General features: G+C 36.0%; 3 protein-coding genes across 11 annotated transcripts; 1 reads left to right on the top strand and 2 right to left on the bottom strand.

Annotated features, from left to right (window-relative positions):
- The first annotated feature begins 6,256 nt into the window (after nucleotides 1–6,256).
- Nucleotides 6,257–10,208, top strand: LOC131440516 (ras-related C3 botulinum toxin substrate 1). Its single transcript, XM_058611863.1, has 4 exons — nucleotides 6,257–6,435; nucleotides 7,046–7,161; nucleotides 7,274–7,506; nucleotides 7,852–10,208. The coding sequence occupies exons 2-4, from the start codon at nucleotides 7,046–7,048 to the stop codon at nucleotides 8,088–8,090; spliced, it is 588 nt and encodes a 195-aa protein (XP_058467846.1). The 5' UTR covers nucleotides 6,257–6,435; the 3' UTR covers nucleotides 8,091–10,208.
- Nucleotides 10,209–32,361: 22,153 nt separating this feature from the next.
- On the bottom strand, nucleotides 32,362–93,524 carry LOC131440517 (microtubule-associated protein tau). 7 transcript variants are annotated; one of them, XR_009231399.1, is made up of 10 exons: nucleotides 92,899–93,524; nucleotides 52,681–54,166; nucleotides 52,422–52,465; nucleotides 48,199–48,364; nucleotides 47,920–48,125; nucleotides 47,334–47,519; nucleotides 44,673–44,711; nucleotides 34,652–34,807; nucleotides 34,205–34,293; nucleotides 32,362–33,177 (listed from the first exon to the last, which is right to left on the bottom strand). XR_009231399.1 is itself a non-coding variant. In XM_058611865.1 (10 exons), the coding sequence occupies exons 2-10, from the start codon at nucleotides 54,510–54,512 to the stop codon at nucleotides 33,897–33,899; spliced, it is 2,358 nt and encodes a 785-aa protein (XP_058467848.1). In that variant the 5' UTR covers nucleotides 54,513–54,690; nucleotides 78,387–78,422; the 3' UTR covers nucleotides 33,184–33,896. The 7 variants fall into 7 exon arrangements, 5 of the variants coding, with proteins under 5 accessions (XP_058467849.1, XP_058467848.1, XP_058467847.1 ...); XR_009231398.1 differs by having other exon boundaries at nucleotides 34,174–34,293; XM_058611865.1 differs by lacking the exons at nucleotides 32,362–33,177; nucleotides 34,205–34,293; nucleotides 92,899–93,524 and adding exons at nucleotides 33,184–33,968; nucleotides 54,510–54,690; nucleotides 78,387–78,422.
- A 19,649-nt stretch (nucleotides 93,525–113,173) lies between these two features.
- LOC131440519 (myosin light chain alkali) lies at nucleotides 113,174–115,484 on the bottom strand. Of its 3 annotated transcripts, none has more exons than XR_009231401.1 (6): nucleotides 115,333–115,484; nucleotides 115,185–115,215; nucleotides 114,581–114,889; nucleotides 114,424–114,510; nucleotides 114,085–114,182; nucleotides 113,174–113,494 (listed from the first exon to the last, which is right to left on the bottom strand). XR_009231401.1 is itself a non-coding variant. In XM_058611870.1 (5 exons), exons 1-5 carry the CDS (start codon nucleotides 115,333–115,335, stop codon nucleotides 113,451–113,453), a joined length of 474 nt encoding a protein of 157 aa, XP_058467853.1. In that variant the 5' UTR covers nucleotides 115,336–115,484; the 3' UTR covers nucleotides 113,174–113,450. The 3 variants fall into 3 exon arrangements, 1 of the variants encoding a protein (XP_058467853.1); XR_009231400.1 differs by having other exon boundaries at nucleotides 114,073–114,182; nucleotides 115,333–115,483; XM_058611870.1 differs by lacking the exon at nucleotides 114,085–114,182.
- Nucleotides 115,485–123,864: the final 8,380 nt, after the last annotated feature.

The raw sequence follows: 123,864 nt of genomic DNA on the forward strand, positions 1-123,864 counted from the left end.
TTTTCTTTAGGGACGATGCATTTCACGCAGCCCACCTGGGGTCGATTCCCAACCTCGCACATAGGTTCAGAAAACTATTCTGACCAGAAGAGGTGAAAGGTTAAAACCTCTATAATTAAAACAAAAAAAATCTTTGCTAAGACGGAAGTTAATTACGCCGGATACCCGCACTATTCAGGCTGAGTAGATTTAAATATGAGACCGAGTAATGTAATATCGTTGGTTTCTATGTGTGGTTGACTAAATTAAAGTGGGTGCGTTTCAACCGACAATTAGAATATTTGATTTTTTTAAGTGCATTTTGGTCGGTTCTTACTATAGATAGGTAATCCGTTCGCAAACGGTTCAAAAGATCCATTTATTTTCGAAAAATGAGTGAACTGGTACTCTTCATTGAAGAATTGATAGTTTTCAATGCAAATGGAAGAAATTACATACATTGGCGATCTTCAATAAATGTATACAAAAAAGAATGTTTATTAGTAGAAATACATACAAAAAGTAGAAATACATACAAAAAGTATTTGAAATTGAATACCTCAGCATTTCAAATGCAGTTTACTTCTTATGGGTACCCGGCCATTCTGGTATTACTGGAAATGAATGGGCTGATGAGTTGGCTAGAGCTGGTGCAACGAATGATTTCGTTGGTCCTGAACCAGCTTTACCACTTTCAACTAGTTGGATAAAGCACAAGATTCGTTCTTGGGCTGCATCCAAACATGCCAGCTACTGGCGCAGCTTGCAAACTTGCGCTCAGACAAAAGCATTTCTACCATATTTAAATCTGAAAATGTCAAAGTGTCTACTGCATTTCTCCAAGCATCATTGCAGTATTCTGGTCAGAGCTCTGACTGGACATTGCAAACTCAATTATCACATGGCTACTATTCAACGTGCTGAGTATTATTCGTGTGATTTGGGTGAATGCGATTATGGTACTTCATATCATCTGATATGTAACTGTCCCGCATTGACGCAGCTACGTATCCGGGTTTTTGGTTCTCCATACATGGTTGAGTCTGTGTATGCGGAGCTAAAATTGAAGGATATTCTCTCGTTTCTTACCCAATGTGGTAAGGAGCTATAGTCAGAAGGGTTCATCGTTCTTCCTGGAGTGAATGAATCCCTTCTGTATTCACCTTAAATTCTGGCCTATAAGTTCGCGTACAAGCCTTACATAACCGAGTGACCCGTTTTTTGTTAATGGATCTCGTTGTCACTCTATTTCTTGAGGGAGGGGAGCTTCCATTTCCATCTATCGAGAATTGAGGGGCACTTCGTTCGCGACTCGTTTCATTATCCATTGGTTTATCGTCGGTGCAGTTGTTGCCAAACGTTGTGGGTGGTTTATGTTTTATTTTCGTTTTCATTGTTGTTCGTCGTCTCGGGTTCATTGCTAGTTTCACAGTTTGTACATTGGTGTGCATTGATGGCACTTGCTAGTTGGTTCGATGATGAAATTATTTTTGAAACAGGAGTACTGGGCTCACTTGTTACGGGTTTCCTTTTCTTTGGTTGAAGTTGCCTTTTTCGCAGTTCCAGCGCAAGGTTTACAAAAGTGAACAGCTTGTTCACAAAACTGATTCTCGTAAGTTACACGTAAGATCGAATCGTCTAATGTAGTTGAATACGTAACAGTCGCACACCATTCAGAATACACCCAAACCTCCTTTTACGAACTTTATATATGTATGTATGTATGTTTACGCACTCACTCGTCTACATATATGTGTAAATATTTATACATATAAATGATCGCTTTTACTTTACCAATATTTATATGTATTAAGAAATACAAATATTTGCACACATGTATACGTATATTAATACATATATACATATAAAAGTTACGTAAATGGAGGTTTGGGTGTACCGGGAAATAAATCCGCCACACTTCTCTTTCGATGGAAAGAATTTTTCCGTACGGCGACATATTCTCTTGAACGTAATGTTCAGTGACTTTTGGGAGAGAGTCATGTACGCGCACTTTTATTACGCCGTCTACCACGTACACAGGGTTTTTGCTGTAACTTTGCAGCGCTTGAAATCAATACAAATTGAATTTATTCGCAAAGGTCAAATTTAAGGATTTTGCATATCGTTTTTGCTTATTTTTTAATTATCGCTACACTGTATTGTCTTTGTTTTTGTCGTCTCAACCATAAGCAGTCTTCGACTGTATCGGATGAAGTGTGAAAACGAACTGGCACTTAGAGCTTCGATAAGTCGGGTAATTTTGACGTTGATCTCTAGGTTCATAAGTCGTGTAATTTTGACCACAATCTCTAGGTTCAATTTAAATGTCAAAATTTTTTAAATTTATGTCATAACTTGTGAATAATTTTCCAAAAGAGCCTAAAAGTAAAATGTAAACAAATCGGATTAATGCATAATATCCACAGAGAAGCCTTAACTTATCATATAATATCATAATATTGAACAGAAACATTACTTATGCCGAAAAATTTAAATTTTTAAAAGGGCTTATATCATACTTGAGTCCAGAGATGGCATTTCACCAGAGTGATACACGCTAGAGTCAGATTTTTGCCACACCGAGGATGCAAAAAACGAAGCACCGCACAAAGAGGAAAGCGCACTTCTTCTCAGTGTCGAATAGACAGCATTTGAGTGTGTGCTTGTGGTTAAAGCAGCTGGCGCGAGTGAAACACATTCTCTTCGCATGAATCGCTCACACGCGGTCTCGTCTAAATACACCCAAGTGACCACTGGCGCGTGATGGTGAGCGAACACTTCTGTGAACTTCAATTAATAGAGAGTAGATCTGGCCTTGCTAAGAAAAATTTGCAAGGAAAACCGAAAATTTTACGATAAATTGTTTTATTTTGCTGATTTTGCGTGTCCACGCTTCATCTACGAAAACCATACAGCAGAGTGCTCACCGGCGTGTACACCTCTGTGAAAGTATCTGCATTCACCTCAGAGAAGGGTCAGAATATATTGCTGCTATATTTATTATTAAATTAATATTATTACAATAGGTAGTTGGTTGCTACAATTACACCATACACCTATACTACAACGATAATAACTATAGTGAATTCATGTCATCGATGAATCAAGAACATACAATTGGCACATTGTCGTAAAGCTGATTTACCGGTCAATGAAAAATGGAGAAAAAAAGAAAAGGAGGATTCTTTCGGAAATTTTCATATCGGCAGTAGTGATTTCCAACATGTTTATCGTTTATTCAATAGTACAAATAGATATCAGCAATAAAAGTACTCTCGGAGTAGAAGAAAATCGATTTCAAAGTGATTACTATTACTTTTTTCAGTGTAAACTACGATTAAACATGGATAATCTTCAGAAATGTGTGAAATTGGGTAAGGTTAGGTTTTTTCGGATCAACATTTTTTTAAACAGAAACCAGTGTAATGTTGATTTCTCGAGTACTAGAATGTATAGCGCTCGAGTACTATTTATTTTGGATACTTTATTTGTTATTTCCAGGCATTTGAAAAATGGTATCAAACCATGTTTAGTACTCTATTCTGAATAAACGGTAGATTTCGCACAATGAACTTAGATCAACATTATCACCTCAGAGTAAAAACTTTTTCTTCAACTTCTACTATGATTCAACTTCTACTATGCCCGTTTTCATAAGAAATCGTTTAAAAGGTGAAGTAATCTTAGACAAGACCTGACAACTGGCCCTGTGGGATAAATACCAACGCATCGGCTACAATGTAGCCATATCTACAGATTTTTAATAACTTTATACTAAGAAAAAAATATTTATTTAATTAAAATTTTTAGACTCGGATTTTGATTTGCATTAAACATGAAAAATGTTTTGGCGAATGTATTTTTTATTATATATTAACACTTAAAAACAAATAATTGGGCTTTGATGACAAAGCACGAGATATCTCATGTTGAACGCATAACCGAATCCATTGTTGACGTATTACCGGATCTTTTGGAAACCGGAAAAGTCAAGTTTGGATAGAAATGCTTAGTGCGACCACAGTGTGGAACACAACATTTCATTCTTCTCGTAAAACTAAAAACACTTTCGAGTTTATACTAATTTAACGAATCTTTTTTGGTTACACTTTAATTCACTAAAAAAACGGCTTGATGCTGATTTTAATTACACAGTTCTGCCATTATAAAAATTTATTACAAATGAGATTGAAAAAAGTGAGACACTCTCTGAAAATTTTCATTTTCATTGGTGAGCTGAAATTATACAATTTAATAAACTTGTTTTCTGTTTTTCTTTATATTTGGCATCATTGCTCACGTACCTTGCAAAAGTTTTTTCTTTTCACAATGTGCGGGTAGCAACATAAAAATAAGCCAATCAGAAACTGGTCCATTTTGGAACAAAAGCAAGTCTTATAGTATGTTCACATTAGCGCTGATATCAAGTGATATACGGATTTACTTGATATCCGATGATATCATGTGCGATATCACTTGATATCCCATACAATTTTATGTCAACGCGTATCACCATTTTGGCATGATATCCGGGATATCATGTACGATATCATGTCGAGTTGTCAAAAATCGCTACTAGCAACACGGATAATGGCATTGAACGTACTCATTTATAAACGTCACTTCGAGAGTGACAGTAAACAATCATTATAATTTTTAATTTTTCAACGAATACTGGGGTTCGGAAACCATTAATTGCAAGACTTCAATTATTGATTGAATTGTATGAGAGAAAAGCAATATTATTGATCTTATTCCTAATGGGAACATTCAATATGACAACTTGATTGTCAAACGATATCATTTCGATCATATGTGAACACTTCGACATGATATGCATATCATCTCGGTATATCAAGTGATATCAGCGCTAATGTGAACATGGTATTAGGGAGTAATTAGAAATTTTCCTACCGATTTGACAGCTCTTGCTGAAAGTATCATCTCTAAACAAGCAGCGCCTCTACATTTCAGTTTTGCGACAATATGCCAATAACAAACAAATTTTTTTTATATAATTCGACCTGTACTAGCTGCCACTTTAAATGTTGTTACGGGTAGATAAGTATATGGATTTAATATTAGGTTTTGTTGATTAAATATTACTTTTTGGCTTTGTGAAGTTGGGTATGTGGATATGAATCAGAAACGCTAATTGAATTTCTTTCTAAAACCACAAAATGAACGAATAAAATTCTCATTTGTGAATACAGATAAAAACGGACAATTAATTCAGGGTAATATAGATTTTCTATAAAAATGTCTGGCATCTCTGCATATGTCAAAAGGGAAAGTGAAATATATCGTTCTGTGTAGAGATGGTCAGGTGAGCATTTTTTTCAAACCCGAACCCGACCCGATAAACAAATAAAAATCTTTACCCGTACCCGTACTTGAAGAAAGGAACCATACCAAATTTTTTAACCCAAACTCGACCCGTTCCCGTTGAAAATGAAATCGGCACTCGCATCCATCCCGAAACCGCCAAACATATCTTTTTCTGTACCCAAACCCGAACAATGCCTGTCGGGTACAAATACCGATAAATCGGTATACCTGGCAACGTTGTTTGAGAAGCCGATTTTATTTTGACATTTCCGCAGTTCTCAACAAGGATGCCAGAATTTTTGTTTTGTCAACCAACCAACTATGAACCATTTATAGAATTTAGCTTAATTTTTATTACAATTTATTTTAGTAGAAAATAATTTTCGAAACGAAAATTCTTATCATTAGTTAAAATCGTACCAAAATGATTCGCGGTCTGAATGTTTGTGTATAAATTAATTTGTAAATTTTTCTTTCGTAGTAAACAGTAGCGAAACAACAATAATTTATGCAATACTACAAAAATGCATATTTTACATTGTTCGGTTAGAAGTGAATTCCAATCTTTGCTCAATATATTATAAAACAAAATTATTAATTTTTTTTATTACCACTTGCTTATCGAATTGTGTAAGAATCATAATATATTGTTTATAAACTTATGCAAGCGCAGAGACGAACAAACCTTCGGTTGAAAATTTTCTCTATAAAGAAAACTGAGCTAAACATATTTACAAATATCTATTTTTGTTCTGAAACCATATACAGCATTTAGACTGAACAATCTATTTCTATAGGTAATTTTTTTAATGGTCTTATGGTTTTCAATAAATATCTGTGTTAGTCATGAACAACACCGAACTGATAAAAATTTGCTCACGTGTATATTTGTCTAAAAATCTGGCACCTCTGGTCGATACTCTATATCCATCCCGCCGCCAACCCTGAAATCTCAAATACATACAGCTGCTATAGAACCTAATATTGGAGTGGTGGAGTGATCAACATTTTTGAATCTTCTGCCTTCAATTTACACAAATGACCTCAACTAATTGAACTGACAAGACTATTGTGTGTTTGTTTTAAGTGTTTAATTGTCCTTCTGTTTAAAAACACAATCTGGGCGACGTAAGTATGAATTAAGTATTTCATGTTTTAGCTGCAGCAAAACCAGGCGTTGTCGGTCAATTACCTTCTCTTTTCTCCATCGAACGAAGTGAAAAGAAAGTGAAAACCTCCAAATGAAAATACTTGTATGAGTCAAGCGGTGTTCGAACTTTGTTCTGAATGGGGTAAACATCATTCTCACTAATAAAAGATTTCGTAGTTTTATTTCCTTGTCATTATGTTTAACAAGTAATTAATTGACATATATTTATAACGTTAGTTCTACTTGAGATACCCGAAAGTACAATGCGTTTGCAAAGGACTAGTAACTAAACTTGCGAATATAAATAAATTGTATATTAGATTATTATTGTTTGGAGTCAAGTCCATGTGTTTCTTGCCTTCTACACTTCACGAGAAAAGTTGAAACTCGTCCCACTATCTAATCAAAGTGGTCTGACCAATGTCTGGTGAAAAGTGGATTGAATGAATGGAACAGACATGCATGATTACTACTTGTATTAATAGAATCGGATATTTTTGGAATCGATTTATTGTCGAATCGGTTAGAACATAAGTGGTGTGTCGTAATACGTGATTAACATATTTTTGGTGTTTTTTTTTCTTGCAGATGGCTTCAGGAAGACCTATTAAATGTGTGGTTGTTGGCGATGGAACTGTTGGAAAGACGTGTATGCTTATTTCGTATACTACGGACAGCTTTCCCGGTGAATACGTTCCCACGGTGTAAGTTTCAGATTTCCGTTCGATTGTGCTCACCAGGCATAGCAAAAATAGCGCGCCTCAATGGTTATTCTTGTTCAACTTTTGTATGTTCATTTTTTTTTTCAACCGACAGCTTCGACAACTATTCAGCTCCAATGGTAGTGGACGGAGTGCAAGTTTCACTCGGGTTATGGGACACTGCTGGACAGGAGGATTATGACCGGTTACGACCGCTCTCGTACCCACAAACCGATGTATTTCTCATATGTTTTAGCGTGGCAAGCCCTTCATCGTTCGAAAATGTTACCTCCAAATGGTACCCGGAGATCAAACATCACTGTCCGGATGCACCCATCATCCTTGTCGGTAAGTACTTTCGTCCAAATGTCCATAATTGTATTTTATTCTTCATGTATAGTTTACGGGTTTAGTAATGTAGATTGATAAAATCTAAGATGACGGGAAATACGCGATATATTTAAAGATTATAGTAAAACAAATTTTAATGAAAGATTCTATTTGTCATCAAACTTGGATATCAATCAGAAAATATTTTTTTTGTTTTACTTTTCATTTAGTAAAAAGAATATATTGATTTGTGAAAAAGTTTTTCATTTTGCATTTCCTGTTCTATTAAATGAGACGTAGACCCATTTTAGTTACGTGACGAATGCGAATATATGCATTTCTATTAAATGATTTGTCTTATAGGAACCAAAATTGATTTGCGAGAAGATCGCGAAACACTGAGCGCATTAGCGGAGCAAGGTTTGTCGGCGCTTAAACGTGAACAAGGACAAAAATTGGCCAACAAAGTTCGCGCGGTGAAGTATATGGAATGCTCTGCTTTAACACAACGTGGGTTAAAGCAGGTTTTCGATGAAGCCGTAAGAGCGGTACTGCGGCCGGAACCACTGAAACGACGTCAACGAAAATGTGTTGTGATGTAAGAATAGAAGTCTTCTGTGCATTTGATGCTCTACCCGAAATCTCTTGTACATAGGATTAAGTTGAAAGTACACAAAGCAAAAAATCTGAGCAAATACTCTATCCTCTGTTCGATGGAGGTTTCTAGGAGAAAAAACATACGATATGAAGTTGCGAACAGCGGATAGTTTTACTCTAAACAAAAAACTTCCCGTATAGTGTAACTGGCGAATTTTTACATTAACACTTTTTCGTGCCATCGCAAAAAAGCATCACAACGGTAACGTACGAAACAAAACGTACCCTGTTCATATAATGTTCGAATACCTCACACACAGCGGTAAAACCTGCATGCTTTTGGTTTGAAAGACTGCTTTGGAATTTTGTATAATGTTTACAAGCCCAATTAAATCAACTGATAATGCCGAGTTTTAACTAAAACAGAAAAAAATCTGTAAATGTGCTTATTTTTGCATCCATCTTTGAAGGCCTAAGTTTGAATTGTCAAAGAATATGAAGTTTATCTTATATTCTCATTTACCATTGCTAGGCGTAGTAACAATTTATAGCGTAATACAGTTGAAATGGTGTTGACAAGTTTACCAAGAAGATTTCAAAAGACATAGCTCGATCAAAACAATAATACAGTTCATACTCAAACGAAATGATTCCGTAATCTAATTGTTTTTGTTATGTAAATGATTTTTTTAACTTATTTGAGGAAAAAAAATTAAATCTAAATACACGTGTCTTGTCATTTAGTCGATGGTCCTCGTGCCAACCTGGTATGAAAATTTAGTAGGGAAAATCCGTACATTTGAATTTCTTGATATTTCTGTGAAACAATGTACAACAATAGGAAATTTTATAGTCCTCTTTCGTCAATAATAAGTAAAACTGTCTGAAATGTGTCCTTTGATCATTTCTTAACTATTATATTTAGAGTAGCAATACTATCAAAATGCACGTAGGCGATTGAGTCTGCAAAAAATTCTACCATCTCAGTACTAAGAAACGCTACAAGATGAAAAACTGAAAAAAGAAATTTTCACAACAGAAAATTTATTTGGTTAAGTGTGATTGCTTATATCACACAAAATAGCATAGCTTACGGTTCGTTTTAATGTGACTCCCACTTGGCATGCAATAGTGCAATTCATTCGGATTCGTCTATCCACGAGTATGACAGTAGACTTTTAGATTTTTTTTCAACTAAGTACGAGACTCGAGAGTCACAATACTAATCATATTTCCAGTCGGTATATTGATCAATGCCAATAACGAACGATGCAACGAGACTGAATGAAGCACAAGCAATTTTTTCCTCTATCCGTTTTTCTATACGATTTTAAGTTCACACAAGTTCTGCACATCAAAACCGACACTTGAAAACAAGCGAAAAAAACAGTTTTAGCTCTCGGTTTCAGTAAATAGAAATGGTAAATCTAGTCACTGGTGTACGATGAAAACTTTTGAAATCAAGCTTCGATGCACCGAAAACAGATAATAATTAAAACAGGCTACAACAAACGTCAATTTCCGGTAATTACGCGAACAAATGATGTAATCGAACAACAAGTAAATTTTGGAGTACCCTTGATGTATTAGTCTAATTATTTAAACATCGTAACATTTTTTGCTCTTGCAAAAAATTAAAACTGGGTTTTTCATATCATCATAGGTTATACAAATGTGTACGATAGTGTTACGTCTGGCAGAAATGCATTCTTAAGATAACATCAATCAACAATTATTTAAATGTAAATTAGTTTAGCCGGCAATTGACCCTAACTTACCTGTCTATTTGAAGGCTTTTTAAAGTAATCATATTTTATCTCGACACTCAAACTCTGAATGACTAAAGCCAAAGCCAAATCCTGCAGATCACGTTGCGGACAGTGAAAAGACGTGAGGGACATTAAAATGTTAATGATAGTCAGATTTCTTTTTTATTCCGCTAAATTGTGTATTATCTTTCTCCATCTTTTCTCCTACTTCGATTTACATGACATACGAAACGACGTACACAAAGCTATTGCTAGTTGAATTACATGATTTTTTTTCTCGTTTTTTATAAGCATTTAGTGGTTTTCTTATCTCTACACTTCTAATCACATTTTTTGAATGATTGTATCATATGACGAAATATATATTTTTGCTGAAACTAGTGCGATGATGTTGTTGTCATTTTTGATTTAATAACTATTACTCGTTGCAAATATCATCCAGTTATATTGATTCACTATCTAATCTGTAACTGATGAAAAAAAATTACAACGACAGATGAATTGAGTTTGTATCCGAAAATTCTCGTAGGGTAACGGTTCCAGTAGTCATCTCATATACGAAAACTATTAGTTACCACTCTATTCGATAAATTGGACTTGAAGGTAAGATGATTCGCTTTCCACGACTTTATCCATGAACCAATAATATCATTTAAATGAACCTAAGCTTGTTGAAATCGGTTCAAAGAAAATTGCAAATTCCACCATCTCCGAGACAGACAGAGGGCCCACATTGATTTAAGCTTTATTTTAGAATTTTTGACCACTGCTTCCAATCACCCTCATTCTTGTTTAAGGGCATGTGCGATACGTTCCAAAGTATGCCAAATTCGTATTACCGTTTACGTTCGAATCAATCACCGTTTCAAACATCGTACATGCATAAGAACATTACCAATCCAACATTAAATAATCAGTTCTGGTACAGACTTAAGTTGTAATGAAAAATATTAGATATTATTTGTTATTTGACTTGTTTTTTTGCTGATTTTGTATCATTATGCTTGTATCGACTATTCGACGAACACATACTTCCGAACGAATGCGAACAAGCCAACCCTGTTTTCACTCGAATGTGTACGAAAGCGTTCTCTGTGCAAAAGAAAGGTCGGCATCACCGGTATTTTTTTAGGAAGATTCCAAGTATCAAAGAGGTGACAAATGCTACGTAATAAATGAATGTCGTACTCAAGATCCATTCTATTCAAGTCAGTGAATAAAATTTTGAAATTGAACTTCGTGCAAAATAAAAAAGGATTAAAAAAAAAGCAGCCCGATCAGTAGTAAATGCGAAAAATATGTTGCATTTTTCTTGAAATTTTGTCATTTTTTCAATAGTCTACATATTTATTACATTGGTAAAATCATGCATTTAATATAAAATGAAGCATGGCGTATTTTCCATATATTACTATATTCGTAGGCTCACCAGAAAAAACAGCATTTAGCGGCCCTTACACGTGACAATATTATTGTCAATCCAAAGTATTGTCAATACCATCAATCCAATTGGCCTGATAACTTGAGTCCGAGTTTTTCGAAAAATTCAAGCGTTTGGCGCTTTAAATATTGAAAATGAATATTAAAATATTGAGAGAAGAGGTCATTGCACATATTTAACAGTTTCTCTCTTGAGAGAATGTATTGGCGGATTGATGAGCAGTTTTGATTTTTTGACAATATTTTCGTCAATCCAATGAAGTTTCCACTACACGATCAAAAGTATTGTCAATACTCCTTGTATTGACAATAATATTGTCTCGTGTAAGGGCAGTTGTTGATTCGCAACATCAAACTGACGAATCTAAACCACGGCATTTCGTCTATTCATCTGTAAACGAGAATAGGACTTCTCGTTCGTACGAATGATATACGAATACACGTACCGTTTGAAGCTAAACTGGCATACATTCTAGCGTTTCGCATATGGTTAATCACAAGAATTAGACTGATTTCATCAAGGCTTAGCAATTATTTAAAGAAGTTTACTGCTATTTGGAATTTTTTTTGGCAAACGAGTCGCGTTCGAATTCATTCGAGTGGAAACAAGAATGGCTTATTCGTATTCGTTCGAAAGTAACCGTTCGCCGTATGGTCGATACGGACGTAAACAACAATGAGGGTGAATATTTCCGGAATGAAGTCGTAGTCAGTTTCTATGGCCACCAAGTAACAACACCTAAACTGGACCAGTTTTAAAGATTCACAGGTTCGAAAACGTCGTATAATTTTAAAAGAAATTCTCATTCTCATTCTCATTCATCACTCTAAAAGTCAATTCCAAATAACTTTAACAATCATCTATGGAACAACGAGACTTTTTATTTAAGTCGGCTCAGTTATCTTTGATGGTTGGTAAACGACTGGACAATGCGTAACTCAGGCTCCAGTGTGGCTCTTAGCCTCTTGTCCAATAACTCCTATCCCTACCTCTTCGCGGTGCCCGCTGGGGTACGAGCAACCATAGGCTGGAAATGCTGCATCCCGTTCAGCTAAATCCAAGGTGACAACCCCACCAACGGGATCGTCCTAGTGCTAGTTGGGATGTTAAACAGAGCAAGCACGATGATCCTCCGGCGAGACAGAGAGTTGGCATAGGCCTAATAAGCCGCCCGTAAAACATCTATTACGAATAATACAGGAGAGAATACGACCCGGAACAATCGGCATAGACCCACGCGATGAAATAAGGACTACGATTGGATCGTCATCGGTGACATGAATGCCCAGGTAGGAAGGGAGGCAATGTACCGACCGGTAATCGGGCCGAACAGCCTACATGCCGCATCGAATAACAACGGCCAACGGTGTGTCAACTTTGCGACCTCCCGAGGAATGGTAGTCAGAAGCACCTTCTTTCCCCGCAAGGATATCCACAAAGCTACCTGGAGATCACCTGACCAACAGACCGAAAACCAAATCGTTTTGATCGACGGAAAATTTTTCTCGGGCATCAACAATGTTCGCACCTACCGCAGTGCGAATATAGATTCGGACCACTACTTGGTTGCTGTATGCATGCGCTCAAAACTTTCGACGGTGGCTACCCAACGTCGAAACCGAACGTCGCGGTTAAACATCGCGCGGCTCCGGGATGCTGGAGTAGCCCAAGATTACGCGCTGCAGTTGACAATGGCACTACCAACGGAAGAGCAGCTTGGTGCAGCTACTCTTGAAGATGGCTGGAGAGACATCCGTTCTGCCATAGGTAGCACCGCATCAGCAACGCTAGGTACGGCGGGTCCGAACGTAAGGAACGACTGGTTCGATGACGAATGTGAACAGTTAGTGGCCGAGAAGAATGCAGCTTGGGCGAGCAAACTGCAACACCGGACGAGAGCAAACGAGGAGCGATACAGACAGGCGCGGAACAGACTAAACAGGAAAACCGAGATCGCGAAGCGATGGAACAGCTGTTCCGTGCTAATGACAGAAGGAAGTTCTACGAGAAGGTGAACCGTTCGCGCAGAGGTCATGTGCCACAGGCCGATATGTGCAAGGACACCAACGGGGATCTTCTCACGAACGACTGTGGCGGCAGTATTTCGACGAGCACCTCAATGACGATGTGACGGAATACGAAAGTGGAGGCGCGGTAACGAACTTGGGAACGCGTGCGGAGGACGATAGACTGCCGGTCCCAGACCTCCAAGAAGTGGAGGAGGTGGTAAGCCGGTTGAAAAATAATAAGGCCGCTGGCGTTGACCAACTACCAAGCGAGCTACTAAAACACGGTGGTAATGCACTAGTAAAAGCACTGCACTGGGTCGTTACCAAGATCTGGGAGGACGAGCTTTTACCGGAGTAATGGATGGAAGGAATCGTGTGTCCCATCTACAAAAAGGGCGATAAGCTGGATTGCTGCAATTATCGCGCGATAACTCTGCTGAACGCCGCCTACAAGGTACTCTCCCAAATCCTATGCCGTCGACTTTTACCGATTGCAAACGAATTCGTGAGACAATATCAGGCAGAATTTATGGGCGAACGCGCTACCACGGACCAAGTGTTCGCCATCCGCCAGGTGTTGCAAAAGTGCCGCGAATACAATGTGCCCACACATCACTTATTCATCGATTTCAAATCAGCCTACGACACAATCGATCGAGAACAGCTATGGAAAATCATGCACGACTACGGATTCCCGGACAAACTGATACGATTGGTCAAGGCTACGATGGATCGAGTGATGTGCGTTGTTCGAGTATCGGGGATAAACTCGAGTCCCTTCGAAACTCGCAGAGGGCTACGGCAAGGTGATGGCTTTTCGTGTCTGATATTCAACATTGCTTTGGAGGGTGTGATAAGAAGAGCGAGGATAGACACGAGTGGCACGATTTTCAGAAAGTCCGTCCAGCTACTTGGTTTCGCTGATGATATTGATATTATAACACGCAACTTTGAGAAGATGGAAGATACGTACATCGGACTAAAAGCTGAGGCCAAGCGGATCGGACTAGACATCAATGTGTCAAAGAAAAAGTACATGAAAGGCAGGGGCTCGAGAGAAGATAACGTCAGTCACCCATTACGAGTTCTGATTGGTGGTGATGAAATCGAAATGGTCGATGAGTTCGTGTACTTGGTCTCACTGGTGACTGCCGATAATGACACCAGCAGAGAAATTCAGAGACGCATATTGTCAGGAAATCGTGCTTACTTTGGACTGCGCAGGACGCTTCGATCGAGCAAAATCCGCCGTCGTACGAAGTTAACTATCTACAAAACGCTGATCAAACCGGTTATCCTCTATGGGCACGAGTCCAGGACAATGCTTGCGGAGGATCAACGCGCACTAGGTGTTTTTGAACGTAAGGTGTTGCGAACCATCTTCGGCGGAGTGCGGATGGAAGACGGTACGTGGAGAAGGCGAATGAATCATGAACTGCACCAGTTGCTGGGAGGACCAACCCTCGTCCAAACGGCCAAGGTCGGGCGGTTACGGTGGGCCGGGCATGTTTTTAGAATGTCGGAGAACAACCCGGTTAAAATGATTCTCGATAATGATCCGACCGATATAAGAAGAAGAGGCGCGCAGCAGGCAAGATGGATCGATCAAATTGAGGACGACCTGCGGACCCTTCGTAGCTACCGAGGCTGGCTGCGAACAGCAATGAACCGAGTTGAATGGAGATGCCTCCTGTATACAGCAGGCATCTCCATTCAACTCGGTGGTCTACGACTGAAAGAGTAAGTAAGCAGTTATCTTTGAAACATCAAAAAGAATTCAAAGCCAAAACAGAAAAAAGTCGGCACCGGAGATCTACCCGCGCTAGGCCGACTCGACCGATCCGATACCGATTTTTTTTTCGACTCGGTTCAATGGTCTGTTTTAAAATCGGCAAACGAAAGTCCAAAATCGGCCTCCCGTTGGACGAGGTTTTGGACATTCATCGAACCAAAGGCTCAACGTATTGGACCAAAGGAGGACTTCCGTTGTTTTTTTTTTTCTTAGAGGGTTAAGATACAGCCAGGGATGACACTTTTACAGATATTCAGCAAATGTTGCATAATAGGGTAACGACTCCAGTAGTCATCTCAGCTCCAGTAGACGTCTCATATACGGAAACCAATAGTTAGAGTGAGAACTGCTGATTCGGTAGATTAACCTCAACGGTAAAATGAAAATAGATGCATTCGCTTCGACCTTTCGCGTCACTATAACAGCAGTATTGGACAATTTTCGATCTATTTTCTCTGCGGTATTGCTTCTTAGAACCAAAACAAACACAAATAGCTCACTCACACCAAGGGGTCTTACTTTTGACATATTTGATATATTAACAAAATTAAATGGTATGAACTCTGAACTACGGTATTTTAGTTGCGTTTTCCACTTACTTCTTTCAGTGCGTGTATCGCATTTACTTTAAATTAATCGTCATTTTTGGGAATTGGCTATAAATTAAATGCGCATTTTCAAAGTTATCTGCCACTTGAACACCGGAAATAGGACTTGAGAAAATACTCCAACATGGAACTCGCATTTGTTTCTCAAATTTCGAGTTTCCGGGTCCGGAAACTCCGGAGTTACAGAGGATTGATAATGGAAAATTTTAATTCTTCGTGCGCAAAACTGGGATTACACATTAGGTTCTCTTAGACCTAATACAGTTACATCGGTTACGAAAAATCCTTCGTTATTGGTTTTGAAAGCACAAGACACAGTGGTCAAAAACTCTGCAATAATTTAAAGAATTTATAAAATAAATATATAACCTAGATAAAAAATAACTATTTTATTTTTGGTTCAAATATTGATAATTTTGTTCTACTTGATTATTGGTTCTATTTTTTTCTTATGAAAAAAAAGTATATATTATTATATTCATACAATAAGTTTATTGTATTATCTGTGATATGTAAAAGTTCCATTTCAATATTTTTGTTAGTTAAAGAATGATATGGTGTTGTCGAAAAAATTACAGAAAATTTCATTTTACAACTTTCAAAAATTTGTTTTGAATGCTTATTTTAGCTAATCATTGCATTGATCAAACAGAAACGAATTATCAATATTTGATTAAAAATATCAATTTTATCGGGGTTATTTTATGAATTCTAGGATTCTACTGACACTAAAAATCCTTGCAGGTCAGGGCTCGAACATTTTACAATTGGTTTTGTTAGATCAGTGCCCTATGTAATGAACCGTCGACCCGGAACTAATGGAACCCGGAACATGGATGATTAAATAAGGTATAAATAAGGTATGAGGAAAGAATCATTATACAACTAGGCGAATTAAAACGAATTAATACTATTAAAATTTTATTTTATATTTGAAATTACTTCCTTTGATCTATGAATACAACTTTCAGGGACTCGAAAGTTGGTCAAGATATTATCTTCCTATACAAGCGTTAAGGCCTGTCTTCACTAAATTTTACGTTAGTGAGTGGTTTCTCTCGATTGTATTTCTATGGCCAAATGTTTTGTTCTGTTATCATAATGGTCATGAATCTCTATGAATTCAATTTAACAATTTTTAGCGCATTTTATTTTTCCTTTCGTTTATAATAGTGCAATCTCGAAAATCTTTATTGTAATTTATTTGCTTATAACTTCTAAGGAAAAACCATTTTTAATTAAATAAAAGTTACTATGATAGTAACTTTTAGAGGCGAAGCGACGATATGGTATCCCAGTGTAAAACAATTCGTTGATTGAAAGTCGAGTAATCCAAAAAGACTTGTTGAGAATCTACCACTGAAATGACTGCTAATACAACAACCGATCCTAAATTTTGAAGTCTATTCGAAGAAACAAAAGCAGAGGGATATTATTTGCATGTAACACTTTCCAACCAATTTTTATAAAAAAAGTTTAATCAGTCCTATTAGAACAATTGCACGATTGTCGTGATCGGTAATGTCTTGCACACAACCCTATGTTTTCGCCTTTCTTGTGTATGCAATCTCTGAAAATCGACTTCTCTACCAGTCTACTTAGTGTCGTATACCATTCGACTCAGTTTATCGAGAACACAAAATGTCTATGTGTATGTGCGAATTCTCAAAATTATGCGTTTTTCTATGCGAAAGTTTTCTTGTGCAAAAGTTATGCGATTTTTTTTCGATTTTTTTTAGTCTAATGTCTAATACATCGACAAGATTTGGTGTTATCTCGAAACAATTTTTTTTATTCAAAAAACTCGGCTATGGGACTCCGCTAAGGACGGCTGAATGTCTTGGCAATGCATAATACATCAAATTCTAGTATTATCACGAAATTTAAAAAAAAAGACCCTGGACAATTTGGGGATTTGGACAAATTTAATATTCCTAGAATCCCTGGGTCCCGGCTTTGGCGGTTCAATGCATAGGGCACTGGTCTTACAAACCAGTTGTCGTATGTTCTCGAGCCCCGACCTAGTGTCAGTAGAATCGGAGCACTAGCCATGAAATGGTTCTGTGCACTCTGAATCGGCTGCGAAGTCTGTTGAAACAGAAGGTCAAATTCCACTACAGGAATGAAATACCAAGGCTTTGCTAGAATCAATCTCTGGGTTTATATTTTTGAATTTTTTTTATCAAAATATTTCCATATGTCGACGATTTCTGCATTTTTAGATATCTAGAATAATTCTTTTTCGATTCCGGTTTTCTTTATTCGAATTTTTAAGCTTTATTTTTATACGAATTTCTGCAATTACGCGAGTTTTTTAAGCGGTACGTATTCCCCGTATAATATAAGGCATCATTGTGCATATGTCACAAAAATGTGCTCTACATTTTTTCGGAAAAGGTTAATTTTCTGAATCTTAAAATCAAAATAAAGGTCTTACAGTCCTGCTTACATAACTTTCTATCGAATTTAAAATCAATCTGTTTTGCGGTTCAGAAAAAATTAATAAATGTGCATTAAATTTTCTCAGAGTTAGGTGGACCGATGTTTGCAAATTTAGTTTCGAATGAAAAGTCTTACAGGCTCATAAGTCGTTATTATATTCCATTTGAATCCATCCTCCAGTTTCGGTGTTTCATAAATAAAAAAAAACGTAACTTCTAGAACCTGTGTTTATATGTGATTATTAAAAATTGAGAAAATTCTATTAATCCAATCAGCAAATTCTTCTAGAATACAAGTCTTTTTAGTTGATGGCTGAGCAAATTGACTCATGCTATACTGATCCGAAAATTCCGGTTCTGAAAGCACCGGAAACAGTGGTCGAAAGACACCGGAATAGAACATTTATCGATTTTCTGAAATAGTTCAACCTATTTACACGAAATCTCATACAAATAGAAGGTTTTATGATCCTATAAAATGCTGTTGAATTTCACCAGAATACGAAAGTACTGCAGAATATAGTACAGCAACAGGGATGTGAGCAAACCTGAAATAAAAATCTGGTTCGAAAAAGAAGAACTGATTCGAAATTCAGTTCAAAAACTAGTTGAAACAAACGGTTTGACAGTAGTTAGAGTGGTTTGTCATCAAGCGAAAGTGTCATAAATGCCGAGCTAAATCGAATGACTTCAAGCCAAGCATAACTCACACGAGTATTTCATAAGCAATGACACTGATCGACCTGTAACTTTAGGAGACTTCGACCTGTATAGAATTCTATAATTAATTTGATATTTAATTATGTTGAAATCATTTCCCGATTCAAACAAAGCAGAGGCCATATCGAAGAATTCTCGATAGTATTTCAAAGGCTTCCAGATCTATTTTGTATTGTCTATTACAATTAGTATAGCGCATAAAATTGGGCATGATATTATATCAAAACATGTGTAATGAATACACTGATGTGGTTTTCAAGATGAACTCCATTCATTGATTGTTTTCAAACGCTTGCAAGAAAACGGAATACTCTCCGAGCAAATATTGAGCCCTGACCGTTGTGAAGCAAGTGTACACCCAGAGAGTCTGTGACTGTTATCGACTACCAAATGCAAATATCCGCGAAGCAATTAAAATTGTTGAACTTCTTACCGTTGGCAATCAACGTACTCAACAAAAACGAATTGACTAAAGTGAGTTTAAAATATGTTTGTAGTAATTTGCATTTATGAAATTTTTTTTGTACCTTCTTTTTGACAATAATATAAACACAACTTTACAGTTTCCCTTGAAAAAGGCCATCAAAAACGGCCGAAACGTCGGGCAATTTAAGAATTAAATCGTTTGCCTAGTGATTTGGGACTGAGAAAGCCGTCAAAAATTATATAAATTGAGCACAAATTTATTAATTTTTTTAGCTGGGAAAACCCTGGAATCTGGTTTTACCGGGAAATACCCGGGATGTTTAATGCAAAACCTCGAAAAATATTACTAGCCCAAATATGAGTAACGACTATCAGCATCATGATTTTTTTTATTCAACAAGTGAAAAGTAGAAAAAAATATCTAATTTTGCGTTTTAAAGAAAAGTTCAGTAAAACTGTTGAAACAACTTGTTGTCGCATACAGGTTCTTTGTAGAACAATCCATTGTAAATTGAGCCACCAGTCAATCAGAAAGCTATACAGCTTTCTTTGTGGATATCAATAAAAGCACAATGAAAGCTCATATTGAAAAATTAGGATAATTTGGATTCGTCTTCCGAATTTTTATAAAATTTGAGAATAAATATACAAAACATGGGAAAATTTTTAATAAATTTAATTAACAGGAGTCTTCATATTTTTAAGTTTGCTAATGATTGCTCTGAATTGTAGACTTTAAACTTATCTACCGCTTACAGGGAGAACTTGATTTCCTTCTTTGCTTCCGGTATGAGATTTGTATCCTAGCCGATTAGTTCTAAGGTGGTAGAATATAGAAATAATTGAATGAATCATTGCTGTATTTGAAATCTTGAATGTTACTGTTAAATGATCTGAATCAAAATGTGTTCGAGTGATCAACTATTACAAATGTGACATTAATCTGTTAGAAGCAAATCAATTGTAGAAGGATTTCTCATAGAAGATAAGCTAGTTCGCTATTTGATCATGATGATGGTCCAGCCTCATACCCCTACAAAGGTGTGAGCTGAACGATTTATCTAAATGATAATAAATTTTGCATCACATATTTTAACCAGTTAAGTATAAAACGATTTGGTTAATCCAGCAGGTATAGATTTTCCTTCTAAAGTACAACTGAGAACAAAAAAACATTCAAATATTTCCGGTTTACTATCCAGGGTCATTCAAGAAAATTTCCTACCCGGGAAGATCCTTGAACAAATCAGGAATCGATCCCGATATCTTTGTCAGTATCAGACAGTAATTCACCTGACCCTTTCCGCCGGACCAGTTCATCGCTACAAACATCAGCTACGATGGAGTAACGAAACTGCGGATGAGCAGAGCCAAGCCCAATTCCATCAACAACTTCCTATCCCGATTACTTTCCGAAATATAATCAATAAATCATTAATTAAATCTTACAAAGTCAAGATTCGAACTCGACACGTAGAATGCCAAAGCTCTCAAAATATAAGAAAACATATCCAGTTCCAGTCATATTCATTTTCAAATTACCTTTACCTTTGTAGACAACTCATTCTTTTTTTTAACTCTGAAACAAACTATTAAAAATCCATCATCATAATAACAACCTAATACGTCTTACTTGAAAAAATAATAAATAAAAATAAATACAATCTTCATCATTTCAAACAATTTTCGTAAAAATCAAATTGCACTAATTCATTTAAGATCTAATTATAGAATAGATTTTACGTGTAGAATACACATTTTTTTAACTCCCTCAATGTTGCAGCCCGCTTGATTCGTCCTGGCATCGAATTAAAAAAAAAACTAATCCCTTTGTACAATAACGAGTTTTGCGATCTGACTGATAAAAAGCTTGGTGTTCTCGCATCAGACGCATTTCTAGTATTGTACTTATGCAAGTCACTTCCCCTTTCAATCCGATCACACAAATATCGAGGCAGCATTCCATTTAAGATTTTGAAAATGAACACCATTGTTAAATAATATAATATATTTCACTGAAAGCCATTGTAATGCATTCAATAGAATATAAGAGGAAGTATATCTATTACATTTCAAAATCAATCTCATTACCTTATTTTGCAATCGCTGTAGTCTCAATATTTGCGTGTTGTTAGCAAGGAACAGAATCGATGAGCAGAAGTCAATGTGAGGAGAGATTATTGATTTATACAGGAGAATTTTACTACTGGTCGTTAAATCATTTTTTAGGCGGCATAATACACCGTACTTTTTGGCAACCTTTTTGATGACGTTGTTAACGTGAGATTGGAATGTTAGCTTTTTATCAATTATAACTCCAAGATACTTCAACTCTCTAACACGATCAATAATCTCTCCATCAATTTCAATATTGGCCTCATGTCCAGTGCTTGAAGAAGAAATAACCATATATTTAGTTTTTGCGATATTCAGTTTTAACTGGTTGAAATTCAACCACTGAGCCAGAGAATGTAGGTCTTTTTCAAATGTGCCACTCCTTCGATACCAAAGCGTTGTAGTGCTTGTAACAGTACAGGTCTAGAAATTGTTTCGAAAGCACGTCTGAGATTCAATAACACTGCAAAAATAGTCTCTTTAATCTTGATTTTCTCCTTCCTTTTTACTAAAACCAGATTTAAAGAGTTTTCGCAAGAGTGACTTTTCCGATATCCCGATTGTTCCGGTATTAGAAAATTATTAGAGTTTAAATAGTTAATCAGCTGATTTTGAACAAGTTTCAAAATTTTTTCCAACATGTGCAACATGTTAATGGGACGGTACTGCTCGGCTCTATCCGTTCCAGTAACCTTGGGAATAGGAACCACCAGTGATTCTTTCCAAACTTTTGGTATGTGTCCCGTGTATAACGATTCATTAACCAAGTCCAGCAGATCGTGACCGATAACATGAAAGCAATCTTGTATCACTTTTGAGTTGACATTGTCGATACCAGCCGATTTTTCTAAATTTAAACAAATATCTTTCAATTGTTCAAAAGTGATTGGGTGATATTTAAGAAATCTACAATAATTACTAATTGGCTGTGTGATTTCAACAGGTTCACCAACCAAATAAATACTTTGATTGATCTGTTGTACACTACTTATGAAATAACTGTTTAATTTTTCTGGTATCACTTGCTCTGAGCACCCCGGTGGCACGATTGTCATCTGCATTCAATTGGCTTGAAGCCGAAAATTTTGATTCTTTGGTTCTAATTCGCTGTCAAATGCTGTGTTTAAGCAGTGTTCACACGTTCATATTTTTCTTCATGCGGTTGTACCAACATAAGGAAACGATTTCGATAGAATATAATCAAACTATGATAAACCACACTTTCTTTTTCTTATTCAAAAAGAGGTCAAATTACTCGTTTTATGGAGAATACTTGACTAGAGTTGTATTTATATTGGGTTTGAAGAAATTAACTTTTGGTTTGATTGTATGGTATGAACGTAGCTTAACATATTGTTGACAACAACGCCACCAAAACAAAATGCGTCGGTTTCAAGAACCAACTTCCATAGCAGGGGGTGGGTTTGAGTGCTCTTCTATACCATTAAATGTTAATGTTTTTGCTGAGCTATATGTAGGTTTTAGTAATTGTTTAAGAATTTTCCATAACTGCTTGCTGTTTTTCTGATTTCGATCGATCTTCCTCTGAACATATTCATATCTAGTCTTCTTCAGGGCCCGTGAATAAATGTTTCGTGCAGTGGTATAGGCACGCCAGTGACCTTCATTGTTAGTTCTACCTCTTGTACTGTTTATCCCTCTCTCGTTTTAATCGTAAGAGGTCCATTGAGTACCAGCTACTCGACCTGTTCAAACTAACGTACTTTTCAGTTACTAATTTATTAGTACACTTTTTTAATACGTCCGTAACAATAGATGCCCTGCGATCCAAATTTCCAGTCAACTGCGTACAATATAAGCTTCTTGACACAAGTCGAGACATGTCTTGCTTCAAATATTTTTTCCAACATTTCATTTTCACTGTGTTTTTCCCATCTCTAGGGGTACTCGTTACGGAAATTGCAATTGTCTCGTGATTTGAAATCTTGCAATCGGTCTCCACACACGAACAAATTCCGTCAAAATTGGAATATACGTGATCTATCAAAGTTTTTCTATGTCTCGAAATTCTAGTAAATTCATTCACAGTTTGTTTGAAACTGAAGAATTCTGCTAACTGTTTCAAGTGATTCGAACTGTGATTACTGAGCCAATCACCATTGAAATCTCCCGCAATAATATTAGGCTTACTAAAATCTACAAAATTTTCCCTCCAGTTTGAACTAGGGGAATGATATACAACTCCGTAATTTCCCATCTGCATGCCTCTCTCAACTGATATACCCAAGAACCAATTATTCCCAGCTAGTTCGTTTGATTGAATGCTGAATTTAATCGATTCTCTGGCGTAAATGACCACTCCACCCGTGTGTCTGGTATGTGACAAGCAAAAAGTAATAATGTAACCCGGAATACTGAACTGATCGAAAGCATTAGAATCAACTAAACTGGCTAGAAACCAACGGAGCAGGTATGACGTTATGAATAATTAGATTTATGGTTTCCATCACACTTAGAGCATGAAAATGTATATTGAACCCACGTGTTAGCAAGCGAATTACTACAATTTAAAGCGTATATTCATATGACAATTTATTGTACCATGGCCGAAGCCCTGGCAATGACAACATTGTGTTATGCGCGCAGTGCCATTTCCGCTTTCACCTCCGGAAGGAACCAAGAAAGCGAAGTACGAAATGCTTTAAAAATGCAGGCATAAATTGTTGTTGGTTTTCCAGGACGACAAGGGTCCATTTATAGTATTTTGGAAGAATATCACATATGCTGATATTCTACATTCTGTCAAATTCATCAAAATACAATAAGAAAGTCATTGAGTAATACTAATACTACTTAATACATCCCTTTGTTGAGCTTATTAATGAAAAAGTAGCTAAAGCTTATATCTTATTAATCATCATGATGAAAGTTTCAGATCTTTCAAAAAAATATTTGTTATGCGGTCAATAGTAAGATTTATTCAAACTGTTTAGACATGAATAAGTCTTACTACGGGGCGCCTTTTCAAAATTTACCCTCTGGGAGAATGATAACATTTTGATCGTAACCACAAATAATCTATAATCACACATAATTCAAAGTTTAAGTTTTCTTTAATGTATGGTGTCCACGAGTATCGAAAAGAAAAACTCGTGACGCCTGCTTGCTTTCTCGTACCCGCGACGACGCTTTCGAGGTATCATTTTCTTGCTTCTTCATTTATGAGTTCTGTGGTGATCTTTTTCGTTTTTTAACTATATCAAACTAAGTAGAGAATTTAAGAGGAGATAAAATATGAAAATTGAAGAGCCACACTGTAGAATATACAAAAGCTGAAATGTGATGTGAAAATAAAATGCGAAAAGGTGAGACTAGGGATGTCGGAAATTTCGAATTACTAGATTATTTAATAATCGAGTATAATTTTGAAACTAATTGATTATCTGGGTTATCAATCGATTACTCGATTATTCATTCGATTATCACTATGGGATTTTTTTGATTATTCGATTAGCTCAATAATCGAATATTAGTTTTAGGTTAATCGATTAAATATTACTCGATTATCTGGGTTATTAATCGATTACTCGATTAATCGATCGATGTTGCGACATCCCTAGGTGAGACGTGACAAGGGTCATTTAGGTCACACAGAAGTCGAACTTAGGCATGAGTAAAGATAAGTAAGTAAAGATAAAGGTCATTTACCATTTACTATCCGAAGCGGTAGTATAGTATATTGAAAAACGTGATTAATCCACCTAGCAGTGAGATGATACCTTTTTTTTTATCAATCCGCATGTGTTTTTTGCATGGATGTTCTTAGGTGTTTTAGTTCTCATGACATTATTTTAATTATCGTCATTTTAAACGGCAAATTGAGATTTTAATCACTCATTACTCTGTAATGCCGAAACTGCAAATCGTATCGAATTTCAATCTTAACGTGTGACAATCGATTGAACATTCCATGAGATGTCGAAGTAAGCTCCACTTTAGAGTTGTCATTATTTATGGTACTTCCAGAGCCGGTACTCAGGAACTAGCATAACCCAAAATTATTCGAATGACCATAAATTAATACGCCAAACAATTTACATCTTCTATATCGGTATGAATTTTGAAAACTCATCATCAGTAATTCCAGAATCGGATAAAATTCACCAATTCTGTATGGGACCTTAAGTCCTTTAACTTGAATTTTTGTTTTTGAAGCTCGATTTGACCTTTTTGAGAAAATGATTGAGCTTTAAGAAACGATTCGATACTGGAACCGGAGTTCTAAAATCGGTGTAGCCGAAATCAGTTACATTCACCTGAGGAGTGTGTAGACATTTTTGAGAAATAGTAGTGCGAATGTACCCCATTCGGAATCCAAAAACGAATACCGCTTAAACTGAAATAAATTTTTTTGGTGATCGACTATTCAAATCTGCAAACCCTATAAACCTGATTAATTTATGTGGAATGTACATTTTTATACTAATCACCCTGTATCTCCTAAACCAGAAGTCGGATCTGACTAAAAAGTAAGATGTTTTATAGGATTTTAAGACCTCTCATTTGAATCATAGATGGTTCTTAGATTTCATTTGAATCATAGATCGGTTCAGCCATCTACGAGAAAAATGAATTGCATTATTTTAATTTCGTTTCACATATCATCCTGTGGTTCCGCAATCAGAAGTCGGATCCAAACGTAATTCAGGAACCTTGTTTGGGAGTATACTACTTTTCATACGAATATGAGTTTGTAGAGTTTGTAGTTTAGTTTGTTATTTGTCACACACGCATTTGCTGATCTCAACGAACTGATTCGGAAGGTATATGAGTGTTATGTTTTCCAGCATTTATTGCTGTAATTAGTTTAAAACAATATAATTATGGAATTGTTTTCAACTTACATATTTTACATATTCGAACGATTATGTTGCCAAAAACGAACCATGCTAAAATCGGTCCGAGGCGAATTGTCACAAAAAAGGATGATGTACACAGTCTTTTTGGTACTTAGAAACAATTGTATGTAACAGTATAAAAAAAATCGTGTTACACGTTGCTCCCAAGCATTGCTTTGTCATACAGCGCCCAAAACTCCTGCTGCTGGAATAGGGAAAAAAGTCGCTTATACAAAAATGTCGATATTTTAATATTTTAACAAACTATTGCTTGTTGGATAGCTATTACCGTGTGGAATCAAAGTATAGAAACATATTCTGTATTCAAGGTCAAGTGTGACAGATACTGTCAAAAAACTAAAAATTTTGACATAAAACTTTGTATAACTCAAAAAGTAAACATCCGATCTCAAAACCATTCAATAGCGTTGTGGGTGACGGGGAGACTAGTTTGCGACTAGTTTGATCAAAATCGGTCCAGCCATCTCTGAGATCTCGACCTCTTAGTTGACAACACACATACAGACACACACACATACACACACACGGACATTTACTTAGTTCGTCGAGCTGAATCGATTGGGGCCTCAAAAAATTTTTCTGAAGTTTGAGCGAATATGTATATATATATATATATATATATATATATATATATATATATATATATATATATATATATATATATATATATATATATATATATATATATATATATATATATATATATATATATATATATATATATATATATATATATATATATATATATATATATATATATATATATATATATATAAAGGTAAAAACACCCTAACTAATTGTAACAAAGAAGAGAGACAGATATTTTTTAAATTTGGCGTGACGTACTTTGTGCATCACGTCTTATCAGTGAAAAATCTGTGCTTTGATTTAAGTGAAAGTGTCTCAAATAGAGATAACTTTACGTCTGCTTAGCGGTTTATGTTGAATTGAGTGGCGTGGCAGTTCGGCATGAACTGCTATGCACTGATAAGTTGAAGATGAAATGTAAATAATAAAAAAAACAGTCATATGCGCTCAGTACAAACCGATTTCTTGCAACCCAAAGTCCCAGATGACGGGAAAATGGTTTTTTTGCTTTTCTTATATGTACTTGTAACAATGAATATTTAGTATTTATATATCGAGATACCCGAGAAATACAACTCAACTCAACTAAACAGAGTCGATTAGGGTCTATAGAAAAATGTGGGCCTTTTCGTCTCGCAAACCAGAAAAACATGAAATTTATGTCGTTTTTATTTTTGAATTTCACTACACTGGTCGCGGTGTAGCGAAAGCTGCACTTAAACCGTTCGTTTTTACCAATTGCACTACCCCAGTGCTACACTTTTTCTGTACCGATACCACTAGTGTAGCACTCATCAAAAGTTCGGTGTAGCTTTGTGCAATGGAATCGTTCATTGTAGTCAAGAGTTACTGTATGTTTTCATCATTTTTGTTCATTTATTCATGCCATGGTGTAGCACAGCACCGGTGTAGTGCAGTTAAAAAACGGGTCAAAATTTTAAGTCGATCCGACCAGAAACAGCTGAGTTATCGAGGTTGGAGTAAAGTCGTTTTGTAGTTTGTTTAAAAAATGGAAAAAACCGAGTTTCGTATTTTGATACAACATTGTTTTTTAATGGGTAAAAACACCGTGCAATCGAAACAATGGATTGAAAAATGTTATCCGGACTCTTGTCCATCAAAAGCAACGTTTAGATGGACAAGAGTCCGGATAACATTTTTCAATCCATTGTTTCGATTGCACGGTGTTTTTACCCATTAAAAAACTTAATTTGTCGGTGGTTCGCCGAGTTTAAACGTGGTCGTACCGACACAAATGACGCTGAACCCTCGGGTAGACCTGTGGAAGCCGTTACACCGGAAAATGTGAGTGAAGTGACAAAAATTATAATGAAAGTGAAGCTCCGTGAGATTGCTGAGATGAGACAGATATCATATGGAAGTGTATTTACTATCCTTCATGAAAAATTGAGCATGGAAAAGGTTTTTTCCAAGTGGGTGCCGCGATTGCTTTCGATGGAACAAAATGCACCCTGCCACAAGTCTATGAAAACAATGGCGAAATTGAACGAATTGGGCTTTGATCTGCTTCCCCACCCCCCATACTCGCCAGGTTTAGCCCCCAGTGACTACTGGCTCTTTGCTGATCTTAAAAAAATGCTCAAGGGAAAAAGATTTGGCTCAAATGAGGAGGTCATCGCTGAAACTGAAGCTTATTTTGAAGCGAAAGATAATTTTTTTTTATAAACATGGTATTCAAAAATTGGAAAAACGTTGGAACCATTGTATCACCCTAAAAGGTGATTATGTTGATGAATAAAAAAAAATTTTGCAAAAAAAATGTTGTTTCCATTGTTAGTCTCGGGACTTATTGATCCATGCGTTAATGTTAATGTTATGTTTTAAGAGAACCTTTAACAATTGAACAGTCATATTGCCGCCACGTTCTAGCAAAGACAGACAAATATAATTTCATATTTCTACCTTGTTTCCCATACTTTACTGAGTATCTGAAGCACTATCTCTGGGATACCTGCCCATCTGTCTTCACGCCACAAGAGAAATAAATAACATCAAGCATTTTTCACCGAAATTTGCGCACCTCAAGCTGATTATCACTGCTGTGAAAATACGTACTAATTTATTCAAAAGACGAGTTTTCCGCACTCAATTTAAGGTTGAAACTTGTTAATCTAAATTTACCTTTACACGCTTCTGAACTCTCGTTGTTGAGGTAGTTCTTGATGCTTTGCTTTTTGATTGCTTTGATTTACAAATAGCGAATGAAAAATAGGATCTAGAAACACTTTAAATTAAATTAACTACTGCTGCGATCTCATTACTGTTTTCTAGGTTTCTTACAACATCAATAAATACCAATTCTAATGTGAGCGGTAGGAAATTCTGCAGTATTGTGTTGGTTTGATCCCTCCATCTCTACTGACCCTGCATTTATAAAATTCTATCTTGTTCGTACTGCATAAAAGATCGTTATTTCGACAAATTTTAGATTGAATAGTGTTCCATTTTCAGATTCAGATTAATTGTTTACACTTTTGATATGGATCATAAAACCAATATCTTTTGTTAGTGAGCTCATTATGTATAAGACCAACAACAAATAGGTCTTTGAAAAAAGTGCCGGTGGTAACGTGGTCCCTAATGTGAGAATATTTGGATAATTATCTTCAATTTCTTTTAAAACTTTTTTTGTGGGATTTATCAGGCAATTAAACATACAGCTTTTCTATTCAATTTTGTATGCGGTAATGTGGATCTGAGAGAATTATTGTTATCAAAATAGTAATAGTAGTCATACTACGAAATTTTCACCATTGAAATGCACAAAAATCTAAATAAAATAATTAAACGGTTTCTTTTGGCGACACAAATGTGAAAGAGTAAAAATTGTTTTTTATTTCGTTACGTCTTCGACTCATCACCAGGTCAAATTAAAGTGCTAATTTTAAATTAGCAGTACAACTGGAACCGCTAAGTAGACGAAGCGTAACAAAACAAATATAACTGGTTATATGCACAGACTGATTAATAATAACGAAACCTCTAAATGTCAACTAAACAATTCAATATGTTACGTTTATGAGACATCGATATACACTGCTACAAATGAGGTTTCATTTCCATTTTGATGCAATCTAGTAAATGCGGAAAGGTCTCGGATGAAAAGCTCGTCCATCCTTTTTCAAGAAACTCCGGGTAGATTCTACACGACGTAACTTTCGTTTCGGTGATGGTTCAACAGTAGGCCCTGGAGCAACGGATAAAACGATACATTCTGCCGGAAGTGATAGTGATGTTGTCAGGGATGGTGGATGACGCAACGTAGACAGTGAGTTCGGTCCAGGATCGTATTCTAGGTCACGTGTCAACTCTACACTGGACATGCTGGAGGCCATCTTTCGCGTACGACGCTTAACGAAAATAAACACAATAAACTGTAGATTGCTAGCCATCTGTTCATTCTTCGGAAATTTGAGTAAGTGCAAAATTTGGTTGAGTCTAGCTGACATAACTGATGGCCTAGATGGTGAAGATGAAATTAATACAAAAACTTACGTATTCGAACTTTCCAATTTGCGCCTACAGCGGTTAGTACAATAGCTACATGGACTTTTGTCATCAGAAGCCTTAGTTTGCTAAATTACTATCTAATAGATAAGCACATTCGACCGGAACTATAACGCGTACCTGGCAAGAAATTGGTAGCACAGTAAACAGCAACTAGTAATTTTCCGTAAAAATAGATGCGAAATCATTGAAAAATAATGCGAGGACCCATCTTGTTCGCTTTATTCTTTAAAGATATCTCATCGATCTTTATGGGAAATGTTAGTGGCTCTGTGGTAGTGGAAAAGCGAACAGATAACTCGTTTTTTATGTTTATAATTTCGGTAATCAGAGCAAATTTCTTTCGAATGAATGCTCTCAAAAATTTTCGATGGGCAAACCCGTTACACATTTCGTGATATGAACCATGTTGCCGGTTATCAGGTCTAGCAACACTTGAAGAAAGAAGATTTTGACATCTGAGATTGACAGTCCAAATTTGAAGATGTATTTGAATGCAAGTGTCCGAGCCCAATCTCTTTGTATGCGGATGGGTTTTTGTCATCGGCCTACAGAAAGATTATATTTTCAGTCAACGTAGAAAACATTCAACGAGTTTTCTCATTGTTTTGAGTTCAAATAATCTGCTAATATTCTTCCGGATTAGCTGAAAAAAATTTGGTTTATACCTTTCATACCTGTTCGTACTGTTGACAAATATTAGATTGTACTGTTGACAAATTTAGTGACACCACGAAAAAAATTTTTTTTGGTAAAAATATACTTTCTGGGACCAATCTACTTTCTGGGAAAATGCCATAAAGCAGATTCTTTAAAAAAAAAAATTTTCGGTTTGACACAAAATCTCGACGTTTCATGCAATTCTAAGACTATCGATATCAAAAATTTTATGTAAACACGTTTCCTTGACAAGGACGAAAATGTCAAAAACAAACGGGTTGATTACAACCTCCACTTCATTGGTTTAGTGATGCGTGAAAACATCCACTCCATGAAAAATGTTTCTGTTCATTTTATCGGACCAGACTTCTACATGAAACCAATTGATGGTGCCGCTTTAAAGGCGTATAGTCTAAGAGCAAATTTAGCAGCTATATGGAAGATCTATAAAAGAGCAGAAACGTATCCCCAGTAAGCGGTTCTAGTTTTGTTTATTCGACCAGTTCTTCTGTCAAATTCAAAACTGGTCTACGATGCCGTTCTATTTTTTCTATATTTAAAACACGAGTGAAACACAGCTGGGACTGCCAGATTTTCTTGTTATAAAATTCAGATTTAAATTTTGTAACTGACATAAATTATGCATCTAGACTAAATGTACTCCACTTTCATTAACTACCGGCGAAAGCTTCGTAATGTTGCTACACCTGTCGCACGAAAAACTTTTTTTCATTATTCTTGAGAAAAACTTGAAAAAAGTGACTGATCACTCGGCTACGTGACTAAAACAAGATTCAGAGTGGCGAAATGGTAGCGCGTATGCACGGAATACATAAGAACGCAGGTTCGAGTCCTGTCTCTGAGCGTATCTTTTTTCAATAAATCATTTTTTCTGTTAGTTTTTCATTCATTTGGCTTCTCCAACATATGTTTCCGCTCAGTCATTGCAAAACTGAATATAGTTATGGCGGCTTTACGTCAAACCAACTAAAAATTAATAAATCGTATGTAAAAATGGTTATATGACCTATGCACAAAAATAGGTTAACCCCTAAAATGAGTCAGTAACAGTTTTTCAATGAAGTATTGCGCCTGAACCCCGAACTTATCCAGTACGCATTATATTCTAGGTCGAATTATGTGCTTAAATGTTTTTTTTCTCAAACTAATAAAAGGTGCCGATTCAACTGTTTCCGCGCGTAGTACTTTGTGGACTAGTTGATAGTTATCATAAATAAGTTACCTAGGAAGCCAAAAAGCAGGTGAAAATATGGTTTATTGGTAAAATAATTGTATGAGTTTGTCATCCTGGTATGCATTTTATTTCTCATTCATTCTACCAAAATATTTAATAATTAATAGTACATTATAAATTATTTGGAACTATATCGTTACCAGTTTATCAAAGATGATTGATTCTTACGTTCTTTTTCATTTCGACCTCATCTTCAAGTGGTGGCGGTTACATAATCTTGTTATGAGTTGAATAAATATATATTTAACATATGGTTCCAATACAATGAGGCTTCAATAAACTGCACATATGTAACAGCTCTTCTAAAGTTATAACGACGATTTAATTTCTTTTAACTGAATCATATTTATGAAATATAATCAACAGAATGGAAGGAAACCGTCTCATCTTTCAACAACGCTCTTTAAGCGTTTGTTTTGAACTGAAAATTCGACTAGAAAACACTCTAAACAAAAATAATGTTCAACTTTAATGTTTCAATCAACACTGTCTTTGTAGGTTAATGATCATAATTAAAGAAAGTATTCACAACGTGAAAAGTATACCGCACTATGCTAACTTCCATGAAAGGTCTTTTAGTGTTAAGCCATTAGTTGCACTCATCTTCTACCAAAAAGAATAAACATAAATCCAATAAGGTGCGGAAAAAGGCTACCAGTGCAACACTATTTTGTGTGTAATTGATCAATGTTTTTAGAAAATACAAAACTTAGAACTAATCAACAGGACCAGGTTTGAATTACACTGTATATACTTGTTCGATATATTCTTTTATTCTTAGTGTTGGCATCATTTGTTTAATTCAAAAGAAAATTTGTCAACTAATAGTAGAAGTTTTTATCGTATTCCGGAGCCGATGACTAGAAACAAAGAAAATAAAACATAAATTCAAAATCACCAAATTTCAACCAAAATCAATCAACAACACAGGACAACAAACGCAGAATAAAACAAGAACATTTTCAATTAATTTGAACTAAAATATCGTATTGTACAGTATACTTTTAATAATGTGTCGCCTTATAAGTGAGATTAAAACAGTGCTGGTGTTTTTTTTCTGTGGTTAATATTATTTGCAAATTAAAATACAATTCAAAAATGTCACGCAATTTTTTTATGCTTTTATAATGAATATTGTGGTTAGTTGTTAATTCAATTTCAAAATGTACCTTTCATGAACAATCAACCAATGACAATTGGGGTAACAGAAAAATCTATGAAAATTTCAGCCTTAGTTTCTATTATATGAAACATAATCTTCTTAGTATCAAATTAATTATGCATAATAAACAATATGATTCTTCTATATGATAAGAACTTGCTTGGTGAGAAACTAGCTGAATTTGATTTGATTTTTTAATGGTATTCAAAACGTGTTGGGTGTGAGATCTGCGCGTATTACTTATGTGTAATGTGTTAGTATAAAATTTAATTAACTATTAAACGGCACGCGATAACTAAATTTAAGCTACTGCTAGCTAGCTATAATTGTACTATACATAAAATAAATATATTCAAAAAGAAAAGTTAACCGCTTGCTGTTATGATGTTTCTGTGAGAAAAAGCACTTAAATCAAATTTAGTTATTAGTATGCGGTGCAACTGCTGCTTCGTTGGCGTCGTAATTGCTGGCGCTGTCCGGAGTTGGACTCTGTGAATTGTTAAAAATAATAGTCAAAAAGTACATAGGCAGAAACACAACTTTGCGAAGCGCAAACTGATGTATGTTCAGGTTTTGAAGCGCTATTTATAACAATAAGTCAATGCATAATCAGTCAAAAATCAATCGAAAATTTTAATAACGGCACACACAAACTAGAGACGAACAAATCATGGTAACCACAAACAAGACTTACAATCGTGTAATCAAATAACCTTAAACCTTACTAGACATTGTTTGTCGAACTTTCGTCTTGCTTGTTGTACATGGATCGAGTTTGATTTAAATTATCCTAATAAAACTTGTACAAATATTCCTATAAAACAAAAACAGAAATAAGCACAAAAATTTCATCCGAACTGGGGAAGCCAATATAAAAGTTGGCGCAAAGCATACAGATAATGGGAGACCTGATAATTCTACTTAGAATAGTTACCAATTACCAAATATACCGATCGTTTTTCATCTAGTTAAAAATTTTTAGAAAATTTAGATAGGTATAAAATCTAGCATAGAATGTCACGATGCAACTATATATAGTAAACTCAATTTCGAAAATGGACACAGATCGCAAGTACATTGAACGATCAAGAAGCAATTGAAACATGGTAAATAAATTCAATTTGTGACTTGTTTTTTTAGTATAGAAGGAACTCTCTGGAGCTAGATTTTACCTGTGACGGTGGAGTGGGTGCAATAGGATGATCGATTTGCTTCAGATACTCTTTGTCGTCGAAAATCTTGATGTCGCCACCACCAGGCTTGTGTTTTACGTTTTCGAGTGATCCCACTTTGCTTTCTGCTTTTATATCCAACTTTTGATTTACAATCTGAAAGGGAACACAAAAAATACTGTATTGAAACAATCCAATACTGTAATCATGATAAAATTAGAGTTACTTGATTCTTCGAAAGAGTTAGCCTATTAGTGTTTTGAGAGGTTTTGAATTCCTGCAAATGTGTTGGTGAGTAATTACGGAAATAATATAAAAAGCCACAAGAAGTGATAAATATACATAAGGTAGCTCTGTTCATATTAATCTTAGCTGGTCGATCCACTTCCATCTATTAACGCTCCGGGTCGTGGCCGATCTGTCAACTTATTCAGTGCCAAATCGGTGCGTTATTATTCACTTATTATTCAACCCAGAACAACGCTAATATTTCGAAATTGTGCATGCAGACAAAGATGTCCATCTCCTCTGTGTGACGAAGAGCAAGCAAAATTTGTATAAAGTGTGCACGCATCATGAGCAGAGCTGCTAAATTGGAAAGTTTATGTCACTGGACTGCTGCCAACCAGGCTCTACCAATCATCATATATTGAGTGTCTGAGAGCCGATATGTCATAACTTAAACTCTCTTGATATTATACTCACCAGGACGCTCATTGATTGCCGATGCGATTGATATTATTTTCATTTCTCCAGTCACTGCTTGATTAGGATGTGACTTAATTAATCAAGCAGCATAAACATTGAATTAAATTCATGTACACCAATAAACTCCGAAATCCGATGACCGAACAATTAACTTTATCAATTTATGTTTATGTTAGTACTCTCATGGAATTTTTTTTACTTCAACAGGGAATAGGAGAATGAGAGAGAGAACAAAATGCGTCACCTGTCTTTGACTGAGTATACTTCTTCTTGGTCATTGAACTATCGAGTATCTCATTTGACAGACACTTTGACCGTACCGATTACAGTTGATTGATGATTTTAGTCAGTCTGTCAAGGTCATTTAACATGACTGACAATTTGCAGCTCTGATCATGAGTGCGTGTGTTTATTTCCTTTTACCTCCTCCACTGAATCGCACCAAAGTGCTAAAGCAGAGCTAATAAATTCTCTGAGGTGGATGCAGATACTTTCACATAGGTGTACACGCCGGTGAGCACTCTGGTGTATGGTTTGCGTATAAGTAGCGTGGGACACGCAAAATCAGCAAAATAAAAATTCCTTGCAAGTTTTTCATAGCAAGGACAGATCTACTCTCTATTAATTGAAGTTCACAGAAGTGTTCGCTTACCATCACACGCCAGTGCACAGTGGTCCGAAACGGGAAATTAGCGTGACAAAAATATTTTCACTATTAAATATTAGTTTTTTGTAGTTGGTGTCTTCACAAAAGTTGTTTGTAATCAAATTGCGCTCCTTTTGATGAAAAGTGTTACTAGGGTGATCCTCATTTAGATTGAAATCTGAAATCTAACTTTCTTAATTGAACTCAAAAATGATTTTGTTGTACAATAAAGTTGTAGAAAATTTTATTTTGAGCGTCTTTACTGAAAAAAGCACCTCTCTAGCTTTTCATTTGACCGACTTACATCAATTTTCCCGAATAAAAGTAGGGTGGCTCCTGAAAATTCACTTTTTTTGTTCTAACTTTTTTGTGAAACGTTCTACGGAAAATTTGGGTTCAGAAGAGTTGTTGTATTAATCATTGCGCATAATTTTGCTCAACTAAGCTTTTTCATATGAGCTACCAGTAAAAAGTTATGATTATTTTTTCATCAAAAACTAGTCAAGCTTCAAATATCAATATTTATTAGATGCCAAATCGATAAAAATGTATCCTATGCGGTTCCTGAAAGGTCATAATATAAGTAAAAATATAAGAGAAAATTGGAAAATTTTTTTTAACTTATTTAAATTAGTTTTAAAAATACCTTCAAAAAACTCAAAAACATTGCATAACTCTTAAACTCCTTAACGTATTAACATACTTCCTTCGGCAAAATGATAGTATCAAATTAGTTCTACAAGTGTTCCATACATTGTCCATTCGAGAAATGAGATACACAAAAACTACAGCCGAAAATATATTGCAGGAACAATTTTAATTATTTATTACAAAAAAAAAACAACTTCAATTGAGTTTGAGCAACTGAGGATTAGAGATACTGTGTAGTATGGTTATTTCAAACTAGTTGGCCATGATAAATCTATGAACAGAAATTTTCATGATATCGACAATCATTCCAACAAGTTGGTGCAAGTTAGTAAAATGCAAATATTTTTATCCACATCGTGCCGAGACGCCTATGATACTGGTCCTTCTTTTTCATTCACTTGTGTACCGAATAGCCTGTAAAAACTGGAAAACGTCGCACAATGAGTTTTGGTTCGAATAAATACATTCTACTCATTTTAAAAAACTAATGATTTTTTTGGGTTTCAGGAAGTGCTTTAAATTACAACAAATCTATTTTCGGCTGTAGTTTTTGTGTGTCTCGTTTCTCGAATGGACAATGTATGGAACACTTATAGAACTAATTTGATACTATCATTTTGTCGAAGGAAGTATGTTGATACGTTAAGGCGTTTAAGAGTTATGCAATGTTTTTGAGTTTTTTGAAGGTATTTTCAAAACTAATTTAAATAAGTTAGAAAAATAACACCCTTCCAATTTTCTCTCAAATTTTTACTTATATTATGACCTTTTAGGAATCGCATAGGATACATTTTTATCGATCTGGCATCTAATGAATATTGATATTTGAAGCTTGACTAGTTTTTGATGAAAAAATAATCATAACTTTTTACTGGTAGCTCATATGAAAAAGCTTAGTTGAGCAAAATTATGCGCAATGATTAGTACAACAACTCTTCTGAACCCAAATTTTCCGTAGAACGTTTCACGAAAAAAAGTGAATTTTCAGGAGCCATCCTACTTTTATTCGGGAAAATGGATGTAACTCGATCAAATGAAAAGCTAGAGAGGTACTTTTTTTCAGCAAAGTCGCTCAAAATAAAATTTTCTACAACTTTATTGTCGTGAATACGACTTACTTTACTATGGGGCGCCTTTTCAAAATTAGCCATATGGAAGAATGGGCAGAACTTAATCGTAAATATCTCGACTTGTATTAATGGTAGCAACATAATTCTTTCACCATTTCATCAAAAATATGATCTGGAATTCAGGATAATATTTTGAACAGTGTGCGATAACCACAAACAACTCAAAAATTAAGTTTTCTTAAAATTTGAAAACAACGCGGAAAACTCTTTACTTTCGCTTGGGTTTTTCGCGCAAGGACGACGATTTTGAGGTATTCAGGCACATATCTTCAACTGAATGCGTATAAAAGGGAAACCGTGGTCGAAAATCGATCATTTCTTTTCGTGCGTTCGATGGAAGCAGACGTCGTGGGAGTGGAATCATCAACCAGCAGCGACGGAGAATGCACCTTCTGCGTGGTTAAAACCTCAAATGCTCAGGTCGCATCTCTCATTCGCTTGCTGGCCATCGAGGCGAAAGGACCTTAACCAGCAGCAGCAGCGGGAGTTAACCAGAAACGACGGAGAATGCACCTTCTGCGTGGTTAAAACCTCAAACGCTCAGGTCGCATCTCTCATTCGCTTGCTGGCCATCAAGGCGAGAACCAGCAGCGACTGAAACTGGATTCTGAGTCTGTTATTGGATCTAAATTTAGGTCTTGAACTCAGGGTCCAGTTCTCTATTCCAGACTTCTATTCGGTTCTTCTTAAAACCATAATAATACTCCTAAAGAATTATGCGGAATTTACTTTACTGTACCTCTATACAACCCATTTTTGTCGTGAATACGACTTACTTTACTATGGGGTGCCTTTTCAAAATTTACCCTCTGAGAGAGTGATAAGTTTTTGATCGTGAATATCTATTGTTGTATCTAATGAATCAACATAATTCTTGCGACATGCCGACATGGAAATATGATCACAATTTTATGATAAAATTGTCAGTTTTGTGACATAGTCTCAAATAATTCAAAATTAAACTTTTCTGAAATGTTTGGTATAAACGAGTGTCAAAGAGGATAATTCATAAGGCGCGTTTGCCTTTCTCGTATTTTTAAAGCTCATAGCTCAGTGATCTGTGAAAGGATTTATATAATCTAACTACCAATAGAATCGAAATTTTTCAATTTAAACGTGTATAGCAAAAGCATTGAAGTATTTCAATAGTACACTATTGAAAAACCTGTCTCATTTGCTCCACGTCAACACCAGCCAATCAGAGCGCGTTCTAAGGAAGAGAACAAAATAACTGCTGCTGTACAACAAATCGTCCGGGAAAAATGTTCCGAAAAATGTTGAATATCGTAGTGAGTTCCTCAATTTGGTCCTTCTGAATGCTAGAAACGAATCCCTACAACATATTGATAGTTTCTTTCAATATATTATGCAAATCCGAAATGAAATAATCAACATTAAAATTCTGAATGCGGCTATTTTTATAGCCGTTAGGACCGCCCATTAGTGAAAAAGCTACAAACGAAATCACATAAAAGGAAATCTCTTAACAAAAATTCAATCAGTTTGGATTCTATCGCCACTGCGAGCAGATGTGTTTTGTGTCGTCTGCACAGCTAGTTTCGCTTTCGACAAGAGCGATTACGTCACAGCTGCCAGTCATTAGCATTGGGAAAAAACAACGGTGGAGAGCATTGCACAATATCAGCCGTTCTAATGGCTCTAAAAGTTTTCTAAAGAACTATTAGGATTTGTTGTTTGCAAATCGTAGGGAAATATCTTCAGTTTACTGCAAATCAAGATCAGTTTGCTTAGATTTGTGAACTTTTCGCTGTGTGAAATTCACAGTAATCGAGATCAAGTGAAGCTTTCTTTGTTTATGCGAAAAATGTGAAAAAGGGGAATGCGTGCATAATTCATACAATTGATATTCGGAAGTGTTAAGGAACATGTCAGTTGTTTTCGTATTCACGACATCCAGTTATGTCTCTGACATTACCCACCCGCCTTTTTTTTGGTAGAAAAACGTTTTTCCTTAAAAGTGCCCATCTTTCAATGTATGAACGGCTGGTAGGTCAAATAGAAAATGGCATGAATTAACTTTAATAGTTTGAAGCCGTTTTTTTCAGTGTAGAAATCGATCACACAATTGTATGTGTGGGGCTCGACTCTTACAACACTTTTTTGAAGACGTTCAGAGGTTTTGTACTTACGTAATTAATCTTTTAAGTAAGATTCGTCGAATACAGCCATTTGAAAAAAAGGTAAACACTTTGGTTTGTCGTTATGCTGAGTCGTTATAATCTTTGTCTCTATCGCAAATATTTGTTCGTTGCTTTTCTTATGAATTGACCAATTTTTTAGGTTGTTTTCTTGAAAGCCGTATGTAAATTTCAAAATTCCACGCACGAATTTCATCAAGTGTTTTTATCTCAGAATGCATTTTCTGAGGTTACTAAAAAGACATTTTATAAGTATCAGTTGGAGTTTAGAAAATTATTCTATTTATTTGACTAGTTTCTGATTCAAAACTTATCAGGATAATGTGATGTGTGTGCAATATCATACTATATCCAGGAGTCATAATTTGCAGGTATTAAAGCTAGATTATTGCGTTTGGATACGATTGGTAAGAAATAGGACCATAGAAACAAGCATAATTATCGGTTACAGAAAAAAATAACCTAAAATGCTTGAATCCATTTGATGCTAACATTGCATTGAGGAGGGGTTGGCCGACGTAACGACGACGTCGCAACACGATTTGCTCTGTTCACGTAATGGGTCATAGGAATTCGATTTATCTTACACCTACTTAAGTCGAGCATTAAAGTTTTTCGCATGTATAACCAAACCAAAACATACTTTTTTCTGTAAATATCATATACTAGCTGAATGACCCGGCGTTGCTCGGAAATGTTTCGGGAAGAAAAGGCCGAACAAAATTCCCGAAGTTGTCCTACTTAGTGTAATACTCTGAGCAGTTTTATGTTGCTATTCAATCAATTTTACCTTACACTTCCCATGTTTGGAGCACTTGCTGCACTCCCTCTCCCTTAAAATAACCTTTTAATCTACATGGACATAAAAGTAGTATCTGTATTTGTCAAGATGCATCGTTTCTCGTAGAATGAATTTTATATTGAACGCGCCTTTTATTAGTGAACTTACTACAGCTCTCTTCCATGATAACCCTTATGACCACCTCTTAGTAGTGTACGAAGTATCTGTGCTCTTCAAAAAGTATCGATTAAAATTAACAATAGCAGTACTACTTAATTCAAATTAACGATAGCAATACTATCAAGCACAATCTTGACATTCTTGCCCCTCTCTCATTTTATAAAAAATTCTAGATGAAAATTGATTTTCAAGATTCCCTTCTCCTAGTCTGAATTTTAGTTGAGAATTCTGTGAAATTTTCAGAATGATTCATTGAGTTTAGCGGTCGTGTTGTATTTTTTTCTGACTGAATATTGGAACGCTCGGAAATGCATACCTCTACTTGTTCATCGAAAATCTCGGCTTTGAAGGCTTTTATCATAAATCTACCGCGACAAAGTCTAGATAATTTAGTTTAGATGCGATTAGTACATAAAAACATATATGTTATCGCGATAAAAATAAAGTCTTGTATTTTTCTGTGAAACAAAGTCAGTTTCAATGCATCCACCATTTTTTCGCTTTGGTTTCCTGATAGCATTCTGAAAAAGGAGAGAGAAATAAAATTGGCTCGACAAGGCTGCCAAACACACAGACATTCAATCTTTGTGAAAGTTGAATATTTTTTCATTGTTCATTGGAATCCATGTAATGTCCAACCCATACGATAGATTAATGTGACAAAACTTCTCATCAAAATAATAAAATATATGCTGGCAACCCGGTACAGTTTGCTCATATACGAGAGAGTTCAAGAGAAATACGATGCGCAAAGGGAATTGAGCGAGTCACGTGGTCGATTTAAAACTCAACACGTGGCCCTCTGTCCTCAGACCTTAAAACCATGTTTGAGTTTTTCAAAATGCATGTATGGTTTTAAAAATTATCAATGAGAATTGATAAATTTAAATTAGATAAATTTCGACATGGCATCCTCAAATTAAGAACGCTTGATACACACTCTCTCCCCTGAGAATGTCCTAATGATCATCTCTGAAGAGCAAGAAATACCTATGCCAAGTTTGATTGCAATACGTTAAGTAGTTTTGGAGTTATACCGTTAAAAACATCACACCCCCCTTTTTAAAGATACATCCAGCCCCCATATAATCATATCTACGGAATGCAAAATGTTTCTACGGTTTTCAATAAGTATCGATTCTCGTCAAATAAGACACATTTTTCATGACCCCCCCCCCTGTTAAGGACACTTACTGCGCTCCCTCCCCCACAAAAATAGCCTTATGACCATCTCTTAAGAGCAATAAGTATCTGTACCAAGTTTGATAGCAATCCGTTAATTAGTTCCGGGTTATTACATTACAAATATTACACCCCCCTTTTTAAAGGCACTTGCTACATCCATCACCCATATAATTATATTTAATATATGCAAGCTGTTTCTATGGTCTAAAAAAGTATCAATTCTCGTCAAATTAGACAAATTTTTTCATAACCCCCTCTGTTAAGGACACTTACTACGCTCCCTTTCCCATTAAAATACCCTTATGACATTCTCAGAAGAGCAAGAATTATCTGTGCCAAAATTGGTGGCAATCCGTTCAATAGTTTCGGAATTGTGGCGTTTCAAACATTACACCCCCCTTTTTAAAGCCACTTGCTACATCCACCCCCCGTGAAGTCATATCTAATGTATGCAAAATGTTTCTATGGTCTTCAAAACGTATCGATTCTCGTCAAGTTATATGAATTTTTTCATATGCGAGTAGTACCTATGCCAAGTTTGATGGCAATCCGTTCAGTAGTTCCGAAGTTATGGCGTTACAAACATATAAACTTACATATATATATATATATATATATATATATATATATATATATATATATATATATATATATATATATATATATATATATAGATTTTATGCGATGCATGAAAATTAGGGTGACATATATCGGTTTTATGGGAGATGACTACTTATAGAATTTCAAAAAAGTTTCTATGAAGCAATCGAGCTAAATCGGACATGGGCAAGTGAAGCCTAATCGCGGTGACAGTTTGAAGATTTTTAATATTGAAAGATCACCTGTGAGTTGGTAAAATATATGAAATCTATTTTTTATGCTTATTTTGCCTATTTTTTCATCAAACTATTTGGTGTTAACTAGATTTTTTTTAGGACAAATAGACTTGCCGGGATTTTTTAGTTTAAATTTTTGAATTAAGGTGAGATACCTCATGTGAATGATGGTTTAAAGGGTATATAGAAAATTGAGGCAAGAAAGTCGCAAATTTTTTTATTGCATGTTCTGAAAAAGCATACTTTTCAAAATATCTTTGTGGACACTCTCCAAGTTTTGTTCGCCAAGTGCTCACGGATGTGACGTGCTGTGAACGGCTGTTAAAAATCGAACATCCATTCGATTCGGGCAACCACGAAAATACTAAATTCACGATACTTTTTTAACAAACCTCGTACGTAGTAATAAAAAACTAAGAACTCTATACCACAAAACTACAAGGATCAGCCGACGAAACTACATCAATATCCCAAATGTATGCAATTATATCTTTGTACATACTTGCTATACGATTTTGATATTTAAGCTTCTCTCCGCCAAGCTTGTGTTCAAGTTTTGTATGCGAGCAGTTATTTTTATAGCGTTAAGTGTCACTACCATTCTGCGATTTCGGTTGAAGCGATAAACTTTTTCTTATTATCAATCGAGTTCATCTTATATAAGTTAGAAATTCATTTTAAGCACTCAAAATTTACCCTGGGTAGATGTCAATTTCTTAGATGAAACGACATTTCATGGAATTTCATCCGAGCTTGCATGACACAAGATCAGAGCATACCAATTAAAGCTTCAAATCGTTTTATGGCACTTTTTGTCTTGCTGTCTAGCAACCACATACCTCTAGCATGCTACGCGTAGGACTGAAACGTTAGCTATAATTTTGCTTTTATTTATAGATTCGCGTGCTTCCAGCAGCTTTGCTTTTGCATCGATTGACCAATCAGAGCGATGCTTTTTCTTTGATATATCGATTACTCCTTCAAAACCGTCGTCTATGGCAGGGAAATCCGATATGGCGGAGATTTTTAGCAGACAAAATAGGACACTGCTCGCTACTAATCAAAATTTCAATAATTAATAATTGAAAATACGTTGTTGATATATTCAAATCGAATCTTAGAAATATTTACAATCAAATAAGGAAATAATATTAATAATTGATACAAAATATACTGAGCTGTAAGTGTTTAAAACCTGACCACATTTTCACGTGTATTTTTCCTTGAGTTTTTGATTTGCACCCCTATATAGAAAATAAAGATGTTTTCCACATATAAACAAAAATAATCAACTAGTCATCTCCCATAAAACCGATATATGTCACCCTAATTTTCATGTATCGCATAAAATCTATTAAATTTACAGAAAAAATAATGTTTTGTTTTGGTTATACATGCGAAAAACTTATACAGTATACGTAGTCAGAATAAGAAAATAAAACTAAATGAAGATATCATCTAACTATATCTTATGAGCAATTGCAGTGCATTAGACAACACGAAAAACATAAAAAATAGGCTAATCAACCGGAAAGTAGAGAAATTCGAAAGCAAGTATTTTAAGCCCAGAAGTGCGTTCAGCTAATGAAGAAATATGCTTCAAACAGATGTTGAATACCAGAACCAAATGAGGTGAAACACTAAAATTAAAAGCACACATTGCACAACAGATAGTTTTCTATGCCATTTGCTCACTACGAATAAGACTTTGTTTCGCTTTACGTCTCAGTACAAACATTACTTACTGCTCTTCTTTTTTTCTCAACAACTGCGGCACTTCCAGGCTTACAAGAACATGCAAGATATGCGTTATGATAAATACAACAGAGTAGATTACAACATAAAATGAGTTATTTGTTTACCAAAAGGTAGGCAGAGGCAGAGAGATAATGGAAGCAAACGGATATATGAATTATGGCGGAAATATTTGAACGATGTATTTTTTTTAATTTCAACGCGTATTTCGCTGTCAAATCCTATAGACTTGAACTAATGCTTGTCTTGTCTTGCTCATGCAATGAAAACAACCGCCCCCTGCTTCTCTAGATGAAGGCTAATGAACGAACAGGGCGCACTTCTGCGATGGACAAATTCTGGAGGTTTGCCAAATGCACATTCTGCGACAAAAACCAGCTCGCAAATCATCGAATATGAGCTCATATTTTTGGTTGATTGACGAAATTTTATGAGGCGAGCTAAATTCAAGATTACTACTTTTGCTACACAAGTAGGATAACATACCATAAATGAATGAAACTAAATTGACTACATTGTTCACTGCCTCTCCTGCGTAATAATACATCCGATATTTGACGGAACGATTTATCTAACTGAAATCAAAGTTATGTACAAGCACTGTTTGCTTCTAAACTTGTCATTTACAAGGACAACCCGAATAGATCCCTTTCTATTTTTTCGCTGATGTCGGAATCTTTGAAATTAAAATCTGTGTGATGATATTCGGTATCTTATTTCTACCATGTCGGATTTCTACCAATTTTTATATTGTCGAGTGCTTAATTCTTCCACTATTCTTTGCTGCGTGATATAATATGAAATTGAATGCTTTTAATTCTTCTAGATAAACTGCCATTGTTAATCCAAACACATGTTAGTTGAGCGAAGATTTCTTTTTGTCCATACTATCGTAGTAGCCATGCAATTATCCCTTACCAGAACTTTTCAGCTTAGAGAGAAATCAGTATTCAGTCCAGCAACGCCATCGCACGGCATCACATTGAACATATCATGTCAACTGTGCGGTGAGCAGTGCAGCTATTTTGGCAAGCACGAATCTGACATTAATCTCTCCTACTTCTATGTACGAGATTCGATACAAACTCGCCTGACGTTTTTGCCTATACAGACTGCGGAGTATTCTACGCATGAGTGAAAAAAGTGAATCTTTTATTGTAAATAAAACCCTATAGTCAATTAAAAAATCACAAAGAATATATGTGGTCCTTTATTTGAGTATTCTAAAAAGTTTCTGATTAATGAAAATTTCAGCTCAACAATAACATTACCTACAGTTGAAGAACTGACTGACGAGTTTTATTTGAATTTATTGGATCCACCGGTATTAAACACAAACATTTATACAAACTGTGTTGTATGCGAGTTGTCAGAGATCGACTTGGAAACTGATTTATCATTCTTACACCAAGTAAAACTATATCCCATGTAAATCTTTGATAGAAAATTACTTCAAAGTTTAAGTATCTCATCAGTTCAAATCGTTCGAGTCTGTGGTATGGTGGAGAGTAAAATGTTGTTAGTATGTTTATAGGATTGTTGAATGGCTAGTACTACGATCCTACGCACACTGAGAATCCTTCCAGGTCGGGAATCAAACATACGGCAGCTGGTTTGCGAAACCATCACATTACATTCTGAACCAAAAACACGTATACACAATTTATTCACTACTATAACGTAAGCAATTTTGTGAGAAGTATATGACCTAGTTGAAACTCTCTATCATCTCTATCGTCACTATTAGAAATTGTCATTGTCGAATTTGTTTCCAAAGCTGATATAGTAGAAAAGAATGGTATATAACATTATGAGTCTCCGAGGCAGTGTGGTAAAATTTCATTTTCAATCGAGTAATATAAGATGAAAATGAAATTCATGGCCGCTGACAGCCAGCATATTCCTACTAATTCATTTGACTTTTGCTGTCATTTTCAAGTGAAGCTCCCGGATTTCATCGTCAGTTGATTAATCGTACCTAGTCATTTGAAGTTTTGCTTGCTCAGTTTATAGTGTCAAGTAGTCTACCTGCTTCAATGCCTTCGCTCTTGGTAGTAAGCAAATTCGAACGTAGTAAGTAGTAAGCAAACATTGTGTGTGTCAGAGAGTGAAGTTTACTGCATTAGAGAGATCGTCAATGTGTTCCACATTCAGTTTCAATTCAATTGAATGAAGTTTTACAGCACTGCTCCGAGGCACCGTTCGAAAGTCGGTTTTTCCAGCAATTCTAATACCTTTCTATAGAGAAAGGCAAAACGAAACATTATAAAATCTAAGACAGCCGTACAAATACGTTAAATTGATCTTAAATAAATATGTATCCAAAATTAATTTTTATATTTCCTAAAAGATATTCATTTCCGATTGCCCTTGTGGATTCATCAATCGACAGCTACTAATACAATTATATTAATTAAATATGTAGGTGAAGATCTACCTACTATTGGAAAAAAATCACAAGTTCGAAAAATATTTCCAAAACAGGTCGTTTGTACTGCTGATACCTGAGAAACAGTATACTATTTAAGCAAAAGCTTGATTTTGCGTCCCAAAATCGATGTTGTAGAGTGTCTCTAATAAACGAGACGCCACCGATTTTCTTGACGAGCCATGAGAGTAAATGAGCGATATTGAGTGCGTCTTCTCATTACCTTTACATCGCCGCCACCGGGTTGGTAACCGATGTTATCCTTTGAGCCAATCTTAGATTTTGCACGATCCTTGAAGTCTGTCTTCAAAGTTTCGATTTTTTTATCTCCTCCGCCTGGTTTATGGCTGGTATTTTCCAATGAACCAATCTTAGACCGGGCATTCCATTGTAGTTTGGTTGTGATGATCTGTGAAAACGAAAATATTTCTATATACACCAGATAGAGCAGTTTTTCATTAGTAAATATTAGGAACCTAAATTGAAACATTCAGAAAGTTTTTCGCCTTCATACCACACCGTAATTTGGAAAAAAAACTTTTGCAATCAAATCAAACATAACGACGCTAGAGTTGTTCATGTGGTATATTTTCTTTGGTGTATTCCGGAATGCATAGGCTTCTTCTGAGGCTGGCAAATCGTTTAAAATTTAAAATCAATCAAATATAAGCTAATAAAATATAATAATTATTTGGTATTTAGAAAGTTTTAATATTAGGAAAAATGTTGAATTGTGATATTTTACTGATATCCTATATCAATGGCCCCTATAACCACACTAAAGCATACAAATATGCTACGATTCTCACCTTCTTATCGCCACCCTTCGGAACGTAAGCATCATTTTTCGCCTCAATCCTTGGTGCAGCTTTGATGTCTATTTTTTTCGTTTCTATTTTCACGTGTCCACCACCCGGTTTGTGGGTTGCATTTTCCAAGGATCCTATCTTTGATTTGACCACCTTCAGATTTGGTGATGGAGTAGCACCGACCTGGATTTTGTTCATTGGTACTTCTAAACAGGGAAACGAATGCCAATTAAAAGAGTGATACTATTGCTTAATTCGACTCGAAAAATTTAAAATTACTTTTTATAAGAGGCTCAGTCGGAGTTTCTGGTGTTTTTGCAGTGAGCCGTTGCTTTGAGGTGCTTCTGGATCGTGTTTGAGGAGTTATACTATCCGGTCGACGCAATGATGGAATTTTGCTAGGAGACTTTAGTGGGGAGGCCGGAGAGCCTGGACCATTTCGCTCCTGTTGAGAGAAAAATCTGATTATTTGGCGTATTACGAATTTCAAGCTCTCGTGAAAGATTGCGTTCAAAATTCACTCATTTGATATTCTTTTGAAAATTTGCTTTTCCGAAAAGCCCAAATAAAACTTACTATACCAGCCAGTACTAGATGGTATCTACTGCAATTTGCTGTACCCTTAATAGAATAAGGCCATCATTTACATACAACAAGGTTGAGACTAAAGTGCGCACAATTCAGTTGAATAGCGAAGCAATTTCAGTTTTCGGTTGTCAGAAGCAGACTAAAGGCCAATTCTAACATCATTCTATCCAGAGTGAAGCATACCGATTGTTGATTACTATCGTAATGTGTAATGATGCGCATCATAACCCCATATTGTTCAGTGGTGTGTTCATCATCAGTTCTTCTTTCATTTGAAGGGATAAGACTAAGAGACAGTTCGAATTTACTTGATGTTACGGTTACTGATTCAGTGCACATATATAGGTTTGTACCTATTAATGCGGTATATGAAAATAACAATAAACTAAATCATGTTTACTGCAGTCACCTACACCACAGGCAAACAAACATGACACTATGACATTTTTTTCTAAAAAATATTTTTTCGCAAGACGCCAACTCACGGACTGCCCGAAGCAAGTGGACATCGGAACAAACCATAGTGTCTTCGGGTACGTAGTTTTTACTCGAGTGTTCACGTGGTTCCAATGCGATAGCAATGAGATAAAACGCACTCACAAATAGGAAAATGTGATATATGATATATGAGAATATTTCCAAATCGTAATTATCAGAAGAAGAGTTGACATTTTTCTTTACTCGTTTGAATCAAAACAAAACAAAAATGAATTCAGTATGAAATCTGTATGAACGCATACAGATAAAACTTTATAAGTGGTACCTCTTTTAATAAGTAAAAAATCAGTCTAGATGACCAAATGGATATTTTTGATGGGACACTGAGTGCCTCAGTAGCGTCATTATGGCACAAGTGAGCACTATCCAAACAAAATGAAAAATTGAAATAATCGTTAAAAAGATAAAAAAAAATAATTTGAGTGTCCTGCTCGTTTGTGCTTACACAGCAAACAAACAAAATGAAGGTAATGTTTATTATTCAGGGCATGTTCAGGAGTGTTCTATTTCTAGATGCATAATTTATGTCAGTTTTAAAATTTAAATCTAGAAATTATAACAAAATAAACTGGCAGCCCTAGCAGCGTTTTATCTGTGTTTCAAATATAGAAAAAAATAGAACGGCAGCGTACACCAGCTATGATTATATATCTCTGACGAGTTATAAATATTTATTCACTGCTATTATAGAACAGGTATACTGTTATTATGAAACCGAAATAAGGCTCACATTTTTTTCTAGAAAATCATTACAGTGCTCCTAAGTGCAAATGGCAGATTATCTCTGACGAGTTATAAATATTTATTCACTGCTATTATAGAACAGGTATACTGTTATTATGAAACCGATGTAAGGCTTACATTTTTTTCTAGAAAATCTTTACAGTGCTCCTAAGTGCAAATGGCAGATTATCTTTGTTTCCATTATTTTTCGATTATTACGGTATTTTTAGCAATCCAAGTCTCTAACTTTTTGAAGACTAAAACGGAACGGTTCAAATAGAAAAGGCAGACCCTTCAAGTGGTTATCACCATCACAGTTACAAGTTGAACATTTACTATTCTAAGCAGTTGTTTTCTTAATTTTCTTGTGTCTCCATAATTTCTACACTCTAAAACATTTTGAATTTCCTCATACATAATTCCTCATACGATGTAATTCATAAAGACCTAATTTGTCAAATGACGGAAAATTTTATTTGTAATGACTTAATGGTAGAATAGCTTGAATTTTACTGGTATTGACTGTAACTTGCATTCTGCTAGTAGGTGCGACTGTATGAATTTAAATGTACCTTTTACCAACGAAGCAGATGTATGCTTCTGTGGCTCAGTCAATTAACAGACGTACTTGCGATCCAATGATTCTCGGTTCAAGTCGCGGTGGTTGCTATAAGTATTCATTTTTTATTTCAACGAATTCATGCATGGAGTTTTAGACACAATATTAAATGTTCTTCGACGTAAATTTGCGTGAACTGAGACGCTCCATTTATGTGCATCTAATAAGATGTAAAATCACAGTTTTTTTTTTAAAGTGTGTAGTCATGGTCCAGTGAGAGCGATTTTCTAATGCAATTTTGAGAATTTTTTTCTTGGAAATCCGATAAAATATGATAGTTCATATCTTTTCTGAATACATTCCAACGAGCTTCGGAAAATTTTTGATGACATTACAAATAATATTTTCGAAGGAACACCGATCCACAGGAATAGCTATAAAAGAAAAGATGCTTCATTACTGTCCTGATTCACCCTAAAAATTTCTTTAGCTATGTTAAACCAAAACTGAAGAATAACAACCTTCCTTCCCAGATGAACCTAGACGGAACTACTGGAAATAATAGCACTGAAATTTGTAATTTATTTGCAAATTATTTCCAAGAAATATATACATCATATGCCGAAACAGATCGTGAACATGACTACTTTTCCTTTATACCGGAGCTTTCTAATGACATCAGTGTCAATCAATTATCAAAGCAAGAAATATTCAATGCACTTGTAAACCTCAACGCAGCAAAGGGACCTGGATCTGACGGAATAGCACCAATATTTTTGAAGCAATTAGCTACTGAGCTCACAACACCATTACAACATCTCTTCAACTTATCTCTAAGAACAGGAATATTTCCAGAAACATGGAAATCCTCTATCTTAGTACCGGTCTTTAAATCAGGCTCAAAATCAGACATACGTAATTATCGAGGAATTGCCATTATCTCGTGCATTCTAAAATTATTTGGAAAAATTATCAATGGGAAAATATTTCAACAAGTAAAAAATTACATAACTCCAAAACAACATGGCTTTTTCAAAGCCATTCAACAAATCTACTGGAATTCATTACATTCACTTTGGAAGCTATGGACAATGGAAATTATGTCGAAACTCTCTATAATGACTTCAGCAAAGCTTTCGACAGAATTGACATACCATTATTACTATTCAAAATTAAAAAAATATGGCATTGAACAAAAACTTTTAGAATGGCTTGAATCATATCTCTCAAAACGTAAACAAATTGTACGCTATCAAAACACATACTCCAAATCAATAAATGTCACTTCAGGTATTCCCCAAGGTTCACATTTAGGCCCTCTTCTTTTTGTCTTGTACGTAAACGACATTTCCTTCTTACTCAAACATCTAAAAGTACTTGTATATGCAGACGACATGAAGCTCTTTATGAAAATAAAAAATGCTGTAGATGCTGAAGTATTCCCATATGAAATTAACGTATTCCACATTTGGTGCAATAAAAGCTTACTCCAACTAAACGGTAAAAAATGTAGTTCAGTAACGTTTAGTAGAAAAATCATGTCTCCTACTATTAACATATATTTAGGGAACCAACCTGTAGAAAAATGTAAAATTATTAGAGACCTAGGCGTAATTTTAAACTCAAAACTTACTTTCGTGGAGCATTATAATACAATTGTCAATAAAGCAAACAGTATGTTAGGCTTCATTAAACGTTTTAGTCATAATTTTCAGGACCTTTACACAATAAAATTATTATACACAACATACGTCAGGCCAATTATGGAATACTGCAGCATAGTATGGAACCTATGTACCTCCGTACACGTAGAACGCCTTTAGTGACTTTTGTGGTTTTGTATCTGCATTACAGTAGCATTTCGAACTAATAGGTCTTTAATAGAAATTTTTGTATCGGTGTATAAAGCATATATACGGCATTGTTTCAATGCTCAATGCTTACTTGAGTTGTATATGACAGAGTCTATAGGTCCTTATCAGCACAATAACGCGAGGAAACACTATTAATATATTTGTACTATGTTACACTATGTTGTTATTTTCTGACTGATACACAACGGATATTCTCAGAAAGATATACAATTTATAGTCTGACTGAAACTGAAACGAAAGTACGAGAATTTAACACTCACCTTTTCCTGTGTCGACTCGTCCACTCCGCTATCATTATCGCCTTCTGTAATCGAAAATAACGGAATTATTGAACATTTCAAGTTACAATGCAAAGAAATTCAAAAGGAGAACAGTGCTTGTTTCTAAAAAAAATTGCTTCATAAAAATTTGAACTCGAATAACACGTTTCGTAATCGCTTTTCTCAAAATTTAAAACGCAGTTACGATACCTGTTATGTGCTACCAAAAATAAATTTAATAAATAAGGTTTATCCTTACTATTATTGTTGGGTGAATATGTCCGGTCTATAGCAGGATGACTCTTATTAGGATTTCGACCACGCGATTCCGTGTCGAGTTTCATAAGAACATTCTGTGGAATAGGCGTTTTTCTCATAGGTTCCCGGGGTACATTGCCATTCGTTTCCTCTGGTAAAACAAAGGTAACCCTTTCGGAACTAGGTGTGCTTTGCATTGGCGGCTTAGTTCTCCCTAAAGAAGCGGGTGGTTCCGTAGGTGAAGCAATCCTTGCAAAGTTAGTTGTCTGCGAACGACCTTTTGACTGGAGATCAACAGTATCTGGCATTTGTTCCGGTGATGAGGTTTTAGCCCTCACGATAGAACTCAGACCGTTCTGCGGATTGTTTGGAGAAACTGTATGTTTTTCCTTATATACTATTTCGCTTGATTGTAGTGGTTGAGCAGGGGAATGTGCGTTTCTTTGCATCGTATCGGGTATCCTATTCAGACTACCTAGCGCTGAAGGTGGTCGTGATGGAATGGAGGCTTGACTATCAGTTCTGTGTAAAGGAACAGAAGCAACATTTTTCGCAGTTGGGCTGGTTTGTCCTTCCGGAGATCTGGACGACGGCATTGAAGTGATTTTTCCAATAACAACATCCTCGTCATCATCTGTTGACAAATAACTATTTCTAGGACTGTCAATTTGTCCTAATACTGTATCTGACTGAATTTTATTCATGTTTTCGGGTGAGCTTCGCTCCAAAATTAATTGCTCTCCAATATTACTGTTTTGAATTGTAGATCTAAATGGCATCGAAGGAGGTCTGTTATTTATCAGTTGTTGGGGAATAGGCGAGGGTCTTATTTGAGGGGCGTTCATATGTGACATTTGTAAAGGGACAGCCCCAGTCTGACGAATAGGCGGTGCTCCAGATCTGATAAATTGGTTATTGCCGGTGATCGAGTTTTGAGGTGAAACTGGTGGTCTCATGTTTTGTGGCATTACTCCTGGCGGTCTCGTAGGTGTGCCCTGCCGCATATTGTTCTGCATCATCGGTGGCCTTTGCATACCGAGTTGAATTGGTTGGGAGGTCAGCATTTGGGGTCTAATGTTAGGGGAGCTTGAATATTGAGCGACAGGTGCCGGTGACCCCTGAGGACCAACTGGTCTAGGAGCTGGAGGTGCACCAGGTCGGCTCATTGGAGGAACCATTGGGCGCATATTCGGCGGTGACATGGATGGAATTGGTGGTCGTTGAGGTCCAGCTTCATTATGATTCATTATTTGTTTCACTCCAGGTTGGTAGTAAACACGAGGACTTGTAGGATGTTGGGGAGATTTTATAGCTACAAACTGTTGTCTTGGTGCTACGGTTAGCCTAGCAGGAACGTGTTGAACTTGTGGCCCTCCAGGTTTACCAGGAAAAGGGTTACTAAGTAATTGTGGTTGTACCGGTGTTAATGATGCAGGTCTACTGTTATCCTCACCAAAACGTATTATTGGTGGTTGAAAAGAGTGTTCCTGAATATTCAAAAAATAACGAATGTTATGTTCCAAAAAGTATAACGAAAACTGTTTTGTTAAATCTATTTGAGAATGTCTTAAGCCGAACCACAATTTCAGCTATTTAGCGCACAAACAAAGCTCAATGCAATGACCCGCACATAAAAGATCAATTTATATAGAATTCACGTAAACACTAATGGAAAATTAGCTCCTGTAACGCGAATCTGTGCTCATATCTGAAGTAGACAGATAACCTTGTAGTATTTTAATTGGTCAGGATGTTGCTCAACTATCATTTCTTATATTTAGAAAATGTGTCCCAATGTTTCTTCTATAATGGATGAAATTCCATGCTTACCATTTTGCCAACGCATAAACAAATTATGTTCTCAAAGTAAAAAATCAATGTAAATACTTCATCGTCATCATGAATTTCGGAGACACGCCTTTCCGCTAATATGATTTGCCCGTGTTGAGGGTGAGGAGGTTCTGCTTATAGTTATGCTATGAAGACAATTTCTTTGCTTTGTTACAACTGCCTGCGGAAAGACATACTTTTATTGAAACGACAAAGTTTTTTTGTGTTAGAACTAAAGGCGTGGGGCATCGCAGTATAAACAAATTAACTATAAGCAAATTTTTCACATTCTATCTATGTTTTTACACTATGAGACATTATGTACAACCCCGGCTTCGGTTATATACAATCAGGATGAAGCCACACTGGTTACATTTTCTGGATATTTTCGTTCTTGAAATCAACAGTTCTATTCCAAATCACTAGTACCATACTACGACTAACTAAACGTGAGACTAATCGGAGTTAAAAGAAGTATAATCAATTGTACGCTAATACTAATTATGGCATTAGAAAACTAGTTAACTCTAGTTACAAAACGACTTTCTTCTGTTTCATTTAGGTACTGGCCCAAACCAACTACAACATACTGGTTAGGTACCCGTTCGAAATTGAAATACAAAACAAAATTATAATAGTGTCAGACGAGCATAGCGTGATGAGAAGGACCCCGCTCACAGCATCAGATTTTGTTTCCGAGATGCGAATGACCACATAGAAAAAACCTCTCTAAGCAATGAAAACATGAGTTAATTATATATAATTCAACTTGACTATCTACAATGTTTGTCTCAAAATATTTTTTCCACCACACGAGCGGGGTGCGATAGACATAAAGAATCAATTTCTAGACCAAATTGCTGCGTTGAGCCATAGCTTCACTATTTTGTTAAACCCATTCAGAGTTAATCAAATAGAAATGGTAGAGTGTAGTGCGCTTCTTATGCGGTTTTTCTAAAACTGTGTTTTTTCCGTAAGCAAAAGCGAAGTTATAAGTGTTATGAAGATCCCAAAAATGATGAAATGGTTTTGTTGGCGTCTATTTTACCTCGGTTTTAACTTTGACAACGTTATTCATTTATTTCTTTATCTAATCGTTATCCTTCTTCTCGGAGAAAGGGAAACCTCATAATAATGCCCTGGTTCACTGGTCGCGCCTTCTTCTGTTGATTCGTCGTCACTACTGTTGCTTTAGGTTTCGTTTGTGTGGATTATTAAATCTCACTAGGTTTTCTCGGAGACGATTAAACTGATATTGACTTGTGGTCTCATATGGAATTCCTGAATTCCAAATATTCTAAAATGGATCTCACTCATATTACTCTGTGATGGTTTGACCGATTTCCACAAACTTAGGTTCAAATAAAAGGTCCCGTGGATCCATACGAAATTCCTAAATTTCATCCGGATCCGACTTCCAATTCCGGAATTATAGGGTAAAAGTGTATTCGCATTCCGGGATTGAATTGGAATGCCGGATCCGGCATAAAATCCATTTGGTTGCCACCGATATTTCTCACCGAGTTTTTCTTGGTGATCGGCCGTCCCGGCATAATGCGAATAGACTTTTACCATGTCAACATTTAAAAGCTATCGTCACTTTTAAATGTTTTAATTTGAACGCTTCTAATTAAAGTTTTTTTCGCCTCGAACAGTCATCGGGCGCGGTTCGCTTTTTCGAGCGCTCCGCAAGTAATTTATATTTATTTATTTTTTGACGCGTAGTCTACGTCGCGCGCGGGCTTTTTTTTATAGCCTTTCGGACAAATTCTATCTAGAATAATGAAGTGCGGTGTAAAATCGTGTGTTAATATTGACGATCGCTTCCTTTGGAAATGCGAATTCTGTGAAAAATCGTACCATTCAGCCTGCATCGGCGTGCAGCGGCATCAAGAAAATTTTATTCTGGCATTTATGGTACCAGTGTGTGCCGACTGTCAACATTTAATAAGGACAGGAGCTGAAACTCTAAAGCTACTTCATCAACAGGAGCAACTTCTTAAGTACACAAAAAATCAAACGGAAACGTATCACCGGACCACTGCAGACATGAAAACCCATTACCTGGAAATATTCGACAGTGTCGAGCGCTTGCTCATCGACGTGAAGCAGTCATTGTCCAGTATCAGCAGAAACGACCACAACATTTGCGGTAAAGTAGGTCAGCGCATGCAGTCATTCGAGGCCTCGTTACACAGTGCCATAAAAAACGTTAGCGATTTTAGTAAAGTAAATGACCAGCACATCCAGGAAATGAGCGAACGGCTTCTTCGCCTTGAAGAAAAATTCTTACGACCTACCAAATCTGAAGTCCCTGCAATAATACCTAACACTATTCTGGAAGAATTGAGAGATGAAGTCAAAGCAATATCGACTTCAATCTCCAGTATCGGAACCAAAGACCAAAATACCAAATCTAAGTCTCTAGCTGAAGAACTCAAGGAGAAGGAAAATCAAACATGCGACAGTGGCTGGCGCTTCATTGGAAGTAAAAAAATCTGGAAACGAGACTGGAGTGTGTATGATAAAAAACAGCGCACTCGACGGCTGCAAGAAAAACAAGCAGAAAAAGCAAACCTCAGACGAAAACAACGGAAGCGGAAACAACAAAATAATACAAATTACAGTATACGCAGTAAAAACAACAACTACACCAACAACAGCAAACACGACAACAACAACAACAACAGCAACAACAACAGCAGCAGCAGCAACAACAACAACAACAACAGCAGCAACAACAACAACAACGACAATAATGTGCACTACAACAGCAACTTGAACACTAACAGTAACAATACCTGCCACAACAATAACAATAATGTGTCATTACAATATACCTTACCCTTGGACAAAGACTTACTAGCAGCTGCACGGGTTCAATTCTCCGGGAATCCAGGTGCAGATATTGCCTCAAAATTCATAAATTTTCAAAAAGGTGAAACAATCAACCCTTACAAAGGAACAAGAAGTATTCAAAACAACACTACTCCGGTCTTAGGAAGTAATGACATCAAAGCTGCCCCACCCACATCTGCAATATCACAGAACATAAATACGTCTGCAATATCACAGGACATGAATACAGACAGCCAATTCGAAATTGATCCAATGCGTCCTCCCATTGTACGTCTTACTTCACAATCTGCAAATGGCGACGAACGCTTCTTGAAAGCAAGACTTCGTGACCCGAAAATAATGCACGTCGTCCGTCTGTATTTGTCATACATGAAAAATCAACAACCTACAGTATGCATCGAGGGTATGACACCAACTAGTATAAAAATGCTATTAGCATCAGAAGGCCTTCCAACAACACCTGACCACCTCCTACGAATCTTCATCGAAGTGCATCAGGAATATGGAATGGAACCTAAGGAAGCGCAGGCCGACCTGGACTCTTATGGGAAATTTTTGACAAGTGAACACATCCGCCGACTCCAACTAATCCGGGAAGCCGAACACAATTTTACAAGGCCGAATTTTCGGAAATAACGACGCCCTTTGACGAAGGAATAGACACCGAAATTAGTAATGTAAGTATTCCAGAATTCTCAAAAACTTCTTCGCTTCATAGACAAAATGTGACTGAAATTTTGGTCTATTGCCAAAATTTCAACCGCATGAAAAGCCCGGCCAAAATGAAAGAAATTCATCAAAATTTAATAACCTCCTCTTTCGACGTAATCCTTGGAACTGAAAGCAGCTGGGATGAAAGTGTTAGAAGCGAAGAAGTATTTGGAAATAATTTTAACGTATTCCGGCACGACCGAAATTTATCTCTCTGTCAGAAAAAATCTGGAGGTGGAGTCCTCATAGCCATAAACTCTTGCTTTACTTCTGAAGAAATTATTACTCCTAAATATAAAGAATTTGAGCATGTATGGGCCAAAGTCTCAATATTGGGAGAAGAACATATTTACTGCTCTGTCTACTTCCCACCCGAAAATGCGAACAAATTCTCTTTTGAATTTTTCTTTCAATCTTTAGACACAATTATTTCGAATATGGAACCTGAAGTAAAGCTTCATATTTTTGGCGACTTCAATCAACGTAATGCGGACTTCATTTCTGACATTGAAAATGAATCAATCTTACTTCCAGTCGTAGGAGAAAACCCAACATTGCATTACTTTTTCGACAAAATTTCTAATTTTGGCCTACATCAAGTAAACTCCGTAAAAAATCAACAAAACGCATATTTAGACCTTCTTTTCACAAATTGCACAGAAGACTTTTGTGTGAATGCATCAAACCTGCCATTATGGAAAAATGAAGCATTTCACACTGCAATTGAATATTCATTATTTACACACAATGCATCCCTTCCCTACGACTTGGAATATGAGGAAGTGCCGGAATACAATAAAATTGACTTTGAAGAAGTCAAGTGTAGACTAAGTATAATAAATTGGCGGAACATACTGAGTACAGAAGGAAATGTCGACGTCGAAATAAACAAATTCTATCACATTATAAACAAAATATTATCCGAAACTTTGCCCATGAAAAGAAGAAGAAAAAATCATAACAGCAAATTACCTGTATGGTTCAATTCACAACTAAAACATTTGAAAAATAGGAAACAAAAAGCGCACAAAACTTACAAACAAGAAAAAAGTGACGCCCATCTTCAAAATTACTTAAATCTATGCAATCAACTCAAAATAGCCATTAACACAGCACACGAAGAATACAACCGCAAAATTGAAAACGAAATAAAGACTTGCCCTAAGAACTTTTTTAACTACACGAAAACTAAACTAAAAAGCAACAATTTTCCATCTCAAATGCACCTCGACGAACATGTAGGGAAAAATAGTACAGAAATCTGCAATCACTTTGCAAATTTTTTCCAAGAAGTATATACATCTTATTCAGAAACTGACCGTGACCGTGAATACTTCTCTTTCATACCTGCATTTTCCAACTCTATCTCTGTAAACTATCTATCAGAACATGATATTTCGACAGCACTGAAAAACTTAGACGCCTCAAAAGGGCCTGGACCTGACAGCATACCACCAATATTTTTAAAAAATCTTGCTGAAGAACTTACACTACCACTACAACTACTTTTTAACTTATCACTTAATAAATGTACTTTCCCTAAAGCATGGAAATCTTCCTTTCTTGTACCAATATTTAAATCTGGTGCAAAATCTAACATTCGGAACTACCGTGGAATAGCAATTATCTCATGCATTCCAAAATTATTTGAAAAAATTGTAAACGAAAAACTTTTTCATCAACTTAAAAATGTAATAACAAACAAACAACATGGCTTTTTTAAAGGCCGCTCAACTACAACAAATCTCTTAGAATTTATGACATTCACACTGAATGCAATGGACGCTGGCAACTACGTAGAAACTCTTTACACTGACTTTAGCAAAGCCTTCGACCGTATTGACATACCTTTACTTCTACACAAACTACAAAAATATGGCATAAAACATACTCTTCTTGAATGGCTCAAATCATACTTAACGAATCGTGTACAGGTAGTCCGCTTCCAAAACATACTGTCTGAACCAATTAATGTAACTTCTGGCGTACCTCAGGGTTCTCACTTAGGGCCTCTCCTTTTCATTTTACATATAAACGACATTTCCTTCATACTAAAAAATCTGAAAGTGCTTATATATGCAGACGACATGAAACTCTTCATGGAAATTAAAAATATCAACGACGCTGTAATATTCCAGAACGAAATCAATCTATTCCACATTTGGTGCTGCAAAAGTCTACTCCAACTCAATGTAAAAAAATGTAACTCAATAACTTTCAGTAGGAAAAATGAAACTATACCTATAAACATACATCTAGGAAATCAACTTGTAGAAAAATGTAAAATTGTAAGAGATTTAGGCGTAATCTTAGACTCCAAGCTCACTTTTGTGGAACACTACAATACCATAATCAATAAAGCTAATAGCATGCTGGGCTTTATTAAACGCTTCAGTCATAACTTTCAGGATCCATACACAATTAAATTATTATACACTACATATGTCAGACCTATTTTGGAATATTGCAGCCTAGTATGGAATCCATACAATATTATTCACGAAGAACGCATCGAATCTATTCAAAAACAATTTCTTTTATATGCACTTCGTAAATTAAACTGGACAGCATTTCCTCTACCATCATATGAAGCACGCTGCATGCTTATCAATATACAAACACTTAAAGAACGCCGCGACTTTGCAATGCTTTATTTTATCAGCGACATTATTTCTCAACGCATTCAATCAGCTCCATTATTATCGCAATTAAATTTTTATATACCTAGCCGCCAACTACGTTCCAGGAAATTATTTTTAGAAAAACAAGCTAGAACAAATTATGCAAAATACAGTCCAGTCAATCGAATAATGCGCCATTACAATCAATACTGCGAACATCTTGACCTTACTATGTCAAAAAATCAAATCAAATCTAAGCTTTGTCGTAGAAATAATGTGTAGTATGTAAGTGAACATTGTAAACAATTTATATGTAGTCTACATTTGCTTGACGAAATAAATAAACAAAAATAAATAAACATAAAGAAAAAAGTTGAAAACTATACAAGCTCCAACACCTTACAACATGACAATTTGCTCTACCAAAACGGATGCTATAGGTTGAATTTCACGTTTACACTATTCTACACACGGCCTTGCTATTTAATAAGGACGAAAGAGGAAAATCAATAAAAAAGGTGTGAGTAGCGACGAAAGTGGAACAATATTAGGGCCACGAAGAAAAACAATCGGGTATACTACGATTACTCCGTCGTCGATTATTATAACCGTCATGCCCCCCAAGACGCGAAAAAATCGGTTTGTTTAAAACAAAGAAGGTTCTCTTCCTCTTGCATGATTGATCTTAGATTAATCCTTATATTTGCTATGTAGTATACTGAACTGTTAGTGCCACATAGAAGCATTAAAAGTACCATTAGAGGAGTCTACTATATGTGATGATCAATGTATCATCCAAACCAAACTTATGATCGTTTGACGATATCTAATATAGTAAATTCATGGTATTCGTTTATGCGGGCGCTAAATAAATGTATGTTCTAATGTTCACTGCTCATTGTTATACTGTTAAAATTTATGTCTTTGCAACATATTCAACTATTTCAAATTTAAGACTGTTCAACATATTTATAGCAGGGAGGACGCTTCAAGATCATTTTCAGAATTTCATTTTGAGTTCTTTAAAGCGTTTACTTTCAGATGGGACAACAACTTGACCCAGTTGGTGCTACATGAAGCATTGCTGGCCGAAATATTTGTTTAGAAATTAATACAGAGCTTAGAATTCCCGCGTATGAAAGGATCTGAGAATTTAATATATTATTTTATTTAATAATTGTTATTCAGACCTATTTGCCTGCAAGCTATACGTAGCCGATTAGGTTGAAATTTTGTCATTGTCATCCTTTTTCTGAGAAAGAACATTCCATTTTCATCCAGCGAGGATTGGGGAGCACTTTGCTCGTGGCTCGTCTTATCATCCATTGCCGCATCGTCGGTGTTGTTGTTGTCAAACGAATTTTCGGGAGTGCTTTCCGTTTTCTTCTCACTGTTTTTTGCAGCCTTGTGCTCGTTGCTAGTTGCTGAAAATGCGTCTTGTTGTACATTTGTTGCAGTTCCTAGCTGGTTTGATACTGAAATCATTTTTGAAACAGAAGCACTAGATACCGTTGCTAAACGGTTCTCCTTGTATTTCGTTGAAAGTGTACTTTTCACAGTTCAGTGCAAGGTTTACCATAGAGAGCAGGTTGTTCACAAAACTGACATATAATGAACTGATTCTTGTAGATAAACAATGGTTCCGGAGTTACAGAGTAAAGTGTGTTCAATATTGTCACTTAAACCGCCGATACAAAACACGTAAAAAATTTCTAACATTGTCTCTAAACTACACAAATCGATAGCCATTATCAGTAGACAACTAAAAAAATTGATTGCGGCTATCCTGATTTCCCGTCTCCGGTTCCGGAAGTACCGGAAATAGTGGTTATATATTCCAAAATGGATCTCACTCACTTTTCTCAGCGATGGTATGACCGATTTTAGCCAACTTAGATTCAAATGAAAGGTCTCACAGTCCCATACGGAATTCCTGAATGTCATCCGTATCCGACTTCCGGTTCCGGAGTGACAGGGTAAAGTGTGTTTAATATTGTACACCGTCACTAAAACCAGCAAAACAAAAAACCGTAAAAAAAATTCTAAACTGGTCTCAAAACTACACAAATCGATAGCTATCATCAGTAGGCAACTAAACAAACCGATCCCGACAATCCTGGTTCCCGGTCTCCGGTTCCGGAAGCACTGGAAGTAGTGGTCATATATTCCAGAATTTTGAATAGAATACTTTAATATTATATTTTAGAAAGGCATCATTACACCACTAGGTGGATTAAAACAGGTTTTTTTAATCCAGACCGAGTACTTCCCTTTTGCCTTACTCACCTCGAATTAATTCACAAGGTACATCCCACCCTGCAAAGCGACATCTCTCCCAGAAAAAATATGTTTTGTTGTTTATAATTTATTAGGATAATTATTGATTTTCCACCGAATAAATATATTGGATTGATAAGTGATGTTTGTAGTACTTCTAAAAATGTTCACAGTAATGGTCCGTTACTTCCTGTTCATTTTATTTTAATTTGAAGAAAAGTGCAGCATCTCTCCCCACTTTACCCTTTTTCACTTCCCTTTCAAATTTCGTATCAAGACAACAGACGTAAATATAAAATCTGTCATTACCCGGCGAACGACCGCAACTTGGTTAAAGCCGGGTATAAATAAACGATATAAAAAAAAATCTGTCATTATCTGAGCGTTTTTGGATCGTAGAAAATATGCTTTATATCGTTTATTTAAATAAACCACGTAGAACCACGTTTTTCTTGGTCATTAGCGTCATTTTTTTATATTGTCGCATCAAATTTCAAATTATAATCGTAAGTAGAATGATAAGCGTTCGATAATAAGTCGTGTCGCACAGGCATGTCGCTATATTTTCATCTGCTACACACCGAAAAATTAGACCAGTTTGAAATAACAAAACAGTTAGTGGAACAGATAAAATCGAAAAAATCATTGAAATATGCTAACCCATAAATTAATAACAAATATTTTGTTTTGTTGTTTAAAAAACCTGTTTTAATGGTGTAATGACGCCTTTCTCATTTTCATTGTTTCCTGTATATTACAGCAGAAATTCCCCGAAATACCACAATTTGAAAAACTTTAGAAAATTGTTTTAGTAGTTACTTTTGTATAATACTGCTACATTCATATACTACATTTGAATTTAAGTTAGTGAAAAACTATTCAATCATATTTGAGAAAGTGAGGTGAGCTACATTTTAGGGTAACAGAGGTATTTTGGTTCACTTTAGGATTAATTTTATTTTTGCCCACTTTGTAAAAATATCCACCAAATGTTGTAATATCTTCGAAAAACCCTTCCGCAATAGGTAATTTAATGTGATTAACTTCAAACTGATGCAACATGGGTTACTTAACATCGATTAAATCCATAAAGTTATAGGCGGGCCAAAATATATGAAGTGGCCAAAATAACTGTAACCCTATTACATTTGATTATTATGTTGGTACTTCCGCAACCAAAAGCTGGATATCGGCATAAGTTTCATTCAACATTTGGTTTATTCAACCATACACTAATATGACCTACAAATTTAATAACGATTCTCTATGAAGATTTGAATTTTGGAAAATAAATGTACCGGTAGTCGAACTTGAATAAAATTTAGCAGATCTTTTATGGGATTATCTAATTATCAGATTCTCATGGTCGGCAAACTAGAAAAATTAACTAGCAAATATAAAGAGGTAGCTTGATTCTTGAAACTGACATTTTTACACTAAGCACTCTACCTCCAGAAGCAGGGGTTTAAGCCGAATGAAAATTGGAATATTCTTATGGTATCTTAGGACCTTTCATTTGAATCTAAGTGAGTCAAAATCGGTTCAGCCATTTCCTAGAAAAGTGAATGATATTATTTTCACATATTTGATGCATATCACCCTGTAATTCCGGAAGCGAAAGTCGAATCCAAATGAAATTCAGGAATTTTGTATGGGACCATTAGACGTTTCAATTGAATATAAATTTGTGAAATTCGGTAATGAAAAATGAATGAAATTATTTTCACAGTTTCGGTGCATATCACCCTGTAACTCTGGAACCATAAAACCTTTTATTTGAATCTAAGTTTGTGAAAATCTATTTAGCCATCTCCGACAAAAGTGAGTGACGAGTTTCTTCACATTGTTAATGCATTATTTCCACATTTTTGGTGCATATCAACCTATAATTCCGGACCAGGAAGTCGGATCCAAATGAAATTCAGGAGCTTTGGACGGGGGCATGAGACCTTTCATTTGAATGTAAGTTTGTGAAAATTGATTTAGTCATCTCCGAGAAAAGTGAGTGACATTATTTTCACAATTTTGGTGCATATCCCTCTGTAGTTTAATTCGAATCTAAGTTTGTGAAAATCGGTTTAGCCATATCCGAGAAAAGTGAGTGACATTTTTTTAACTTTTTAATGCAATATTTCCACATTTTTGGTGCATATCTCCCTATATTTCCGGAACCGGAAGTCGGATCCAAATGAAATTCAGGAACTTTGTATGGGGCCATGAGACCTTTCATTTGAATCTAAGTTTGTGAAAATTGGTTCAGCCATCTCCGAGAAAAGTGAGTGACATTATTTTCACAATTTTGGTGCCTATCACTCTGCAGCTCCGGAACCGGATGTCGGATCAATATAAAATTCAGGAACTTTGTATGGGGCCATGATACCTTTCATTTGAATCCAAGTTTGTGAAAATCGGTTGAGCCATCTCCGATAAAAGTGAGTGACAATATTTGTCACACACACACATACACACACATACATTTGCTCAGTTTGTCGAGCTGAGTCGAATGGTATATGACATTCAGCCCTCCGGGCCTCGGTTCAAAAGTCGGTTTTTGCAGTGATTGGATTGCATTCTATATGAGAAAGGCAAAAACAATATTTACTGTATCGAACAAAATTTTCTGTTGTCAGTACGAGGTCTGTTCAAAAAGTTCCCGGAATTTTTTAATTGCGCGCGTCTGGAGAGTCCGGTGGTCAAATTTTTTTTTTATTGTGTTGGTACATATGTCCCTAATGTATGGTGAAATTTTCAGCTGTATTCATTGTTTACATTCTGTCTTGTAGCGGCTGGTGTAGACGTGTTTTTTTGAGCTCGGCGATTTTTGTCTTGGTGACGTTGGGTGCTTCCACGTGGACAATTGTGCTTTTGTTTCGACATCATAACCGTACACCCATGTTTCATCACCAGTTATGACCCTTTCAAGTAAATTTGGATCGTCGTTGACGTCGTTTAACAGCGATGGTAATGCGTTTGTTTTTTTGATCAAAATTCAGCAGTTTTGGAACGAATTTTGCTGCCACTCGTTTCATGCCCAAAACATTTGAGTCAACTGATATGCCAACTTCATCAGCAACTGCTCTAATAGTGATTCGGCGATCATCCATAATCATTTTTTCCACTTTTCCCACATTTTCATCGATTATTGACGTGCTGGGTCGACCGGAGCGTTCGTCGTCTTCAACGTTTTCGCGGCCATGTTGGAAACGCTTATACCACTCGTAAACACTTGTTTTTTTCATAGCAGACTCACCGTAGGCTCTCTGTAACATTTCGCACACTTGGTTACACTTTATTTCATTTTTCACGCAAAATTTAATACAAATTCTTTGACTCTTCAATTCTTCCATTGTTTAAACTAACAAAAATCGCCGAGCTAAAAAAAAAACGTCTACACCAGCCGCTACAAGACAGAATGTAAACAATGAATACAGCTGAAAATTTCACCATATATTAGGGACATATGTACCAACACAATAAAAAAAAATTTGACCGCCGGACTCTCCAGACGCGCGCAATTAAAAAATTCCGGGAACTTTTTGAACAGACCTCGTATTTCAATAGAATAAATCGTTGTGATAAGCCTAAGCTCAGTTAGTTTCACAATTGTTTTGCAGATCCTGTCAGCTTAGAGAAAAATTAGTCTTCAGTTCTGTTACGCCATCGCTCTGCATCACATTGAACATATCATGGCAATTGTATGGGTTCGCAGTGCTGTTAATATAGCGCGCACGAATTTGACATTTCTCTTCACTCACTTGAGGACGCCATGCTCGCCAAAAAGTATATTGTAAGAGAAAATTCAGCAACCGCAAGGTTCATATGACTGAAACTGAAACAAACGTATCCCCAGCAAGCCGTTTTAGTTTTATTTATTCGAACAGTTCTACTGTCAAATTTAAAACTGGTATACGCTGCCATACTATTCTTTCTATATTTGAAACACAGATAAAATGCTACTGGGGCTGCCATTTTATTTTGTTATAATTTAAATTTAAATATTAAAACTATTAATTTAGATTTAAATATTAAAACTGCCATAAATTATACATCTAGAAATAGAACACTCCTGAACATGCCCTGAGTGATTTGTTCGTAAAATGTGAGACCTGGATATCTTGTTAATATAATGTCTTCGAATATTGTTCAATTTAACTAGCTCGATAAATTAAAATACGTAAAGCATTTCTTATTGCGAACGTGTTTTTCTTGAAATATTCACATATGCGTCCCATTATATAGCTAGCATGAAACATTGCATTGTTACACAGTTGATGTTCGTAACAAGAGAAGAACTTAAAGATATGTAGCACAAAACTGAAAAATTGCGCTTTTTCAATAACATAGCAGTTAACAGAATAGTAATATAAACTAACTTGATAAATTGCACAAATTTCTGCGTCGATAAAACAGCGATATTGCACATTTGTCGAACTAATTTTTCTGTTTTATTACTTCATAGAGTCGAAGCGAAGATATTGTATTCGATTTGATCACAATTCGTTAATTCGACTTTGAGTAATCCGAAAAATTAAGTAGTAACTCTACTATCACGCTTAGCAAATATTTCCCGTCTCATTGTTTATTCCGGAGTTCGAAGTTTTTGACTACGATCAGTTATAAAATGTCCACGGTATGGCTGGAAAAAGAACAAATGGAAATAAATGCACACCAAATTGCTTGAATTTGCATCTCTTCTGGTTTGATGACCAATCAAAGTCATAGGAAATAGCCGTCAAAATGATCCTAAACATAACTCTGATAGTAGTAAACCGATTTCTATAAACTTAGATAAAAATGAAGGATGATCCTGTCTCATCGACTGTTATTGAACTTCATCATTTACCGAATTATGAGCTAATAAATGTGACCGAATAAATAATTCTGAGCTATGCCGCCAAAAGATGAAAAATCTAAAAAACCTTAAATCGAAAAGTGCGAAACAGGTGCATATGATTTTATTTTTTATCTTTGTATCAGAAAGGAACTTCGAACGAAAAGAGCCCATTAAACTATTGGAATATGAACCATAGGATTACTCTGTAACAAAACACAAACTTCCTGAAGGATTTCAATGTAGCAAAAACTAAATTGATTTTATGAACCTTAAATTCATCTTTTCTTTTTCTTTAACATCAATATCTACTATCAAGTTGTTTGAAAATGTAAAATACTAGTTTCTAGTAAACACAAAATTGAATCGAAATGCCCGGTTTTTAAATAAACGGTCCTTTAGATAACGAAAAAAGTGTGCAAGAAGCAAAATATTTTCAATGACGTGAAACTAGTGTTTGAAATGTCTATACTTTGAACGGGCATTTTGAGAAATTTTAAAATAACAGCTGCTGGTCACAATATTGATTTTTAATTCAACTGCAATACATAGAAAAATAGTAAATGTGAAAAATTCATGAGCAGTATGTTTCCGAAAGTTAGCTACCATCTGCTCAACAATTCCATCGTTGAAATGAGAATGGGCTCCCGATGATACCCCCGAATATCCAAACAAATGGGCAATTCCAAGCCAGCAACAATCCAAAAACAAATGCATGACTTAAACACAAATATACCCATCATAGAAACATCGCATTAGTATCAGCCATCAATTTTGAGCGAATTTCCCATTTTTCTCGACCAAACTTTGCAACCGTTCCATTGCAAACCCATTCTTACTCCTGGGACAGATTTGCATAAAAGCATCAAGATGACCTGGTTCTATTGTTTACTTTCATGTGTAAGTCTTTATATATTCACTCTTGTTTGATCAATTGAACAAACATAAAATTTATGCGAAACAGAAGTCATATTTTTGTGTGTGACTATAAACGTTTACTGATATTTTTGTTTAGTCCTGCTAGCCACTAGGAGCCTGAAAGTAATGATTGCAGGATTAGCACTGACAGCCACTGTCATTGGACTTATCTTCAATATTGAGGTGCCTCATTCCCGGCATTGTTTTTTTATATGATGGGAATGGCTAGACCGCCACACGGATTGAAATAATACAACAGCAGTAAGGATAACATGAAATAGTAAGAAGTGAATGGGTAGAAGAATGAATACTAGCGAAACCTCATAGTCGTCACGTGAGCCACGTCCAATGTTTCATCGTCGCACGGGAGGGCGAGCGAAAACTTTTTCTTGTATTGAAAAATAACTTTTTGTCGATGGTGTGAACAAGAACTTTTCGATAGTAATTTGCACTCCATGCTTCTGAACTAATACATTCGTCCACGAAGTAGGTCTTGTTGAAGGTCTCGACTGTGAATTCTCTATTAGAGTAAAACTATCGTACAGAATTATCAATATCTATCTAGACTAAAAAACATTAACATAAAAATGTTGCAGATGTAAATGTGTTTTTTTTCATAGTAAAATCTAACAGATTATACACTCTATTTGGTTGATAGCTGCAAACATCCATTGGGTTATTTTGTCCATTAAATGTGCGACGAGATGATCATCGAATGAAGTCTGTTCGTCACTAAGATCTTTCAGGAACGTTGATATGAATCCATGCTAGAATGGATTGTCAATGTTATTATCAAACAAATCAAACACGAAAATTAGTTGAAGAAATATTTGCTTGCTTTGCAGCGTAGGTAAGTTGATGAGAGTGCAGCAGTTTTCGTGGTAACTTAAGCCGATTTATCCAAGGAAGTCTTCGAAGCATGAATCGGACAAAATATTTATGCACTCGTTCTATCGTATCAATGTGAACGTTTTGGTTTGAGGTCCAGATTACAACTTTGTATTTTAGAATACTACATACAGGGTCCGCCATCTAACTTTTTTTTTGAGCTAGCGGTTAGTTCGACATTGGTAACTTTAATGTCACTTCTGATTTGACAGAAACTTAGTTTTATCCTTTCACTGAACGAAAATGGTTGTGTATACGCTTGAGGAACGCGTGAAAATAGTGCAGTTTTACTTTGAAGAAGACGCCGATTTTTGCCAAAAAAATCATCTTCTCGGATGAAGCACATTTTCATCTCGGCGGGTATGTTAATAAGCAAAATTGTCGCATCTGGGGGACGGAAAACCCGCACGTTATCATGGAGAGGCCGATGCATCCTCAAAGAGTGACGGTTTGGTGCGGATTTTGGTCCGGCGGAATCATTGGGCCATTTTTCTTCGAAAATGAGACAGGAGCCGCCGCCACGGTCAATGGCGAGCGCTACCGCGCCATGATTAGCGATTGGTTCTTCCCGTTACTTGAAGAGGAAGACTGGGACACAATTTGTTTCTAACAAGACGGCGCTCCGTGCCACACAGCCAACGCTACGATCGATCTTCTGCGCACAGTCGAAATTCGGATGTCGTTTGGCCGCCTCGGAGCTGTGATTTGACGCCGGTAGACGATTATCTTTGGGGGGCTGTCAAAGATAAGTGTTATGTGGACAAGCCAGAGACAATTCAAGCCTTGGAGGACAACATTCGTGCAGCCATAGCTGATCTACAATCGCAAATGTACTGAAAAATTCCACAATTAACCGGCAGGATTGTACTTTAAAATGAAAAAAATAAATTTTGAAATCGGATGAACCGTTTATGTTTTATTGCAGGTTTAAAAAAAAGTTACATGGCGGATCCTGTACAAGAGTAATGTAAACAGCCTCCAGACAATAAACATCGTAAAAGTCTTCAGTCTCGCGTTTGATGATATAGGCTTGCGTTGTAACCAATAAAAACTATTCGGTGGAGCGGTGAAACTAACGATCTAGAATTACGCCTAATTTTGTTACAAAAGAAACTCGTTTGACTGGATTCGTCATTATCGAGTATTCAAATAGAGTTGGATCTCGTAAAAATGTTATGGTATTACGTTTATTATTATTAACATATACAAATGCAATGTGCATTTGTAGCGAACAATAATCTACAAGGCTTGATTTCGGGAAATTTTGAGATCGTTGCAATACATTACTTCAAACGACGTCAGGTCATAGCAAAGATCATTCGCGAATTGAACAAACAGAAGTGGTTCGAGATGAATCCCTTGGGGAAAAACTTTGGGATTTCGCTAAGGATAGAAATGCCTCTATAGTTCGTGACGTTATAAACGTTTCCGGATTTGTGAACTACTTCAGCTTTGTTCCATTTAGCAGTCAAATACCCTTCAGCAAGAGAACGACTAAAAAGGAAAGATGCTGGTAAAACCAAAGCAGATGAACATTGCTTCACGAAGAATGGCGCAAGGCAATCCGAGCCCGGTCGCTTTTATCCATCAACTAGTCGTATGTTATTGTGCACCTCGTCTTTGGTGAAAACAGCAGCAAATAGGTTTACGGTATACAATGGTAGACTACTCAGGTACGGTAGTGACAAAAGTGTTGAGTTATTACGTAACACGCTTAACACTTAACGAATGACAAGAATAGATTAGCTGAATCCACTGGTGTCTTTTAAAATTGGCTTGGATAGTAGATGCCTTCAGTAAATCCTAGGAAACAATATTTACTTCGCAGAAAAGACCAAAACTGTTTCGGATCGCCTTAAAACTGCTCTCCAATCGATAAACTTAGAGCCAAAAACACGATGCAATTAATGATTCAAACTTTCACGCACAAATAGTTCATCTCTCAAAACAATACGATTTGCTTTTACAAAACCTGCCAGAACTATGCTTTGACCATTGAAATATATTTTAATATATTGTTATACACTATTCAATTAATTGTGAAAATACTTTTTACAATAGAATGTATAGGTTGTTAAGTATCGTAACAATTCAAATCAGAAAGTTTTCTCATATATGTTTTCTTGGAAAACAATAAAATGTACAGTTTGCATATTGTTTGAAACAGCACGTGTACAATAAATTCAATTGTAGAATCGTAGATACAATATATTGAATCATTGGAAATGAAAAAAATCTTGTCAAGATACAATAAAATGTATTGTAACCCATATATCTAATTGTGAATCAATTGTTTATGCTGTACAATTAATGGTTTATTTTTTCACGAGGGGCCTTCCTTAACCGATTCCGATGCGCAGCTCATCATTCCACCAAGATTACGCGAAATGAGATGTTGAAAAACCAAATCTAATTTTTTTTTTGTAATAAAATTTTTATTCTGGCCTTTTTGCGTAAAAACTTTACGTGGCCGATTGGCTTACATTTTTTTTACTTAATTTTTTTTTTTGCTATTGGATCTCGTCACCCTTTTTCTAGGGGGAGATGAGTTTCCATTTCCATCCAACGAGGATCGGAGGTCACTTCATCCGCGGCTTATCTCATCATCCATTGCTTCATCGTCGGTGTTGTGTGTGATTTCCGTTTTATTTTCGTTGTCCTTGTTGATCGTAGTCTTGGGCTCATTGAGGGTTGCTGTAGATGCGCCTTGTTGTACATAAGTTGCAGTTGCTGGTTGGTTGGAGGGTAAGTTGTTAACTGCAGCTGGTGTACTTTGTTCTATAGGGGATACTGATGGTTTCGTTGAAGGGTATGCTTCATTGTTGTTGGTCGTTGTCACAGGTGTACTGGGGTTGCTTGGGGTTGGAGTGAAGCGTTGTCCTTTGGTGTGGTTGTCTCCTTTACCAGTTTATCACATGGCTTACCATAGTGAACAGCTTTTTGGCAATATTGACATGTGGCCATCTGATTGTCATAGGTAACAAGTGATTTGCTCGGAATTCTTGTATCTTGACATCATATAATCACATAAGAAGGTATAGGCCTTTTCAACTGTATACGTAACAAACGTACGCCATTTAGAATACCGTGGGAAAAGTTCTTCCACTTTTCTTTTTCGATAGAGAGAATCTCTCCGTATTGGGACATAGTTTTGCGAATATTAGAATCGTTGCCGCTTGAGGGAAGATCATGCACACGCACTTCTATAACACTATCTTCCATATATACTGGAATGTTGTACGACCAAATCTAATTCGCAACGAAACATGTCTACTACATCATCCAAAATGCCCTGTTTGAGTATCCATCCAATTGGAGTCTTAATGTATTGGCATGTGTGTGAAGCTTGAAGAGAGCTGCTGTATGTCACTATCAATTGCAAGATTTTTTTCAGTGTCGGAAAATAACCATCGATCTGTCAAAAATAACCATGCTCTCGAGCAGGGTTATTTTTGACAACATCAAATTAACCGCTCGAGTGTCAGATTTTAACCAAAAGGTAAAATTAATCGCAAAATGGTTCACAACCTAAATATTAATCAAACAGCATAAACATTGAATTATAGCCATTTACATCAATAAACTCCGAAGTCCTATGATTTTTTGCAAAAAACAATGAACTTTATCAATTTATGTTTATGTTAGTACTTTCATTGATTTTTTTTTTACTTCAACAAGAAAGAGAAGAATGAGAGAGAGAAACAAAAAAGTCGCCTGTCTTTGACTGAGTATACTTCTACTTGGTCATAGAACTATAGAACTATCGAGACACTTTGACCGTATCGATTACAGTTGACGATGATTTTAGTCAGTGTGTCAAGGTCATTTGACATGACTGACAATTTGCAACTCTGAGCTTGAATTGTCAGAAACAAAAGGGTAATGATGATTATCCATGATTATTGAAAGGAAACATCAAACTCCTTCGACAAAGCTCTAGCGCAACATCCGTAGATTGTAATAGAAAAGTCAAAAGCAAAGTCTTGGCATTACATTCCTTCCGTGGAATTTGGCCTTTCTGTTTCAACAGACTTCGCAGCCGATTCTTAGCGTACAGAATCATTGCATGGCTAGTACTATGGATCCTACTGACACTAAGAATCAACACACGTAGATTATAATATAGATTATAATACTACAACCAGAGTTGCAATTTGTCAGTCACGTCGGAGATGTCTAAAGACGGACTAAAATCATCGTCAACTGTAATCTGTACTGTGAAAGTTACTGTCAAATGAAATACTCGATAGTTCTTTGACCAAATAGAAGTATACTCAATCAAAGACATGCGACTCTTTTTGTTATCTCTCTCATTCTCCTATTTCCTGTTGAAGAAAAAAAATTAAGGAGAGTACTAACATGAACATTAATTGATAAAATTCATTATTTTTTGCAAAAAGCCATCTGACTTAAAGCAGACCCTGTCAGCTTGGAGCGAAGTCAATCTTCAGTTCAGCAACGCCATCGCACGGCATCACATTCAACATATCATGTCAATTGTATGGGTGCGCAACCCTGCTATTTTGGCGCGCACGAATTTGACATTTTTCTCCCCTACTTCTATGTATAAGATTCGATGCGAGCTCGTCTGGGGGCGACATGCTCGCAAATAAGGATGTTGCCAATGGTTTGTTCGGGAAATGTGAGAGCTGGATATCTTGTTAATATGATGTCTTTGCTTAAAGTTAATTGGAATAAATGAATACATTTCAATTTTTATGGTGTCCGATTATTATTAGTTACATCGTAATCAAGCAGTGAGCGTCCTGACTAGTTAAATATCGAGAGAATTTTAGGTTTAACACACCAGCTCTCAGACCTAAGACCTAAGTCATGTTCAGGAGTGTTCTTGTTCTAGATGCATAATTTATGTCAGTTTTAAAATTTAAATCTGAAAATTATAACAAGAAAAACTGGTAGCCCGGTTCCAAATTGCAATACTGACTTTCACAATCGATGAAGTGTTGTATTTTACTTCATATTGTTTACTTTGCTCTCACTGAATTGCTAGCTTTGAAGGCCCGAAGGACCGAGATGTTGGTTACGATCAACCCATACACAAGCTGATAGAAATGAGCCTGTTTCATATGTGTTCCACTGAATTCAGGGCGGCGCTAGTGTACCTAAACAATACGGGTGCAATAAATTACGAAACAAAAAGATTGCAAGAGAAACCAGTACTTCATTACGTTATTTACGGTCACTGTGTATGCGTCTAGAAATATATTTAAAAGGAGCGTAATATTCATATTGTGACTCACAATATTGCGACTTTTTCTAACAGCGCTGAATAGCAACAAACTCATCAATAACACACGTCATAAATCTCCGTATTTTGTAATCTTTCTATCTTTTAATTCACTCTGCCCAATGTCTTCTCTTTGGTCTATCTTTTGATAACTATTTATAGTAATTGATAGAGTTAGAAATGAAGTGTTTTTTGAAATGTGATGTGTGACTAAAGATTACCTAACATATTTAGTCGTATCCATGAAAACGCAAGGAATTAGTAGCCATTTGTAGGAGTATTTGTTATCATTGGATGATCTTCTAACGACTCGGATGAGGATAAGGGAACCATAAATTTAATCTTGGTTTGCAAATTAGTAGTATTGTTGTTCAAGATTCAGTAGAATACATTACTTCACGTTCATTATTTATTGAAATGTGATGAACTACTTTTAAACCTTCTATTGATGAAAAGAGAAAAATTATACTTATACTAAACAATAGTAGCTTATCATCATAATGCTTCCGCGCGAAGTACGAACCGCTATCTACTCAAGACAATTCGCTCATTGGACAGTCATGATACTGCTCTAATTGCATTTTTGATTGCAAACAGAACACCGCCACCTCGAAGATAACGGGTAGTAATATTGCGTTCACATCGATAAACGGTCAGTGAGATCTGCACCAGGTATATTCTCGTTTAGCCAGATTTCTGTTAGAACAACGACATCGCAGTCTATTTTTCGTGATTACCTGACAAAATGTAAAATTCCATCAATACCGCAAAAGCACAATTATCTTTCCTCATAAGCCTAGAGCTTCTTTTCTTAAACCAAACAATAATCACGTTATAGAATTGAATGGATTGGAATTGGCATGGTTTGATCAAGCAAAATATTTAGGTTTAACGAATGACAAAAATGTAATAAGTGTAATAAATATATTGAATGTTTATATCCCCATATACGAAGGAGTTCTAAGCTCTGTCATATGAACAAATTATTGGTTGATAGAAAAATTTTCAGACCAGCCATGCTTTATTCAGTATCAATTTGATCAACGCATCATAGGATTCAGAATAAAATTCTGAGAATAATTTTGAAACGTCATCCATGGTTTAGTTCAAAAGAGTTACACAGACGCACAAATATTGAACTAATAGACGAAATGTCACGTAATATCATAAACAAATTCCCACAAAAATTTATGCAATCTTCAATCGAATCGATTCGTCTTTGTATTAGTTAGTAAGTTAGTTCCTTTTCCCCCAACACACATTACAAGGAGGTATACAATTTTTCCTAAAAAAATCATAGGATTGTGGAAACAAATGATGTCTCAATGGTAATAACCGAATCACATATTGCAATAAAAAACACCCTATTATAGTCGGAATCAGAAGGAGACGAGAAGGTTCATTTCTTTTGGTGCACACAATATGTACGTTTTGATATAATATTGTTATATTGATACTGATCGATTCGATGAGTTATTTGGGTTGTTTGAAAAAAATTCCATCAGGTAGCTATGAAGAGTGTGGAATTGAATTAGAGCATCTGAGCGAAGTGGTTCTCGAATCTGTCATAGCGGTTTGAAATTGAAAAGTTGCTCGTGCTTTAAATTTTAATTCCCGAAATATTATTCTTTTCTGCCAGGTTGATGCTAATAACGAGAGAAATTTAAACTACGTACCAACTCCGACTTAGAAAGACACCAAGGATAATCCATCAAGATTTTTACTTTTGAGGACTAACTTGTGCACTTCAACAGTCTCATTAGTGTCCAGTTTTCTTTGTACTAATCCGCGTATATCCTCCTTAGTGACCAAAGGATCGAAGCCGGACAAGTACTGGGAAAACAAGTTAGACTTGCGTGTTGCCAATGGTATCATCACATCGAAATCAATGTCCGTTCGAGGGAATTTCCGGGGACTATCATCAAACGTATCGTTTGTCCGGTTTGCTGTAGTATGGCTATAGTTTAGTGCAGAATTTGATTTAATTTCAAACTGTTTTGTTCCATCCCGTCCTTTAACTCCAACAGTGCTTTGTGGAGGCAAAGCCATTGTTTGTTGACGAAACTGTATGACGGAAAGTAGTTTTGGCCATTTCCTCCAACTCCTGAATTTAGTTCGCATGCAATTTCCGACTCCAGAATTACACGAAAACGAATACGAATTTGACTAAAAACAAATAGAGTTTGTAGGTCTTGAAAGTTGATGGCCATACGAACCAACTTCGATAATACAGGTTCCTGGATTCCGGTTACCTGCAATAGTGGAACTCACATCGTTTTCTCGGAAAAAGCCTACCCAATCTGAAAACTGTTCTATTTTGTAGGTTATATTAGTTTATGCACAAACAAATTCTTTCAAAAATCAAATAAAATAATTGTAAATATTATCACAGTATTATTTATGAGAACAACCAGTTTTTTTCCTATTTGGGACTGATTTGTGGTTGTGTGGGTTATTACTTTGTTTCCTGTAAATCAGCACTTCGTATCTTTTAGGAATAACAATTTACTCATTGATTGGTTGTTGAATCATATTTTTGTCAATGGGTGGTCAAATCATATATTGTTTATTTAGTGTACTTTTTTATAATTAATTATTTATATAAATCAATAATAAATTCATTGAATTAGATAATTAAGTAATTTTGGTCCGTCACACATAAATCAATCAAGTAAAAATGAAATACTCATAAAACAATCATGTGCATATAAATAATTATTTCAATTTGCACAAAATCTGTACATAAATAAAAAATACTCTTAAAAGACTGTCACAAACGATTGATTTAATCACAAGCCGCAAACTGACTTTGGGCATGTTAAAACATGCATGTAGAAAGCCACAACACTGAAACTATCATAGTTTGACCTACTCCCACGAAGAAACATGGCCAACAGGACACGTGGCTAACCACAACCAAAACCTTTACATTGTCCAAGAAAAAAGTAACACCAGTAACCTTATTACAAATTGAGGGAAAGTTTTCCCCTTCTTCGATTTTGTACTAAGCGCCAAGTGTGCTATATTTTACACGCAGATCTGCAGTAGTAAAAATCACAAATTTGTACGTTATTCTAGTGCGTAAAACATTATTTTGCACACACTACTTTTTACGATTCGCTGCCAAGAAGCTGATTTAAAGTACAACCATTATGTCGCTGAAAGCTAGATCTCGTGATTTTTCAGAAACTGGTCAAATTGCTTACACATACTAAAAGAGTAATCATGTCAGTACACTTATATTACGTTCACACTGCACTGTGGAAACATATTTTAAAAATATGCCATCAAGATAACCTTAAAATACGTTTCACCGCCGTTTAGTGCGAACTTAGAATAAACTAATCGGCCTTGTTTTCATACAAAATTAGCAATCTCGTAAGTCAAATTCACTTGTTTCACAAAGTTTTCAAGTATATACAATATTTGAAATCCTAGACGCATGGTGGTGTTGGTTTATGTATAGTGATTGAATACTGGTTCTGTCTAACTGGCTACAAATGTTATATTTGCTACTTTATTACCTGATATCCTCAACACTTCTTCGAAACACGTGTTAACGTATTGAAGGACTAAGATAGACTAACATTTTCTTAGGTCGCAACGAGTACCTTTTCAAAAACACAGCTTTGAGCGACCAAGGAAACCACGAGTCGGCGCAAAAGTACTGCTCCGAGGATCAAAACAACTCCTTCGACCAAACGAACACCTATATAAGAAAGGATAACATAAATTTTCAATGCCAACTGCCAATGAACCGGTAGTAAGGACAAGAAAACTATGACCAAGTACAGCACGATTCACGCTGTCGTCAAAAGATACCGTTGTGGCACGGAGAGAAATCAAGTTCAGCTTATCGTAAACCTAATAGGAGGAATATAGCACAAAGCTGATCGAAAATAATTTCTAAATAAATGTTTATGTTGTTGTTTCCTAATTTACCTACTAACCTTCACAATATACTAACTAAGGGAGTAGCTCACATGCACCTTAGGCTATTAGTAGTATCAGTTGGACTATAATTGCTACTGTCATAAAGTAAATAAATAAACAAAACTGGAATTTCGTATAAAACTGTAAGATTTTTATTTTCAATCTATAAGTTTTGTATAAATCAAGTTGACCTTCTTGAAGAAAAGTGAGTCCTTTTTGCAGTGTTTCCAATTTTTTGCACTATTTACAATTCTCCTGAAACCGGATTCCGAGGACCAACAAATATGGCAACAAATATGACCTTCAAATTGGAACAGTTTTGAACCTAGTTGAAAAGAACTGTTCCCTCTTTCACTTCGTCGCTTTAGGTAGCAGTATATAATTTTTAACGCTTAAGCTAGTAGTTCGGGAACCGGAAGTCGGATCCAGATGAATTTCAGGAATTTCATATAAGACCATTAGAACTCCTACTGAGTTCCATTTTGAAATATTTTCGCTTCTTCTGGAATCGGAAATCGGGAACCAGGATAGCCAGAATTTATTTGATGGGCCGTTTACTAATAATGACTAACAATTGGAATAGTTTCGAGTCCAGTTTAGAGATCATTTTACGTTTTTTGCTTTTGAGGCAATATGGGCTTGAATTTGAAATAAGGTTTGTGAAAATAGCGAATTTATCAGTAAGTACTATTGATTTTTTTCTTGTTTTTTGTTATCGTTTGTTGAAAAATACTCATGAAATTGAAAACTTTCCACTTATCACGCTCTAATTCCAAAACCGGAAGTCGCATTCGGATGAAATGTTCCACTCACTTTATTTTTACAGATCCACTTTACTCCCTTTATTTTTACAAACCCACTTTAAATCATACAGTATTTGGAAGCTTTGTTTACATATTGTCCCGGGGTCCTTGGTTGGTGGTTCAATGCATAGGACGCTGGTCTTACAAGCCAGTTGTCGTATGTTCGAGCTCCGACCTGGAAGGATTTCTTAGTGTCAGTAGGATCCATAGTACTAGCCATGCAATGATTCTGTACACTAAGAATCGGCTGCGAAGTCTGTTGAAACAGAAAGGCCAAATTCCACAAAAGGAGTTTGCCAAGATTTTGCTTTGTTTACATACCCCAGATGCACATAACAAAATCATAACACAAGTATATCAACAGTTGATATGTATAACAATTTGTGTTATTTTGAGATGTTTAACAATTGAAAACAGTTGAAAGTTAAAACTTATGATAACAATATAATAACAAAATCAGTTATGATGTTTTATTTTCATATGCAAGACTCATGATAAAGTTAATTAATTGAAAAAATGAGTTCTTCCGTTGCTTCATATCGAAATATAATGATCAGAATTTCAAAGAACTGAAATAAGAAACCAGATCACTAAATAAATTATTCATTTAATAAAAAAATCATTCAACAATTTTGGATTGAAACGATGCTAAAAGGCGGTGATATAGTTTTTCTGTGTTAAATTTGCTATTCTATTTATTATAACTATTGCTATGAATTTCTGCATTCGGACTTCTGTAGTTATATCAAATTCAATAATAATTGTGATACAAACGTTTCAAAATCTGTTACGATTTTGTTCCCGCTAGAGTATTTTTTGTTATGATTTTTGTTATTTTTACAGCTTACCAGCCAAAAATATTTCAAAGTTTGTTACAAAATATGTCTGAAATAAGTTACTCCAGTTGTTTTAATTCTGTTATTACCATCTGATCGGGATTGTTGAATTACTGCAGATTTATTAATCAGTAGCTTATAATCACTTCATTCCTAGGAGCTTTTCCATGTTATTATTCAAACGAAATCGAAAAATGCTTCTTTTAACAGATAATTATCACATTGATCATTATACATAAAATAATTAATGTTGTGAAATTTTTCCAGCATGAAATTTCTATTAAATGACTAATATGGTACTTAAATGACTACACAAAATTAAAAATCAAATATAATTGTGAATATGTGTAAATTATATTACATTATGTTAAATGCGCGTAATATCAAGTCGAGGCTCCATAGAAAACAAAGCATGTAATATTATAACACTTACTGTTCTCCTTCTATTTAATGAGCGAATAAATAGCGGCGTACCTGCAAGAAAAAAAAATAATAAAATATATTGTAATAAATGTATTTTACTGTTTTGCGCGCCTCTTTTTGGCACTGAATTTGACCTTAATGCTCGTTCATATCAAACATATTAGAAACCTTCTATTTTTAGTTACTTTATTATAATTTTCAGAAAACATTTCCGATAGAATGGAAAAGAATTTATGTTGCTGCCTTAAAAAGAGCAAGACACAAGAGATATTCACGATAAAGTTTTACCCATTCTTGCACAGGGTAAATTTTGAAAAGGCGCCCTATAGTAAAGTAAATCGTATTCATGACAGAAATAAAAATTTCGTAAATTTTGTTGCAACTTTTGCAAAAATCACTTTATTAAAAAAAACAAGAACGTCGCTCCACAGTAGGCAATGCACACCATTTACCTATATGAAAGCTCAGTCAGCTTTTCACCAGATTAACACATCATGTTCATTATTAGACTATGCCATCAAAAATATTTCAGAGAAATATTAATTTTGCAGCATGGTAATGATATGGCCAGGGTCTAAAGCATGTCCCATGTGACTCAATCTGTCTACATAAAATTTAAACAATAAAGAATAATAACTACATAAAGCTTCAAGATTAGGTAGCTAATAGATTTATTTAATCCACGTTCGAAATTAAGGACCTGTAAACCTCGTTTACAGGAGAAAAGGGCTGTACCAGGTGGAGTGAGAAGAAACCACCACGGGTATCGAAACCAAATTTTCACTCTCAATCAACCCAAAACGGTTTTTCCTTTTTAGTGATCGCCATGTAAAGTAAGCCCAGTCAATTCCAAAAATCCAACGCCAGGACCTTTCTCACCCTAGGCCGCTTCGAAGTAGTAATGGTGGATCATAGTTTTTTTTCAACTGTTATAACATCAACACGACTGAACGCGCATCCGAAGTGCGCTTGTGATTGTGTTTTTGGTGTTAGGCAGCAAACTTGAGCGCGAGCGGCAGAATAATTTTCTTCATCTCGCCTAGAGTACCTATAACCAGAGTGGCGACAGCTGTTTGTTCGGAATGACAGCTTCCAGTTCCAAACAAGCAAACGACCCGTCAATTGCAATGTAAAGCTAACGACACTGCCAATATCTCGGATTAAATGTTTTGAACTGTTGCCAACATTGCGGATGAGAAGTCGTCACTCTGGTTATAGGCACTCTAATCTTACACAAAATGTGGCGTGTGTCATTTCGTGTATTTCTAGAAATTTTTCTGTGTAACCTTCATCGGAGGACTTGTTACTGCGGATTTCATCAGCAGTGGAGTTATCGACCACCAGAATAAAATTCGCGGTGTAATCTGAAGGAGTACTTGTCCCGTAGTATTTGTTCTCACTTCACACTTCTCACTTCACTATTTTGCATCTTAAAAAATAACATTTTATGAGAGAACGATATTTGTTTGTTGATTGTAAGTAATACATACTTTTTTCAAGTATGTTGCCTGCGAAAGCAAAGCATTTTTTCCATCAGTGACCAAGTCTGGATGTCGGATATTCCCATCTGTATTCTCCGAAGCGATTGGGTCATTTTAGTTGAAGTCGATGGGTGGCTAGGGTTAACCCTTGATTTTATGCGCTTGAAATTCTGAAAATAAATACATTCCTTACCTCCCGTCATTATCCGGTGCAGAATACATTTTGTTTAATACTGAGAAAGCAAAATTTCGCTCACAATTTTTCGCTTTTTCTGTTAATCTTTCAGCTCATAGGGAACCCATATTCCAATTTAGTATTTCTCAAAAGCAGGTTTTGAAAGTCCGTGTCCTTCGTCATTCAAAAACTACTGCACCAATTTTTTCAAATTTTGCATACACTTTCTACATGTAAAATAGCAGAGCCCAACGTTTTTCTTTTCGTTGTTTGTTATTTTGGGGAGGTTTTACAGCTACAAAATGGCGGATATGTAGAACTAGTTTTGCAATTGTCCTGTATCAACAGAATTGATAGCGAAGCCTGTAGGAACAGAACATCACGTTCCGCATTGGAATGTACTAGTATCTAAAATTTGCTTTACTTTCTAAACCGGCCATATTTCAATAGATCAGATTTCTACTAATTTCGTGGAATAAGTAATCAAAAGGCACTTTTTTGGATATATTATGATATACTAGCTGAATTATCCGGCGTTGCTCGGAAATGTTTCGTGAAGGGAAGGCAGAAAAAAATTCTCGAAGTTGTCCTGCTTAGTGAAATACTCTTCTAGTAAATCATAACTTAGACGGAAACCCTATCGAACAATACTCCGTTCATGTTCAGATTGCGAATGATCAGTGCCCCATCTCACAATAATAATAATTTTCATGGTATTCTTGACAAATTGGGTCAGTTTTATATTTGAACCCTTTTGTTAGAAACATTTAAAACATCTTTCTCTCTATAAATACCTTCTTAGTAACCTCCGAGTTTCATATGTATATATGCTTGTAACGTATTTTCGTACTTCCTCGTCACATTCGATCTACAATACCTTTGGCTTCCATGGCTACGAACACTTGCTACTCCCTCCTCTGTATAAAAATTTTATGACATCATGAATTGTTAAAAATTTTCCATCTGTTAATGATTATTTTATAATGAAAGGTTGTTTAACATCATAACTACATTCGTACTATAGAATAACATTTTCTATAATTTATTTTACCAAGACTTTAACCATTTTGGCCGTTCATCTGTGAGGGAAACTTATGGAATAACGATTCAGTTAATACAAATGTTGTTGTAAACTTATTTCCATTACCTTGAGTCGACAATTTTTTTTTCAATTTACATAATAAAATGCACATTGGTTATATGATTTCGTCAATTCAGATCAATGTTGAGAATTCTTATTCCCCCTCACTCTTGTGAATATTTTTGTGAACTTCACTTATTTGCTAGAAATATACTGTACTCGTAAAGAAGTACCAATTTTTCGTAAAACCCGATCAATTTGCCCTTTCACTTTCCATGTTCGGGACACTTACTCCACTCTCTCACCATTAAAATAACCTTATAATCTATTTTTATTTAACTTCCTTTTTGTCAGTGAACTTACTACAGATCTTCTTCATGATTACCCTGAGTAGTGTAGAAAGTATTTGTGCTTCTCAAAAAGTATCGATTCCCACCTTTGGTACATGTGCCAAAGTTGGTGGCGATTCGATTAGTTGTTTTTTAGTTATGCCGAGACTTGAATACACTCACGTTCATAGGCAGACAAAGATTACAAACATTACATCTCCTTTTTAGAGAGACGTACTACATCCACCCCACACGAATACCCTAAGTTGCGCAAAAAGTATCTATGGTCTTCAAAAAGTATCGATTCTCGTCAAATTAAATAAATTTTTTCATGACCCCTGTTAAGGATAGTTGCTACGCTCTCCACCCCCCCCCCCCCATAAAAATACCCTCACAACTATCTCTGAAGAGCAAAAAGCAGCTATGCCAAGTGTGATAGCAATCCGTTCAGTAGTGTCGGAGCTATGCCGTTACATCCCCCTTTTTAAATGCACTTGCTACATCCACTCCCCATATCTATCATATCTAAGGTATGGAAAATGTTTGCATGATCTTCAAAAATTATCAATTCTTGTCAAATTTTTGAATTTTTTTTCATGGCCCCTCCTGTTAATGATACTTGCTACGCTTCCTCCCCTATAATAATCAGTGTAGTAAAACTTCATTCAATTCAATTGAAACTGAATGTGGAACACATTGAAGATCTCTCCACTGCAGTAAACTTCACTCTCTAACGCGCACAATGTTTGCTGACGGCCCGAACGAGCAGCATTCAGTTCATCACTCGTTTCTCTTCAATCGAGGCTCAGTTTAATTACCGTCCGTTGATCTCTTGAAGTAGCCAAATATCTCTTTCAATAGTGTGAGAGCGGCCTTCAAATGAGGTTCATGTAAACATTCGAATTGGTTCAAGATAATAAATGAAAGACTAATCAGATAGCTGAAATATCAATCACAGAATACACATAAATTAATTGTTTCCTCCTTCAGTTTTCATTTTTAATACTTTACACCATTTATAATTCTATTCGTTCGAATCTGCTTACTACCAAGAGCGAAGACAATGAAGCAGCTATACTACTTGGCACTTGAAACTGAGCAAGCAAAACTTCAAATGACTAGGTACGATTATTCAACTGACGATGAATTCTGGGAGCTTCTCTTGAAAATGGCAGCAAAAGTCAAATGAATTAGTAGGTATACGCTGACGGTCGGCGGCCATAAATTTCATTTTCATCTTATATTATTCGATTGAAAATGAAATTTTACCGCACTGATAATAATACCTTTATGGCTATTTCTGAAGAGCAAGAAATAACTGTACCAAATTTCATAGCAATTTCATTTTTAGAGGCACTTACTACACCCTCTCCCCACAGAATATCCTTATAATCTTATCTAAGTTGTGCAAAAAGTGTCTTCAAAAGGTACCGATTCTCGTCAAATTAGATAATATTGTTAATGACCACCTTTGTTAAGGACACTTCCCACGCTCCTTCCCCCCATGGAAATAGTCTTATAATCATCTCTGAAGAGCAAGGAGTACATGTACCAGGTTTGATAGCAATCCGTTAAGTAGTTGTGAAGTTATGCCATTACAAACATTACACCCCTCTTTTTAAAGACACTTGATACATCCACCCCCCATATAATCATATCTAATATATGCAAAATGTTTCTGTGGTCTTAAAAAAGTATCGATTCTTGTCAAATTAGACAATTTTTTCATGACCTCCCACTGTTAAGAACATTTACTACGCTCCCTCCCCCATTAAAATATCCTTATGATCATCTCAGAAGAGCAAGAAGTATCTGTGGCAAGTTTGGTGGCAATCCGTTCAGTAGTTTCGGAATTATGCCGTTTTAAACATTACACCCCTCTATTTAAAGGCACTTGCTACATCCACCCCCCATATAGTCATATCTAAGGTATGCAAAATGGTTCTACGGTCTTCAAAACGTATCGATTCTTGTCAAGTTATATGAATTTTTCCATGACCCCCCCCCCTTGTTTATGACACTTGCTACGCTCCCTCCCATATAAATATACTCCCTAAACCATCTCTGAAATACAAGAAGTACTTGCGCCAAGTTTGGTGGCAATCCGTTCAGTAGTTCCGAAGTTATCGCGTTACAAACATACAAACTTACATCCATTTATATATATATATATATATATATATATATATATATATATATATATATATATATATATATATATATATATATATATATATATATATATATATAGAAGATTATGTACGAGACGATTAGTATAGCGAATATGATATATTCTTGAACGAAACACTCGCTTATTGTTCGGGATGTATAGTACGTTCCAAAATTATAGGCCCAACATTGTTGGTGGAATTGATCCTCTGTTTATTTTTTACAAAATATGTCTAATCGTGTAATTTTTCACAGAGACCTTTTTATGAATTTAGCTGAAATGTGAGAATAATCTTTATAAGCGATATTGAAGTTGATGTTTTTTTTATATAGAACACATTATTACTTTCATCCGTTCCTGAATTGATAATTCTATCTCAATGCCATTTCTCCATACTTGAACAACTCTGGTAGTTCCGATTTATTTGATAGTGTCATAGGTTACTCGTATTCTCAGATAGATTTTCACACTATCCTCGTACAGTTTTTACCGGTCAATGATAAATAAAAACCAAATTTATTTCAAGTCTAAAATCAAATTAATCCCAAAATCTCCATGTGTTGCCTTTTTGTCAAATGCTAACTGGTACTGTAAAGCAACAGTTATCACTTTTGGTTCTCGTCCACTATAGCACAAAATATATGGATTCGGATATATTAAACCATGGCTTCTAATCGATCAAACGATTAACTTTGAAAGCATAACTGCTATATACAATATCCTGGATGGGCTATAACCCTTTCATAAGCTTTAATTTAACAAAGTTTCGCGGACAATGTAAGTGATAGTTTAACAAGCCAGTAACGATAGCATTTGATAAACATTCCGTAATTTCACTACATGATTTGACAAAATAACCTTGATTGCTTAGTAACCGGACATACATCGTACAGGTCAGTGAACTCATTGTTCAATTCATTCAACGGAAGTAAAATCACGAATCGAAGACCTCTATAACGAAATAATATAACTTACCTCGGTTTTTGAAAATGCTATTTTTGAAAACTCGAGTTGTTCGCATGACGTAAAAAGAAACTGTTAGGAAATAGTACAAATCAATAATTGTTTTGAAATGTCCTTTTGTGCAGTCGAGAAGTTACAACTGGTTATGCGACACGGCAGCAAAGGCTGTTGATTAGCAATTGGTACGCGTAGTGACAGTCAACTAAAACCTTCCCAAACGGACCAAACTTGAAATAGTGGAAGTCTTCGTTTTGCTATACTAATAACCGGCAGCAAATTTCCTAGCAACAGACGGCTCATAAGCTCGTTTCCACAAACAATCGTTCCGAATGTGGTGGAAAACTTCCAGCTACCAAGATATGGTACAAACGATTATAAATGCTACGACCTTCATTAGAACTAAACTTTCTCGTCATACAGAAACATAAAAAAAAGAAATAGGAAGTAAACAGATATTAAAAGTAAAAAGTAATATGACAGATGCAATTAGGCAACCGATAGTTATTAAAAACGTTTGAATAATATGAAGTTTAAACAACAAAGAACATGAACGAGCCAAATTGACAGCGATAGGAAGTAGATGACAATACGAAGATTATGGCAATATGAGAATGGTGAAACTTGGAAGAATAAAGAAAGAGATAAATACTTCGAGGTCGATAGTTTTGATTCTCAAATCATGTGGCCAATTGCATAAGTCAGAATATGGTTTTGTTTTCTTCATCAAACGCTCATAAGCATCTAACTAACTAATGCAAACAGTGTAACCCCAGAAAGAGAATCCGATTAGCAATAAATTCAAATCATCACCGTGTGGTGCAGTTTATGCTGACCTACACTGATACCGGCTGTTGTGAGGTATGAACACAACTAGAATAGGACGATTCGGAACTAAATTAAATTATAAAAATAGAAAACGAAAACAAAACCATCTATTCGTATTTACCGGTCATATGTTTTGAATGGCAATACAACTACCCAGTCAGTAGTATGTGGCGGTCATGTCACATATTGAAAAGTAGTGTGCTGCTAGACGCGGGGACCACCACCTTTTTATTCTATTTTAATTACATTATGTGTCAACGATCGCTATATTCATGTGCAGCGAGGATATAAGTATGACGTCGTCTGACCAAACGATCCAAACCAAACGAACGATGTTCTGTCAATAAGTAAACCCATCAGAAGATCGGCGTATGAAGAAAGAAGACACATGTGGTACTCAATGTGTGCACCGGTTTGTTGACGTTCGACAATGTATAGCAACCTAACATAGTCTTATTCAAGAACGCGCACATGATGATTTAAGCGTTCCAAGGTTTTCACGTCTTTCTGTGAATTGTGTTGTCCAACAACCCACAACTGCACAAACAGGTTCACCGTGCTTACTGAGTAGTCAGATTATGCTTACCTAAGTTGGGTGTATTTTGGGCGAAAGAATGTCAATAAGATGTTAATGCATCATGGAAACAGCCGTTTGATAAGAAAGACGTAGGTACAATGCACTTATAACATATATAAGTTGACTGTAAGTCACTTTGTTTCGTTTTGATTTTGTGGAAAAGTGGTGTTACTATAAACAATTTTTCTCTATTAGGATATTCATGGATACAATTTTCTAAGAATAGTCATAAAAGGAAAGTACGAAATATAAAGAGTGTATCGATATGTAGTTAGCAACATTTAAACAGTTATTACTCTGAAATGGCTTAATTTTTTGCAGCGTGTTTTGCGGTGACATGTTGGTTTACATGTTAATAACAGCTGCGCAATCGATTGGTTTCGGTACGGTTTATCGTTTCAATGATGAGTCGAATTGATCCGGAAACGCGAAAGAAAATTCTGCACACTTGTTGCTCAGAAAGTGGTGTCACGTACAACGAAACTGCAAAACGGGTGAAAGTGCACCACACCAGTGTAAAAAATACTATCGAGAAGTTCGGTAAGACCCTTTCCATGAAGGATTTGCCCCGATCCGGTAGGAAAACGGGTCCCAGCCAGCCCGGCCGGGACTTAAAAGTGGTTGAGTACATCAGGACAAACCCGTCGACGCGGGATTTGGCCAAGCAGTTAACACCAGCATCGGGATGATTCAACGAATCAAAGTTCGGAACTCCCTGAAAACATACAAGAAACAGAAGGTGCCGAAAAGTCCCTGGTACAGCAAGTTCAGGCCAAAACAAGAGCGCGAAAACTGTATAACCGGATTCTACAGAATAAAGACGGATTATCCTGGTCGACGACGAAATCTACGCCAAGGAAGACTCTCGAGCGCTGCCCGGACCGCAATATTATACGAAATCGGTGTACCAGGACCTGAACGACGCTGAAACCACGGTGGCGATGGAAAAGTTTGGGCAGAAGGTGTTGGTCTGGCAATCAATTTATACCTGTAGTTTGCGGTCGTCGATTTTCTTCACGAAGGGCACAATTAACGCCAAGGTGTACGAGGAAGAATGTTTGAAGAAACGAATGCTGTCACTGTACAGAAAGCATAAGGCTCCTCCTCTCTTCTGGCCGGATTTGGCTTCAGCCCACTACGCCAACTCCGTTCTACATTGGTTGTCAAAAAATAATGTACAATTGGTGGAAAAGGACATCAACCCACCGAACTGCCCGGATCTTCGGCCAATTGAAAGGTATTGGGCAATTGTCAAGCGGCACTTTCGGAAGGAAGGTACAGTGTCCCAAAACATGCAGGAGTTCAAAAAAAACTGGACAGCTGCCACCAGGAAAGTCACAAAAGTAACTGTGCAGAATTTAATGAGGAATGTCAAGTCCAAAGTGCGAGCGTTTCACAGAAACTAGGATTTTCTTCAATAATCAATGTTGCTAACTACTTTTCGATACACTCCTTATTCCTGAAGAATCTCACTAAAACAACTCTCGCATAACATGATGCAAAATAGAGAAACATTGTAATAAAATATGCATAATGGAGCAATATTGTAACAAAGCACCACAATTACATATATATTGAACAGAAGTTTTAATAAATTCTAAATTTTAAACACCACCAAACATAAGGCTACAAGCTGCGTTTGGTATTAACGTTTGCAATGATATCCGTGTAGTTGTTATGCGGAGGGGTAGTTCCGAAATTGTGCATTTTTTTCTATCTTGTGAGTCACGAAACCTGTACCGATAAATCACTGATTTTATAACTGGTAAATTTGATCAACAAAACCTAATGGAGTAAATCAGTTTACAAAGGCGAAAATTAATGGTCCTCAATATGTTGGGAATGTTCAAAACAATGATGCTGATATAAGGAATCAGATACTAAGTGTTTCATTCCACCTAGTAGTGTAATGATGCCCATCGCATAACTGTTTAGATAAAAAAAAATCGATATAAGATCCACGTTGGGGTTTTGGACCACTACTTCCAATGCCACCGGTATCATGTATCTACGCTATCTATCAACAAGACTTATAGATTTAAATAGTGATGAACTGACATTCTGAAATTCGTTATGTAACTCGAAAAACTGAAAAATACATACCTTAATCCTTAATTTTTATCCGGATTTGGGAACTGCATACTTGATACACGATTCATGTTTGATATTAGTTCAATCCTTCTATCAATTATGGCAAGGTTCTAATCATAACAGACTTTTAACTTTTTGATTTTTGCTTTCAAGGTTTTTGGGTAGGCTAAAGTGTTATAATATGCCCCCCTTAAGAAAACATTGAGGTATTTTCAAGTGTATTGATATATTTTCCTCGAGAATGTAAATATTTCATTGCAATACGGATAAGGAACATAATTTTCAATGACTCCAATAGAAAAGATGAGAATTGATTGATATAAACACATTTTCCAAAACGGCCACATTCTTAGTTTTTTCGCTCGCCTCAGACATAATGCCCCAGCAGCCGTAAAATATGTCTCACAACAAATCAGTGGCATGACACACAACAAAAGACATTTTATCCCACAACAATGATGCATTATGCTTCTTGAAATGTCCATAAAGTTACTGTTTTGAGATAATCAGTATGTCAAAGAAATGGCGGATAAAACATCTATTTAGTCGAAGCAAAACCTTACATCGAAAAGCTGCCAAATGAAATTTTTGGGTTTTTCATACTTTCCTGCAAACGACAACCACCAAACTTGCATAGCAGAAAGATCCTACGAAAAGATAGTGTTAGTGATAAAACTTTGGTTCAGAAAAGTCTTCAATGCTTAAGAAAGGAAAGGGGGCATTTTGGCTAGCAGGGGCGCTTTATAAAACTTTCCCCTACCCAAAATAATCGGTTTGTGTTAAGTGCTCATGACAACTTTTACATTTTTACTATTCTTCTGCGACTCAGAAGTTCATTAACAGTTTAGTTTGAACTGCTAGTGTAACTTAACAGTTCTACATAAACCGCTAAACAGACGTAAAATTAACACTACTTACAAAACACTTCGTTGATTATATCTTCATTGATGACCCAAAAACTACCAAATGACGTCTTTCGGGTTGTAATAAGATAGTAGTCATTTAAGGTTTAGTCATGTTTTTTAAGATAAATTTAGATTTTTCAATGATTACCTTCATAACACTCTCTATTAGCTTTATCAACAAACAACCCTCTTTTCAACAATTTGCTTTCGATTCCGACACTCTGAGCGCTAAAGAGCAATTCCAGAAACGAATTGGAGAAAAGGTAGCAAAATCAGGGTCCACCGATAAAAATTTTGTGAATTTACATCTATTTTCATGCACATATTTGGAGCAGGTAATTAAACATAAAGTTACTTCACAATTCTGTAGGTTTCAATATAATTTAATCGCAAACTAAGCGTTAATTGAAAGATACGGTTATATTCAATGCAATCCGATTTAGTTTTGCATCGATGAAAGATTTCAATCAAAATTTCGATTCAACCCATGTCTATTCCATGTTACTGTTGGTTTACATGTCGTGTAAATTTCATTATTTCTTTCTGTGTATGAATCCTTCCTGGTCAGGGCTCGAACATAATATGACAACTGGCTTGTAAGACCAGCGCCGTATGCATTGAACCGCCAACCCGGGAAAAACACACAGTTGGTTAAAAATATACAACCCTAGTCTCATGAGTCAGATGTATGTTCGAACGCCATCAACTCTTGAAGCCAGTAAGCAATTGTCCTGCTAAGATAAAAATATTTTGTGAATTTACATCTATTTTCATGCACATATTTCTAGCAGACAAACAAACATAAAGTTATTTTTCAATTCTGTACGTTTCAATATAATTTAATCGCAAAACGCAAAAAAGGAAAGATGCAGTACAGTGTTTTTCATCAAACTTTCGATTTAACCCATGTCTGTTCTATGTCGTGTAAATGTAACTTCTGTTCTGTTTGTTGAAAATCAGGCCGTAGAAGGTTCAGTAATATTGTTAACAGACTGAATTTTGGTAAACCTGTGTTTTCATTAATATATTTGACAATAATTGTTTTGATATTGTTTTCACTATTACAGTGTTGTTTGTTGATGAGTATTTCTAGTGTACGGTAAATAGTTTATAGCATGTCATATCACTCCAACTAAAAAGTTTAGTAAACAATCCAAGCAAAGTTTCAATACAGAATCTGGAACAGCCATTTATCGTGAATCACAATTGTTTAAGTTAAAACAGTCCAGTGCTGTTGACAGCCCCTGTTTTATGCGTGCTAATATGTAAATTGGATCTGATGCTCTTTATGCAATGCAAGGGGATATTGATCAATAACATGGACAGAAATGATAACTATTTTAGAATTATGACACACCAGTGCAGCATCATTAAAAAAGCAAGAGCAATTGCCCACTATATCAAAAGGGTTTATCACGAACTAATCTCGAATCCATGCCAATACCTGTGCTTTGCCGTTGTCGTTGAATTGCAGCATCCGCCCCTGTCGACGTCGATGCTTTGCTCTCGGCGACGGTCGCCATCTTGGTTATTTTCAGTTGCTCCTTATATCTCGGTATCCTGGCTAATGCTTGTCGCACAATAGAAGCAATTCTCAACCGCAATGAAAACTGCTCTTTTACTTTTTATTCCGAACAATTAGACTGCACTTCTTACTGGTTTTCAATTCCCAAAAGAATAAAAATACTTTTGAAATATGTCGTCACACCTTTAGTGTTACTTCACGACAACAGAAATTTACCACTTTTAACTATTTTTAAACAGTACGAAAACAGTACAATATTTATCGCATTTCGGATTCAAAGCGCGCGACAGTAGCGATTTGCGAATTTTCAACACTGCACAACAAGTGTCACCCCAGCTTCATCAGAATAATGACTAAAACTTTCATCAATTGGGGGAGATCAACCCTCCAGCGACTGGCTCGTGATAGATGTATGGATTTACCTTTTTTTGTTTATGTGACACTACGAATTACCGCTCGCGTCGCTTTCGTACGATGATAGGGACAGATATGATAAGAGATTTAGGAAGCATTCATAGAAACTGTCGTAACCGTTTTGACTGAAGAAATTTTCGTTTCTGTATGTTGACCGAAGCTTACGTGCTCATCGACGCATGCGCCATTCTGTTTCTTGATAAATGCAATAGGTGGCCTGTTTAAAAAGCTTGTGCGGATTCAGATAAAAAGCTTGACTATTTCACTCGATCAATGTAAATAGAAATTGTAATGTTTTAGTATTTCAAAATTCTGCTAAGGAGACGCTTGGTCATTATTGTGTTTATCGATAACTGGCGCACGCATACGTTAAGTCTAGAAAGTACCACATTCCGGTGAGAATCAAGAAAATTCTGTTTCAGCAAGCTTTACAACAGATGTTCGAGGCTGAATCGCTACAACGGAGAGGTTATATCATTTCATCAACAAAACACATCGACCTAAACCAGTAAATATTATGAAACGGTGATCAACGCTGAAAACAAAAACCCGTTTTAATCCTCCTAGTGGTGTAATGATTTCTACCCCATCAACAATCAAGAAAAATCTTCTAAAGTTTTATATTGAAGACTGCCATAGTCGTACACTTCTACCAGCCGCTACCTAATTTTGGGTCAAAACCTACCCAAAGTGAACTAAAGTGCATTTTAGGTAATGAGTGACGACCACAAAATTTAGGAAAATGTAAGTTTACTCAAAGTGTTATGCCATAACAAAGCACGCCACCCATTTTTTACGATCAAGTCAAAGTTTGAGTAGACAACGATCTATTTTTAGTTCTATTTATTTATATATTTTATCCCCTAGCATTCAATTTAAAGAAAAAAAGTATTCAAGCTAATAGTTGAGTTCTAAATAAATTCTAAATATCTTTTTATATATTACGATTCTCCATGAATTTATTTAACACCGAGAACAAAATAAGAAACTATTGGTCAAATGCAAAAGCTTTTTACATGCAAGAGTAGTTTTACTAAAGAAACACAAAGTAAACAGCTTTCAAATCTCGGCAGAAAAGTTTATTGATTCGATTATTTTAACATTAGTCAACAATAAAAAAAAAACTAATGTTGCCTCCACGAATAAAAAAAATAATTGAAAAATGAAATACATGGTAAAGACCTATAGCATCTTCCATCTTTGGAATTTTTCTTCACTACTTTCGGTGCTTACGGAACCAAAAACCAGGGAATATAAGTGCCGAGAATTAGAAGAATTTAACAATCATTTTAATGGAAATTGCATCTCTTTTCACCAACCAACACTATCGCACTGTAATCCCGGAACCAGAAGTCGAATCGGGATATAATTCAAAATGTTTTTTAATGTTAATACCTTTCAGTTGAATCCCAGTTTGTGGAAATCGGTTTACTAATCTACATTTTTCATTCATTTCATATCACTCTGTATTTCGGATCGGGATGAAATTCAATAGCAGGCTATAAAACCATAAGACGTTTCATTATGATCAAAGTTTGTGACAATTGTTTCAGCCATCTCCGAGAAAAGTGAAAGCACATTTTTATTACATACATACATACATACACAGTCATTTGCTTAGTTTGTTCGAGCTGAATCGAATATTATCTGACATTCAGACCTCTGGGTCTCGGATGAAAACTCTATGAGAGTGGCAAAATATATTTCCGCCAGACACTAAATAGCTTCACCTGTATCCCACTATGCGAATTATTTTCAATCAGACCTTTTATTATATGTACAACCTTTATTTTACTAATCAGTTCCCCCCGTTTGTCAGCACACATCAGCTGTTCGCAAGGATGCCAGAATACTTTCATAGAATATTAGAAATACATAGCTTTAATATTTAATCATTTTACGGTTTGTTTGTTTTTAAGTCAGAAGATTCTCTCGTGATTTTTAAAGGAAGTTCATGATAGTTCGTTATCCGGCAAGCTATTCATGATTGTGTTTGATATTTTTCCTGCATCTACAATTGAAAAAAGTGATCACCATAGTTTGTATCTACATCGTTCTTATCAGGAGTAAGGCTGACATTTCTTTTTACTCGTGCAAATCTAAAAATGATGGATGTTTTAATACAGAGGTTCCCAAAGTGGTCGATATAGACCCCTTGGGGTCGATATTCTTTTTGCGGGGGTCGACGTAAACGAAAACTGACAATGGGGGTCGAGGAGGTCTAGAAATCGACCCCCTTTTGTTTGATATAAGATGTTATTTGAAATATTTACGCTAAAAAGTTGTGTTTATTAGTAAAGGGGTCCATGACCCAAAATAGTTTGGGAACCCCTGTTTTAATAGAATGATGAGAGTGGCAGTATCAGCATCATGGCAAATGCGAGCACTGTTTCAACTATAAAAAAATAACCGTTGAAATGATGAACGAATCAAATTTGAGTGTTCTATCTGTTTGTTCATGTTATAGCCGCTCCCTCTCCCTTTACTTCACACACGTAAAACAAACTCTTTTGTTAATAGCATACGCTAGAAGAACGGATTTGCTTGTAGTTCATTCCTTGAAAATGATACGTGAACCTTAAGTACCATTTAGAATTTATTCACCAATTTCTACCAGAGTATTTTAAATATTGAATTAAATCTATGCATGTAGTGTGTGTATCTGCAAAAAAATGTAGGTAAGTGCTTTTTTTCGGAGATGGTTGAACCGAGTTTTAAAAACTCCGTTTCACTTTCCCATAGAACGTAATAGAATTTGATCCGCATCCGACTTTTCGGATTACAGGGTGGTATGTGTAAAAATTGAAAAAAATATGCACTCAATTTCCTCAGAGATGGCTGAGCCAGTTTTCACAAACTAAAATTCGAAGGAAAGGATATACAATTCCATAGCACAATACTGAATGTTATTTGGATACAACTTCCGGCTCTGGAATTACAGGGTGGTAAGTTAAAAAATAACAAATTTATAGATCGCGTTTCTAAACATGAAGAAAAACGAATCAAATCTTATAAACTAGCCGTATACAAGGTATACCAGAATATGGCTTGTTCATATGATTGAGCGAGTGTTTTTTTTTTGTTAAAATGAAATAATAGAAAAAAAATATTTGAAGAATTTACCATTACTTTTCACACATCTTGACCATCTTGTGGCAATTTATGGGTACCAACCAATCAGACACCCAATTTTCGACTTCTTCATCGGAATTGAAGTGCTGGTGGGTGGGGTATCAGCTCCAATATTACTTGCAATTCGGCGTCTTAAAACTTTTTTTAGTCTTCCACGTTCTTCATTTCTCACAACCACATCGTTATCTCTGAATCGTTTGAACCATCTTTTGTATTGGGAGTACAAACTAAATTCGATCAAAAATGCATTTATTTCAAAATAAAAGAGTTTAAAGATTAATCAAAGTATCTTCCATCGCCAGTTACTACTTTTTCCCACCTCTCAGGCAATTTTCGAATTCCGTTTCGAAAAACTGTCTCGTCTTTTTAGGTGATCCAAGTTTGAAGCTAATATTCGATTTCTGCTGCATCCGTCGAAATAATCAGCAATCCGAAAGAGTAATTTCTGGAGAATACGGCGGGTGTGGCAAAGTGTCCCACTTGAGCATTTCCAAATATTTTTTCACGACTTTTACGACATGAGGCCGAGCGTTGTCATGCAGGGAATAACTTTATCGTGTCTTTGCTTGTTTTCGGGCTTGTATTCTTCTCGTAATGCACTGGTCAAACACATCAATTGCAGTCAATACCGATCGCCTAGTTGTAGCAGCTCATAGTACACAACACCCTTTTGGTCCCACCTGATGCACAACTGGACCTCCTAACCATGAATATTCGACTTTGATGTTAATGTTGAAGTCGATGGCAACAATTGACCGGGCAGAGCGTAGTATTTTTTTCTTCTTGGGGTTATTACAGAATATCCACTTTTCATCTGCAATAACAATTCGATGTAAAAAACCCTTTCTTTGTTGTCTTTGAATCAGCTACTCGCAAGTTAAAAAACGCCATTCAATGTCTCTCGGTTTCAGATCATAAGGCACTCAACTGCCTTGTCTGCCTTTCCATGGATTTTAATCGTACAGAAACTGCTTGTTGAGTCACTTCCAATGATTCTGCAAGCTCCTCTTGCGTTTGACTCCGATCATCAACAGTTTGTCTTCAAATTTATTTGGTTTTTTTTTTTTTTTTTTCAAATAAAATTTTTATTAGGCTCATTTGCTTTAGCTTAACGTGGCCGATTGTCTTGTTGTTAGGGAGAGAGAAAGGGATGCCGTATTACGGGGCGGCATACTCCCCAGTTAGTAAGGGGACATAGGGAGGGTGGGACCTACACAGTATTGAATTGAAATTTGAATACATCATTGGTTTGTGGCATACATCTTTTAGACACATTTTGCGTTCGATGAATCTTCATGTTTTTCAGCTTGTAGCAATGAAGAGATTATTCTGGATTGGGATGCTTCGTTGGTGTGTTCTGACGTTGATGTGACGTTTTTGGGTAGCTTCCAGCAACTCAGTCAGTTCAAGGCAGGTGCATGCTCCGAAGCATCGTTTACACAGGCCATACTTCCAGCAACGTAAAGAAGAGTGCGGTAGAGCTGTAGACGAGAAAGAGATAGGGAGAGCACTAAATTTGAGCATTGATAGTTTTCAAGAAGTTATAGATGAGAGTCATATAAGGAAGATTTCGAGTTGCCAAGACGTCGCGGACTGGTACGAAGGGTGGTATACCTCGGGCCCGAAGGGAACCTATGAGTTGGGACCTGGCATCACAATACTCGACACATGTCCAAACAACATGTTCGATGTCATGATAACCCTCACCGCAAACGCAGACACCACTCTCAGCGAGCCCCACGCGACGGAGATGCGCGCTGAACATATAATGATTAGACATGAGCCTTGACATTACACGAATAAAGTCTCGGCTCACGTCCAACCCCCGGAACCAAGCTTTCGTCGATACCTGTGGGATTATTGAGTGTAACCATCGTCCCAGAGTTCCACTATTCCATGTATTCTGCCAGCTAGCTAGAGTTTTCTGACGACAGCAACTGAAAAATTCATTGAAGCAGATTGGTCTTTCATAGATATCACCTTCTAGTGCGCCCACCTTGGCTAACGAGTCCGCCCTCTCATTGCCCCGTATGGAACAATGTGAGGGGACCCAAACCAAGGTAATCTGGTATGATTTTGCAGATAAAGCACTCAATTGTTCCCGTATTTTCCCCAGGAAATACGGTGAGTGCTTTCCAGGCTTCACTGAACGGAGAGCCTCAATGGAACTGAGACTGTCCGATACAATGAAGTAGTGATCTGTGGGCAGAGTGTCAATGATCTCAAGGGTATACTGAATTGCAGCTAGTTCTGCGACGTAAACTGAAGCTGGATCACTGAGTTTATAGGAAGCGGTGAAATTTACATTGAATATACCGAAGCCAGTGGACCCGTCTAGATATGATCCGTCAGTGTAAAACATTTTATTACAGTCGACTTCTTTAAATTTATTATTAAAATTTTTTGGGATCTCTTGAGGGCGTACAGGATCCGGGATTCCACGAATTTCTTCTTTCATGGATGTGTCGAAGAACACAGTAGAATTAGAAGCATCCACAAAATGAACACGATTGGGAACAAACGAAGAAGGATTTATATTCTGAGCCATGTAGTCAAAATACAAGGACATAAAACGGGTTTGTGAATTAAGCTCGACGAGCTTTTCAAAGTTTTCTATCACCATCGGATTCAAAATGTCGCATCGGATTAGCAGTCGATATGAGAGATCCCAGAACCTGTTTTTCAACGGTAAGACGCCCGCCAGCACTTCAAGACTCATCGTATGGGTTGATTGCATGCAACCCAAGGCAATACGTAAACAACGATACTGAATTCTTTCCAGTTTAATGAAATGAATATTCGTAGCGGAGCGGAAACAGAAACATCCATATTCCATTACTGACAATATCGTCGTTTTGTACAACCTGATCAGGTCTCCTGGGTGAGAGCCCCACCAAGTTCCGGTTATTGTACGAAGGAAATTGATTCTCTGTAGGCATTTTCGTTTCAAATACCTAATGTGACATCCCCAGGTACCTTTGGAATCGAACCAGACCCCGAGATATTTAAATGTGAAAACCTGAGCTATGGTTTCACCCCCTAGTTGAAGCTGTAATTGCGCAGGTTCTCGCTTCCTTGAAAATACAACCAGCTCAGTTTTCTCCGTAGAGAACTCGATACCCATTTGAAAAGCCCATGTCGACAAGTTGTCGAGGGTATCTTGCAATGGTCCTTGGAGATCGGCAGCTTTGGGTCCTATAATAGACACAACACTGTCGTCGGCAAGTTGTCTTAGCTTGCAAGATGTGTTGATACATTCATCAATGTTATTTACGTAAAAGTTGTATAAAAGGGGGCTTAAGCATGAGCCCTGAGGAAGACCCATGTAACTGAATCGCTTTGTCGTCAAATCACCATGCTCAAAATGCATGTGTTTCTCGGACAATAGATTATATAAAAAGTTGTTCAAAACTGGTGAAAGACCATGCTGATGCAACTTCTCAGATAGAACGTTAATGGAAACTGAATCGAATGCCCCCTTGATGTCGAGGAAAACTGATGCCATTTGTTCTTTACGAGGAAATGCCATTTGAATTTCTGTTGAGAGCAACGCTAGACAATCGTTCGTTCCTTTGCCCCTGCGGAACCCAAATTGTGTACCTGAAAGCAATCCATTTGTTTCGACCCAATTGTCTAGACGGAAGAGAATCATTTTCTCCAACAATTTCCGAATACAGGAAAGCATAGCAATCGGCCGATACGAATTGTGATCGGAGGCTGGTTTTCCAGGTTTTTGAATAGTAATAACTCTCACTTCTCTCCATTCGTGTGGGACAATATTACCCTCGAGGAACTTGTTGAATAAATTCAACAAGCGCCTTTTGGCAGAGTCGGGCAGATTTTTCAACAAGTTGAATTTAATTCTGTCTAACCCCGGGGCTCTATTGTTACACGACAAGAGCGCAAGTGAGAACTCTACCATCGAAAACGGTGTTTCGTTTGTATTCAATGTCGCGACGCGGGATATCTTCTGTTCCGGAACAGAATCAGGACATACTTTCTTAGCGAAATCAAATATCCAGCGGTTAGAATATTCCTCGCTTTCGTTCGCGTGATTTCGATTGCGCATGCGACGGGCCGTATTCCAAAGAGTGCTCATTGCTGTTTCTCTCGTTAATCCGTCAACAAACCTTCGCCAGTAACCGCGTTTCTTAGCTTTAATCAGACTTTTCATTTGAAATTCTAACGCCGCGTATTTCCGATAATTATCTGGAGTTCCGTTCCTTCTAAACGAGATGAAGGCTGAAGCTTTTTTCGTTTTCAGCTCTGAGCACTCTTTGTCCCACCATGGGTTGGGAGAACGCATACTAGTTTGCGCGCTAGGTACTCGTTTCGTCTGAGCTTGAATTGCGGTGTCAAGAATCAAGCCAGCCAAAAATGTATACTCTTCCTCCGGAGGAAGCTCCTCCTCCGTACGAAACATTGATTGTTTCCGATGGTCTTCCACGGTTGGTGATAGAAACTATGATCGGCAAGTGATCGCTACCGTGAGGATCACAGATTACCTTCCACTTGCAATCTAACTGTAGCGAAGTCGAGCAAAGGGATAAATCCAGCGCACTTGGTTGTGCTGGTGGTCTAGGGTTCCGTGTCATTTCTCCCGTGTTTAGAATTGTCAAATTGAAGTTGTCACACAGATCTTGAATTAACGAAGAACGATTATCATCATATAAGCAGCCCCATCCTGTACCATGCGAGTTAAAGTCCCCTAAAACCAGCCGCGGTGAAGGAAGAAGTTCTATGATGTCTGCAAGCCGACGATGCCCTATCGAGACTCTGGGAGGAATGTAGATAGAAGCTATACATAGATCTTTGCCTTTAATATTAATTTGGCAAGCAACAACTTCAATTCCCGGTGTCGAGGGGAGGTTAATACGATAAAATGAATAGCACTTTTTAATCCCTAAAAGTACCCCTCCATAAGAGTCTTCTCGGTCCAGGCGGATTATGTTAAAATTATGGAAGTCGAGGTTGATGTTAGAAGTAAGCCAAGTTTCACTCAAGGAGAATACATCGCAATTATGAGTATGTATTAAGTGTTTGAAAGAATCAAGTTTTGGGATGATACTTCTGCAATTCCACTGAAGCACAATGATCATATCTTCGATTCTCAGTGGTAAATTATCCATCAAAAGATACGATCGCTGCAAGGAGGGGCCATTGTTCAGTCAACTGTTTTAAAAATGTCCTTACTGTTGGCAGTAGAGCAGTTAGGAAGCTTTTCAGAGGATCAGTAATATTGAAGGCTGTTAATATCCAGTCCACGATATCAGAAAATTTCAATAATCCAGCGTTTGTTGGATTTTCTGGTTGTGCTTTGGGGTCATTCGGGGTTTTTGATGCCCCAGGAAGTGCTGGGTACTCCTTATCATCCCTAAGTTTTTTGAACCCAGGAGGTGTTTGCTTCGGTTTTGAGTCAGCACTTTTTGTTTCCGTTTGGTTCTTTTGTGACGAAGAGGACAGTCTGAGGCCTTTACGAGGAAGCTTGGGAGAAGCCAGATTTTGTCTTTTCCTGCTTCCTTCAACCTGTGTGTAGGAAGGTCCTTCGCCTGGGTCGTCAGAGGTATCCTCTTCAACTGGCAAGATTGCAAACGGGTTCTCAGGGGTCGATGGAGTGGTTCTTTTTAAGATTTCCGCATAAGAACGTTTGGAACGTTCTTTCACGGATCGCTTCAATTTCTCCGCACGCTGTATGTACGTAGGGCACACCGAAAGATCATGAGGATTCTCCCCGCAGTAGCAACACTTTTCCACTGCTCTTCTGCAGAGATCGTCCTCATGGGCCTCTCCGCATTTGCCGCATCGCAGTTTGTTGCAACAATAGGTTGCCGTATGACCTAGCTGTTTGCAGCTTGTACAATGCATTACCCGCGGTACATACAGCCGAACAGGTAGACGAACTCCACTCACTACCAAATAATTTGGAAGTGCAGATCCGGCAAAAGTCACGCGAAATGAGTCCGATTGGTAAAATTTACCATCTATCGATTTGGAGTGCAATTGCTTGCACTCCAAAATTTTCACTGGTTGAAGGTCGGGGTTTTTGAAACGGCCTACCCCGTCCTTCATCAGATCTTCGATTGTCAGACTTTCGTCACGGACCACACCGTCGATCTCCACCACATGAGACGGGACGTACACGCGGTACTCCTTCGTGAACAACTCGTTGGTAGCAATCCCGTTTGCTTGCTTCAGGTCGGACACAACAACGCGTAACTTGTTTGGCGAAACCTTATCTATTGTTTTTATTGCCGAGTAATGTTTTTCCAGGTCCCGAGCAATATTTAAAACTCTGAGAGACTTTAATTTGGGCCGGAAGTATACCACCCACGGACCCCCCGAGCCATCGTCTTGGTAAACTTTTTGGCGAGCAGGCAATATCTTAAAGGGAGATGGAGGCATCGGAGAGGGAAATGGCATCGGAGAGGGAGATGGTATCGGAGGGGGAGATGGTATCGGAGGGGGAGATGGTATAGGAGGGGTAGATGGCATCTCGGAAGCAAACTCAGCCTCTAAATGTTCTTCGTTCATTCGTTCAGCTTCGCCCTCCTCCGAGACACCCCCACTGTCATCAATATTCATATTTAAAGTGCGGGAGTAAAGAAGTCTCCCGCACTTGAAATGAAAAAGAAAGAAATAAAATGAAAAGAAAATATATGAATAGTAAAAGTTGAAAGAAAAAGTTTGAGAAAATACTTAACAGTATGTCACGGTAAGCTGTTAGGTGAGTTGCTCCTTCACTCCTTCGTTGTGCTTCAGCGTGACCTTGACTCAGGATTTGGCTGCTGTGATGCGGGTAGCAAACAATAGAAATAACTGCTGCCCGAGGATAGCACAATAGCGTCTACTGTCGATACCGATACAAAACCGGTGCACAGACAGAACTCACTTGCGGGGATGCTACTTTTTATCACTTTTATTTAATGCCTATACTACAGCCTCTGCTGTGATAGGCACCTTCGTCTTACCGATGTCGATTGTTAAAAAACGCGTGTGCTCACTTCGAACATTCGGTTACGAATGAAATTTATTTGGTTATCCAGAGCAACGCCTGTTTTCAACGCCATTCTTTAAATTTCGAAACCATTTCCTACATGAATTATCAGTTGAAGAATATTATCATTATAAACATCCTCAAGCATTTGATGCGCGTCAGCTGCATTTTTCTTCCAATTCAAACAGAAAAATTAAAACTAATAGATGTCTAACCTCTTGAATTTATCGACATCAGCTGTTACTGTTTAATATTCATAACAGTAAGAGTCATCTTTTGAAAACGGACCGAACTGATTTGTACTCCCAATATGCTGCTTCTGAAAGAGTACGATCACAATATATATTTACATGCATTCGATATGACGCTGTAGTACTTTTCTTTAACTGAAAACAAAAAATTATTACTTTCCACAAATCATCACTTTTCAAAACAAAACTCGAAAAAATATGGTCTTATATGTTCAATGACTTGATATATATATATATATATATATATATATATATATATATATATATATATATATATATATATATATATATATATATATATATATATATATATATATATATATATATATATATATATATATATATATATATATATATATATATATATAATCTGAAATCTAATTTTCTTAATTGATCTCAAAATTGATTTTGTTGTACAATAAAGTTGTAGGAAATTTCACTTTTTTTGTTCTAACTTTTTTGTGAAACGCTCTACGGAAAAGTTGTCTTCAGAAGAGTTGTTGTACTAATCATTGCGCATAATTTTGCTCAACTAAGCTTTTTCATATGAGCTACCAGTAAAAAGTTATGATTATTTTTTCATCAAAAACTAGTCAAGCTTCAAATATCAATATTCATTAGATGCCAAATCGATAAAAAATGTATGCGGTTCCTGAAAGGTCATAATATAAGTAAAAATTTAAGAGAAAATTGGAAGGGTGTTATTTTTTTAACTTATTTAAATTAGTTTTAAAAATACCTTCAAAAAACTAAAAACATTGCATAACTCTTAAACGCCTTAACGTATTAGCATACTTCCTTCGACAAAATGATAGTATCTAATTAGTTCTATAAGTGTTCCATACATTGTCCATTCGAGAAATGAGACACACAAAAACTACAGCCGAAAATAGATTTGTTGTAATTTAAAGCACTTCCTGAAACCCAAAAAAATCATTAGTTTATTAAAATGAGTAGAATGTATTTATTCGAACCAAAACTCATTGTGCGTCGTTTTCCAGTTTTTACAGGCTATTCGGTACACAAGTGGATGAAAAAGAAGGGCCAGTGTCATAGGCGTCTCTGTACGATGTGGAAAAGAATATATTAGCGTTTTACTAACTTCCACCAACTTGTTGGAATGGTTGTCGAGATCATGAAAATTTCGGTTCATAGATTTATCATGGCCAACTAGTTCGAAATAACCATATTACACAGTGTCTCTAATCCTCAGTTGCTCAAACTCAATTGAAGTGGTTATTTTTGTAATAATTAATTAAAATTGTTCCTGCAATCAGTTCGGCTGTAGTTTTTGTGTGTCTCGTTATGTTAATACGTTAAGGCGTTTAAGAGTTATGCAATGTTTTTGAGTTTTTTGAAGGTATTTTTAAAACTAATTTAAATAAGTTAAAAAAATAACACCCTTCCAGTTTTCTCTTAAATTTTTACTTATATTATGACCTTTCAGGAACCGCATAGGATACATTTTTATCGATCTGGCATCTAATGAATATTGATATTTGAAGCTTGACTAGTTTTTGATGAAAAAATAATCATAACTTTTTACTGGTAGCTCATATGAAAAAACCTTAGTTGAGCAGAATTATGCGCAATAATTAGTACAACAACTCTTCTGAAGACAACTTTTCCGTAGAACTTTTTACAAAAAAGTTAGAACAAAAAAAGTGAATTTTCAGGGGCTACCCTACTTTTATTCGGGAAAGTTGATGTAACTCGATCAAATGAAAAGCTAGAGAGGTGTTTTACCTTTTTTTATATATATATAAAATAGCTATAGAATTCGCTCAAACTTTGGAAACATTTTCCTAGGCCCGGAGGGCCGAGTTTCGTATACCAATCGATTCAGCTCGACGAACTGAGCAAATGTCCGTGTGTGTGTATTTGTGTGTCTGTATGTGTGTTGTCAACTAAGAGGTCGAGATCTAAGAGATGACTGGACCGATTTTGATCAAACTAGTCGCAAATGAAAGGTCTCCCCGTCACCCAAAACGCTATTGAATGGTTTTGAGATAGGATGCTTACTAGATTCCGCACGGTAATACCTATCCAACAAGCCATAGATTGTTAAAATCCGTTCATTAGCACGGTTCGATTTTAGCACGGTTCGTTTTTGGCAACATAATCGTTCGAATATGACATATGTAAACCAGATGATGGCACCATTTTCGAGTTGAAAGCAACTCCAAAATTATATTTATTTAAACTACTTACATGATGATGATGATGGTCCCACCCCATACCCCTGCAAAGGTGTGAGCAGAACGAGTTATCTAAATGATAATTAATATTTTTGCACATATCTTAACCAGTAAACAAAAGAAAACGATCTGATTAATCTAGCAGGTATTGATTCTTCTTCAAAAGAACGACTGACCACAAAATAACATTCAAATATTTCGGATTTACTATCCAGGGTTAATCAAGAAAATTTCCAATCCGGGAAGATCCTTGATCACATCAGGAATCCAACCCGATATCTTTACCAGTATCAGACAGTAATTCACCTGGCCCCTCCCGCCGGACCAGTTCATCGCTACACACATCAGCTACGATGGAGTAACGAGACTGCGGATGAGCAGAGCCAAGCCCAATTCCATCAACAACTGTCGATCCCAATTAGTTTCCCGAATCTATTCCTTAAATTATTAATCAAACCTTGCGACCTCTTCGGCCAGTCCTGTTCGCTTTCCAAATAGTCACTACCTGCTTCGCGCGCGAGGCTCAAACGTTTGTAGACTGCTCATTATTTTTAACACTCAAACAAACTAAAAATCCATCATCATCATACCGAACATAGTAACTTAATACGTCTCACAATAATATATATAAACAAAAAGAAAATACAATCTTCGTAATAAATAAAAAATAAAAAATCTAAAAAATTTGAACTAACTAACTAAATATTTGCTTACAAAGCGGACTTTATGTGTGAAATACATAACTTTTTGAATTCCACCAATGCCGTCGCGCGTTTGATTTCTCTTGGCATCGAATTGAAAAAACTTATTCCCTTGTACAATAATGAGTTTTGCGATCTGGCTAACAGAAAGCTTGGTGTTCTAGCATCAGATGCGTTTCTAGTATTGTACCTATGCAAATCAGTTCCTCTTTCAATTCGATCACACAAATATCGAGGCAACATACCATTTAAGATTTTGAAAATGAATACCATGGTTAAGTAGTAAATTCTCTGTTTCACTGAAAGCCATTGTAATGCGTTCAGTAGAAAATCTGAGGAGGTATATCTACTACATTTTAGAATTAATCGCATGATTTTATTTTGCAGTCGCTGTAATCTCAAGATTTGTGTGTTATTAGCAAGAAACGGAATGGATGGGCAAAAGTCAATGTGTGGTGAAATGACGGTTTTATACAAAAGAATCTTACTATGGTTCGTTAAGTCATTTTTCAAACGACATAATACACCATACTTTTTGGCAATCTTCTTGATGACGTTATTGATATGAGATTTGAATGTTAACTTTTCATCAATTATGACTCCCAGATACTTCATTTCTCTAACGCGATCAATAGTTTCACCATCAATTTCCACATTGGCGTCATGACCGGTGCTAACAGAAGAAATAACCATATATTTAGTTTTCGCGACGTTTAGTTTTAGTTGCTTAAATTTTAACCATCGAACCAGCGAACTTAGATCCTCGTTTAAATGTGCAACAGCTTCATTGAAATCTTTAGCCGTAATGAACAGAACAGTATCATCAGCAAACAAATTTATATCACAGAAACGTAAGACTCGCTTCATATCTTTAATATACATAATAAATAGAATAGGACCTAACACACTTCCCTGAAGCACACCAAGTGAATTACCGAGGGAACTAGACACTACATCGTTAAAAACAGTCTTTTGAGATCTACCACATAAATAGTTTTCAAACCATTCATGTGCCATTCCTCCGATGCCAAAACGCTGTAATGTCTGCAACAATAAAGGTCTTGAAATTGTTTCAAAGGCTCTCTTCAGATCCAAGAACACAGCAAAAATACTCTCTTTGGCTTCGATTTTCTCCTTCCATTTTGCCAATACTAGGTTCAAAGCGGTTTCACAAGAGTGACCCTTACGATATCCCGATTGTTCCGGTATTAGCAAACTGTTAGAGTTCAAATAGTTAATCAGCTGATCTTTAACAACAAGTTCCAGAATTTTTTCCAGCGTGTGCAACATGTTAATGGGACGGTACTCCTCGGCTTTATCCGTTCCAGTAACCTTGGGGATAGGAACCACCAGAGATTCTTTCCACACTTTTGGCACGCGCCCCGTGTACAACTATTCATTTACCAAATCCAGTAGATCGTGTCCGATAACATGAAAGCAATCCTGTATCACTCTTGAGTTAACATTGTCAATACCCGTCGATTTTCCCAAATTAAAACAAATATTTTTCAATTGTTCAAAAGTGATTGGTTGAAATTCATCAAGTCTACAATAGTTATTCATCGGCTGTGTTATTTCAACAGGTTCACCTACCAATTCAATACTTTGATTGATCTGCTGAACACTATTTATGAAATAACTGTTGAACTTTTCAGATATAATTTGTTCTGTGTGTTCTTCTATACCATCAAAAGTTATGCTTTTCGATGCACTATGTGTAGGCTTGATCAACTGTTAGAGAATTTTCCATAACTCTCTGCTGTTTTGTTGATTTTAATCGATCTTTCTCTGTATGTATTCACATCTAGTCTTCTTCAGGGCCCGTGAATAAATATTTCGTGCTTGTGTATATCTACTCCAGTGACTATGATTGTTAGTTCTACAGAATCTCTTGTACTGTTTATCCCTCTCCCGTTTTAACCGTAAGAGGTCTATTGAGTACCAACTACTCGAGCTGTTCAAACTAACATACTTTTCAGTTACCAATTCATTAGTACACTTTTTTAATATGTCAGTAAGAATAGATGCCCTGTGATCCAAATTTCCAGTCAACTGTGTACAACCCAAGCTTATTGATACAAGTCGAGATAGGGTTTGCTTTGAATAGTTTTTCCAACACTTGATTTTCACCGTATCTTCCTCATTTCTAGAGCTACTCGTTACGGAAATTGCAATTGTTTCATGATCTGAAATCTTGCAATCGGATTCCACATTTGAATAAACACCGTCGAAATTGGAATACACGTGATCTATCAATGTTTTACTGTATCTCGAAATTCTTGTAAATTCATTCACAGTTTGCTTCAAATTGAAGAATTCTGCTAACTGTTTCAATTGAGTCGAACCTTGATCACTGAGCCAATCAATATTAAAATCTCCAGTAATAATATTTATTTTACCGAAATCGACGAAATTCTCCCACCAGTTTTCTAGAATTTCCAGAAACTGGCGATCGCTTGAACTTGGAGAGTGGTAAACAACTCCATAATTTCCCATCTGCATGCCTCTTTCAACTGATATACCCAAGAACCAATTATTTCCAACTGCTTCGTTTGATCGAATGCTGAATTTAATTGATTCTCTGGCGTAAATTGCAACTCCACCCGTGTGCCTGGAATGGGACAAACAAAAAGCAACAGTGTAACCCGGAACACTGAACTGATCGAAAGCGTCAGAATCAACTATATGTGTTTCTGAGAGCAAAACTAATGAAGGGTGTCTATCCTCTATAAGATTACGCAATGTGACATAATTAGAAGACAAACCGGCTATGTTCAAATACAAAATATCTGAATGCCTCTCATCCATTAGTTGCTATTCCATTGACATAATGTTCTTTTTCGTTTCAAGCAATCTCAGATATACAGGACACTGCTTACTAAATGCTGGATGGTGAATATCTAAATTCAATTTCCTTTCTTTGTTCATTTTCAGACAATTAACGCATTTGAATTCAGTTGAAGAACACTCAGATGTTCTATGTGCGGAATTACATTTGGAACAATTTTCACTGTTTAAATATTCGGTGCTCTTGTGACCAAACTCACCACACCTGAAACACCGCAATACGTTGAACGACTCGAAAACCGAACACCTATCCCAGCCGACGCAAACTTTGCCGGCTGCCATCAAGTTGGAATAAGTTTTCTTATTAACCTCAATTATAACACTATATTTGTTATATTTGAAGCGTGGATTCTCAAAGTCAGCAACAACTTTTACATCTTCGATCGAAATTTCCTGATTCGGACTTTTCAATAGGTCAATAAATACATCAGAGGAATATCGATCACTCATCCCCACTATTTTCAGTTTTGGTTTCCCGGGCTTGGGTATAACAGCATTGTATTCAGTTCCTAAATTGCTTTCAATGTTTTTATTCACTGATTGAATGTCCTCTCTTGCTGCGCACTCAACAATAATCGAGCCATCTTTACCATTTTTAAAATTACTAATTTTATGTGTTCTTGGATCTAACCTACCCTTCAAAACCTTTCTCGTGTCATCGCTCGTTTGCGAAGAATCGACAGGTTTGATCATATTAACCGAGCGAGTCTTACGATCAATAAATGTTGGAAGAACATAACACCCATATACCATTCGAATCAGTTCGTCGAGATTAGCAATTGCTTGTGTGACAAATAATTTCACTCAATTTTCTCGGAGATGACTCAGCCGTTTTCTACAAACACAGATTCATATGAAAAGTCGAATGCTCCCAATCAAGGTACCTGAATTATGTTTGGGTCCGACTTCTGGTTCCGGAAATACAGGATGATATGCGAAACAAAATTGTGTAACTCTTTCTTGGCTGAACCGATCTAAGATTCAAATAAAAGGTCTTAAAATCCTATAAAAAATCTTTCTTTTTAGTCAGACCCGACTTCCGGTTCAGGAGATACCGAGTGATTGGTATAATAATGTATATTTCACATAAAATAATCAGGTTTATCGGGTTTGCAGATTTGGATAGTCGATACCCAAATAAACTTATTTCAGTTTTAGCGATATTCAGTTTTCGATTCGGAAGGTATTAAAAAATTTAATTCGGGCTATGAATTCTCAAAAATGTCTAAACTGATCTTCAAACATATGGAATGAAATGTAAACTATATTGAATTTAACTGACTTCGGCTACACTGATTTTCGAATCGTTTCTCAAAGCTCAATCGTTTTCTCAAAAAAGCGCAAATCGAATTTCAAAAACAAAATTTCAAATTTAAAGATTTTTGTCCCCATACAAAATTAATTAATTTTATCAAATTCTGGAATTACAGGGTGATGAGTTTTTGAAATTCAAACCGATATAAAAGATTAACATAAAAAAAAAGCTTCAAAGTTGGATTCAAAACTATTGCAATTCATTCGTCATATTAGTTTATGGCTATACGAATCCTTTTAGGTTATGCTGGTTCCTAAATACTGGCTCTAGAAGTACCGTAGATAAACTCTAAAGTGGAACTTACTTCGACATCTCATGGAATGTTTAATCGATTGTAACACGTTTAAATTCGATCCGATATGCAGTTTCGACATGACACGGTAATGTCGGAATGACTGAAATCTCAAACTGCGTCTTAAAACGACGGTCATTAAGATAATGTCATGAGAGCTAAAACACCGAAGAATATTCATGCAAAAAAACACATGCGGATTGATAAAAAAGGTATCATCTCACTGCTAGGTGGATTAATCACGTTTTTTTCAGCAAAGTCGCTCAAAATAAAATTTACTACAACTTTATTGTATAACAAAATTATTTTTGAATTCAATTAAGAAAGTTAGATTTCAGATTTCAATCTAAATGAGGACCACCCTAGTAACTTTTTTCATCAAAAGGAGCGCCATTTGATTGCAAACAACTTTTGTGAAGACACCAACTACAAAAAACTAATATTTAATAGTGAAAATATTTTTGTCACGCTAATTTCCCGTTTCGGACCACTGTGCAATCTAACAAAAATTAGGACCCGCTCACACCAAATGCTCATTATTTACACATTTGTATCTTAACGCTCACTTCCCACCGGTACACTTGGCAATTCTTATATTGTGTACGTCTCGTAAGTCGATAACCAAACATATAATTTTCGAATTATCGGTTTTCAGTTCCTGGCTCCGGAAGTATCGGATATAAAAGTCAAAACTGGACTACGGAACTGATTTCATTTCCTCAAGAATAATTAAATCGATCTTCACAAACTTAAGTTCTTACGGTTCACTACACTGCTTTTTAATTTCAAACCGTCATTTGGAGCGACGATATATGAAAAATTCTATTGAATTTAGGACAAAACTGTTACAATTTGTATGCTAGTTTACGCTTGATTCAACTTTCTCGTTTTTATTCAGTGCTCTGAATGCTTGAATGTTTTATGAAAAATATTACAGTTATATGTATGACATAGTAAGTAAAATTAGAAAAGTTTTTAATTTCTTACTACGTACACTTCCTTGCATACGTGGAATGTTGCGACGTTTAATGATAGCAGGCTACCTTTATCGGCATTCAAAGATCATTTAGTGTTGAATCATCCGAGGGCGAGTTCAATCTATCACGAAGCACCATACAGACTAAATTTTCGGCAATGTATTAACAATAATCAGTGGGGGTAAGATGTGTTATATTTATACAACAAATTAATCATTTGCTATGTCTCTAAGTTTTAATAATTCACAAATCGCATTTTCATGTTTACTTTAGTAATGAAAGACTTCAATTCAATTTTTGGTTTAGGCCACAAACTTGAAATCGTGCCAAATAACAAGCCCTACTTATTACTCTTCTTCTTCTTCTTCTTCTTCTTCTTCTTCCGTCTGGTTTGTGTCACCTCCCTTGAGATGATGCCGATTGATGGCACACTTTGGCTACATTGCCAGTTATTTTTTTCGTTTATAGTCCAATGGACTTTCTTTTCACTGAACTACAAGCGAAAATCTCGCTGTGTTGCTACGTCGAATCACCAAATACTCGATTTTTTCACCGCACTAACACAATAATACGTACTCACCTGTTAAGAGATTCACCGAAAGTGAACAAGCCACAGTGAACATTAATTTTCTTATCCCAAATCATATTATTGTTGACAACAGAATCACGCTCAAGGCTCTTTTATTTACCGTTCCGATCATATAATTAAGTGCCTTGAAAGCAGAAGCCGGTCATCCCATGTCGTTAGAATAGAACTAGTAGGACAAAACTAAATTTCACGATGTCCTAATTCACATTCAGCATCGCTGAGCAGTTTGCAATAAAGGTGTATATTTAAGGAAATTCTATCGCATGATAGAATTTCCTTAAATATCGAAATGTTGCTAAAACAACCCTTGGCAAACACAACTAGTACAACAAGAAGACTTCAGTAAAGGTTATCACAAGGTAAAGGAGCATATGTTTTGATCAGTTAGATGAAATAAAGATATGATATAAACACCAACGGTTATGAGTGATATTCTAGTTATCTCGATTGGAAAATTGTGATATGTCAGAAACTGAACTAAAAATAATGTGAAAGGATTTTGTAATCTCTTTATACATATATTTTTATAGTAAACTTAAAAAAAGAAATTAATAATAACCGCTCCCATACTAGATGTCAATAAAAATTATAAAATTTGTTTACATGTTGATGTTGTTCAAGAAACGTTATTAGTTTCATTATGAATCATAGATGTTACTTCATATTGATTTTTCCCTGGACGTAGGTGGTTCTTTCATTCTATTACTGTTAATATAACCATCATACAATATCTGCAATAAGAAGTTACTGCAGAAACAGATCTAATATGCTGGTGGTACATAGTCACACAATCTCTGGAGAAATGCTGTAAAACGAAAGGCAGTTATTTAATGTTAGAAATATTTGTTGATATTGATTTATATGCTAAGCAGAATCCAGTGGCTTGAGACGATAATCATTAGTTAGCATTGGTGATGCATTAATGCATCTATACTATGTCACAGACGGTTACAGTTACAGAATTTTATTCACTTAGTATTGTGCAGTGAAAAATGAATCGCACATTTTTTGTCGTAGTGTGTTCACACATGAATGTTCTAATTTCAAAAGATTTCAAATATCTAAATATAAAACCGAACTGCAAGTTTCGTATACTATGTGGCGATTTACGAAATCCACGCTCCTCCGACTGAAAATAACACGATCTCCCGAAAGCATTAAGCATCTGCAAAATTTAGACACAAATACAATGATAGATAAACACCTACACACTCCGCTAACTAGGACCCGAATTTCAAGGTATTTTTAAATCGACGACTGGTGTGTTTATCACTATGGAATGAAATGGGAATGCTCATCCGACTGGTTCAATGGTGAAAGCAAGATTTCAAAGCGATAATTTTTGCAGGTACAGCGAACACGAAAAATATAATGAATACTTACGAATACTCTTACATATTACTTGTTGGTAAATTTAGTAATGTAGAAACTGATTAAGAACTTTACTTAATGATTGATGACCACCATGTTATCCATCATTTTCTTGAGGAAGGCTGTTATCACAAAGTTGATTGTTGGTTCCACGGTTACCACATAATTCATAACATATAGAGTAAACACGACGAGTTGGAGAACATTAAGGGTGGTACACATAATGGTGTTCATGACAGTACATGGAAAACATAAAGTGTATAATCGTAATTAGATATGCATCTTCTCATTTTTGAAAGAAGCAGAAATAACTGCTCATTTGAGTGAATATTGGAATAAAGGTGACTGTATAACAATACGTACGGGCATATGGGATGTTGCCGTCATCGTCCTCGGGGTCCATGCAGTCCTTGAAAACAGCATCAAGTTCATCCTCGGTCAGCTTCTCACCTGTGGCATATGAAAAAAGTTTCCACAATTACAATGGATTTTTTCCTTATATGGTATGAAAAGATCGCACCAAGAGCGAGTAAGCTGTGGTTCAACTCAGCGAGCAGCATAGTGCCGTCCTCATTTTTGTCGTACAGCTTCAAACACTCTAGGAAATCCTCGTAGCATCCTTGTTCTTTCTCCTTCTTAACCTGGGCAAAGATCGGCAGGAATTCCTCGAATTTCACACGCTTCTCGCCACGCTTCTTGGTACCGCCCATTTTGCCAATAAGTTCCAAGGTTGGGTTGAGATTAAGCGCGCGCAGAGCGCCTCCAATATCGAAAGCATCAATGCTGTTTGTACCCTCAAAATCGTAGACGGAAAACACGAACTGTGCCTCTGTAGATCGTTGAAGAAATATATACTATTTGAATATTTTCTTCATAATTTCATAAAACAATTAATTTTTAAATCCTCATTCACATTTGGAAAGTTTTAATTGGAATAGTTCTGATTTTTATAAAATAATATGAGATCGGTGGAGATAGAGCGACAAACTAATTCACTAGAACTATCCAGACTTTGTTAAGTCACTTGTTATAATTTGTTCACTTTGTGTTTTATTAAATAGCACATATAGCGTATGATCCTAATCACGTTCCATATACTAAACTGCATATTCCACAATACTTACTCTCAATTTCAACGTCTTTCAGATCGGCTGCCTGAAAGGTGGAAAACACAAAGGATTTTTACTAATCAATCGGTACAACGAATTCACCAATTCTTTTACACTTAAGAAAACCAACCCTATGTTACATAAAAATACCATGAGCACTCACCATTGTGATCTTGTGTTTCTCGCGGACCGCAGTAGACTCAAATGAGGAACGATTCTTGATCACGGTTCACGACGGAGTGAAACCTGTGCGAGTTATTTCTGGCCACGCCGACATCGACACAGCAAGAATTGGCTGTGCGCACAGCCGACAGTTGCTCGGGAATTCACCGGGAGTCATGCGCAGTATCCTTAGCAGAATTTCATTCAATCATCGATATATCTCGCACACCCGGTTTTTCTACTACGACCTCAGCGAGCCGGTAATACACGGACCGCAGCAACATTCCACACTCCTACACATGCTACCAGGCACGGATTTGTCCTCCTTCCTTTACCCATATTCTACCGCAAATTCGCTCAGTTATATTTTTATTTCTACGACAGGGGGTGGCCTCGCACAGGCGAGAATGTAATTTTTTTCCTTGTCAGGAATGCATTCTCTATTTCACATTCGAGAAAAATTATTGAACCGTGACACGAAATCTCCTTTCATTGATTTGTTTGACCATAGTTAGATTTATTAAACAATCAATACAATGCCAAATTTTCACTAAGTTGGATAATAGAACCAAAATTCACTACAGGGAGAAATTGAACCATTATTAGTCGATGAATTGAAAGCTTATGGCTAATGAAATTGACTTATTATGTGAATATTGTTTTGCTTCAATATAACGTTGTTTTATGTAATAATGCTCTTTTCTATCCAATAATGATGAAAAATATGAATCGATAAATTACGAATAAATTACGAAAATAAAACACAAATGCACCTGCATAATAGCTATATTTCATTTCCGTAACAAATTAATTAAAATACCGTGCTGTTTTTTGTCGAAGGATGGAAGCATTGGTTTTGAGGATTATTAATTCTTAATAACGCTCAAGGTCGATGATATTCTTAGCTTAGTGTTGGAGAAGGATCCAGTCACAGTAGTCTATGCTAAGCCAGTCTTATGAATGTTCAAGTAAAGTAAATGTTCAAGTTCAATTAAATTCCACAGTGCAGTGCTAAACTATGTTACAGAGACTCTAAAATTTACTCGGTGAATCTGTACTTTACCTTCGTTCTAGCATTTCAATCATATAAATAGAACAATTTTCTATTTGCTTTTAACCATTTCCCAAATGACCTTTTTGCATGATGAATACAAGATCTAGTTTCTCTCTATATTTCTCCAATATATCAGTGAAGATTGCACGTTTCGTCGGGGTTTGTTCCTTATCCGTATTAAAAACAAATAGCGTTTTATTAAATAATCATGCGTGAGACTACACAGTTCGGAAAATTTTTGTGTTTTTACATCTTATCAGATGCACATAATAAATGGAGCATCATATTTTACACAAATTTATATTCAAGAACATGAAAAAATTGTGTGATTTGAAAATTACATGGCTTTAGAACGAATGAAATAAAAATCAAAAGATCGACAGCAACAACGCGACTTGAACCGAAAAACATTAGATCACAAAACAAACCAGTTAGTCGACTGAGCCACAGAAGCACATATCTGCTTGGCTGCAAAGCGTGCATATAAATTCATACAGTCTCACTTGCTAGCTGAGTGCAAATTACTCTCGGAACCAGTAAATTGCTGTACGAATGGAATATTGCATCATTTGAGAAGTTAAGTAGTTATGAATTGTATTGTTTGTAGAATTATGTCACCTGTGAAATTCATAATTTCTTTCTGTATATGCTTTAAATTACAAGAATAATATTTTTATTCCTTTCGAATTTTTCTGTTTACGTTTGAGGTGTTCCAGTAATTCCAAGCACGATTCAAAAACAACAATACGAGCTTAGATTTGGAACAAATTATTTTTTTTATATAGATTTAGCATACTTTCTTCCAGTCTTTTTCAAAAGTTGTAATGAAATAACCTGCCTTTGCATGTTTCCGCTAATATGCCTTTGCCCGTGTTTAAATTGATCTTGCCTGAAGACAGATTTTATGGATATGAAATAGATTTTTTTCGCTCTGTAGCAGGCTACCGTGTCCTTCGCTGATTTTACGTGACTTTTTTTATGCGAATTTTCAGAGTTATGCGGTTTTTTTTAATGCGAAGTTTCAGAGTTATGCGGTTTTTTTATGCGAATTTTCAGAGTTATGCGGTTTTTTTATGCGAATTTTCAGAGTTATGCGTTTTTTTTATGCGGTACGTAAATTCGCATAAAAAAGACTTCAGTGTACTATATTATCATGTTTTCGGATCATGAGGAGTATGCGCCGCTTCAAGCATTTGCGATCGTAATTCTTTTTGGTTTCTTAAAAGTCCTTCGCGTCTTCGATCGATCGACGGTACTTTTGGAGGTTCCCAGCTTTTTGGCCACATCTGGTATGGAAGCTTCTCTTCCAGATATGATTCTTGCAATCCGGTATTTTAAATGATAGAAATGCTCACCAATCAGAATTTTGTATGGAAAAAATTAACATAATGTCGGGAAGTTTCTTTTCTAGAGTGGCTCATTTGGTAGAGTAGGATATATTTACAACCTGTATTTGGCCCAAATAACAAAAAGTTCGAAAATGATTTTGCTTTGGCAATTGGTTTTTAAGAAACTATCCACACTTGAATGTTCTGCCGACGCAACTTTGAAGTAGCTCCTTTTTCAACTTTTAAGCAGCGAGAAAGTTCGTACAGAGATTGTTCTGCACGTTCAAGTTGCCAAAAAAATCAACGCGTACTCTAAAGCAGTAAGAAAGTAGATATTTTTCAGATACTAAGCAGCTTTTGGTTCCTTGAAGAGACTCCGCATCAATTTTAAATTGATATTGATCTTACCAATTTAAACATTCTTCACAAAATATGAAATATATACACCCCAATTCTGCAATCCGGCGGATTTGTGATACAAACGAATCTACATTTTCGTTCGAGTTCGAATTTTGCATTCTTTATTTCGTTCGACTTGTATGATTCGATCGATTCTCGTTCGGTTACACTTGAAATTACGACTAACCGTCAAAGCTGTCAATACTACTTACACGTTCCATATTATTTATATTATTAATTTCTTAGTAAACTAAACCGTCACACGTGTATAAACAAATTAGAACGATTCTAAACCGAACAGAAGTAATACGTACGCAAGTCGATCGAGTAATGTTCGAAAATTGATCAACTCGAACGAATTATATTCGAGTTCATACCCAACTCGAACGGAATGCAGAATGGAAATTGCACATTCGATCGGAATTCATTACAAAGTGCACGTTCTCTGAATTTGAGTTACCACCTATCTACTAATTTTTAGAGTAAGGGACGAAGCTGTCTAAATTTGAGTATATTTTACTCAAAATAAGGAATTAATATTTTTTTCACAATTTAAGTGAATTTAACTCAAAATTTGAGTTTTTTGCACTCAAAATAAATAAATTCTTTTTCGTTAATGTTTATATAAAAGGATTCCCTAATTGAAATCATTCTTCTCTCTTTTAAATAGGAAGGGCAAAAAAGTGATTGAAAACCGTTCAATTTGACCGCATTGGAGTCAAAATTGAACGATTTTGATATCCTTATGTAGGATCTCTCTCTTAGCATAATTGAAACCACAAAATTACTATTGAACACAACTATGATTGATGATTCATGATTTCAAAAGCCGGATCTAGAAACGGTAATGAAAAACGACGTATTCTTGCATTCATAAATTCGATAAGAATATTACGAAAATGAAAACGCACTGAACTGCTGGAAGTATTTTTTTCACTCAAATGTTTGAAAACTCAACGCTTACTCTAATGTATGAATAAATGCGAGTTCAGTGCGTTTTCATTCTCGGAATATTCTTATCGAAATAAAGAATGCAAGAATACGTCGTTTTCCATTGCCGTTTCGAGATCCGGTTTTGAAAACATGAATCAACGTCAATCATTAATGTTCTGTGGTTTCAGTTATGCTTAGTGAAAAAAAAGAAAGGATATCAAAATAATTCAATTTTGACTCCAAACCGTTCAAAAGGAAACGGTTTTGAATCACTATTTTGCGCACTCAAAAGAAAGATGTATAACTTTGTATATGAAAATAACGAAGAAAAGTTGCTTCATTTTGAGAGCAAGGAACTCAAATTTGACCTTACTCAAACTTTGAACAAAATATTTTTTTCTTATTTTGAGTGAAAATCACTCAAGTTTTGACAATTTCGTCCCTTAACGCAAAAATGAGTAGATAGATGGTAACTCAAGTTTAGAGTACGTGCACTTTTTATGAATTCGAGTGATGTCATTCAATTTTGAGTTATGTTCAATGAGGGTGTACAGAATAGAGGTGATAGATTGGAGTGAGCGTTGAGTTTTCAAACATTTCAGCGGGAAAAGAAATTCTTGCAGTTGCGTTTTCATTTTAGGAATATTCTTATCGAATTTAATGTCGTTTTCGCTTGTTGCCAAACCTTTACACTCTAACTGCTGTCAAACCGTTTGTTTGAAGCCAGTTTATAACCTGGTTTTTTATATCAGGTTTGCTCAAACCCTCGTTGCTAAGTGCGAAATCAACACAGTTTCGTATAAAGTGTTTGTTTGATGAAACTGCCCTGGGTCAGTCTCAGTTTTCTCGAGCGAAAACGGCATAAGAATGCGAAAATACGTCGTTGTTCATTGCCGTTCCTAGATCCGGTTTTTGAATACATGAATCATAGATGTTTTCAATAGAATTTTTCTGGTTTCAATTACGCTAAGTGAGAAGTCCAACATAAGGGTATCAAAATCGCTCAATTTTAACTCCAAACCAGTCAAAAAGAAATGGTTTTGAAGCACTTTTTTACGCTTCCCATTTAAAAGAAAAAGAATGACTTTGTATATAAACATTAACGAAGAAGAACTTCTTCATTTTGAATGCAAGGAACTCAAATTTTGAGTTCAACTCACACAAATTTTGAAACAACCTTTTTTTCTTATTTTGAGTTCAAAATACTCAAATTTTGACAGCTTCGTTCCTTAACTTAAAAATGAGTAGATAGGTGGTAACTTAAGTTTAGAGTACGTGCACTTTTTATGAATTTGAGTGAAGTGCCACTCAATTTCGAGTTATGTTCAATAAGGGTGCAGTTCATAAAAAATGAAACAGATGATACCGACAACTATCACGGCTTTACTTTGCTTAGTGCAATTCCCAAGCTGTTCGAACTTGTTCTGGAGCCCATTTCAAATCATTGCAAGCAGTACATCGTAGAAACTCAGCACGAATTCATGCGCCGAAACGCTCCACCGCTTCAAATCTATTAATCCTTACGACGTTTGTAACGGATGCTATGTCAAATAGTCTTCAAATGAACGTTTTAAATATGGACGTCTCCGCTGCTTTTGATGAAATAAATCCACTATTACTATCACCAATCCGGATACACTGGACATCGGTTCCTGTATTCTTCAGTGGACTGAATCATATCTCTGCAATCGACGACTGGAAGTGAAGATGGTAATGTATCTAAGGAGTTTTTTGCGTTTTCTGGTATTCCACAAGTCAGACCGCGCACCACTAAATTTCCTCCTGTATTTCAACGACGCGATCTTTTCACTGGAAGTTCAACGTTTATCTTTTGTCAACGACCTCAAGTCATTTCAAATTATTAAGACAACTGATGATGCCTTTGCTTAAGAGTCAAGATTTTTTTTCAGAGTGACGCGATATTAACCGAATGACAATGAAATATCGGTAAAATTTCTATTATCACGTTAACACGGATAAGAACACTTATACATTTCGACTATTGTCTCCGAGGATCTCAGATAGATTGTCATGTGTTAAGCGCGGAATAGCCCTTTTGGTTTGGTGGCACTCTCAAGCAAATGGCAAAAAGAGCCAGTCTTGCTCGCGACTATGAAAATATAAAAACCCCCGAGAGTTTTATAACTGGGCAGTTGAACAAACTGATGAAAATATTATGGATTTAAATTTCTGCTATATATTCCTTGAACAGTACAATAATATGTCCGTACAACTCTAAGAACTGTATAACGCCAAAACAATGTCTGGCACTCAAAAATTCCACAGTTTTGTACCTATTCCTGGTGGCAAAGAAGATGCGAAAAGATATTCTAATGCAGAAGATGAACCAAATATTTTTCTTGTATAGAAACAATCAAAAATAGCCTTCATGAAGACAAATTTTATAAATATTAATAAATATGTGTGTAAAATTCAATACATAACGTTGTGGTGTTTTTTTTTCTTTCCCTAATCTATCTTCAGAATTGAACAAGAAAATAAAGAAGTAATAAAGCATTTTTTTTGTTAAATGACATAAATCCTTTTCAATGGAATACTTGATTATAAATATACTGTTGCTATATTATACCGTTTTCGTTTATTGATCTGAGCAGCCCGAGAGCTGACCCAGAGTCGCCAAAACAACTTTTGATGAGTTTGTTTTAGCAACCTGGTGTCGCTCTAGATCGGACTCCAATCACGTAGTTTCGCTCTGAAAATTTTCTCGGGTCGCACCACGCATCCATGCGAGTTTGTTTATTTTTTCTTTTTATATGAGTAGTTGTTTAGGGCGCGTACCACGTGTTCGTTTTACTCGGAGTCAGAGTCGCCCGCGTGTAGATTCTAAAATGAAAACGGTATTAGACAATAGCTTCTCACAAACTGAGTTTCATTGACATCTGAGATAATTTTTTTTTATATCGTTTATTTTAGCCCGGCTTTAACCATTTTGGTCGTTCACCGGGGAGGTAAAAAAAGTTTGATCGTTTTGGCCTACAAAGTTTAGTGTTTTTCTTTTTTATGTATATAAAATTTTCCTTCTCCGCCTGTTGCTTATTGGCCGTGGGAGTCATCCCAAGGGTGTTTAGGCCCCCTTGCAGATGGCCCACAGGTTTTCCTCCTTGGTGTCTGATATAATTATGACTTTCGTTGGTTTAGTTTTTTTATGAAATTACACAGAAAAAAAACTCAATTTGGACTAGGAAATTTAATTTTCCAATAACTTTTTTCCCTTAAAAGTGCCCAACTTAAATTATTGACTGTAAGTAGGAAACATAATCAGCATAATTTTATCTAAATCAAAAATGAGATTTTCTTGAAATTGACTTCAAATTTTTTAAATCGATTTTTTTCAGTAACTCCTACACTGAATTAGGATTTTTTCGATATTTTTATTCAAAAACTTGACTAATTTTGTGAAAATCACTCATACAACACTTTTTCGAGGGTTTGTAATTTTTCGACTACAGCTATTTGAAAAAAGGTAAAAAAATTTTTGCCCTTTTTAAAAGACAGTCTAGATCATTTTTGGAGAAACAAAGTATGCAAAGTGGTTTTTGTGACAAATAGAGTGCTGCCAACTCTGAATATGATTCAATGCGAAATTCGTTAATAATGCTGTCCTGAGTTAGACCATAACTAATTCATCTTTCTATTGGCGGATTTAGCCAGACCTTTTTCTTTTTACCTTTTTATATATATATAAAAAATAGGTATAGAATTCGCTCAAACTTTGGAAAAATTTTCCGAGGCCCGGAGGGCCGAGTGTTATATACCAATCGATTCAGCTCGACGAACTGAGCAAATGTCCGTGTGTGTGTGTGTGTATGTGTGTGTATGTGTGTGTGTGTGTCTGTATGTGTGTTGTCAACTAAGAGGTCGAGATCTCAGAGATGGCTGGACCGATTTTGATCAAACTAGTCGCAAATGAAAGGTCTCCCCGTCACCAAGAACGCTATTGAATGGTTTTGTGATCGGATGTTTACTTTTTGAGTTATGCGAAGTTTTATGTCAAAATTTTCAGTTTTTTGACAGTATCTGTCGCACTTGACCTTGAAAACAGAATATGTTTCCACACTTAGATTCCGCACGGTAATACATATCCATCAAGCCATAGATTGTTAAAATCCGTCCATTTTAACGGAGATATCGAAATTTTTGTGTAAGCGACTTTTCGCCTTATTCCAGTAGTAGGAGTTTTGAGCGCTGTACGATAAAGCAATGCTTAGGAGCAACGTGAAACACGATTTTTCAAACTGTTACATACAATTGTTTCTAAGTACCAAAAAGACTGTGTGCAGCATCTTTTTTCATGACATTATGCCTCGGACCGAATTTAGCACGGTTCGTTTTTGGCAACATAATCGTTCGAATATACCATATGTAAACCAGATGATGGCAGCATTTTCCAGTTGAAAGCAATTCAATAATTATATTAATTTAAACTACTTACGGCAATAAATGCTGGAAGAACATAACAGCCATATACCATTCGAATCAGTTCGTCGAGATCAGCAAATGCGTATGTGATAAATAATTTCACTCAATTTTCTCGGAGATGACTCAACCGTGTTCTACAAACTCAGATTCATATGAAAAGTCGTATGCTCCTAAACAGAATTCCAGAATTATGTTTGGATCCGAACTACAGGATGATATGTGAAACGAAATTTAAATTTCGTAAATCATTTTTCTCGTAGATGGCTGAACTGATCTAAGATTCAAATGAAATCTTAGAATTACCTAGGATTCAAATGAAAAGTTCTAAGATCTTATAAAACATATAGCTTTTCAGTCAGATCCAACTTTCGGTTTAAGA

This window comes from Malaya genurostris, chromosome 1 (assembly GCF_030247185.1).
Source record: "Malaya genurostris strain Urasoe2022 chromosome 1, Malgen_1.1, whole genome shotgun sequence".
Classification (NCBI taxonomy): domain Eukaryota; kingdom Metazoa; phylum Arthropoda; class Insecta; order Diptera; family Culicidae; genus Malaya; species Malaya genurostris.

Excerpts from the sequence above, each read along its gene's own strand:
- LOC131440516 (XM_058611863.1), top strand. The coding sequence starts at position 7,046 with ATGGCTTCAGGAAGACCTATTAAATGTGTGGTTGTTGGCGATGGAACT. Across the intron at positions 7,162-7,273 it reads GGTGAATACGTTCCCACGGT|CTTCGACAACTATTCAGCTC; the intron begins GTAAGTTTCAGA and ends TTCAACCGACAG. Across the intron at positions 7,507-7,851 it reads TGCACCCATCATCCTTGTCG|GAACCAAAATTGATTTGCGA; the intron begins GTAAGTACTTTC and ends TTTGTCTTATAG.
- LOC131440517 (XM_058611864.1), bottom strand. The coding sequence starts at position 92,931 with ATGCTGCAATTCAACGACAACGGCAAAGCACAG. Across the intron at positions 34,808-44,672 it reads TTGAGAAAAAAAGAAGAGCA|ATTGTAAATCAAAAGTTGGA; the intron begins GTAAGTAATGTT and ends GTTCCCTTTCAG. Across the intron at positions 33,969-34,651 it reads CACCCACTCCACCGTCACAG|AGTCCAACTCCGGACAGCGC; the intron begins GTAAAATCTAGC and ends AACAATTCACAG.
- LOC131440519 (XM_058611870.1), bottom strand. Across the intron at positions 114,890-115,184 it reads GAAAGACGTTGAAATTGAGA|AGGCACAGTTCGTGTTTTCC; the intron begins GTAAGTATTGTG and ends AACGATCTACAG. Across the intron at positions 113,495-114,423 it reads CGGCAACATCCCATATGCCC|CATTTCTCCAGAGATTGTGT; the intron begins GTACGTATTGTT and ends TTCGTTTTACAG.